General features: G+C 45.1%; 1 long non-coding RNA gene across 1 annotated transcript; it reads right to left on the minus strand.

The window, feature by feature from the left end:
- Positions 1-16768: 16768 nt before the first annotated feature.
- LOC140454341 (uncharacterized) lies at positions 16769-83637 on the minus strand. Its single transcript, XR_011952679.1, has 3 exons — positions 83462-83637; positions 80931-81030; positions 16769-17384 (listed from the first exon to the last, which is right to left on the minus strand). It is a non-coding gene; the product is annotated as an uncharacterized lncRNA (long non-coding RNA).
- Positions 83638-144179: the final 60542 nt, after the last annotated feature.

The raw sequence follows: 144179 nt of genomic DNA on the forward strand, positions 1-144179 counted from the left end.
TTGACTAATTCGTTTCCTGTAGCACTGTGCGATTTATGTCGTGAAGAGATTTCACAAGTTATGGCCTTGGTTGATGAAGTTGAGGCACCAAACGGGGAACAGTTCAAATCGAACATACTCCGGAGATTGGAATTCCAGGCTACGCAGGTATCTGAGAATGCGTTTTAAAACAAAATCTTGGGTGTCGTATTCACTGGCTGGGTTGGCATTTATTGAACAACACCAATTGCTCTTGAGTGGGCTGGAGGACATGACAGTGATAGACAGAGCGAAGACAGTCAAGAGATTTGCAGAAATGATAAAAACGTTGGTATTTAGTTGCCCGGTAATGGGTGAACAGCCCTTGTTGTTAATACTTCCACGTGCAGCAGAGTTGTTGAAAGATCTCAGGACTCCATCTTTGGATGAATAACACGCAATCCCCGCCCTTCCAGCATGTGGGAGCCCGTGTGGAAAGATAAAGCTGCGAAGGCCGCAGTTCCCGTTTGGGAAAATGTGCAGTGGTAAAAATATCATTCAGGTAAGGAACAATGAAACACTGAACAGAACGCAAGTACACCCTTGAATAGAGGCAGAGGGAGTTAGGCCAGAGCAGAGGGGGAATTTGAGAGGATGGATGGAAGTGTGTTACCACCGTTTAATCCAAATGAATGGATGAGAGTTTGAGCTGCAGAAGAGCGGAGACATGGAAGAGTTAATGATGTTAATGAGGTGTAAGTAGGCTGACATGGTGACGATGGCGATATGTGGTTGAAAGCACAAAACACGGTGAAGGATGTCACTATGGTAATGACGTGACTCGTTCAGACTCAGACAGTTACGAGGGAGAAGATGGAGTCAGTGGCGAGGCATTTTCTCCTCGCACATGGTCAATGATGCTTTCCAGCTCATCTCATCCATTTGCCGCAACTCCACTCTCAAAACCCATCCCTCCAACAAGGACAGAGCTCCCTTATTCATCACTTTAAATTCCAGCAACCTCCGCAGACATCATGTCATTCTCCGACATTTCACCACCTGAAAATGAACCCCACCAGCTAAGATGTGTTTCCCTTCCCACCCCTATCCGCTTTCTATAAAGATCATTCCCTCTACGACTCCCTTGTCAACTGAACGCCCCTCACCAAACCACCCTCCCCTCCCGCCCCATTCTCATTCCAACACGGGATTTGCAAATACTCCACCCACACCTCCACTCTGTCGCAGGCCCCAAAGGAGCCTTCCACATCCATTAGAATTTTACCTGCACTTCCACACATGTCATTGAATGTATCCATTGCTCCTGATGCAGTCTACCTATATTGCGGAAACAGGATACCTACGAACAGTTCGCTTCAGAAATCACCCCCGGACACCTTTTTCAAACAACATCATTGACCCGTGGCCGAACACTTCAACTCTCCCTCCCAATCAGCCAAGTTCATGCAGGTCCTGGGCTTTCATCGCTCTCATGAACAGTCCTATGTATCAATCTTCCTTCCCACCTATCCACTCCGCACTGCTCTGCGACCATTCACCACTACACCCACCTCCATCCACCTATCACACTCTCAGCTACTTTGTCCCAGCCCCATCCACTTCAATTTGTCTCTCTACCCCCTCGGTTTACGATCTTATTTCCTGATGATGGCTCTTGCCCAAAACGTCGATTGTCCTACTCCTTGAATGCTGCCTGCCCTGCTGTGCTTTTCCAGCAGCACACTTTTGACTCAGGAGCGAGTCAGTGGATTTTGATTTCGGGACTGAAGACAGAGGCCTCAGCTTTGCTATGATGAAATTCTAAGAAATGTCTGCTCCAACAGAACTGCATGTCAGACAAGGCAGGACAGCGTTTGACCTGGAAGGAACAGGGAGGTGATCGTGTTGAAATCCACCTGCAGATCGATTTGTTCTCTGTGGTGGATGCTGTGTGCATGAAAGATTCTGACGAAATTCTGGTCACATTATAAGTGTCGAAAATCCCTCACCCTCAGACCACATGTTAGAAAGTATCCAGATTCTTGTGAAAGTTGCTTTCCCACTCTCATTTTTGGATAACATCAATTTTGCAGGATATTAGAAGGGGAAGATTTACAAACCAATCTCTCCACCGTGATCCGATAAAGTCGCACATTTTATCACAAATAGAACTTGATCAGAGAGAGAACATGAAAGTTAAAAAAACCCTCTGGTTACAGTGAGAGAGAAATCGTTCTCTTATTGTGTGTGTGGACAATGGTTCTACCCATCATCAGAGCTCACAAACCACAAATGCAGTCATACTAAGGAAAGTCTATGGAAAAGTGCGTATTCATTTCCTTGTCTGATCTGAATTCCCATGGAGGCAAAGATTCCAGGAAAAAGCGATTCACCTGCTAAGAGTGTGGAAAGGGATTCCCTTTGTCTCTGACCTGGTGCAGCACCTGCTCGTTCAAAGTGATGAGAAACCATTTCAAAGTCTGGACTGCCTAAAATGCTTTAAAACGTCCAGCACAACGCACATACTAATTAGAAACCTTTCATCTCGCCAGACTTTGGAAAATGTTATCAAACCTCTGTGTGCTTCATCTCTGAGAAATATGCTCACATGAATGAGAGACCATTAAGAATTCTGGAGACGTGCCATCTGATCTACGTGCTCACCCGGGAGGAGAGACATCTTCGTTTCCAAATCGCTGGGACCTGCAGTAAAAGTCCGAGTGACCGGATGGCTCATCACCATTCTCACAATATTAACGTGTTTTTCTAAATGCCCTGACTGCAGGAAGTGCTGCATAAGTTCCTGGAGACGAACGTGTCATTAACGTGTTCACACTGTGGAAAGACATTATTCACTCTCAAATTTCCAGGTGGCAGTTTATCATTAACGTCTTCACATTGAAGAGAGACCTATCAAATGTATAGTCCGTGGGATGTGCTTAACAGTCTCTGTCGAACTGATGTCCCTTCGACATTTTCACAATGTGGGAGACGTTTCAAGTGTAGTTCTTCTAGGAATAGGTTCAAGCATTCATCTCAACTCTCAGTACACCAGCAAGTTTGCAGTGGGCAGAAAGCATTTAATTGCTCCATGTGAGAAACACAGTTAGCTCACTCATCGACCCTGCTGAGACAAAAGAGGGATCCCACTAAGGGAAAGAATTCACTCATTCATCGACCCCGCTCAACAGCGATTTAACCTTGTTGTTCATCATATTCAGATCTGTAAGCAAAGTTTTGATATTCTGGATAAAAATCAAATAAATCAGCTTTGTATTAAATTCATTGTCAAATGTCATTGGAAGGATGGGTTTACCGAGTACTTGAAGCATCAGCACAGGTTCTCTAGGGGAAGTAATTCCTGAAAAATATATTAGACATCTGTGAGGAGATAATGAGCAAGTAAGACGAAGTCGACCCTGTAGAGGTGACCAGCTGGAATTTCCAAAAGGCTTTTGGCGAGGTGCAGTGTGACAAACTGCTCAATAATGGACAACTTCTACTTTAGACGACGGTGTGTTTGGAGTTTCTACATCCTCTCCATTCCTGCCTGGATTTCCTCCCCAGACGAAAGATGTGTCAGTGACCTTCTTTGGCCATGGGGAATGCAGAGTTACAGGAATTGGGTAGAGGTGTGAGTTTGGGTGTGATGTTCGTTGCAGGATTAAAGGAATCTTCCTGGGCGGAATGGCCTGTTTCCACATTGCAGGTATTTTATTAGGACAAGATTGATCGCAGGGAATAAGGCTTTTGTCATATGAATTTCTTTTTTAAAAAATGTCATAATTTCCATAAAAACATATGATTTCAATTGAATCTGTTGAATGATATAAGGAGGGGATGGGCATTCTTAAAGAGGACATCATAAAGGTCAAGCGAGAATGTCAGATCACCTACTCACCTAAAGTTAAGGATATAATCTAAAGAGATTTCTCAACTACATTAAGAACTAGAGACGAAATAGGACCACTTTAAGTTGAAAGAGCACTCTTTTGTTTTTAACCACAGCAGATGGAGAGATATATAATGTTTATTTCGTGGAGAACGAAATGAACCCTGCAAACTAAATATTGATGTTTATAAAGTCGTTTCCATTGTAAAGGGCAAGTGCTGGAGGACTTGGAAAATATGAAGATGGATATTTCTCTGGGATTTGATCTCATGTATCCCAGAACTTTGTGGCAAGTTAGGGAATGAAACTGTTGGGCCTTTCGTAGAAATAATTGTGTAAGCTATTACTATAAGTGAGGCGCCGAAAAAATGGGGAGTTGCTAATTTTGTGCCTTTGTTAAGAAAGGGTTACATGGAGAATCCTGGGAAAGATAGACCTGTGTTTCTGACGGTGGTCTTATGTAAGTTGTTGGATGCAATTATAAACGATTAAATTTAAATGCATTTGGAGATAAAAGGAATAAATAGGAATAACCAGAATGTTTTTGCGCGACTGAAGTTGTATCTCACAAACATGACTGAGTTTTCGAGGGCATAACTAATATGATTGATCCGGACAGAGTGGTAGATATTGATCACTTGAACTTTAAAAAAACCTCTTTCAAGGCTCGACATGTTTGCCTGATTCAAAAAGTGAGATCACAGAGAGTTCGGTGAGATTTCCAATTCGATATAAAATTAGATTAACAGCAGGAAGCTGGGAATAGCCGTGGAAAGTAGCTTTCAGACTGAAGGACTATTACCGATGTCCCACAAGGATTGATGCTTAGCCCACATTCATATTTTTAAAATTTAAATAAATGATTTAGGTGAGAAGATTAAAAAGCATGGTAAGTAATTCGCAAAATTTGTTGGAAAAGGAACAATAAAAAGCTGATGGAAGATTGTGAAGAGATTTTCTCGTCAGGTCAATTCCTCTCTCTGTCCTCGAGTTTTTAAAGCGTGGGGGAGTGGGGTTGGGGCGGGACAGTGAAGGGCCATCAGTCAATCGTACAGACCAGGTTATCAGACGTCCATCTATTCTCGTCCCAGTTTGCAGCATTTGCCCCATAACTTTGAGTGTTCTGACTTTCCAGGGAAAATGTCAATGAGATTCGCTCTGTGAGCTTAACTGACACAACAATGGTACTGACGGTTGACTGGGTTGCAACACCTTTGAGGAAGGTATTCTCATGTTCAAACACAGAGGCAGACACGCCGGCACATTCCCCAACAGTGACAAAGTCCTCATCATTATACGCAATCCATGCGCTTTACATCCGCAAGTTTCTCTGGTGAAAGGCGGTTTTAAGTGGAATACAAGCGATTTCTCGAAAAAATGTGAACCGTTGCTGTGAGCTGCGATATGAAGAGATTACTGAGCTGAAATAGTCCCACAAGCTTCGCATGTGCAACTTTCAGTAACACAAATCCCACCAAATCAAGGCATCTTGTTCCTGGGATCTGACAGGATAGCGCCGAGCAAACATTCCTCACTAAAACTACTGACACACGGCAATCTCTAGACACTTTCACGTCTCGTCTCGTCTCGTTCTGTTTCTGTCCCTGTCACACCTCCAGATTCCTCTTCATGTCTAGTCCCGAGATCAATGAGCTCTTTGATACAAATACAGACATATTGAGAAAGTGATCTTTATTTCAAATGCAAAATCAGGGAATGTAAGCTGCGAGGGCTTGCTCACGGCAGGGCAATAAGGCACCACGGGTTCATGTCCTGATTATCGGATAGACTGATTCCACCAATGGACACCGTACTGGTTATTACCAATTAAAATCTTCCAATGAATACCGTGACTGACAGAAACTAACTTCGACCCCTTCCTCACCGAGAGGTATTTTGCAAACAATGTCCTGTTCCTTCACAAACTGAGTTTTTCTCAGCTGGCCATGGATGCGTCGAGCACAGAAAATGCCCTTTGGCCCACTAAGTCTGCACATTCCAATACAATCCCCTGAACTGTTCTTCACTCATTTGGCAGCACTTTGTTCAAAGGCTCAAACGAATTCAGCGCTGTAAGTATTCAACTATATGGGTCTTTCATGCTTTGGAGGTTTCTGTCTTTTCAATCATGACAGGCGGTTGGTTGCAGTTTCCCAAGCTTCCTTATCTGGACTATATGCATTTTACTTCATCCTGCGATTTGAATTTCAAACAAAAAAAGCCGAGAACAAACACCCTTCTAGTTCACTCCCGACTCTCAATTACAGTCAGCAAAATGCTTAACTGCGTGAGGAACTCACAGTTGGTTTAACGCCCATCGCCTCAATCACTTGGCCACACCTGCAGAAGTACGCCACTAAACTGGTGTCAAGTTCTCCCTCCCTGTGGAGCTGAGGAACAGGCAATCATTGTTAGGTTTGTTTGAATTGAATCACCACAGCTTCGACAGGGTAAAATGTCAAGATATGTTTGGTCTGTGTAATCAATCTCGATATTTCAAATTATTATTCATTTACAAGCAAACACAGAGATTGCAAGATAAACTAAGCATGTCTGGCAGCATCTGGAGATAGAGAAACAGAGACAACGATTCGGATCTTCTTCAGGAGTTTCTCAGAACTCTGTTTTTCTCACAGGGTCTTCCATTCCTGCCGAGTTCCTTGAGCAGTTTTTTTTATAGAACATAGAACATAGAAGAATACAGCGCAGTACAGGCCCTTCAGCCCTCGATGTTGCGCCAATCAAAGCCCACCTAACCTACACTAACCCACTATCCTCCATATACCTATCCAATGCCCGCTTAAATACCCATAAAGAGGGAGAGTCCACTACTGCTACTGGCAGGGCATTCCATGAACTTACGACTCGCTGAGTGAAGAACCTACCCCTAACATCAGTCCTATATCTACCTCCCCTTAATTTAAAGCTATGCCCCCTTGTAATAGCTGACTCCATACGTGGAAAAAGGTTCTCACTGTCAACCCTATGTAACCCCCTAATCATCTTGTACACCTCTATCAAATCACCCCTAAACCTTCTTTTCTCCAATGAAAACAACCCCAAGTGCCTCAGCCTTTCCTCATAGGATTTTCCTACCATACCAGGCAACATCCTGGTAAACTTCCTCTGCACCCGTTCCAGTGCCGCCACATCCTTTTGTCAGAGATTCCCAGCATCCGCAGCACTTTACTCGCCATTAAACAATAAAGAAACACATTTGTCGTTCCTCACTGGATAGGTTTTCCGATTGGGAGCATATTCCCGAACCTACTAAAGGATTCGGATGGATAAGAACAGCGACCGCTCCATGCGTGGTAACACCCTATCGGTTAACAGCCGAACGAGAGAATTAATTGCTGCACAGAGACTGGGGAGTTCCTTGTCGCAAGCCCCTTGCAGGATTTCATAAAGAAGACTGTTAGCGAATTCAAGAATGCGCCTGACCTTCATAGAATGACAATTGCCCTCGATTGGTTTGACGTTTCCAAAATGAATCCTGGGGCATTCGTTGTGGAAAATGGGAACAGTCTGATCCCACGCCTTGCCGACACAGTCATGTCACCGGGAACCAGCTCTCCTAAAACTGGGACCTACTCCCTTCGTGCCTCATGACGAACATATTCCTGACCACGGTAAAACCCCGGAACTGTGCAGCTGAAGGTAAAATGATGGTGTGATTGTCGCTCCCTTCCTGGGTCGTGGGAGAACAGCACCTGTTAGTGAACAGCCGAACGCACTGACTAACATCGCCACATAGACTGTTGAGCCAACGGCGTCAATGATCTCCGAATGCAAGCTTTAGTCTGCTCCTCCCCCATAGAAAATACTCCTTAATTGGCTTTACCTTTCGAAAATAAATCTTTGGAAATTCATTCTAAAGACATGGGAATAGTCTGCTCCCACCCTCTAAAGACATAACCATGACACGAGGAACCAGTTCTCCTCCAACCGGGACTGTGACTCTTCCAGCCTTTCAGTGTCTTGTCTGTGACCGTGTTTTCTCATTGTCCCGGAGCTGAAATGAGATTTGACGTCCTGACGTGCAGGAACGAGAAGCTTTTCAATGTCTCAGATCAGTTCATGTCCAGAGAGCATTAGAGTCAATGCACTGGCCTCTGCAAGCACGGAAAGATTTCTAACCTGACTCTGCACAGTCGAACATTTCATCGTTCATTCGCCTCTGGATCCGTTTCCCAAGGAATATATAAAGATTCAAAAAACTCGAGACTAGGATTTCTGCTTTGCGTCTTGACAGTTTCCCTACCTGCCAATTGGCAAAACTTTCCAAGAATCTCTTCACAACCCTCTTCTTTGCACTATGTCCAGAGATAAATGAATCTCACTTTCTGGAGAGACTGCCGACTCTGGGAATGTTTTGTTTGGAGCAAAGAAGTTTAATGGGAGATTTCTTGGGAATTTTTACAATGATGTGGGCGGAAGTGGTGTGGATTGGCCGTTGATGGTCAGGAGGAGCTGCTTCCCCTGACCAGAGCAACTGACCAAAGGACGAGGAGTGAAGACGTTTAAGGGAAACAACAACTTGTATCAAATAAACTCAGTGAAACCTACATATACACCATGTGTTTGTTATTATCTGTGGATAGAGGAACAGAGCAAACGTTTTGAGTCAGATCCGTTTCTCGTTCAGAACACTAGTTTCCTTCATGTCAACAATTGAACAGACCTGAGAAAATGTAGAGTTGTTGAGACAGGTTTTCTGGAGTTGTAGGGATAACTCATCCAACAGGAAATCATTCAAAATCAACAGTGAGGGGAACATGTTCTGTATTGCTGAGAGATAGAGTGGATGGGAAAGATCCATTTCCATGAGCAGATAGATTAGCAATACGGCAATGGTCGAGTAACAAAGATGTTCTTGTATTTTTACAGCGCCTTTCAGCACCACTTCAGTCACAGACACTGAAGTAACTTTTAAGTAGATGTGTCATTGTCAAAACTAAAGTGCTGATCAGGGCAGTATATTCAACCAGAGGTAAAAAAAGACCACTCAGAACTGGCCCTGGAGAGGCCAGTGAGATTATGCTTTACTTTAAGCGTTTGTTCCTCTTTGGTTTATATCCAGAATAGTGCAGGACTGGAGGTTCTAATCTCAGGGGAAGGTGTTACCCACAAAGACACAGATGAGGAGGATGTTCTCACGTTCAGAGGGTAGCAAGTATGTAGAAGTATTTACAGCAGATGTCTGGCAAGACGCAGTATATTTAAGCCTTCAATTATCTCTCTATTAATAGCATGGAGCAAGTGGTAGAGTGAAATGTGCACAAATGTGCTGACAATTCACACTCGAGAGAGCGCATATTATGTTGAGAACGTGGCATTTCGCACAGGCATATAGATAGGTTGAATGAATGGGGAATAACTTGTCAGATGCAGTTTCATGTAGGTCATGCACTTTGGTCGGAGAAGTCAAAAGAAAGAACACTATTAAAATCGAGAGAAAGTAGAAGAAACGTGTGAGACAGAGGAATCTCATGCCTGACACAAACATGTTTAGTATCATATTCTTTCCCTGACAAAAAGGATGGCTTCCTTTCCGAATGCTCACAATGAAAAAATGGTTTCCAAGGAAAGTAAAAAAACCCTGAAACAAATAGCCTAATCGAAAACAAAGGAATAAATTGAGTCGTTCCAATGGACAACTTTGATGCTTATGGCTCTCGAAAATTTGTTTATAATGGAGCTGGAAATGGGAATTTGGGTAGCTGGGGAGTGAAAGCCAGGTCACCCATGTTTACTGTCATCCTTCGTCTGTCTTCCTCATTTTTTTGTATGTTTTATTTCGCATTGTGGTTACTGTGAGTGCGCTTGTAAACCACACCGCTGGTGACTTGTTTCCCAGACAGTTCTTCAACACGAGTCTTAAGAATTCAACGTTCTTTTCTCCTGAATCTACGTAATTTCTAAACACTGTGCAAATATCACCAGAACCTCGACATTTTCCACGCCTGTCTGCCTTCTTGCAATATCAATTGATTCATCACTGTGCTCCTGTTGCACAAATCAAGAACGAACCAAACCGCATCAATTGCATCTAGGCTGCGAACGCAGATAACTGCAGCCGCTCCCCAGAGTACTGGCAACTGTGTGATCACAGAGGCACACATTGAACAGCCAGGAAACTCAAAATAATGACAGTGCCAGAGGCCGTGCCAGGAACGACACCTGAGAACCAACAGAAACACTCTTTTGAGCTACGGACTTGGTTATATTTCTCAATCAGCAATCGAAGTTTACATTGGTTATATCAACTGATCCCTCACTCAAGGAACCAACAACTTCTGCAAACGGAGGAGAAAATGAGGACGTTAGACACTGGACATCAGAGTCTAGAGTGCGGTGCTGGAAAACACAGCAGGTCAGACAGTATCTGAGAAGCAGGAGAATCGAAGTTTTGGGCATGTGTCTGATGACTTGCTCATGCCAGAAACGTCCAATTTCCTGCTTCTTGGATGCTGCCTAACCTGCTGTACTTTTCCAGCAACATCGTCTCCATTGCTGCAGACTGTCATATAATCCAAGCTTCCAGCCGCAGAATCAGCGACACTCAGTGTAATGAGACCTATTGAGGACACTTGGCAGTGGTGTTTAGTGTCAAGTAGATCTTCATGAATGTGTGTCGTGAATTGTCTGTCCTGTAGAATGTTCCCTGCTCTCACGACGTGCAACATTGTTTGACCATATTTGTATTGTACATGATGGGTATTGGGTCCATTGTTCTGGTGAGCTGTTGTCTAAATGTGGCTTTCGGTTTATATTCTCTCATCGATCCGAGTAGTCAAAGGCTGTCCGTTCCGAGACATTTTTGCTTGATGTGTTGGGTGCCCTACTAACGTTGTTTGTCTGAAAGGAATTTGCGGAATATCTATTGTTGCAAAGGATTTCTGGAGGATCCAGGAAACACCACAATCAGTAGTTCAGAGTGGCAATGCACAGACATGACGAGGTCAACAAATTCGACCAGAACAACACAACAATAATTGGACAGTAGTGGGCAGCCTGAGATTTTCTAGAATGACGTGACTCATCCAATGACTCCATCAAAGAACATGTTGACCTGGATATAACAGACTGGGACCTGCAATGAACCACAAGAAGCAGGAACTGAAAGCAGTGGGAAGGAAATCGCACCAATTCGAAACGCTACAGGACAGCAGAGCTTCATAAGAGTCTCATCAGCCTTGAGGATGTCACCGAGAAAGGGCAGGAAACTGCTGCAAACCAACTTCCCAACACAAACGAACATCCCCACACCATCTGCAAACACTTCACTGGAACTTTAAATCTTTACAAAACCTTGAAATCCTGAAACAGTCAGGACCGCCCCAGCGGGAAAATGAACCCTTGCATCCCACATGACAGCTGAACATACGAAACGCCCTATTCCAGTGGACGTCAGAGCGAACTGCTCTTGCAAGCTACTTGTGCGTGCTCTTGACAAAATAACTGCTTGATTATCCTCATTCAATTTCTCATCGTTTGAGGTTGTGTGCTTTTAACATTACAAATTGACATCTGAATATCTCTGAATTTTCTGAGCATTTCTTTCGTTCCAACACTTAGAGACAGTGAGTTCCAGATTCCAACCACTCGTTGTCTGATAACGTTTTTTATATGCAGCTACCCAAACCTTTTTACTCTTATCTTAAATCTATGGCTCCTTGGTGATTGATCCCTCCATCAAATGTTTCGTTCACTGTACATAATCCATACTGCTCATCATTTCGTACATCTCAATACTGTCTCATCTCAATTTCCCCTGCTTTCAGAAAATCAACGCATGTCTGTCTAAACTCTTTAATAGTTGAAGTTCTTCAATCCAGATAATATATTGGTAAATCACTTCTGCATCGTTTCCACAGTTGTCATATCATTGTTATAATGTGAATTGTAAAATTATACACAATTATCTAGCAAGAGACAAATGATGACTTGAAATAAATATGGGGAGACCAGAGACATTGGTCTTTTCCAATAAAGTCATTCCCTCGATACTGTTCTGTGCCATTTTCATGAACCCAATGCTCCAATGATCTCTGATCCATGCAAACAAAACACTTTCCGTGAGGATTCAAAACCCAATCACATTTTCTGATAGCATTAAGTGGCTTAATGGTCCTGATGGTGATATTGGGTCACGTTCACGTAACAAGAGTGACGGCTGCAGCACAGACTTAACGGTGTCAATGTGAAAGTGAATGTTAATTTTTCCAATGCCCCAGTCACATGGGAGGAGGGATGGAAAGGGGGAATAGTGATTATTAAAGGGAGAAAAATCTCCGAGATTGGGTGCTGAGAGTGGCGGCTTGAAGCATTAAAACCAACACCTGAGTGAGTATTTTCATCTTAAAATTGATTGTGTCCTTTCTGCGTTTGTTTTGCACAGGTTATGTGGAGTAACATGGAACAAATGCTCATTACAGATACTCGGATTTGAATGGAGGTTGCGTGACCACAACGCAGAGGACGGACCACTATTCGATTACATGAAAAAGCACAACACAACAAGCCTTTAATGCAATGGCAGAGATAGTCGAGGAACTGCATCACATGCACAACAGGAAAGACCACTGAGACTGGATTGAATGGTCACCTTGGATGTCCCCAGTGGCTGTGGAGATTCCATCATTGGGAATGTTGAAGACTGAATTCGATAGATTAAAATAGAAGATTACATGTACAGGCGAGAGTTCACAAATATTGTTGAAATATCGGTTTCAATAAACATGAAGTTTCACATCGTAACAAGGAAGAAACTATTATTGCACACTCACATCACACCGGTTCCCAGGTTTGGACTCAGTGAAACTGTGTACGCAGTGGCGAAGATCCGATTGGAAATTGAGAGTGGAATGAACGAGTGGATATCTACTTTGCCTGCCAGTGACAAATTCCATGAGCATGCAGTCCTGCTGTGAAGGTAGAGAGGCGCGTAAAACACCGAGGCTGCGAGCTCCAAACACGCTTGGTGAAACCTCTGTTGGAATGGCGCAGAGGGCATTGGGTCGTGGGAAAAATCCTGAGCTATTTTAATCTGTATTGAAATTATTAGATTAGATTCCCTGCAGGATGAAAACAGGCCCTTCGGACCAACATGTTCACTACAACCCTCCGAAGATCAACCCATCCCAACCCTATGTTTGCCCCTGCCTAATGCAGCTAACATTATGGACAATTTAGCATGGCCAATTCACGTGATGTGCATATCTTTTAGATTGTGGGGGGCTACCGGAGAACGTGTAAACTCCACAAAGACGGTCGCCCGAGGCTGGAATCAGACCTGGGACCTGGGTGCTATGAGGCAGCCGTGTGAACCAATAAGCCAAGGTGCCACACATTTGCTCATTGAATTGGGGCCCGCAGCCCTCTACAGCAACTATCTCCAAAGAATCACCACTCTCTGACTGAAGATATTCCTCCACGTCTCATTTCCAAATTGTTATCTCTTCACTTTGTCTCTGTGCCCTCGGGGTCTAGTGTGTCATAGTGGGTGAAACACCTTTGCCACATTGGCTCTGCACATGCCTCTCAGCACTCAGTAAATTTAAAATAAATTGATTCATTGACTCAGACAGCATTGAAACAGATCTCTGTTCCAAACAGTCCATGCTACCATTTACCGAAACTAATGTCGTACCAACTAGGTGTACTGGGCCCATATCTCCCTTAACATATCCTATTCATGCACTTATTTAAGTGTCTTTTAAATGTTGTAACTTTATCCACATTCCTCCTTCCTCTCGAACTTTTCACAAGAAGCATACCGTGTAAAATAAAACAGTGAACTTCATGTCTTTTTTTCACTTTTGTCCTCACACCTTAAAAATACACCCATTAGTCCTGAAATACCCCAAAGAAGGAAAGCACCGTTGCAGTTGAGCTAATCTGTACCCCTCAGGATTTAAAAAAAACATTTATACGGTTAACGTCAACCTCCTATGCACCTTTGAAATAAGTCCCAGCCTATCCAGCCTCCCCTTACAGCTCAATCCCTTCATTCCTAGCAACATACTGGTAAATCTCTTCTTAGCTCTGTCCAGCTTAACATTCTTCTTTGTCCGACTTGGAAACCAGAACATAGACACAATACTACAGAAGATGACTCGCCAACATCCTGTACAACCTCAGGATAACGTCCCAACTTCAACACTGAGCAACGCATGAAAGCGTTCTAATAGCATTTTAACGAAGCTGACAATATGTGACACGACTTCCAAAGTCCATTCCGTGACCTATTCACGTGTCTATTGCGCAGGACGATTCAAAGCAGTAATTGTAATTGTACAAGTACTACATGCCTTTATAACTCAAAGTGCAGTACGTTACAATTGTTCAAGATAATTTTCCTTTATAATTCATTTAATCATATACCCGAATGATCAATGTCTCTTTTAATCTTCTATAACCTCAGATAACCTTCTTCTCTGTCGACTGTCCCACCATGGAGAGTTGTAGCGTCCCTCAGCACAGAAACAGGTCGTTTGGTGCACACTGCTACTTACTGATCATAATGCCGGTCCACATTAACCGTATTTCTCTGCACTTGGACCATATCATTCTAATTCTTTGCTATCCATGTATTTGTCCAAAAGCCTTTTTAAATGTTCTTTGTGTACACACAAAGACTTCTGCTGTCATCTCATGAAATGCATGTCGCTCATGTTGGTGTCAACCACAAACTGATGATCCCTGCATTCCATATTGTCATTTAAAACATTTACATTAGTCACAAACAAAGGAGCCATCACTGATCCCTGTGGAACACTGCCGGTCACAAGCCTCCAGTCTGACAAAACCTCACCCTTTCTCTTGTTGTTAATTGAATTTTGTATCCAATTTGCAAACTCACTGTGAACCACATCTGATCTAACTTTACTCGTTAGTCTTCCATGTTGAATCTAGTTAAACGCTTTCCTAAAGCCTAAGTAAGCAAAGATATTTGTTCTTGCCTCATCAATCCACTTGCCTACTTGATCAAAACCTCAGAAATTTGTGAGACCCAGTTTCCGCCTCACTAAACCATGCTGATGATCCCCTATATTTCCTGGACTCTGAAAATGCTATCTTCCAAAACCACCTCAAAAAACTTACGAACCACTAATTTCAAAGTCACAAGCCTGGAGATTCCAGTCTTTTCCCTGTATCCATTCTTCAACAAGGCTCGTCAATGTCCAGTCATTTTAAATCACACCCATATTGAGAGATGACACAATTATTTCAGCAAGGAGTCTTGCAATTTCCGCGCTTACCTCCCATATTGCTTTGGGATTCAGTTCAATAACAGGGTAAACCTCGATGCTAATTGAAACCAGAAACACAGAAAAATATTTACCCCGTGCTGTAATCTGTGAAAATTCTGTCAAAACGTTTCGCAAAGGTCACGATTGAAAGGGAAAATATCAGCTTTTTTCCTTATGTCTAACAGAGTATGAAAAATAACAACTATTTACAGCTAGTTTCTCTTAAACCCATCTTTTACCTTCCACTCCGCAATAATATTCCGATTCTAAAAGATTCCCAATAATGATTTAAAAAGTAATCATTGTCCAAAACCACTCAGCTTTTTCAAGTCTCATTTTGTGGACTTTTCTGGGAAGATTCTCTCCAGGTTTTCCTCGATGTTCTGCCATGCAAACACATTTCCAGAAAGGTATATTTGTAGGATCTCTTAAGCTGGACGTCTCTGACGCAGTCCCAGCTTTTGAAAATGTCCTGATGCGGCCGCATCTGGAATATGGTGTGCAGTTTTGGTCGCCATACTATAGGAAGGATGTGGAGGCACTGGAACGGGTGCAGAGGAAGTTTACCAGGATGTTGCCTGGTATGGTAGGAAGATCCTATGAGGAAAGGCTGAGGCACTTGGGGTTGTTTTTATTGGAGAAAAGAAGGTTTAGGGGTGACTTGATAGAGGTGTACAAGATGATTAGGGGGTTAGATAGGGTTGACAGTGAGAACCTTTTTCCACGTATGGAGTCAGCTATTACAAGGGGGCATAGCTTTAAATTAAGGGGAGGTAGATATAGGACTGATGTTAGGGGTAGGTTCTTCACTCAGCGAGTCGTAAGTTCATGGAATGCCCTGCCAGTAGCAATGGTGGACTCTCCCTCTTTATGGGTATTTAAGCGGGCACTGGATAGGTATATGGAGGATAGTGGGTTAGTGAAGGTTAGGTGGGCTTTGATTGGCGCAACATCGAGGGCCGAAGGGCCTGTACTGCGCTGTATTCTTCTATGTTCTATGTTCTATGTTATACCCCAAAACATCGGATTATTTCATTGTCTTTCATATTATCAAAACGTGAAGTTCAGACCTGATTTTGATTTCGGATCTTGATTCATAATTTAAGCTGATGGCAATCCAGCTCTGCTGGTTGTTTCAAACAAATATCACATTGTTCCCTTGGTCAGAACAGGTTGCTCTGTGTCCTTGCAGCTTTTCAACTCTTTTTTTTCACACCAGGTTCATAACAATACACCAGTCCAGGGTCTGGAGTTTTATACGCCTTTTACATTTTCTGAGATGTCCAGCAATTATTTTCCTGTAATATGAATTGTTTATCAGTATGTATTTCCATGATTTCTGTAGCCTCCTTAAGGCTAACATATCCTCGGCGAACAGACTTCCCAAACTGAGCTGTTCCACCTTCCTTGAATCCCTCTAAATACTTTCTCTTCGTCTAACCGTTCAAATGTCTTATAAAATAATGTAACAGCACCTCTACGTACCAGTTGCTCTAGCAGTTGATTCCGTGGGCAAGCCATCCTCTGTGTGAAAAGGATGTCTTGTCATTCGGTGTAAATCTTATGAGGTCTGGACTCCCGGATCCAAGGGAAAACGAACTTTGCTGTTCGCCTTATCGAGAGCACTCTTGATTTTATGAATCTCGAAAGTGATCTTCGTCCTCCGATGCTGTAGTACGACAAGGCAAAGCTTACACAGTCTCTGCTCGTTATATTAAAAATCCAGTCCTGAGAACATGTCGACTCTTTGTTGCATGAGGCCAGACAGAGTCGAATGTAATCCAGCCACTAGAAACATCACCGAATCTCAATTTCTTGATGCTTGGTCAAATAGTTTCGGAAAAGGTATCGTCCTCTTCACATATGGAGAGTGAACATTTGGTCTCGCTGTCTCCACAATAAAAAATGACGTGAAAAATTCGTTTAATGCCTCTTCCATCTGCTGAGCTCAAAAGCAATGTCAACCTCCTTGATCTTTCAGGTAATATTTCTCGCGTTGTTCTCTTGCCAGATATGTACTTGTAGACCCTCTTTGGATTATCTTCAGCCCTAGCAGATTAAATTATTTCATATCCCCTCTTTCCTTCCTGGTCTGCACTTTATTGAAGTCGCGACAAGAAATTCACTTGAACCCTGTTGTCTGTCTGATGTAGAACACCTTTCGTTTTGATTTGTTCCTCAACACCTTTTTTCAACAATGGTCACGTCTTGTGAGTGTCCAGCCTGACAAATTCAGCTCACGTTGACAGCATATCTGCCACTGGCAAAATGTTAGTCTGTGATTAAAGTTGGAATAACAGAGGATTAGAAATGCATTACAGAATAAAATGGATTCCGCATGGCTTTGTGCAGACGAAATCAGACCTAACACGTTTACAAGCATTTTCAGATCGTAACAAGCACAATATATAAAGGGGAATGCAGTAAATGGAATATATCTGAATTTCTAAAATTATTCAGAACGGTGTTTTATACAATAGCACTTCACAAGCATAGAAGCATGAACCAACACTGTTGGGGGTATGTATTAGTCGAGGATTGGGGAATGAATGGAGAGGCGAGGTAATGAGGGCATTTTCATGACAGTAAATTGTAACTTGCAGATTCCCGCAGCCCAACAATATTGGTGCCACAGCTGTTGACAGCATGTACTAATCACCTGTAAAACATAAGATAATGTACTGTTGCTCAGTTTGGAGATTACACAAAATAGAGATGGATGCAAGTAATGAGGGCGGCACAGCAACATTGTGGATGGACAGCATTAGGATAAACAATTGCACAAAAACGTAGCATCATATGACATGCAAAAAAAAAGAGACTTATGCGTTTTGGCAGATATAAATATTAAGTGGGGAAATACACAGCACAAAGCATCAGCATACAGAGCACTTCGCTTCCTTGTACAGGAAATATGAAAAGTTAGCATCCAGTTTCAGCAGGTCATCGGGAAGTTAAATAATTTTGTTTCACTTTATTTAAACGGAATGGGGACATATGTATTTTTTTTTCAAAATACACATGGGATTAATCAGATCAGAGCTGGATTAATGTGCACAAATTTTAGGAATAGCAGTTCAGCGAAATTTAACACAAATCATCCTGGATATGGGAGGATATTCTCGGGAGATGAAACTGAGAATATTGCCCCTGTACTCATTGGAGTGTAGAATAATGTAACAAGACTTTACTGAGATGCATTTGATTATGAGGGACATGATAGGATAACTTAGGAGAGAATGATTCGCCTTGTCTGAGAATCGAAGACCAGAGAACATAATCTCAGAGTAAGTAGTAAACTATTTAAAAAAGATGTGGAGGAATTTTTTTCTCTTCGAGCCGACTGAATATCTGAAAGTATTTACTGCAGGCCGCTGTAGAAATTGGCAGCTCAGTGTATCCAAGATTACACTGAGATTAGGGAGGGTGGTAAAAAACGAGGGGGTGGGCGTTGCTAATTAGAAATGGTATAACGGTGGCAGAAAGGCAGTTCGAGGGGGATCTTCCTTTGGAGGTAGTATGAGCTGAAGTCAGAAATAGGAAAGGAACAGTCACCTTGTTGGGTGTTTACTATAGGCCCGCCAATAGCAGCAGAGATGTGGAGAAACAGATTGGGAAACAGATTTTGGAAAAGTACAGAAGCCACAGGGGAGTAGTCATGGGCGATTTCAACTTCCCAAATATTGATTGGAAGCTCTTTTGATCAAGTAGATTGGACGGGGCGGTTTTTGTGCAGTGTGTCCAGGAAGCTTTTCTAACTCAGTATGTACATCGTCCGACCAGAGGGGAGGCCATATTGGATTTGGTACTCGGTAACGAACCGGGACAAGTGATGGGCTTGTTAGTGGGTGAGCATTTTGTTGATGGTGACCACAATTCTGTGACTTTCACCTTGTTTATGGAGAGAGATAGGTGCGTGCAACAGAGTAGGTTTTACAATTGGGGGAAGGGTAAATACGATGCTGCAAGATAGGATCTGAGGAGCATATGTTGGGAGCATAGGCTGTCAGGGAAGGATGTCATTGGAATGTGGAACTTTTTCAAGGAACAGGTACGACGTGTCCTTGATATGTATGTACCTGTCAGGCAGGAAAGAGATGGTCGTGTGAGGGAACCTTGGTTGACGAGGGAGGTTGAATAACTAGTAAAGAGGAAGAAGGACGCTGACATAAGGCTGAGGAAACAAGGTTCAGACAGAGCGTTGGAGGGATACAGGGTAGCCAGGAGGGAGCTGAAAAAAGGGATTAGGAGAGCTAAGAGAGGGCATGAAAAATCTCTGGTGGGTAGGATCAAGGATAACCCCAAGGCCTTTTATGCGTATATGAGAAACATGAGAATGACGGCAACGAGTGTCGGTCCGATCAAGGACAGTAGTGGGAGACTTGTATTGAGTCGGAAGAGATAGGAGAGGTCTTGAATCAATACTTTTCTACAGTATTTACAAATGAGAGGGACCGTATCCAATATGACCTCCCGTCTGGTCGGACAATGTACATACTGAGTTAGAAAAGCTTCCTGGAAGCACTGCACAAACACCGCCCCGTCCAATCTGCTTGATCTAAAGAGCTTCCAATCAATATTTGGGAAGTTGAAATCGCCCATGACTACTACCCTGTGGCTTCTTTACTTTTCCAAAATCTGTTTCCCAATCTGTTTCTCCATATCTCTGCTGCTATTGTTGAAGAGGAGAGTGTGAAACGGACTGGCAAGCTAGAGGAGATACTTGTCAGGAAGGAAGATGTGTTGGGCATTTTGAAAAACCTGAGAACAGACAAGTCCCCCGGGCCTGACGGGATATATTCTAGGATTATGTGGGAAGCAAGAGAGGAAATTGCAGAGCCGTTGGCAATTAGCTTTTCGTCTTCACTGTCAACGGGGGTGGTACCAAGGGACTGGAGAGTGGTGAATGTTGTTGCCCTGTTCAAAAAAGTGAATAGGGATAACCCCGGGAATTACAGGCCAGTTAGTCTTACTTCGGTGGAAGGCAAACTAATGGAAAGGGTATTGAGGGATAGGATTTATGAGTATCTGGAAAGACACTGCTCGATTAGGGACAGGCAGCACGGATTTGTGAGGGGTAGGTCTTGCTTTACGAGTCTTATTGAATTCTTTGAGGAGGTGACCAAGCATATGGATGAGGGTAGAGCAGTGGATGTAGTGTACATGGCTTTTAGCAAGGCATTTGATAAGGTTCCCCATTGTAGGCTTACGCAGAAAGTCAGGAGGCGTAGGATAGTGGGAAATTTGGCCAGTTGGATAGAGAACTGGCTAACCGCTCGAAGTCAAAGAGTGGTGGTAGATGGTAAATATTCCGCCTGGAGCCCAGTTACAAGTGGAGTTCCGCAGAGATCAGTTCTGGGTCCTCTGCTGCTTGTAATTTTTATTAATGACTTGGAAGAGGGAGTCGAAGGGTGGGTCACTAAATTTGCAGATGATACAAAGATTGTTGGAGTTGTGGATAGGGAGGAGAGGTGTTGTCGGCTGCAAAGGGACTTAGATATGATGCAGAGCTGGGCTGAGGAGTGGCAGATGGAGTTCAACTCTGTCAAGTATGAGGTTGTCCATTTTGGAAGGACAAATAAGAACGTGGAATACAGGGTTAACGATAGGCTTCTGAGTAAGGTGGAGGACGAGAGGGATATTGGTGTCTATGTACATAGCTCTTTGAAAGTTGCCACTCAGCTGAATAGAGCTTGGAAGAAGGCCTCTGGTGTATTAGCGTTCATTAGCAGAGGGATTGACTTCAAGAGTCGTGAGGTGATGTTGCAGCTGTAAATGACCTTTGTAAGGCAACATTTGGAGTACTGTGTGCAGTTCTGGTCGCCTTACTTTAGGAAAGATGTGGAAGCTTTGGAGAGGGTGCAGAGGAGATTTACCAGGATGTTGCCTGGAATAGAGAATAGGTCGTACGAGGATAGGTTGAGAGTGCTGACCTTTTCTCATTGGAAAGGCGATGGATGATGGGTGATTTGATAGAAGTTTATAAGATGATCAGGGGAATAGATAGAATAGATAGTCAGAGACTTTTTCCCCGGGTACAACAGAGTGTTACAAGGGGACATAAATTTAAGGTTAAGGGTGGAAGGTGTAGGGGGGATGTCAGGGTAGGTTGTTTACCCAGAGAGTGGTGGGGGCATGGAATGCGCTGCCTGTGGGAGTGGTAGAGTCAGAATCATTGGTGACCTTTAAGCGGCAATTGGTTAAATACATGGATAGGTGCTTAAACTAGGACAAATGTTCGGCACAATATTGTGGGCCGAAGGGCCTGTTCTGTGCTGTATTGTTCTATGTTCCATGTTCTAAGACTGTGAGAAACATATTTTAATCAGCAAGGTATTCAAAGGTTAGGTGCTATTGCAGGAACTTGAATCTGATGACTATCAGATCAGCTGCAATCACACTGAATGGTGAGAGCAGACTGCACAGATTTAATTGACGACTTCTGCTCTTGCATCTTATTATCTTTCCTTTCTGGGCTTTCAATTGCTTCTGTTTTTCCTTTATCAATGAATTTACCAGGCATTAGAAGAAGAAGGTTTACATTGCGAGGGCTAAAAACCAAATATCACTTCAGTATCTGATGGTGTTGTCCAGTTGATTGTTGCCTGAATATGATTCGCTTTTGAACATGAAAGGGAAAAGCATCATTCACAGTGTGGAGAAACTGTACACGTGTTGTACGTGTGGGCAGGGCTTCACCAGATCATCTGCCTAGTCAGAACATAAATACAGTGAGACGAGGGAAAGGTCATTCGTCTGTTTCGAGTGTGGGACAGAATTCACTTGATCCACTACGTTGTTATAACAACAGCAAGTCAGCATAGCAGAAATGTCTTTTAAATGCCCTGAACATGGGAAGCGGCTTAAAATCTCTGCAAATCTGTTGACCCATCAATATGTTGACACTGATGAGAAACTTCATTTGCTCCCAAACTGGGCCTGGATTAAAGTGATTAATTGGACTCTCTGTGCACGTGCCATCCCACTGTGGGGAGAGGCTGTTCACCTGCACTGGTGTGGGAGGAGATTTTATGTGAAATCCAACCACCTGAAACAACAGCAGGTTCACAAGTGAACAAAGTGCCTTGTTTTTACTGTGCTTCATCGTGTGTCAAAGTCTCAACCAAAAGCTTTGGTTTGAATTCCAGCTTACTGTGGAGCTATTCCATAGAGTTTAATGTATAGGAGAGGATTAGAAGGTTACGGGGCAATGGCAGGGAGATGGGGTTAGTCTGAATGCACATTTTGGTCGGAATGGGCCAGTTTGGACCAAACGGTCTGCCGTTGTGCTTTAGGACTCTATGACACTAAAAACCATTGCTTGTCTCCCACTGAATGTCATATTGTACTTTCCCAATTCACTGGAGGGAACTTGACCCTCCACCCTACAGGCTTCCCTGATGTTTGACAACCATGTTCAACATTCGATATTATATGCAGATGCCGTGTAAAATGCAGCATATTAATGTCACATTTCCTCAGAACAAGATTATTAATTAGTCCTTCTGAGCACACATCACCAAATCCAAACTAATCTTGTCTCTAGTTTGGATTACAACACACTCTTCCAGCTGCCTGATACACACTTGTGTAATGTATTTTTCACAGCATTAGCAGTCACTTAGTTTATGCAGTTTAGATGTAACGTGAGATAATTCAGTATTACTGCAGCACGAACATTACCAATTTTCCACAGCATAAGATATACAACATTTGCACGGCAGAACACACCAATGCTTGTTTCTCATTACTAAGATCCTCCCAAACCGATTCTGTGGGATCTGAGGGACAGGGTCGGTGGCATTATTAGTGACAGACTTAGAGAAGACGTTCATTGAGGCTCACCTCGACGCTGAGATGATCTGAAGAAATGTCCAGGACGTTCTGTATCCTCGTTCTACCAGGATAAGTATAACCATATTCTCTCTGTTCCCTCACACTCACTGTATATCTGTTATCGCACCTACCCCTGAACAAGGCTTACGCTCTATCTCCAAATCAAGTTCATGTACTTCCAATCTCACTGTTGAATTCAGCACCTTCCTTCCATCATTTTGTCTGTCGCCCATGCAATACACCCACACCAATAACACCTTATGGATTCTGCACTGTGGACTGACTCCCTCCAGTCACCTCACCATTCAGCAACACCCCCCCACCCACCCACCACCACCACCACCACCTATAACAGTACGAACAGCTCATTCCCCACTTCCCTTTCTCCCATTCCAGGATAAACAGCCTGGAACAAGACAGAAAGGGCCAAGCCGGGTGGTGGAGTGTCGGATATCCGTTTGCTTTCCCCCCTCCCCTCTCCCCGCCATGTTGGTAGGACTCTTGCACGAGCTGGAGAGCACCGAGTGAATCGTATGGAGATTCTGTAATATCCACCTCCTACCAACTGAGTAAGAAGCAATGTTTTATGGAGGGCAATTCTCACTTTAACCGCTCTGTCTTTTCTGATACTTCTTTCCCTCCCAAAACAACAAATATCTCATTGCAGAAAGATGCAGACACAGAAATACTGAGAGACATATGTAAACACCACAATATACTAACACTCACAGCACATGTAACGAAATGGACCCACACACATGTAGAGGCATACAGAGACATACACAGTCACACACAAACAGACTTAAACAGATAACACACAGAGGCTAATACACGGAAGAACAAATGTATACACACAAATACACAGACACACAAACACATGAACAAACACACACGCACGCATGCAGATACACAGAAACGCAGGCGCTTGTGTCAATAAGCCAGAGATAGATAGGTTTTTGATGAATAAGGGTACCAAGGGTTACCGAGAGAAGTCACTAGAATGATGTTCAGAAACCTCTAAGCCAATATTAAATGACATTCAGCTTCGATGGTCCGAATTGCCTAAATCTGCTCCTTTTTATAATGCTCGTGTGGTGTTATGCTATCTGGTATTCTCCTCCTGGGACAGGAGCGGAGAATGAGTTTAATACATATTTGATTGGAAAGAGTCAGTGGTAATGTTGGACAGGTTTAGAGGGCTGTATAGTCTATGTCTATTTCTAATTATTCTGTCCTTATGTTTCAAAAAAGGTGGGAATTTGATGTTAGTTTAAAACAGTTTTAAAATAATGGGTCCTGCAATGAAATAAGGACGTTCCTTTCCCTTTCGTGTTATGCTATCTGTGGTGCCCTTTTCCTCAGGGAGCAGTAAAGACGCGGTTTTTTAAGCTATTCAAGGCTGACCTCGAATGATCTTTCCTGGACAGGAGGGTCAATGTTTATTGGGAACAGACCAGAAGACGGTCAGAACATTCGGATCAGCCCTGAGCATTCTGAATGGTGCAGCCGAATGGCCAACTTCTGCTCCGATCCATTAAGGTAGTCCGCAGATGTAGCAAGTGGTATGAAATGATGTTGTTTCTGGGAAAGGGTATCGGGTTTAATCATAGCAATGTTTTACTGCATCTGGACAGCGAGACTGCAGATGCTGGAGGTCAGATTCGATAAATGTTGCCATGGAAAAGCACAGCAGGTCAGGCAGCATCCGAGGAGCAGGAAAGTCAATGTTTCGGGCATCAGCCCTTAATCAGGAATGTGCCTGAAACATGCCTCTCCTTCTCCCTGTACACACGTTCCCGGGAGGCCTTTTGATAAGAAGCATTACCAGTTTAGGTATTGGATGCGAAATCTTTTTGAACCATACACGATTTTGTGAAAAAATTACCTGGATACATATTTTATCTTGTTAGGGTGTTTGAAACTACAGAATAAATGTGAAGAATAAAATGTGTTGATTGATAAAAATGCTTAGGCGTGTACTGCACCTTTTAAAGAGAGTAAAAGTTGGCAAGGACTTAACAAACACAGAGCGTGCTGAATTTTTTTTTCAACGTAACATTTGTCTGAAAGAAGCAGTTGAGCTGAGTGCTATGATATACAACAAATTCGATTTAGGCCGATCAGTTTAACTTACGCCCCAGGAAACCAAAATCCAAACGAATTTGAATTTTAATGCTATAAAACCAATGTGATATTCTGGTGTTTTGTGGTATAAAATCGGGCATTTTGAACAGTTAGCTAGGGCGGAAAAAAGCACTAATAAATGCAGACTGCCTGCAGAATCGCTCTTTGAAAGGTACCTGTTTCTATGAAATCTGTGCAGTTGAAGACCGAAGAAAAGACCCGGGAAAACCGACAGATGAAGATTCACAGGAAAATCGACATAACTCGCTGGGGGTTTTGAAGTTCAATTTTTTTTTTTGTAAATCTTAATCGGGTGGTTTTATTGGATCAGTACATTGCTGTAGAGTGGGAAGTAGATAAACCGATCAGGCCAGGATGAGTACAGTGTAGAAAGTTGTTGTTTAATGTTCTCTTTTTGTTTCTTGGAGTTAAAGAATAAACTATTATTGCTTTCGATAGATAGTGGGATTTGTCGTTCTTTGTCACTCACACTTTTACAGATTATGAGGCGAGGTGATTTTTTTCTGTGTGTCTGGTTTAAATCAGCAGAAGGGCTTCACACTCTGTCGTAACATTGATTTTAACGCAGATATAATGAAGACATCAACCTATTCCTTAAAATTATGCAGACACATGTAAACATGCCATGAAATTATGCAGCTGGGATTTTGGTTTTTTTGCTCAGAAAAGGCACTGTTTCCAACAGCAGTAATGATGCATTTGTACATAGAATCTTATCATCCATTGCAGAGAAATTTCAAGTAAATCACACGTGGTCCTTTTTGGTGTTCAGTTGGCATTATTGCATAGTTTAACACAGGGAGGGATAAAAATGTTACCTGCCACAGAAGCAGCAGCCTCGTGCCCCCCTCTCTCATTTTCTTCCACCTGACAAGAGAAACAAATATCCTGCGTCATCTTTACCAATCGTGTAGGTTTCCTGATGAAATATTCTTTGGCATCTTTCCACTATCTGACGTAAAGTGAATTGAACCAAATCCAACTGTTCCGGGGAGATAGCCCATTACAAGCAGCTTGTGTGAGCGGAAGAACTTCAGAGGACCGAATTACATTTGGGACTTACTGTCATCTTTCCATTTGTTAAGAGTTCAGCTATTAAAGAACTCTGGAAAGTTTTGATTTTTTTTATTTTTTCTTAAAATGTGTGTGTTCATGTGTGCATGCAGCGGCATGTTTGTGTGTTTGTCACATTTCTCTAGAAGGTGAGCCAGGCTGACACTTATATCATTGGCCTTATCACTAAACTTTGAAATTTCTTGTAACCAGTGGAGGAGTGTGACTTCAAAAGGAATCAGTGACCCTGTAACATTGGTTGGAACACGAATGAGAAATTCTGAAAGAGCTGTAAAAGTGGGAATTCCCTTTCCCAGAAGTATGTGATGTCTAGGTGTTTGTATTGAACAGAGAAATGAATGAATGGAAATGGTGCATCCAGAAAAGTGCTGCTAAGACAACAAACAGATCAGCTACGAACTTAGTACCTGGTACAGCAGTGGCAAAGTGGTTAATGACCCACTCCTGCTCCTCACTCAAATGTTCCAATGTTCTATTCAGCCCCGCACAGGAACAGATGGAAGACACTTGCACCAAATACCTGGTTCACAGGAACATAGGATATCATTCAGTTCCTCCAGACTGACACACACAGTATGGTGTGGGTTGGAAAATGCTATTGGGTAATACAAGCTGGGTTTGAAAGACGCCTCTGGTCTCTTTACAGAGTGTTTCCGCTCTGCAACCTGCTGTTCATTTGTTGGTCATGTAGTGGATCCAGATTACAGCCCAGATTGAATACAGCCCACAGACATCACTCAGAGATGATACACAAAATAATTTGCACTCTCCGACTGCAACATTCAGGAAAATTACAACCATTAACTTTCCAGATACAAGATATCAGAACATAAGGAACAGGATGAGGTAATTCGGCCAGTCAATCCTGCTGTGCCATTGTATACCATGATGGCTGATCCACTGTTGGTAGCAATTCCATTCAATTGCCAATTCTTCACACCCTTCAACAAAATGATAGTGGGCAAAAACCAATCTACCTCCACTGTAACTACTTTCAGTGATCTAGATCCCCGAACTCTCTCATCCAGATAGTTCCTGACATGCATTGCACTCTGTGAGAAGAAAACACTCCCCACACAGACACAATAACCTATTGATGAGTTCAAGAGAGGTGAACACAGGAGCCCAGCTAAGAGTGACAGACCCTGATATGAAGGCCGGAGTTGACTCAGTATGGTATCAAGGAACGCTGACTAAATTACATTTAGTGGGCATCAGCCACAATATCTCTTCTGGTTGGGGTCATCCATAGCACAACAGAAGATATGCGTGATTTGTGGACCTCAATCCTTTCAGTCCCTGGGCATCACTTCAAGACATCCTCAGGGGAACTTCCTTAACACAAACAGCTCCAGCTGCTGCATCAATCCTTTCCACCACCATAAGATCAGAAGTTGTGATGGTCACTGAAGATCAGACAATATTCAGAACATTTTGTACACTGTCAGCTCCTGAACCTGTCTGCGTCCATATGCAGCAAGACCCAGACAACATTCAAGTTTGTGCTGTTAAAGTGTCGGTCACATTCATGATACAGCACGGCCAGATACTGCACATTTCCACAGTTAAAATAGGAGCTCATTCAGCATCTCAATGTGGTTGCACCCGGATATGAGGAAGTAATTCAGGCCATCGAATCGAATGAACAAGAAGAGGGACAAACCATTCAACCCTTCTGCCTGTTCCACAAGAAAAGAAGCAGTCTCGTCAGTGCATCTAACTGCTAAACAGGAACGTGAAAAGTCCAATCAGACCCTTGAGCGTGTTCCATGTGACCTGGACGAGAACATTCATCCCCTCAAGGGCTTATGCAGAAAAAGGAGGATGTCATTGATGCTCCAACGTGACAAACAAAAGGAGCAGAGACTGCACTCAGAAACGGCTCCATGATGTTCCTCGTAGCCGCATTGCATGTGGAACGTGTGCCATTTTAACATAGTTTCCTGGCAGTGAGGAGAGAAGCCAAATATTTTGTGCGAAGTATCAAGGAGACATCTTCCCCCTCCGAGAAGACAGACCCATGTTCTCCATCCAGGACAGAAGCTGTTGGGAATAGTTAACTGTTTTAGAGTGAAGGTATTTTGGCTGCTGTCGGGATTGTGGATAACATGACGTTCTGTGCAGAATCACACAAACCGAATGCACGATATATAAATGTCGGAGACTGTATGCAAACCCTGAACCTGTCTCTGTCAATCGACATGGAGAGTGGGGCTGAAGTAGGATAAACGTTCTCAGAGGCACTTAAACTATCGAGCATTATAACCCGTGTAAAAAAAAAACAAACAATGGAATTTATCACGTTCTTAGTGTCTGTTTCGAACATAATGAGTAATTGTCCATTCCCCTCAAGTTTCAATGCAATTACCTCTTATTCTGTCACAGAGCTACAGATTAATCTTCACTCACTCCTCATGGTCCCATGATCCCAGTGATTAGTCTGTTGACACTCTTTCACACTCTCTCTGTGACGAGGAGATCATTCCCTATAAAGGAGAGAAAATCTGCCCACAATACCCTAAATACTGCCTCAACAACACTCTCAGGGATGATCATGATAATTCCCTTCCCTCACTTTGCCGTCTCTGTTTCTTTCCTGTGGTGTGAAAAAGCCATTCCTTTTCTATGCCCTGAGACTGACGTGAAATTTACAAGTTCCTTACGTCTGTACATCAACATCAATAAAGCCAACACCAGAGATGGAGATGAACATCACTCTTGTAGAGAACTTCAAAGATATAGAATACACCTAAAACAAGGAATGGTCACCTCCCCCAGTGGAAATGAGCTGTGGGAATATGGTAAACAGGCAGAGGGAGGAGCTATCTTTCCTTTTGTTCTTCACTCACGGGAGTGTGCAGCCCTGGTCCGACCAGCATGTTATACCGATCTAAAACTGAGTGGCTGGTTCAGCTGTTCCACAGGACAGTAAAGAGTAAACTACATTACTGTGGGATTGCAGTCACACGGAGACCTGTCCAGGCATGGATGACCCATTGTCTTCTCATAAGGACATGAGGCAAGCAGATGGGCTTTTTCTCACAAATGATAATGGTTTCATTTTAATTATATCAATTTCTTTCATGAGATGTCAATGGATTATTATTCGATGGCAGTAGGTTAAGCGTCATTGACTTGAGCACTATACACTGTCTTACATCTGACAGATTTTGTTCAGAGAACAAGTTAAACATCTCAAATGCAATTATTTTGTAGTGGACATTTGTTTTGAAGAGATTTGAAGAAACAGCTGTATCGGATTTAACAAAAACACAAACGATGGTTCATTCAGGAATTGCACTGAGGCTGAGGAGACGACTGGGATATCATAATGGTGGTATTGGACAGGATTGGTGGGTAGGGAGGATATGGAAATGTAAACTTGTGCAGGACAGAAAGGATTATGGAGTTTGAGTTCCTTCTCGCATATCAGTGAGTAATTTGTAAAGAGTAATTTGCTTTATATATTTTATAATGAAAGGAACTTTTGATTGGAACTGAAGACATTGATTGCCATTTCCTAATATTTACATATCATGAGCAGAAATTCAGTTCGACCCTGTTTAACAGTCAAAGAGAATGACTTACGAAGAACACCAACGATAGTGAGGATGGGTTAGTAACCACCTTGAATAATCCAAAGGATTTCCTGGATCCGCCATGCTAATGATATCCAAGGCTGAGAAAGAAAGTAAAGACCCAAGGATAAACTCCTGTTCATTGTGGGAACATTCAAGTCTAATGCTCTCAGATTCTGATCCATTGTTGGAACATTCGAGTGTAATGTTCTCAGATTCTGATCTCTCCTCCCTTCCCTTTGGAGCTGCTGATCTCTGTTAGTGCTGTCGGTGATACTCCCTCTCACACTGTCGGATAATACATTGACAGAGCCCATTTATCGTTTAACGATGGAACCCTCCACTGGGATAATTAGAATCCACAGAGATTGACAAGAATCACAGTCGGTGAACAATTAGCTCCAGTTAAACCCTTTCAATTCAATATTAATTTTATTAAAATTCAAAATAACGTTTAAAATTTTCACAGTCCGCATGGGATATGTTGGAGTGACTGTGGGAAGGGATGTTGGAGATGGCAGATTGTTTGTGTGCAATCATTAAATCTGCCTTGGATATGAGAGCAATGACAGAGAATTGTTGGAACATAAACGAGTTTCTCCATTTATCAATGGAAATGATAGCCTGAAATTATTGATCAGTGATTATATTGATGAATTAACTTTTATAGCCCAAAATCTGATGGGAAAATGTGCTTAATATAACATGGATTATAACAGGCAAACTGCGTGGATGTGTTAACAGAGAATTGTACATGACAAATACAATTCAGATTGTTATTTCAGGATGAGAAGGGGCAAGTAAGGGTCATGCTGTTGATGTTATTTATGTCAATGAACTCTGATAAAGTATAATTTATTAGACTTCAATTACAGTGTGATTATGACATTGGGGAGGAGACAGAAATCAGAGAGAATTGGAGGAAATGGCTGCTGCGACTGAAGGGAGAGATAATGATATTGCCAGTCATCAGTATTGGAACGTGCCTCTTTATAAATCATTAGGTCAGAATCATGATGCAGCTATAATAAGGGATGAGGAGAGCCAACATTAACCATAAGATCAGAAGACATAGGAGCAGAAATGTGGCCTTTTCGCCCATTGAGACTGCTCCGCCATTTGATTATATCTGTTTAGCTTCTCAACATCACTCTCCCGCTTTCTCCCCATAACCCTTGGTCTCCTTGACAATCAAGAACCTATCGAGCTCAGTCTTAAATATACATAATGACCCGGTCTCTCCAGCTTCTGTGGCCGTGAATTCCATAGATCCCCGACTCTCTGGCTGAAGAAGTTTCTCCTTATCTCTGTTCTAAAAAGTCTTCCCTTTATGCTGGGATCTAGAGTCCTAGTCTCTCCTATCAATAGAAACATCTTTCCAACATCCTGTCTGTCCACGTCATTCAGTATTTGGTAAGTTTCAATTAGATTCCCCAGATAATTCTAAACTCCATCATATATTGACCCAGAGTCCTTAAATGTTACACATATGTTAAGCTTTTCATTCGAAAACCATTCCTATGAATCTTCTCTGAACATCCTCCAGTGTCAGTACATCCTTCCTGAGATACGGGGCCCAAAACTGCACACAATGCTCCAAATGTAGTCTGACCAGAGCCTTATACAGCCTCAGAAGTATATCCCTGCTTTTATATTCAAACCCTTTTGAAATGAATAGCTTCATTGTATTTGCATCCCTTACTAGTGACAACCTGCAAGTCGACCTTGAGAGACTCCTGGACTAGAACTCCCAAGTCTCTGCACTTCAGACTTCTGATTTTACTCATAATATTGAAAATAGTCCATTCCTCTTGTCTTTCTGGCAAAGAGCACGACCACACACTTTTGCACACTGTACTCTGTTGACCAGTTCTTTACCCAATCTCCCAAACTGCCCACATCCTTCTGCAGGCGAAAGTGAGGACTGCAGATGCAAGAGATCACAGCCCAAAAGTGTGGTGCTAGAAAAGCACAGCCGGTCAGGCAACATCCAAGGAGCAGGAGGTGTGACGTTTCAGGCATAAGCTCTTTGTCAGGATTGAAGAGGGTGGGCGAAAGAGTACTGAAAGATAAATAGGAGAGGTGAATGTTAGCGTGGAAGGCGATAGTTCGACGAAGGTGGATTGTGATCGTGAAGGACAGGGAAGATTGAGAGATTGGACAATTCAAAGGGACTGTGCGAAGTTGGAGTGTTCGATGTGAGATAAGGTGGGGAAGGTGAGATGAGAAATTGGTGAAATTGACATTGATACCGTGTGGTTGCACGGTCCCAAGGTGGAAGATGAGATGTTGTTCCTCCAGGTGTTCGGTGACTTGGGTTTGGCAGTGGAGCAGCCCCAAGACTGACATGTCTTTGGCGGATTGGGAGGGAGAGTTTAAGTTTTCGGCCATAGGGTGGTAGGGTCATTGTGTGTGTGTGTGTGTGTGTGTGTGTGTGTGTGTGTGTGTGTGTGTGTCCCAGTGATGCTCCCTGAAACGTTCCAAAAGTTGACATACTGTCTCCTCAATGTAAAGGAGACAGGGAACAATGGACAAAGTACAATGTCTACGGGGTGTGGAAGGATCCTTTGGGACCTTTGATGGAGTTGAGGGGGAAGATGTCGGCGCATGTTTTACACAACTTGGGATGGCAAGGGAAGGTGCTGGGAATGGATGATGGCTTGGTTGGGGGGTTGGGGCGTGGACCTAATGAGGGAGTTGTGGAGGGAATGGTCTCCGCAGAATGCTGATAGGGGTGGGAGAGAAATAAATCTCTGGTGGTAGGGTCTGCCTGGAGGTGGCAGAAATAGTTGAGGATGATGATTCTATCTGGAGGTTGGTGGGGTGGAAGTTAAGGACCATGGCGGTCTATCCTTGTTGTGGTAGGAAGGGTGGGGTTCAAGTACAGAGGTTTGGCAAGCTGAGGAGAATCGGTGGAGCAACTTTCCGCAAGCTCACTACCTCTTCAATGCTATTGGACCCTCTTCATATCTTTGTACTGTCTGAGCATCAAGCTGTTAGTTCAGTCTCAGGGACACAGGTTCGATTCCCACTTCGGGTTAATACTAGTTTGGAGTTTGTGTATTCTCCACATATCTGCGTGGGTTCCCTGCGGGTATTCTGGTTTCCTGCTGCAATTCAAGCATGTGCAGATTAGGTGAAATGGGTATGCTAAATTGCCCAGATATTACGATATTTGTCAGCAGAAAATGGGTCTGCTTGGATTACTCTTCGGAGGGTTGGTGTAGGACTTATTTTGCCAAAAGGCCTGTTTCCACACTGTAGTGATTCTATATACTAAAAATTAGCCAAGGTGCCCTCTGTTCCTTCATCTAGATCGTTAGCTGTATAAGGTGAAATTTGGTGCTCCCAACACTGAGCCTTGTGGCAATGCTTGTCACTGACTGCCATCGTGAGATGGCAGATTTTATGCTTACTCTCTGTTGGCTTCAATCGATGCGAGCACGTTGCCTCTGACACCATGGGTCCCCTTTCTCTATAACCTCCAGTGTAGCAATTTGTCAAAGGACGTCGTGAGGTCTAGGTAGATAATATCCATTGGCTCTCCTAATCTGCTCAGTACTTCCTCAAAACATTCTAGTATGTTTGTCAGGCATGACCGTCCCTTGATGAAACCAGGCTAACTCTGCCCTATTTTACCATCTACATCCAAGTATTCAGAAATCCCATCCTTCATGATGGATTTCAGAATCTTACTCACAACTGAGGTTAGGTTAATCAGTCTGTAATTTTCTGTCTTCTGCCTGACTCCCTTGTTAAATGGGGTGTCACATTAGGGATTTTCCAGTCCACTTTGCCCTTTCCTGATTCTAGTCATTCCTGAAAGATCACAACTAACGCTTGCACTACACCTTCAGCTATCTCCCTTACAAGGCTTGGGTGTAGTCCATCTGGTCCAGATGATTTATCTGCATTCTGGCAATTCAGTTTTCTAACCCGTTCTCTTTGGTAATGACCACCATACTCTGTTCTTCCTCTCACTCTGTTGATTTTTTTGGGAAAGTAATCCTGTCTTCCACTGTGAAGACTGACGCAAAGTTCCTCAGCCATTCCTTTGTTCCCCACCAAGACCTCTCTGGCATCATTTCCAATATCTACTTTTGCCTCTCTTTTGCACTTTATATATCCAAGTGGCTCGCTTACGTCCTTATTTAATTTTCTCCCTTCTGAAACATTTTTGTTGCCCTCTGTTGGTCTTTATAAGCATCCCAATACTTTAGTTTCACACTGCCCTTCACCACATTATATACTTCTCTCCTTTGCTTTGATGCTATCCCTAACTTCCCGCGTCAGCCATGGTTGCCTCATCCTCCCTGTACCATGCCTCTTTGTCCTTGCAATGTATCTCTGCTGTGTCTCCTAAATTACTCTTAGAGCCTCCTGCCATTGCTGTTCTATTGTCTTTTCTGCAAGCCTACTCTCCCAGTCAATTCTACCCAACTTCTCCCTTATGCCTCTGCAGTTGCCTTTATTCAGCTGAAGTATTGTTGCCTCTGATTTTATCTTCTGCCTCTCAAATTGCAGTATAAATTCAACCATGCTATGATCGCTGCTTCCAACGGCTTGCTTCAATTTAAGATCCCTTGTCTAGTCTGCCTCTTCGCACAACACTAGATCCAGTATTGCCTGTTCCCTCGTGGATTGCACCACAGCTACTCAAAAAAAATCTTGTAGACATTTCATGAATTTCTTTTCTTACAATCCACTACCAATCTGAAATTTCCCATTCCCCCCTGAATATTGACATCGCCCATGATCACTGTAACCTTGCTTTTCCTACACATCTTTTCTATCTCCTGATATATCTGATGGCCCAGCTCCTCACTACTGTTTGGAGGCCTGTATAAGACTCCAACTGTCGTTGCTTTAACATTGAGCTTCCTCAATTTTACATATGCAGATGCTACACCATCTGACCTTATGTTATTTCTTGCTATTGATTTAATTTCATTTCTGACTGATAAGGCTTCCCCACCTCATCAGCCCACCAGCGCATCTTTTGGATAGGGTGCATATCCTGGAATACTTAGCTCCCAATCCTGATCCCCTTGCAGCTATATCTCCGTGATGCCCATCACGCCATACCTGCCAATTTCGATCTGGGTCACGAAGTCATTTACCCTATTCCTCATACTGCATGCATTCAGATATAACGCTGTCAGTCCTGTATTAACCATCTCTCCTCTCATTGTCATTCGTATTCCAGTGTGCTTGAAGTTTGTTTGTTAATCATTTCTAGATACTCTATCCTATTTATGTCTGTGATGGAGATTTTAATAATCTATCCTGAATTCTGCACTCTTACCTCCTCTTTTAATTCAGGTTTCTAATTACCCCTATAACTGATTCCCGTTCCCCCACTCCTATTCCATTCACATCTCTGCCTATCGCCCTATTTAAGCGATTCATTCGGACTCTCGTCCCAACATGGATCTGATAAAGGCTGTCCCATCAGGACAGGTCCTTTCTTCCCCAGAAATGAGATATGTTTATTCAACACAAAATACAGGGTCAAAATGATTTTCTCGACAAACCAAAATATGAACTGTACAACGAGATAGGATTGTTCAAATACCCTCATGATATCGAGCTGTATGAAGTGAAATGTGGATTACTAAACCATGGAAGTGGGGTGCAAACCTTTTCAGTCATTACTTGACCCACAGCTGAGATGCTGATTTCCCCTCTGACAGTGATCCCCCTCACTGAGATTCTCTGGCTCAGTCACTCGCACAGTGTCTCAGGGGGTTATCAGTTCTGCTACCTTTGGTACAGTCTATTTAAATTAATCCACCTTCTCTCTGGAGCCAGTCAATTGGTCTATTGGATTCTGTTTAGCTGTCAGCCACTCAACTCTGTGATATTATAGAAGATAAATGATCTGGGATCATAACCAGTATCACCATGGTGCTCACAGGGTATGGCTCCCAAACAAAGACCTTTTGGTTCAGGGGAAATGTTGAAATAAAACTTCCATGTTCTGTCTATGTCTCCTCATGCTGTCTCCTGATCTACCTAATTTCATCCCCATTTCACACCCCTTCATTTCTCACTCACTCTGTCACTCCGTTTTCTCTCCTCTCTGTTCATCTCCCTTCACATTATTTCTTTCTATTTCATTCTCTCTCTCCCTCTCTCTCTCTCTCTCTCTCTCTCTCTCTCTCTCTCTCTCTCTCTCTCTCTCTCTTTCCAATAACTCTCTCTGCTTTCTGATTGCATAGTTGGAGAGCTCGTGAATGTACGAAGGACTGAATGGCTTCCGTCTGTGCTCTATTAATTCTGTGGTGCTCTGACCCACAATAAAAATATTAGTTGCCTGTAGAGACAATCTGATTCAGTGAAGGACACAGGTCACAATCATCCATTATCTCTTTCTGTTCTCTGGTATACAGCGACTTCGAAATATCTGTTCAAATAAAATAGATTGAAATTCGAACAGTCAAGAGGACGTTCGCCAGATGATATTGCAATCAGGATTTAATAAACAGTTGCCACATACAAAATGTGGATTTGGCTGATAGCTACTCCTCCCAATTAACACTCCCTAGCTCCTGCCTGATACTGACATAACTTGCCTTACTCCAATTCCATAGCTTCTCAAAAGGTCCTGACTTATCCATGTTCTGAGCTATCTGAAAACTGAAGGAGTTTCCAAAATGATTCCACAATGCTGTCCCTGAAATGTCAGTCAACTGTCCAGGCTCATTAGCCAATACGAGGTCCAGTACGGCCCTTCCTGGAGTGAACTACCCACATACCGATTCAAGTAACCCGCTTGGATGCACAAAATTCTGCCCCATCTAAGCCAATTGCTCTAAGGGAGTCCCAGTTAATATTGGGGATTTTGAAGTCACTCAAAATGACAACTCTGTTTTTATTACACCTTTCCATTACTGGTCCACACATTTGTTCTCAAAGCCTCGGTGGCTGTTGAACGGACTATAGTATCATCCGAACACAGTAATTGCATCAATCTTATTTTTGTACTCTACTCATATTGCATCAGTGGATGAGCCCTCCAGTACGACCTCTCTGAGTGCAAATGCAACATGATCCCTGATTAGTAATACAGCTCCTCCACCTCTTTTACCTTCCTTTATATCTCATCTAACACAACAATACCCTGGAATGTTGAACGCCCAGTCCTGTCCCTCTCCAAACTAAATGCCTGTAATAACTGCAACATCATGGTTCCATGTTTTGAATCAGGCTGTAAGCTCATCTGCCTTACCCATAATAATCATTGCATTGACATAAACACACTTCAGCCCAATGCCATCAGATCCTGAGTCGATAGGATATACACAAGAAGGACAGGATGGACCTTAATTGGCAGCAATCTCCGATATGGGGATCATTGGGATTTTCAGGTCGGTAGGATGTTCGCAAGAAGAACGGGATGCACCTGAACTGACAGCAATCTCTTGGCAGGCAGGTTTGCTGTTGTCAAACAGGAGGGTTTAAGCTAGTGTGGTCGTTGGGGGGAGGGGGCAACAGTGGGAACCAGAGCAGTAGGTCCACAAGTACACGACTGAGGCGGGGTTGGTGACTAATCCCAGTACAACTAAGACCAACAACAAATAGACAGAGGTTACTGAACACAATGAGCCTGGCAGTCTGAAGTGCACTGATTATAATGTGAGGAGTATGACAGGCAAGACGCATGAACGTGGAGCTTGGGTGAGTATATATCACTGCTATGTTAATATTATAGAGATTTGTTTGAGAGAGGGACTTGGGAATCCCAATGATACACATATTGGAAGTGCTGCCTCCTCGACCAGTTCTTTGCCCATGTATTTAACTCTACCTCCATCCTATTCCAAACCTCATGGGCAAATTGAATAATCTTGTCGCATGAAAATGTAAATATCACTTCAGCACAACTCCGGCAATTACATTGTCTTTAAAATGGACAGACTTGACAATAAATACTTAAGAGTGAGTTCATTAACTGGGAAAGAGGAGTCCTCTGAATCAGTCCAGTGTTTACAGGATCTGATATCTATCACCTCCACCAAACCTGCTTGACAACAACCTCCATTTTTCCAGAGCGGCGGGGAGAGGAGGAGGAGTGAAGCGAGGGCTGATGGGAAGGTTAGGGCTTAATTTATATCTGGGCTGTGGCTATACCGAGATACGACACGTATATCTCCCTAACGCCCCCCTCCACTAACGAGAAGAAAATGATCCTGTAAGGTAAGGCTTTTATATCTTATCCATCCTTTTCATTTATTTAAGTGCATTGTTTGGTTTTAGTTAGTTCATATAAAGTTAAGCTTACAATGGCAGGGGACCTCAGACACGTGCCATGTGATTATTGCTTGATGTGGGAGCTTAGGAACGTGTCTGTCGTTCCTGACTCTTACACTTGCAAGAAATGTGTCCAGCTGCAGCTGTTGTTTGACCGCATGACGGCTCTGGAGCTGCGGATGGACTCACTGTGGAGTATCCGCGATGCTGAGGAGGGAGTGGATAGCACATTTAGTGAACTGGTCACACCGCAGGTTAGGATTGCTGAGCGAGACAGTGAATGTCTCCAGCTACCACATGATGCAGAAATAACACATCCCCCGACCCACCATCGTTATTGTATTGAATTTGTGGTGTTTTTATTTTTAAATGTTTTTATATCTCTACTGATGCAACTTGTAACCAATAGATGAACAAAATTCAATTTAAGGCAGATTCATATTTCGCAGAGTCCCAATTAGCCAATCAAATCACATCCTTCCTTGTCAAACTTGCACATTATCATCTGAAAGAATTCTGCCAGACTGGTCAGCGAGACCTCTCCTTGATGAAGTCATGCTGACTCAGCCCTATTTTACTATGCACGTCCAAGTACTGCATTCCAAGGGCCCAGTTCTGCAGCGAAATATCCCAGGCCAAGCCATCTCCAGCTGCTTCATCAATGTCCTTCCCTCCATCATAAGTCCAAAAGTGGGAATGTACAATGACAAATGTGCAATTAATACCACCCACAACTCCTCAGTTTAAATTTACCATAGCACAATCCATTAGAGATTGGGCAACTTTAGATTTAGTCCTAGCAATGAGAAATTCTAATTGCCAGGCCCCAAGGGATCTTTCCATATCGCCACAAATTCACCTGCACTCCACACATATCATTTACTGCATCCGCTGCACCCGATGTGGCCTCCTCTATATTGGGGAGACAGGCCGCCTACTTGACGAACGTTTCAGAGAACACCTCTGGGACACCCGGACCAACCAACCCAACCACCCCGTGGCAAAACACTTCAAATACCCCCCCCCCAACTCCACCAAGGACATGCAGGTCCTTGGACTCCTCCATCGCCAGACCATAGCAACATGACGGCTGGAGGAAGAGCGCCTCACCTTCCGCATAGGAACCCTCCAACCACAAGGGATGAACTCAGATTTCTCCAGTTTCCTCATTTCTCCTCACCCCACCTTGTTTCAGTCCCAACCCTCGAACTCAGCACCACCTTCCTAACCTGCAATCTTCTTCCTGTCCTCTCCGCCCCCACCCCCACTCTGGCCTATCACCCTCACCTTAACCTCCTTCCACCTATCGCATTTCCAACGCCCCTCCCGCAAGTCCCTCCTCCCTACTTTTTATCTGAGCCTGCTTGGCACACTTTCCTCATTCCTGAAGAAGGGCTTATGCCCGAAACGTCGATTCTCCTGCTCCTTGGATGCTGCCTGACCTGCTGCGCTTTTTCAGCAACATATTTTCATCCTAAATTATTCACAAGGTTTATAAATAAAACATGCAGAGCTGGCAGAGCGTACGTAAAAGGAGAGTTCAGCTCTGTGTTCAAAATGCTACTTCAGGCTCCCTCAGAAATGACCTTAACTACATCACTCTGTAAATTCCCCAAAATAAGAACAGCAAGAGATTGTCCCACTATTTCCATCGCTGTGAGCATCATGTGGGGAGGAATACAATCTCCAAGGTTACACAGCATCCTGGCTTGAAACAATATCATTGTCCCTTCACTGTCACTTGTTTAGAATTCTGTGACTCTCTTTGAAACATATCAGTTAGTGTCCCTGCACCACGAGGATCACTGGGGTTCACCACCATATTCTGAATGGAAATTAGGCATAGGCAATAAATGCTGGTCTTGCTAACGGAATTCACCTTACAAGAACAACTGACAGGAATCTGCTCAATTAACGGCATCCATTCTAACTTGTCTGATTTCTAACGCAGTTTTAATGAAGCTTTTACTTTGACCTAAGAATCTGATCTTTCTGTAACTCCATGAAACTTCCACGAGTGCTTTCGCAATGCTGATTAAAAAGCACATTTGCAAGTTGTGCTCATCATTCTGACAGGGAGAGCCTTTTTGCACTGGAGAATGCTTTCATTATTTGTCAGTATCTAACGGCAATAGCAACAAAGAATCTAAGATCAGGAGTAAGTGATTGGACAACTTGAATCAAGTCTGCCGTGTGATAAGATCATGGATGATCTGATTGTGGCTATGCCTTATAACTTTAATTCATAATTCATAGCCGATAAACTGTCTGACGGTGTCTTAGAATATTCATTGTCTTACCTTTCATCACTCTCTGGGAGGAAAGTTCCCACAGACGAAGAACCCTTTGAGATGGTTAAAACAATCACCAACTCCTTCACTGGGATATTCTCCAGTTTCCAGGAGTCCATCCATTTCTGTAAATCTCTCGCACAAATTGAAATATTGTTTCAGCATTCAACTTGAATAGACTACTCAGAATATTATGGGTTTAAAAGGGATCATGCGTCATTTGCCTAAACCCCAACTGATCTAAAGCCAATCTGGCAATGTTCTTCCAGAGATAAATGCTCCTCACAGGAATCAGTTGAGTGAATCTTCTCTGGACTGCTTTTCATGTCATTGGGCCCTCAGCTCTCCTAATGTGGTCTCACCGTGCCCGACAAAACTGTAGGATATCTTCCCTACTCCTGAATGTATTCTCTTTCAAAAGGTTTGAAAATTTATATCGCCTCCCTATGATGTGCACGCAACGTGTTTTTTTTTGTTATCCTGGTGTCTGATTCCTCTGTGCCTCAGCTTTGCAATCTCTCCATTGGATTAATGCACTGTTTTTCATTCAAATCACCAATCTATTCAAACACAGACACATGTTTCCTGCTATGCCCCATATACCAATATATCATTCACTTGACCCACTTCGAACTCTCTATAATATAACGAAGTGGAGGTCAACATCCATCTGATAATTAAAAGCAATGCACCCAGCAAAGAGGGTGTGACAAGTGATGTAACCCACCTCCTTTGTGACAACCCAGTTTCTTATAAAGGAATGGTTCAATGAAATGGAATCCTTTCACACATTCTGTAATTAACAAGTACTATTTGCTTGTCTAGGGGTGACACCGTGGCTCAGGGGCTAGCACTGCTGCCTCATAGTGCCAAATACCCAGGCTTGATTCCAACCTCGGGCAACTGTCTATGTGGAGTTATCACTTTCTACTCGTGTCTGCATGGGCTCACACACGTGCTCCAGTTTCCTCTCACAATCCAATGATATGCAGGTTACTTAAACTGGGCATGCCAAATTGCCCATAGTGTTCACGGATGTGGAAGTTAGGTGCTTTAGTCAGGGGTAAATATAGTCAATAGTGTAGAGGAATGCATTTGAGTGGTTTACTCTTTGGAGGGTCAGTGTGATCCTTGTTCGTCCGAAGGACCTGTTTCCCTACTCTACGTATTCTATGAATCTAACTTTAACACTGAACAAATCACTTACAAACTGAACAATCTGTCTGTAACTGATTACGTTTTACCGAAAAAAAACAAGATTTTCCTGATACGCGGTTTCACTAATGTGGATTCCACTCATAAATCCATTATGACTCAGAGTAAAATTAAAACTTAGTCTCTCAAAGTTCATCCAGTATGGACTGTCTTGAAATTTCTGTATCTTATTCCCTCGTCTTTCTCTGTCTGAAATGCCTTCTCAGTTGTTTTTTGGTTTCAAGAATATTTGCTCAGCGTGTTGTGTACCTTTATTGATGGATAGAGCTTTTTAGGCAGAGCATGGAGATTTTTTGTGAGATCCCAATATTTCTTTCACAGATGACACTTCCCTGTCATCGTTTTTTCAGCTAGCAGTGGACTCTTCCCCTCGCCCAATTGCCACTCTGTTATATATATCTCCTTGACACAAGAAATTCTTAGTATATGATTGGTTTCATATTATTAACGCTAAAATGGATCCTTAATCTCCAAGTGCCGTTTTAAGTTAATTGGCAGCATTTGAACTGTTGCCTGGATAAAAATGCTGTTTGGGCCTGAAAACTGAACGGGTTTGATCCATTCTGTCAATTTGGGCACCTGCAAACTGCTTACCCACAGACATTTGTTCTTCTGTTTCATCACCGAAAAGCACCTTACCTTTTCAAAGGTCATCATGGTATTGCCCAAAACTTTGGAAGTTCGCCGTTTTTACGCACCAATAGACTGATATGCACACTGATACCTCCACCTCTATAATAATAGTCCGATCAAAAAATCCTGATGAAGATTTTTAAATAATTCTTATTTCAAAACGAGTCAGCTGTCGATTCTTCTCCATATTCCTGTCTTCTTTTCTTATTCTTGGGGATTCTGCTTCCGAGGTCTTTGGTTGATAAAGGTCCCTGTCAGAGAGCAGATCTTTCTGCTGCCAGGCTGGACTTGTTAGCGGCTTGCTGCTCTTTGTCGCTCTGACCAACTGTTCAAAATGTTTGATATTTATACCCCAAAAGATTGGATTGTTTCATTGGTTTTAATATTTTAAAAACGCTAAATACAAACTTGATTAGCATTTGTCATCTTGGCACATTATTTAAACTGATTGGCTGAATTTGAATTTGAATTTGTCTGATAGAAACCCAGATACTACTTACTGTTTGACCAAATATTACATTTTTAATTGTTCCAGTACTCTGGCCAGCCTTTCAACTCTCTTGAAGGTATAGTACACTTAAAAATTCATAACACTGTCCACCCTATCTAACCCTCTGATTATCTTATATAGATCAATTCAGACAGCTCTCATCCTTCTTCTCTCGAATGAAAACAGCGACAGCTACCTCAGACTTTCCTTATAAGACTTTCTCTCAAAATCAGGCAACATTCATGTAAATCTCTTTTGATCCCTTTCCAAACGTTCCACATCCTTCCTGTAATGCAGCAAGCAGAAATATACAGTCCTCCAAGTGCGGCCACATCGGAGTTTTGTGCACCTGCAGTATGATCATGTGGCTCCAAAATTCTATCCCTCTTCCAATAAAAACTAACATACTGTACGCCTTCTTAACAAGTCTATTAAACAGATTGGCAACTTTCAGTGATCTTCGTACATTGACACCGAGATCTCTCTGCTCATGGACACTGCCAAGAATCTTACCATTGGCCCAGTACTCTTTATTCATTTTGCTACTTCCAAAATGAATCACCTCACACTCTTTCACATTAAACTGAAGTTGCCACCTCTCAGTCCAGCTCTGTAGCTTATCTATGTCCCTTTGTAACCTGCAAAATCCTTCAGCACTATCCACACTTTACCAACCTTATTATCATCATTAAATTTACTAACACATCATTTTATGCCCTCATCGAGGTAATTTATTAAAATGACAAACAGCAGTAATCCCAAAAGGTTCCTCTGTCGGAACTACAGTTTTTAGTGTAGTCTGTGAAAACAGAAAACATTGCTTTTGTGCCTCTGCCATTTTTGAGTTTTTCATCCTTATCTTGTCAGTTTCATCCTGCAAAGAGCCATCACTTAGTGTCACTCTGCGATTCTTTTTTATGTACTAGGAAAGCTAATGGTGTCAGTATTTATGGTATCAGTTTCCGTTCATTTCCTGTCATAGCTTCTTTTAATGTTGTGTGTTAACCCTTTGCTGATTTTTTTTGTTTGTTTTCATTAATTCACAGGAAGAGGGCATTGCTGCATAGGCCGGTATTTATTGCCCATCCTTGGTTTCCCAGAGGGCAGTTAGGAGTTATCTACATTGATGTGGGTCTGGAGTCACATATCGGCCAGACCAGCGAAGGATGGCAGTTTCCTTCCCCATAGGACATTAGTGAAACAGGTGAGCTTCTCCTGACAATCTATTCATGTTCACCACCAGTTTGTTAATCCCAAATTTGAATTCAAATTCCACCATCTGCCATAGCAAGATTCGAGTCCAGCTCCCCAGAACATTATCTGGGTCTCTCGATGAGCGGTTCAGCTGTAATGCACTAGGCCACCGCCTGACCTAATCCCCGGAGCATGACTAACTTGTACAGTATGATTTGCCCTAGTTTTTGCCCTCATGCCGTCATTGAATTCCTTATCTAGACATGGATAATTTTTCTCTGTCACGCAATTCCTCTTCTCTCACAAATATACTTTACTTGAGATGTATTTAGTATCCCCTTAGGTATTTGCCAAATTTCTTCATCTGTCCTGCCTTTGACTGTTCCGCCCCCCACCAACACCTTCCTTAGGCCACTGTAAGTATTATTACCCAACACTAAGGCTCTCGTATGTGACTCTGTTCTCACCAGTATGTTGTGGTCATTCTTTCCAAGAGGATCCTTTCCTGAAAGATCGTTTTTCATTCCTTGCTTATATCAAATCTAAAGTACCCTGCTCTCTGGTTGGCTCCATGACATGTGTTCTTAGAAACAATCCTTCATATACTCTACGCTTTGTACTTGGAGCCTACCCTTTGCCAAGTTGATTAATTGATTCAATATGCACGTTTATCCCACCGTTATTACCTTGTCACGAACCCTCATTTCTGACCTCAGATGTACTTTGGTGAGACGGTGGCTGAAAATTACTCTTCCAAAGAGGTTTCTTCAGTTGCTTTTTATTTGCACCTGGACTGATTTTAATTTGTTCCCTTGTGCCAATATCATTTCTTAATATAGCCTTGATATCATCCTTCACCAACACACCAATTCCACCTCCTTTACCTTCATGTCTTTCCTTTCGGAATACCGAGTACCCATGGACAGTTCACTGTCCAGTCCTGATCTTCCTGTAACCATGTTTCAATCATCCTTACCAGGCCATACCCATTTATCTCAGTACCTACTGCCAGCTCATCAATCTTGTTCCAAATACTGTGTGCTTTTAGGCCTAAGGATTTTAAATAAGTCTTTTTCGATTTATTTTTCCCCGTTGTTTGAGTATGAGCTTGAGTTTGAGTTGAGTATAAAGCCCCCACCTGTCCTGGAAGAGGGCCCAATGATCCAGAAATCTGAAACCGTCGCCCCTGAACTCGCTCTTTTACCATATGTTAATCGTTACCTAATCCTTACCTCTTTTACACGAGGCACTGGGTGTAATTCAGACATTAGAGAGAATTGTTTTTTTTTATCTCTCTCTCTCTCTCTCACACACGCACGCACACACACACCCTTCATTACTTTGAAGAAGAATACCTGGAACCTTATAAATAATCAGAATGATAAGTGGAATGAAGAAATTAGTTAAAGGTAGGATGCGAGAAATTAGAGTAATGAAATTACTCCTGATTGATCAGAACAGACGAAGATGTGAACTTATTGCAGTGATTAAATTATGAAAAAAAGGGTAAAATAAGAATACTTCGTTTCTCTTAGCTGGCATTACAGCATCCCATTTTCAAGATCATTGGCACAAGACCTTGGAGTGAGATAAGGCAAAAGCTGTTTACTGAGAGAGTTGTTAGGATTTGGAATGCCCTACCTGGGAGATTTTTAAAGAAGACTCAAGAGGGAACTGGATATATATTTGAACGTTCCGAAATTAAAGGGCAACAGTGATAGAGGTGGCAAATGGGAGGATTTGGGAGACATTTCACAAGCTGATGCATACACAGTGGCCAAATAGCCTCCTTGTGTACATTAAAGTTCTGTACTCTATCATGTACAGATGCAAGTCAAAGCCAGTATCAGATTATTTCCAGCTGTAAATGTTGGCAAATATCTGATCAGTTTGCTGCAGCATAACCATTTATAATGCAAGTATTGCAAGTTCAGCTTGATGATGAAGTCTAATTAGTACTCAGCACACGAATATTTTAAATTTTGTATCCCAACAGATAAAACAAATATTTCCTTTGCTTTGCCACAAACCTCTTTCGAAAATGTCTGACTGTTCACTCACATGGATATGTTCTTCATTCTTTTTCACATTTCACATTAATACCATTCATTCTGAAAATTGCAAGGTTTCAAATTGTTGTTCACTTCAATTTAATAACACAAATCATTTATTTAATCTAATATTCTCTGTTCATATTGAATTATTGTCATTTTTCAATGGTTGGAAAAGAACTGAAGCTCGCACATTCAGTGAGAAATTAAACTGATCGATTATGTATGAATATGTAAGAACGCAATTTCTATATGACTGTTCAATCGTTTTCTCACTCGAAAAATACAATCATTCAGACGCCAACGACTTTCCAAATGTTGGAGCAACGATGTATTCATTTGAATACTGACAATGAGTATGTAATTGTAGCGAGTTTTGAGAAGATCTGTAGCTCAGGTTGAAGTTTTGGATGTAGGCTTCTTTGCTGAGCTGGGAGGTTCATTTCGAGATGTTTTACCATCTTCATCTTCAGTGGGCCTCAGGGGAACCAACGCTGAATATTCCTGCTTTCTATTTATATGTTTGAGTTTCTTTGGGTTGGTCATGTCATTTCCTGTGGTGAAGTCACATCCTGCTCCTTTTCTCAGGGGTGATAGTTGAGGTCTAACTCGGTGTTTTTGTTGATAGACTTCAGGTTGAAATGTCATGCTTCTAGGAATTCTCGTGCGTGCCTCTATTTGGTTTGTCCTAGGATGGATGTGTTGTCCCAGTTGAAGTGATGTTCTTACTCATCCTTTTGTGAGAATACTAGAGAGAGGATGATGTATTTTTGTGGTTACTTGATGTTCATGTATGCAAAAGCATGTAATTGTGATCAGCACTATAGTCAGATAACATGTTCTTTGTTCGGTATTAAATAAAACATACAATCTTTATTTTTGTATCATAAAATGTTGGCAGGAAAGTATATTTTAGGTTGATGTTATATTTATGGAACTAATTGTTTTCAGAGGTGATGCAATTATTGTTTGGTTGAATAATGATATTTCACACTTTTGTGAATCACAATTCACGAACAGAGCAAATATCTGATTTTTTTCAGATCAGATTGCAATCATAACCTACATTGAAAAAAGACTTTAAAAGATTTGAATTCAGTCACAGCTGCCTGTGATACTGGGTAAGACATTTGTCTGCTCTTAAATGAATCCAGAGAGCTTCCACCTGGGTCACGGCAGTCATTCAAACATTATTTCACAACAAATTATTTCGACTCCATCTTCGGTCTGAGCCTTGACTGTGGGCAGATGAATGGACATGGAGTGTCAGAATCACATCGGACAAGTTAATTATGGTGATGATATCTGGCCTGCCTCCCAGACTCCAAGCTATCTGGACCAGACACTGGGTAAAGATGTTAACAAGGTGACAGTATTCTGCAGCACATTGTGTCTCTCAAAGAAAGCTCCAAAACCGTGTCCAATAAATGTCACCTTCACATTCACCAGTATACAATTGTACAAAATTGTACATCTCTGTTGATGGAGAAAAATTAATACATGGGTCAACCAACAAAATCTATCTGAAGAACACAGCAGCAAATGACAGGTCCAGAATCACCTTAATAACAGAACTTGACGGATTCTGTCTGGTGTAGTTCATCACACACATATTGTACTGGTACTCAGGTGATTGTAAGAATGCACCCCAGAAGTGGACGTCTTGGCCTAACGCCCCTACAGAGCGTCCTGATCTCACACACATCACTCCCTCACACATTCAACAATTGAAAAGAATCCACATGCTGAGTGAAACATAGAACAGTACAGTGCAGACCCTTTGGCCTTGACGTCCTGCCGACTCTTTATCCTACTCTAACATCAGACTAACCTACATACCCTTCATTATGCTATCATTCAATTGCCTATCCAATGGTCTCTTAATATATCCCCAATGCAGCTGACTCTACTACAGTTGCCAGCAGTACATTCCAACCATCCACCATTCTCTGTGAAAAGAACCTACCTCTGACATCTCCATTCAACCTTCCTCCACTTACCTTTAGATTTTTCTCCCTCATGATAGATATTTGCACCATGGGAAAAAAATATCTGGCTATCCACTCTATCTTTGCCTCTCCTCATCTTATACACCTCTATCAAGTCATCTCTCATCCTCCTTTGAATTCATCAAATGCAACTTTCCTGAACTAAGTAATGGAGAAAGTGAGAACTGCAGATCCTGATGAACTGCTGATGCCCAAAGCTTTGTTCCTCCTGTTCCTCTCCTGTTCCTCAGATGCTGCCCCACTGACTGTGCTTTGCCAGCGCCACACGTTTCGACTCTGATCCCCAGTACCTGCAGTTCTCACTTTCTCCATTACTTAGAGCTCTCCCCTCTGCACACTGAACAGGGAATTAATCAGCAGAAACCCATTGCATGTGAAGCTGACTGTTTAGTTCTGGAAAGTTGCATTTGATGAATACATTTATTAAAAAAGAAATTACAATTCATTCCCAGAGTTATAGTTTTTGTTCATGAATTGGGCAGCGTGAGAACAAACAATGAATGACTAAAGAACTCCGCATTATAGAGTATTCTACGTGTTATATTCCAGGCTGCATGTCGTTTACTTTAATGCTGGGAATATCGGATAAACAGATGTGATAACGGAATGAGGTGAAATCGGGAAGTGTGACATTTTTGCCTTCACAGAGATGTGTTTGAGGGAGGTCAGAGCTGACAACTCAATATCCTGTGATACAAGATCTATCGGCATGACAGGAGAGGTGGTAAAAGAGGAAGTGGGGTGGCATTACTAATTGTAGAGTTAGTTACTGCAGTAAGAAGGATCTAATGAGGCTTGGTGGTTAGAGCTCAGGATCAAAACCATGAAGACACACCGCTGGGGATATATTATAGACTCCCAAACAAAAGAAAGTACAGGAGCTGATATAGAACCAATTTACTGAGGTGTGCTAATACAACAATAGGATCATTATATTCAGGCATTTCACTTCCAAACATTCATTCGGGCATTGATAACATTTTTAAGAGGGGACAGATGCCTTGAAATTTATTCCTGGGAGCTTGTTATGTCAACGTGTAGCAGATACAACAATGGGCGGGGCTGTGCTGGGCCTCACCGTGGGGAACGAAGCCAGTCAGATGTTGCAGGCAGGATTGGGTTGAGCATGAAAGGACCAGTGACCGTGACTCCTACGTCTTGAGTTTGCTAAGGAAAAGACCCAATAATGTTTGAAAAATAAAAGCTTTTTTTGCATTTGGGAGACTGATTTTATGAAAAAATATGACAGGATCTGGCCAAAGTGCAGATGCTTCTGGGTGCAACTGTAGCAGAACAGCGTGGGGTGCGAGTTAGGGGGTCACTTGAGCAAAATGTAATTGATGACAGTATCGGCCCAGCATGTTAGGAATACAAGCCCAGAGAACCTCGGGTGTCGACACATTTCCGAACAGAATTAAAAAGGAAAAAGAAGCTTAAAGCAGTTACAAAGTGAGCAGGTCAACGGAGGTCCGAAAAGAATATAGAAAGTGTAGGGCAAAACTTAAAAAGTCAGTAGAAGAGCAGAAGTGGTGGCGGGGAGTTAAAACATTCGAGGGTAGAGAAGAGCAAGAATTCAAAGACATTCTTTCGGGTCATTAAGGGGAAGAGGATAACACGGGAGAGAATGGGGAATATTCGGGACCAAGGGGGCAGCCTGTGCACGGAGCCAGAGAATATGTTAAACACTGACTTTCTTCCGATCTTCAGTTTGAAGAAGGAGTTCCTGGATTCAAGGAGAGCGACCGTGTGATCCTTGAGTGAATTGATACAGAAGCTGACAATGAATTGGAAGTTTTTGCGGGATAGAGAGTAGGCAAATACACAGACCAGGATGAGCTGTATCTTAGGCTGACGTGAGGAGATTACAGTCTCTTAACTTTTCATTTCTGTTTTGCCTCTGGCCAGAGAGAAGGTTTGATAGGACAGCATAACATCTAATATTGGATACAACTTTCAAACAGAGTGCTAGAAATACCGTATGGGGTTAAAGACCACCAAGTCTCACATCAGTGAGAGGGAAATCATTTTCAAAAATTCTTCGGGCTGTTGAGGCTGGCTCAGTAAATATCTTTAGGATTGAGGCAGACTGATCTTATGGGGAAAATATAGACAAGTGGAATGGGGGATTATCAAAATTGATCTCACCTAATTGAGTGGAAAAGCAGACTCAGTGAGCGGATAGACATATTGTTGTCCCTATGTCGAATTGTATCATTTTTCCAATAGCCTTTTATTCACTGGAACTTCAAACTCTCTCGCTGTGGAGTGAGACACAGTTTGGAATGCAGTCGATGGATTCAAGGAATTAATAAATGCAGTACTCTTAAACAGGAAGGACCAAGGGATTGTGACAACGCAGATTGGCTGTCGGGGTGAAGATTAGCATCAGCGCAGTTAGCACTACCAGAAGGAAAATCTCAGTAAGACATATTCCAAGGCCAATCAGTGATCTTGGATGGAGAGCAGGTCGTCAGTGGCCAGGTATCAAGGAGTGCTTAATGCCCAAGTGCTACATCACTGCAGTATCTCCCTCCTTCCCTAACCAAAACTAAATGTGAAGGGGTAGAGAGACATGCGGTTGGTAGCAGAGTCAGTAGTAATGTTTGGCTCAAGAGGTTTTGGACAGCAGCAGCTCAGCGAAAACTACAGGCAAGCTCAAATAAAGTCCTTTCAACTTTAGTCTTGCAGCAATGGAGATGGCAGTTAGGACTGTTGAACGTTCCTCCTACGGGATGTGGGGAGCTCAGGGAAATTCCCACAGTCCCTGGTAACTACACGTGTGGAAAATGTACCCAGCCACAACTCCCGGGAGACTGTGTTCGGGAGCTGGAGCTGGATGCCCTCAGGATCATCTGAGATATTAAGAACTTCATAGATAAGAGCTTCCGTGTTGTGGTCACACCCAAGACTCGCCCCAATCATGTTTCTGTCATGACTATAATATCCCAGTCCTGCGTTAGGATCCATGCTATGAGTACATCAGGCTTACCTATCTGTCCTGTTGAATTTAAATAAAGGCAATTTAATCCAACAGGAGTCCTTGCTCCCTGTTGTGTTCAAGACAGAGAGGAAGTTGGCGACCACCTGGAATGGTGAACGGAGTAGGCAGAGAATGCAGGAATCCCCTATGGCAATTCCCCGCGAAAACAAGTACACCATTTTGGTTACTGTTCAGGGGAAATACATTCCAGAGGAAAGCAGCAGTAGCCAGGTTGGTGGCACTACCATTGGCTCTGGGGCATAGTGGGAAAGGGTAACAGTTAACAGGACCTTAGAGATAGGAGAGTCGATTGTTAGAGGGACAGATTGGAGATTCTGTGGCCTCAAATGGGAATCCAGAATGTTGAGTTACCGCCCCGGTGCCAGGGTCCAGGATGTCTCCGAGTGACTTCAGAACATTCTCAAGGGGGAGGGGGAGCAGCCAGAAATCATTATGCACGTTGGCACAAATGACACGGGTAGATGTAGGAATGAGGTCGTACAGAGTGATTAGTGAGAGCTGGGAGAAAAGTTAAAAACCAGGACCTTGACGGTGATAATCTCCTGATTACTTCCATTGTAGTGAGCTAATGAAAGTAAGAACAGGAGGATATGGCAGATAAATAAGTAACTAAAGAATTCGTGTGGGGGTGGGGGGGGGGGGAGGCAGAGAGATTCAGATTTTTACATTGTTGTCGTTTCTGTGACAGAGTTGACCTGATCAGGAGGGACAGGTGGTGCATGCACTGGGAAGGGGACCAGTATCTTGTTGGCGAATTTTGTTCATGCTACAAGGGAGGATTTAAACTATATTGGCGAGGAGCAATACCGTCATGATCAGGGAGGCAAGAACGAGGCTGGTAGGAGATACAGTAATCAGAAACAATAAAGTGAAGAGACAGGTCAGGCTGGAACATGATAAGGAGTAAGGAATGCCTGTTGGATTAAACTACTTTTATTTCTGTGCAAGAGGGTTGGCAGGTAAGACCAATAAATTAATGGCGTGGATAGGAACATGGGATTGGGATAATATAGCCTTTATAGAAACATGGCTGAGTGAGGGTCAGGACTGGCAGCTTCACGCATCAGGTACAGGTGCTTTAGGCGGGACAGGGATGGTGGAAGGAGGGGAGGAGGAGTTGAATTTTTGATTAAGGGGATTATCACAGCAGTAATCAGAGATAAAATAACTGACTAATCATCCAGCGAGGCTTCGCGGGTGGAGCTAAGAAGTAGGAAGTGGATGATGATGCCACCGGGGTTGTACTATAGGCCTCCAAATAGTCAACGTGAATTTGAGTAACAAATATGCAGGGAGAAGGGAGACATGCAGGAGCAATATGGTTATCATAAGAGTGGATTTTAATTTTTGTAACAGACTGAGACTGCCAGAGCGGGAAGGGATTTGATGGAGTGGAATCCGATAAGTGAATTCAGGAAAGTTTCCTCCAGCAGTATGTAGAGGGTCCTACTTGGGAAGGGGCAAAACTCGAACAACTCTTGGGAAACAGAGCAGGACAGGTGACTGAGGTGACAGTGGGGGAGCACTTTGGGACCAGTAACTATCGTCCTATTAATTTACAAATAGCTATGGAGAGGGTCAAAGCTGGTTCACAGGCTCAAGTTCTAAATTGGGACAAGGGGAATGTTGATGGGATTGGACAGGATCTTGCAGGGGTCGACTGGAGTAATTCGTTTGCAGGAAATGGCCCGCTGGCTAGTGGGAAACATTTAAATGTGAGATAGCGAGAGTTCAAGGTCGAAATGTTTCTGTGACGGTGAAGGGCAAGGTTGGCTGGAATGGGGAACCCTGGATGACAAGAGATATTTAGGCATTGACTGGAAAAAAGAGGGATGCGTGGCTCAGGCACAGGCAACTGGGATCAAGGGAGTCCCTGGCGCACAATAAGGGATATAGGAGTTTACCTTTGATGGAAATCAGGAGGGCGACAAAGTGGACATGAAAGAACCTTGGCTGAGAAGATTAGGATGAATCCAAAGAGGCACTTTAAGAATATGAGAGAAGTCTGGTTGAATTTATAACACAGATGGCAAGCTGGAAGATTAAATCCAATCCCAAGATCCTGTGCTTAAACAAAGTAGACTACAACAGGATGAGGCAGTAATTTTTCAAAGTGCACAGCAAAATTATATATATATTAGTGAAAAGGAAGGACTGGAGGAAAAGGAGTAATCTGCCATTTGTGTCTAAGGAATTAAGGGAGTCTATCAAATTGAAATAGAAGGCATACAAATTGGCAAAGACCAAGGAGAAATTAGGAGATTAGAAAAATTTTAAAGATCAACAAAAAGCTTGATGGGATTTTGACTGGGTCTACAAATGAGTAACTATCCCCAGGGCAAGAATCGCAGTTTACACTGCTCGAGGAAACCTATTGTGTGGGGAACATATGGTCTATTTATTTGTTGAAGTACTTATCTGAAGAAGTCTGTCAGCATAGAGATGAACCTGATAAAGTTAAAAATTACATCGTGCTTGGAAAGCTAGTGCTTCCAAATAAACCTGTTGGACTATAACCTAGTGTGGTGTGATGTTTAACTTTGTCCACCCCATTCCAACCCCGGCTCCTCCACATGAGAATCCTGACAGACAACCCCACCGAAACTGAAGCACCTGTCAAGTACTTGACTGAGCCACGGAGGTGTTGGGGAGGGGTGTGTTGTTTAAACACAAAGTGCTGAATTGAACGAGACTTTTTAAACTGCCGTTGTCACGGAGATAATCCTGACAACCAGCCTCCATTCAAAGCCACAAAGCACTCGAACATGGACTTGGCTGTGTCTCGGTACTTTTTCCTGTCACACGGAGATTTGAAATATTCGCCCACAGACAGAATACACACCTTCCCTTCCAGATGAAAAGCCCAATGATATTCAGATCGGCACGGATCAAGTAACGATCAGATCTGAACATGAAGTTCAATTTGAATTTCTCATCTGCAAATCCCCCCTTTCCGTACCCAACAACAGAAAAAACAAGTCACCATTGTTAATACAGGATGGAACTTTATAAGACAATGATAGTATTAAATTGTAGTTTCCTTGTTCCCCCAAAGCTTTAAATCTCAGTCTCACAATTTCTCTCTCTTGTTAACTGAAATCCAAACCAATATCATCCCTCCTTTCCTCCACACCCAGTTCTCACAATCTCTCTCCTCGCCTTGAATTCAGTTTCCGAGCTGCTGTCTGCAGACGAAGAAACAAATCAATGAGTTTGACTTGGAGCCTCCAGGGTGTTGGTGAATCCTCCCCCTCCCCCCCCCCCCACCCCCCCATCTCCCAGAACCCCCATTCTCTGATGAGAACCATTCTGCACACACTGGCCAAATCATATCTGGTTGAACTAAAATTAACCAAATTAGAACTCTAATTGGAGGCCCATCCTTGTCATTTTCCATAACAATCCTGACTATTCATAAGATTTCTGACAACTTGCTGCCAAATGCTCCCCCATTGATACTTTGACCACTCGTGAGGACACCAGGCAAAGGGCGATTCGCCTGGGTCGTGTTCTCAGAGGAAAGAAGGAAGGGAGCTGGCAATGACAGATTAATCCCACACATCCACAGCCTCCTTCCCTGGCACTGACCCGCCCTGCACATACACCAACAATTGGCCAGCACTGCGCCCGTGCACTGATCTCCCTTCCTACGGAACATGCTCTCGATGACACAGGAGCCTGGAGGATTGGTATCAGCTGCTGCCCAATAGACTGGGGGTGGGGGGGGGGGGGAGGTGGGGGGTGGGCTGGAAGACGGGAAATAATGGGATTGTCAACAATGAATGAATATAGAGGACACTGGGGGATGGACAGGTCAGTGAGGGACAGGATCAGTGCAGGAGCAGGAGGGGATCCTGGACAAACTGAGTAATGGGAGAGTCTGACAGGAGAGAAACTACAGGAAGGTTCTGTTTAGAGGCTCAGGCAGGGACAACTGGGAGACAGTATGGCCTGGTGGCTTGGGCATGTTTTCTAATCAGCCTCTTCAAAGCCGCTGTTACCAAACTCTGAACCCGATTCTCTTGGTCCAGAGGAAAGGACACTACCACCATTTCATAGTGGGGTGGTGGAAAGAAAGGAAGATTTGCTCAACCTCACTTACATGGAAACTCCATGAGCTCCTCGTACTTACTGTCTACGGTGGGGACGGAAGAGACAGAGCAGGTGGTAGAGGGTAGGGATATAGGGACTGCCTTTCAAAAGGAACTCACCTGTGTTGGTGTTATTAACAAGACTCAATACACGGTCACCAACACAAAGCTGGTGTACGTGAACGTTATCCAGAATATTAACTCCTATAATTGGGCGACGCAGACCCCAATGTACAGAGTTAAGTCCTGGATATCAATAACAGCCTTGTGCGTGGGAAATCATGTCTCATGAACTGGACTGAGTTTACTGAAGAAGTAACAAAGCGGATTGATGAGGGCAGAGCGGTGAACATGATCTTCATGGACTTCAGTAAGGCGTTCTACAAGGTTCCTCATGGGAGATTGGGTCGCAAGGTTAGATCTCATGGAATACTGGGAGAACTAACCATTTGAATATGGAACTGGTTCAAAGCTCGAAGACAGAGAGTGGTGGTGGAGTGATGCTTTTTAGGCTGGAGGCCTGTGACCAATGGAATGTCACAAAGATCGGTGCTGAATCCACGACTGTTTGCCATTTATATCGATGTGAACATAAGAGGTATTGTTAGCATGTTTGCAGATGACACCAAAATTGGCAGTGTAGTGGACAGTGAAAAAGATTACTTCAGAGTACAACGGGATCTGGATCAGATGGGCGAATGGGCTGAGGTGTTCAGTTTAAAAAAATGTGAGATGCTGCATTTTAGGAAAGCAAACCTTAGCAGGACTTTTGCAGTTGATAGTAAGTTCCTGGGGAGTGTTGCGAAACAAAGAGACCTTGGAGTGCAGGTTCATAGTTCCTCGAAAGTAGAGTCACAGGTGGATAGGATAGTGAAGAAGGCAGTTGGTATGCTTTCCTTTATTGGTCAGAGAATGTAGTATAGGTGTTGGGATGTCATATTGTGGCTGTACAGGACATTGATTAGGCAACTTTTGAAATATTCCAGCAATTCTGGTCTCCTTCTTATCAGAAGGATGTTCTCAAACTTGAAAGGGGTCAGAAAAGAATTACAAGGATGTTGCCAGCGTTGGATGGGGTGTTTTCCCTGCAGCGTCGAAGGCTGAGGGGTGACCTGATATAGATTTATAAAATCAGCCGGTCATGGGTAAGGCAAATAGACAAGGTCCTTTCCCTGTGGTTGGGGTATACAGAACTAGGTGAGAGGGAGGGGAGAGTAGGCAGAGAGGGTGGGCTGAGGTTGGGGGGAAAGAGGGGATGTGGGGATTGAGATTGGTCGCACAGGTGAGGACAGAGATGGGGGCAGGGGAGGACAGGCAGAGGCAGGGGAGAATCAGAGAACGGGGAGTGGAACAGAGGGGGAGGGAAACAGAGAGGGGGGAACAGAGAGTTATTTTATAGATCTACAACTCAACCCTGTTCCTGTTTTCTCCTCCTCACTTTCAATCCCTCTGAAGAGCTCAGAACCGCATAGTTCCTGGAAAGTAGAGTTTCAGGGAGATTGGGTACAGAAGACTGCATTTGGGACGCTGACCTTTATTGGTCTGTGCACTCATCAATAAAGGGACCTGGGTTCGATTCCACTCTGTGTCGTGTTTGCACATTCTCCCTCTGTGTGTTTGCACGGGCATCCTCTGGGCGCTCTGGTTTCCTCACAAAATCCAAAGACGTGCAGGTTAGGTGGATTAACTGTGGGTAATGCTGGGTCACATGGTTCAGGTGGGATGCTATTCCGATGGTTGGTAAGGTCTCATGGGCTGAATGGGCTGCTTCCACCATGTATGGATTCTGTCACTGAGTATAAGAGTTAGGAGGGCACGTTGTGGCTGTACAGGGCATTGGTGAGGCCAGTTTTAGAATACTACATTCAATTCTAGACTCCCTGATTTCAGGAAGATAGGACTCAGCCCCATAATAACAAGTTCCTGGGAAGTGTTGACGAACAAATACACTGTGCAGAGTGGTTTGATAGTTCCTTGAAAGTGGGGCTGAAGGTAGACCGGTCGGTGAAGGTGGTGTTTGGTATGCTAGCTGTTATTGGGCAGTGCACTGAGTAGAGGAGTTGGGAGATCATGGTTCGGTTGTACAATTTATTGGCTCAGCCACTTTTGGAATGCCCAGACTGCTTTACATTCTAGTATCCCTGCTATAGGAAAGATGTTGGGAAACATGAAAAAGTCCAGAAAAGATTTTTAAAGGTGCTGCCAGTATTGAAACATGTGAACCATAAGGAGGGGCTGAGGACATTTTTCCTGGAGTAGTGGACGTTGTCGGATGGCATTATACAACGTCTTCAAAACTGCAATGTTTCCTGCAACTGTCACCATTTCAGATGCTGCCAGATTTGCTGAGGATCTCCAGCAATGTTTTTTGTTTGTTTTTATTTCAGATTTCCACGATTTTGCTGAGGCACTTAGAGTCATAGACATTTAAAAGGCTTCATATTTTGTTGACTCTCACCCCTGGGATGGCAGGACTGATGGATGAAGAGGACTCAATCCTCGTTTAATTCTCCTTTCCTTTGTCTTTCTGAGCTGATGCCTGCATCCCAAATACTCTATCTCCCATTCCATGACCTGAATCTGGCCCATATATGCCACTCTTTAGCTCCCAACCCCCTGCCAGACTAGTTACAATCTCACCAGTGGAACTGGCAATCACCCCACCAAGAGATTTCTCCCAGCCCTGCCCAGGGGTAACCAATCAGACTGGAACAAGTCTCACCTAGCCCAGAAATGGTCACAGTGCCTGGAAAATCTAAACCCTTCTCTGGTAGACCATTTCTCCAGCCACACATCCAGCTGATCTATCCTCTTGTTCCTGCTCTCACCAGCACATGGCACTGGGTGTAAGTCTGACATTATTACTTTTCATTTGAATATATCTCTGATTTTCCTTTATTCATATTTCAGGCCCTCATCGCTCTGTTTCGTGATGTCGTTGGTATCTGTGTGTTCCACAACCATTGGTTATTTACCCTCCAGCTGCAGAACTCACTGTAGCCACTCCATGATATTACAGATCCCAGCACCAGGGAGGTAACATGCCATCCTTGATTCATGTCTGTGGCCACAGAAGTACCTGCCCTTACTCTGACAATTGATCCCATGTCATGATAGCCCTGCAACTGTCTTTCCTCCTGTTCGGTGCAGCAGAGCTATCTGTGGTGTCATGACCCTGGCTGTTGCTGATTTCCCCGAGAGGCCAGCCTACCCATTCAGCCCCAACAGAATTCAAACCGGTATACAGTATCTGTTTGAGAAGGGGATGATCAATGGGGACTCCTGCACTCCCTTGCTGAGCCTTTAACTTGATGTGATGGTCACCCATTCCCTTTTTGCCTGTGTAACCCTCACCTGCAGTGTGACGAACTCACTAAACGTGCTGTCCATAATATTCTCAGTATCATAGATGGTCCACAGTGAGTCCACTCACAGCTCCAGGTCTGAAAAGCAGTTTCCCAGGAGCGCAGATGGACACACGTCCTACACACATAGCCGTCAGGGACACTAGAAGCGTCCCTTGTTTCCCACATTGTACAAGAGGAGCCCACCACGGGTCTGACGGTTCCTGTCTCAATGTCTCTCTAGATTCAGCTAGTTACTCCCATTGAGAGAATTTAAAAGAGCTTTCAACCTTCCTTCACTTCAAACATGTCCATTATAATCAATAGCCCCAATCTTTACTTAAGCTGATATATTATCCTTTAAAAACTGTTAACAAATACTCCGCAGTGTCGCTTACAAATTGGCTGTTCCCATTGGGACCATGCGAAATTCTAATGGCCTGAACTAAAACTGAGTTTCAGCGTCACCTTCTCCCTGTCTCATCTCCCTCTGTTTTCACCCAACTCCAAAACATTCTCATTGAGCCAAGCAGCACTCAGCGTCAACATGGCCTTCAGCAATTTCTGGATGAACAGATAATTGTCAGAATCTGTAAAATTCCACATGAAAACTGACTGGAATTTGAGTCCATCAGAAATTTTAATGGTAAATTTACAGGGAATTGAAAGTAAGGAGTTCACAGGTTACAAGTCATGAAGTGGTTGACAGGGTCTAAACATGACAGTTCCTGCAAAGAGTCGAGGTGTAGTTTGGATAAATCTAGGTTCCCTCTCAGACCAATATCGCCTTCCTGGGCTGCACGGCCTAGAACAGAGCACATACCCAAGGGTGATCCAAACATGAATTTGTACATGTTTCTGCTATTTGCTTGACAAAAATATGAGAGTCTGAAATAGGGTGGTTCTGGAAAAGCACAGCAGTTCAGGCAGCATCTGAGGAGCAGTAAAATCGACGTTTCGGGCAAAAGCCCTTCATCAGGAATAGAGACAGGGTGCCTGCAGTGTGGAGAGATAAATGAGAGGAGGGTGAGGGTGGGGAAAATGTAGGAAAGACTACAATAGGTGAGTGGGTTGATGCTGAAGGTGATGGTTCAGAGAGGAGGGTGGAGTGGATAGGTGGAAGCGAAGATAGGCAGGTAGGACAAGTCATGGGACAGTGCTGAGCTGGAAGTTTGGAACTGAGGTGAGGTGGGGGAAGGGGAAATGAGGAAACTGGTGAAGTCTACATTGATGCCCTGGGGTTGAAGTGTTCAAAGGCGGAAGATGAGGCGTTCTTCCTCCAGGCATCGGGTGGTGAGGGAGTGGCGGTGAAGGAGGCCAAGGACCTCCATGTCCTCGGCAGAGTGGGAGGGGAGTTGAAATGTTGGGCCACAGGACATTGTTTTTACCTAAAAATATGAGCTACTTTTCGACAGACAGAACAGACAAACCTTTCTCGTTCCACAGTTAAATGCCAATGATATTCAGATCCTGATGACTCCGCTGACTGTAGAAACATGATTTTGAGATCCCGGTCTCAATTATTCTCAATTAATATCTGATAAAAAAATTCACAAGACAAAGCTCACAGTCAGTGCAAGATGAATATTAAAGACAAATATTTTCCTGATATGTGTCTGATGTGTAAATGCTCCTCTTCAAATCGCCCCGCCCCTACCCCGGAAGAGGACATGTCCATGCGCCTCGCTGTACCTTGCCCCCAGTAAAGATGGCGGCTAGAACCCAGGACCTATCATTGCCTGAGGGCTACAGACATTTTCCCATTTGCTGCAAACGTGGGGGCAGGAGTTTCCAATTCAGGACTAGCGACCTGTACAGAGTGTAATTATACCCCTCCCAGTCTAAACTGATACATTTAATTCGGTTTCCGCTGCCACTCCCCCTTTCCCGTTTCCATCTCCTTCACACACCAAGGGTCATTCCGGTACCTGTGACCCTTCCTTAGATCCGATTGTCGGAATTCTAAATTTTCCCAGCCACCGTGTGGAAACAGGGCCATCGGCCCAACAAGCTCACACCCACCCACTGATGATTATCCCACCCAAACCCATTCCCCGACCCTATTACTCTACATTTCCCCTGACTAATGCACCTAAACTATGCATCCCAGAACACTACGGGAAATGTGGCTTGGCTAATTTACTGAACCTGCATATCTCTGGACTGCAGGAGATAGGGGATAAAGAGTAAATAATAGGTTGAGATGGAGTGCAAAGAGAGACAGGAATATTTGGAAAGACAAAGGAGTGGATTACGATCTGGCTGGGAGGGTGCATAGCTGTTAATGGAGGGGACAGGAACCTGTGTCTGGCACCATTTCAGTGGCGGTGGTGGAAATGGTGGCTGATGATCTCCGTTCTGCTGAAAAAAAGACCCTGAGCTTCCAGTTGCCTGCTCTTTAACACACAAGACTGTTCCCTGGCCAACATCTCTGTCTCAAGCTTACTGCAGTGTTCCAGTGAAACTTGATGCAAGCTGGCAGAACCCTCCAGAACATACCAAATTACCTCCTCTTTAAAGGATTCACAATATCCCCTCCCATGTGGTCAACAATGCCCTCCAGTGCATCTCCTTCACTTCCTGCACCTCTACTCTTGAACCCCACACCTCTAACCGCAACAAGGAGAGAACCCCCCCAGTCCTCACCTTCCACCCAGATACAACACATCATCCTCTGCCAGTTCCACCACCTACAATCAGACCACACCATCAGAGACATATTTCCCTTCCCACCCCTTTCAGCATTCCACAAAGACCATTTCCTCTGCGAGTCCCTCATTAGATCCCCACCAACCCACCCTCCACTCCCAGCACCTTTGATTGCCAGTTCAAGAGGTGTAAAACCTGTGCCCACACCTTCCCCTCACGTCAATCCATGGCACCAAAGGATCCTCCCACATCCAGCACAGATTTCCCTGCACGTCCAGATACCTCACCTATTTTATCCTTTGCTCTCGATGTGGTCTCCTCTACACTGGGGAGTCAGGACGTCAACATGATTCAGAGAACATTTCTGGAACACATGCACCAAACAACTCCACCACCCTGTGTCCGACCACTTCATCGCCCTCTCCCACTCCACCAAGGACATGCAGGTTCTGGGCTGCCTCCATCGCCAAATCACAGCCACCGATGCCTGGAGGAATAACACCTTATCTTCCACCTTGGGACCCTTCAACCACACGGCATTAAGGTTTGCTCATCTCCCCTCCCCCCACCTTCTCTCAGGTCCAACTCTCCAACTCGACACTGGCCTCTTGAACTGTCCCACCTGTCCATCTTCCTTCCCAATTATCCACTCCACCCTCTCATCATTCCCTCCCATCTACATCGACCTATTGCCTTCAGAGTTCCCATCCCACCAACCCCACACACCCCTCTTATTTACCTCTCTGCCCTCTTACCTTTGGAGAGCCGATGAGTTAAGCAGCCTCCTTTCCGCATTAACTATTGTGAACATTTCATTCTGAGCCCTCTAAGGAAATATCAGTGCAGGGTTTGTAAAGAGTTCAGATTGAATGAGGGTCTCAGTGAACAAAAGTGAGACACAGATACAGGGAGGTTTTGGGATGACTCAAATCAAATGTTATCAATTTGCACGGCTGCCAACATTACAGCAGTTACAAATGGGAGTGATCAAGAGAGTGGAATTAGAGCAGCAAATAAACCTTAACCATTTGTGCAGCTAAAGGGGATGCTGGGTAAAGATACCACAGTTAGTGCTTATTTCATTCCAGACACACCAGCCAGGGCACACATCCTTGCTGTATCTATCATATTGATCTCTTTAAGATTTTTGTTCATTTGAAGTGTTCCATGTTTAGATAGTCCAGAGAAGACAGCTTCATTCTCCTCAATCTCTTCTGCCAAGGCAATGCTGCTGTTAGAATTCAAGTCACGATGGCGTGTTACTGGCTGCTTCATGGACTGGAACTGGCAATTGAGACTGAATAAAATATCTTCAATTGTATTGCCAGACACATGAGGGGCTTTAAGAAAAAGAACTTAAATGATGGGCACTGAGTGTCAGAGTGCCTACTGTTGTGGGGACATTCTGTTTAGATACGATCTATTGTTAATTGTTAGAATTGACTTATCCTGGCTCCAGAGAAGTGGGCAGAGCGTTATAACGGTCATCAGAGATGGTAACAAATTTCCCAGAGGTTTCAAATCGTAAATGACAGAGTAGGCATGAGTTCTGCTGGTAAAGTGTATAAATTTATTCAAAATGGCTCCAATTTACTTTCAGAAACAAGTGAGAGAAAAGCACATTACTGAGGTCTTTGCATTCGTCCAAATTTAGACATTCAGGAGAGCTGAAGGGAGAGCTGGTGTTGGGAGTTGTAGTCATGATAGGGAAAAACTTGTTTCACAGAGAGAGAGAGTTCACAGATGGAAAACTCAGCTTTAACATCACATCAACTGCAGAGTCGTCCAATTCTGCAGGTCCTGACCCTGATCAGTAATATAAAAGGTGAAAGCAGCATTCCTAGCTCAGAGAAATCATTCCCATGTTAGGCAGCTGGTCGAATATTTAACTGGTCATGTGATCTGGGAAGACACCAATGTAACGGGACCATTTCATGTGTAAATGTGAAGAAAATTACTTACCCCTCCCAGTGGGACACTCACTGACACAGTCACACTGGGGAGAAGCTGTTCACCTGCCTCACGTATGGGAAGGGATTTACTCGATCTTACAATCTGCTGAGGCACCAGAGGGGGTACAATGGATTTAGATCCTTCACCTGCTCCATGTGTGGGAAAGGATTCACTCAGTTCTCTGATCTGCTGATACACCAGCGAGCTCACTCTGGAGAAAGATCATTCACTTGCTCCCAATGTGGGGAGAGATTCACTCAAATGCACCACCTGCTGAGACCCCAGTGAGCCCACACAGGGGAGAGTCCATTCAGATGGTCAGTGTGGGAGAGGGGATTCAGTGATTCATCCTGACCCCCTGAGACCCCAGTGAGCCCACACAGGGGGAGGCCACTCAGATGGTCAGTGTGTGAGAGGGGATTCAGTGATTCATCCTGACTCCCTGAGACCCCAGTGAGCCCACACAGGGGAGAGTCCATTCAGATGGTCAGTGTGTGAGAGGGGATTCAGTGATTCATCCTGACTCCCTGAGACCCCAGTGAGCCCACACAGGGGAGAGTCCATTCAGATGGTCAGTGTGTGAGGGGGGATTCAGTGATTCATCCTGACTCCCTGAGACCCCAGTGAGCCCACACAGGGGAGAGGACATTCAGATGGTCAGGGTTGGAGAGGGGATTCAGTGATTCATCCTGACTCCCTGAGACCCCAGTGAGCCCACACAGGGGAGAGGACATTCAGATGGTCAGGGTGGGAGAGGGGATTCAGTGATTCAGCCTGCCTCCCTGAGACCCCAGTGAGCCCACACAGGGGGAGGCCACTCAGATGGTCAGTGTGGGAGAGGGGATTCAGTGATGCATCCTGACTCCCTGCGACACCAGCAGGTTCACACTGGGTAGGAGCTCTTTCCCTCTCTGTGTGACAAGGGATTTGCTGAGACTCAACACGACTGAGAGCCCAGTGAGTGCACACAGGGAAGTGGTCATCAAACTGCTCCGTGTGGTGGAGAGTTCACACATCACTGCAGGACTCGGATTCTGATGTTACTGTCCATCAGAGTCAGGGGTGGACCTTGTTCATGATGACACTGCTGGAGTATTGATGTTGTTGTTTTTAACCACATTAACTGGGCTGGAGGTGACTGAATTTATATTGCCACTTTCTGAACCTCAGGATGTCTCTCTGAGCAGTAAGTCTCCACCAACAGCAATGTGACAAGGAGCAGGGTTCATCTGTATTGATTTAAATTGTGATCATAGCACTGCTGTCTCACAGCACCAGGTAAAAGGTTAGAGTCCAGCCTTGGTCAATGGCCTATGTGGGGGTATCCACATTCTCCCCATAATAGTGTGGGTCCCCTCTATGTGCGCTGGTTTTCTCCCACAATTCAATGATATGCAGGTTAGGTGGATCGGTCGTCATAAATTGTCCACAGTATCCAGGATTGTGCAGACTAAGTGAATCAGCCATGGGAAATGCAGTGTTACAGGGATGGAGTGCTCTGGGCGGGATGTTCTTCAGATGGTTGGTGGGATTTGATGGACCAATGCTCTCCTTCCACACTGTAGGGATTATATTCTATGATTGAGGATAAAGAATATTCTCAGGGTCTCCTTGGAGGAGGAGCATGTGGAGTGTTTCAATGCTCTCTATGCCATTAGATAGAGGTGGGCACCGCAGGGGATACAGTGCATTATCTCCACCGCCACCGCCACCCCCTCACCCCCAACTCGACTTTGATTTAGTCCCTTCCCACTGTGTCACTTGTAATGGTTTGCTTTGCCCATAATGGGCTTTGTTTGTAAATATTCAACTGATGACACTGGTGTGCTACTGCTGGTGATTATACGTTAACAAAAAGCAAAATAATGGAATAATGATGTTGATGGTGGGAAGGTTGCTCAGCTGGGTGAGATAACACTTCTGGGTAAGAGAAATGGGAGAAAAATGCTTCACAGCTCACAGAACAAGAACTGAAAGTAGTTAAATCAAACCAAAGGTTCAGAGAGGGAAGGAATATTTCCCTGGAGTTTGAGTAACTGAAAAGTGATGGGGTCCGTGAGTAGACAGGATTTTGTTTAAAGGGCATTTGAAATTTTAAAAACTGTTATATGCAGATAGTTTCGATTCTTTAAATTTTATTTATTGTGGAATAAACTTGTACTTTAAAAAAAAAACAAATTCACAAACCTTGCGTCAAAGACAAATGTTAAATAAAATCCATCAAACCATCCCTCACTGAAAACAGAGGTGGAAGGGCAATCTCCTGCAGAATCCCTGCCCTGAATACTTCTTCCTATCCGGGCTCCATGGCTATATACATACCTGGGAGATAGCAGCAGGAGGCAGCCATTCGACCTTTGAATCTGGCTCCACCATTCAATGGGAAACAGCTGACCATCCAGCTCAGTCTCCTGTTCCTGCTGTGTTCCAATCCGCTTTCATGACTTAACCTTGAAGAACTATATTTCAGTCCTCCTTGGGCTTCACTGCCTTTTATACCAGCGATGTTGCTGAGTTATTGCGTGGGTGTAGGCAGGGGTCATATGTTGGTGCTCTTCCTGGAGGACACACTCAGCGTCCCTCATCATCCTGCAGTAACATTAACCGGGTTTCAGTAAATAAAGATAGAACCCATTTCCAGGATATGGGCATCACTGGCTCAGCCAGCATTTATACCCCATCACGAGGTACCCTTGAGAAGATGGTCGTGAGCTGCTGTCTTGTACCATTCACAGTCCATTTGGCGCAGATAGACCGACAATGCTGGGAGGGAGAGTGTTGCAGGATTTTGGCCAAGTGATTCTCCATCTTTGGTTCTTCAAATGCTGTTTAACTTAATCATGATCTGCACATGATTTTAAGATTTCAGTCTGCAAATCTTCACCATCTAGCACCCTGTGTAAAGGAATATGCACAGATTAGAAATTCAGAACAGACTATTCTAGTTTCTCTGGAATATCTTTTTCCCCTTTCTTCCCCCAAAGCTGTAACCCTTCAGCCCACTTACTCTCTCCTATCATTCTGACTCTGCTTCCCCTAATGTACACCCTCCCCATTCTCATGGAGTTACTGATAAACAGATCCATGCCACCACTTCCCGTCCCTGGTTAGACTCTGCACCCTTTCTGGGTTCACTTCCTTTCCCTTCAGTTGCTGCAAGTCAATAATGTAAGAGCAGAATGAAACAGACGGAAACAGAAAGGGAGGTGGCAGATCCTGGACAGAAGAGGAACCATCAGTCTGGGAGAATGGGTCAGATTCTTCCTTATTTCCCATTAGTTTATTCCCAGCATGACAATGAACTGGGGATGGAGAGTGGTCCCACGTGGGTGTAGTGACACTTTGACCCCCCAACTGATCAATAATACAAGCAGATACGTTCCTCCTCTAGCCAATCACAGTGTGAAATACTTTCCCCTAATTACCCCAAAACACGTGCTCCAAAACCCGCCCACATTCTGTACATGTACAGTGCCGGGTTTCCCCACACACCTGCTGTTCCTGCCTCAGGAATAATGGGAATTATGCTGCAAACATGGGACCAAGTGTTTCTAATTCAGGACTAACATCCTGTACAGACGTGTAAATAAAACCTCCCAGTCTAAACGGAATCATTTTCTCCCGGTTTCCGCTGCCACTCCCTCTTCCCAGTTTCCGGCTCCTGCACACACCAAGGGCCATTTCGGGTCCAGTGACCCTTCCTCAGAACCGATGGCAGCTGGGAAAATTAGACTCCCTACAGTGTGGAAACAGGCCATTCGGTCCAACAAATCCACACTGACCCTCTGAAGAGTATCCCACCCAGACCCATTCCGCTCCTCTATTATTCTAAATTTCTCCTGAACAACGCACCTCACCTACACATCCCTGAACACGACAGGAAATTTAGCTTGGCCAATTCACCTAACCTACACATCTTTGGACTGCAGGAGATAGGGGTAAAAGAGTAAATAATAGGTGGGATGGAGTGACCCTTCAACAACATGGCAACATTTACTCATCTCCTCTCCCCGACCTTATCTCAATTCCAACCCTCCAACTCAGCACCGCCCTCAAACTGTCCCATCTGTCCGTCTTCCTTCCCAATTATCCACTCCACCCTCTCACCATTACCCCCACCTGCATTTTCCTATCGCCTTCCCAACTACCTTCCCACCAGCCCTACACACCCATTCTATTATCTGTCCTCTTCCCCACCCTCACATTCCTGAAGAAGTGCTTCGGCCCAATATGTCAATTCGCCTTCTCCTTGCATACTGCCTGACCTGCTGTGCACATCCAGTGCCACACTTTAACACAAGCTGGAAGAACATCACCTCATCTTGTACCTGGGGACCCTTCAGCCCTCTGGCCTCAATATTGGATTCCATAATTTTAGGTCCTAAGTCTCCACTGTACTATTGTCCTAGCCCCCATCCCATAGACCAGGCCCTGTTATTATATCGCTTGCAATTACAACTACCTATGGTTAGTCACTAACAGTCTCCATAAACAGCTATTCACCCTCCCCCAGCCAGATCGTTATCCACTCCTTTGTCCAACTGCTCCCATCGCATTCTTTGGAATCTATTACCATCTATCATTTACTCCTTAATCCCTACCTTCTGCATATAAACCAACATTGTTTCTCAGGAACATCAGTTGTGACGAAGGGTCATTGGATCAGAAATGTTAACTTTGACTTCTCTTCACAGATGCTGCCAGACCTGCTGAGCATTTTCAGGATCTTCTGGTTGTTGTTTCTGATTTACAGCATCCGCAATTCCTTTGGTTTTCATTTACTGGGAGTTGGTAATTCAGGTCCAGCAGCCAACAGCGTGTGTTTATCAACCCACCCAGTCCACAAACTCAATTTCTCTCCCAGTCTCTGCTGTCTCTCCCACTCCCTTCACACTCACTGGGTCCCCCCTCACAGTGACATTGCACCTGCACAGCTCATGGTCACGTGTTGGCCTGCTGGCCACACCCCTCATTCACTCCCATTGGCGGGAGGATTACACCAACTCCCCTATTGGTCTGAAGGTGCCATCAATCATCCAGGTCCCATTGTGACTTGAGTGGTCGGAGGCTGAGGGGTGAGCTCAAAGGTTTATAAAATCATGAGGGGCGTGGATGGGATACAGAGACAAGGTCTTTTCCCTGGGGTTAGGAAATCCAGAACGAGGGGGCAGAGGTTTAAGGTGAGGGGAGAATGATATAAAAGAGACCCAAGGGGCAACTATTTTCATGTGCGTGTATGGAATCTACTGTCAGGGAAGTGGTGTAACTATACAAGCTTTCACCATCTGAAAGGCAGCTGGATGGGTATATGAATGGGAAGGGCGTAGAGTGATATGGGCCAACTGCTGTCAGATAGGACTAGATTAGGTTGGGATATCTGGTCGGTGTGGATGGGTTTGACTAAAGGGTCTGTTTCCTTGCTGTACATGACTGTGTCTCTGCCCTGGGATGAGCTTCATCATTCAGTGAATGGGGCAGTATCACAGAGCACAGGGGCTGGGGGCTATTCAGCCCATTGAGGCTGTACTTTCTCCCTCTGGAGATGCTGCCAATCTGCCCTTACTCCACTCCCATTTACCAGTAGCCCTCCACATTTATCCTCAAATAGTTAAATTCCAAATCTGTTTTGACAATAACAAAAGCTGCATCCAGCTGTGATTCAAACTGTTCCAGATGCTGAGAACCTACTGAGTAAATTAACCTTCACATTTTTAACCTGCATTATTTGCCAATTACCTGAAAGTAGTTACTAAAAATTGTGACAATAATTTCTCTCTGTGTCTCTGTAAATTAAATATCCTGGAAACAAATCTGTTTCTGGTTGAAATCACTGCTTCACCATCTCAGCTCCAAGGAGAATTGTCAGGTCTTTTGCTAACTCTCCATAAAAGAGAAATCTATCTTAATTTGAATTTATTAGTGTCATAGAGATGCACAGCACAGAAACAGACACTTCGGTCCAACTTGTCAATGCCGCCCAGATATCCTGAATTAATCTTGTCCCATTTGCCAACACTTGGCCCATATCCTTCTAAGTTTCCTAAACACGTACCCAATCAGATGCCTTTTAAATGTAAATCGTACCAGCCTCCACACTTCCTCAGGCAGCTCATTCCATACACGTACCATATTCAGCTTGAAAACATTGCTCTTTAGATCACATTTAAATCTTTTCCCTCACACCTCCCGTCTGTGCTCTCTGGTTTTGGACTCCCCTAACCTGGGAATAAGACCCTGGCTGTTCACCCTAACCACGTCCTTCACGATTTATCAACCTCGAAGGTCACCTCTCAGCATCCGATGCTCCAGTGAAAACAGCCCGAGCCTATTCAGCCTCTCTCTGTATGGGTCAAACCCTCAACCCTGGAAACATCTTTGCACATCTTTTCTGAATCCTTTCAAGTTTTATAATATCATTCCGATAGTAGGGAGACCAGGACTGAAAGCAGAATTCCAGAAATGGCTGAATCAATGTCCTGTACAGCTGCAAAATAATGTCGTAACTCCTATAGTCAATGCACAGACCAATAAAGGCAAGTTAACCAAACGCCTTCTTCACCACCCTGCCTATTCCACTTTCAAAGAACTATGAACCTGCACCTCAACGTCTCTTTGTTCAGCAACACTCCCCAGGCCCTTCCCATTAAATGTACAAGTCCTGCCCTGATTTGTTTTTCCAAAATGCAGCACCTCACATTTATCTGAATTCCACTCCATCTGCCCCTCCTCAGCCCAGTTGATTGAAGTCTCATTGTACTCGGAGGTAACTTTCTTCCCTGTCCACTGCATCTCCAATTTTGGTGTCGATGTAAAGTCACTAATCATAGCTCCTATATTCACATGGAAATCATTTATATAAATGATGAAAAGCAGTGGACCCAACACCAATCCTTACACCATATTGCTCATCACAGACCTCCAGTCCGAAAAGCAACCCTCCACCACTATCCTCTGTCTCCAATTTTCCAGCCAATTTTGTATAATTTGTTAACCAGTCTGTTATGTTGAACCTTGTTGAATGTCTTTCTGAAGTCCAAGTTAGTGATTTCCATGCACAAAGCCATGCTGACTATCCCTAATTATTTCTTGCCTTTCCAATTCCATCCAAATCCTGTCCCTGAGAAGCCCTTCCAACAACTTGCCTGACTTCAGGCTCACCGGTGTATTGTTCCCTGGACTTTCCTCACCACCTTTCTCAAATAATGGCGCCCGTCTTACAGCACCTCACCTGTGGCTATTGGTGATACAAATATCTCAGCGAGGGCCCCCGCAATCACTTCCCTAACTTCCCACAAAGTTCTGGGACACACCTGATCAGGTCCCAGGGATTTATTCAGCTTTATGTATTATAAGATATCCAGTACCTCATTCTCTGTAATATGGAAACTTGTCAAGTTATCCCTATTTATTTTTCCAAACTGTCTCACTTCCACATCCTCTAAGTAAAAGCTGACATGAAATCCCCCCACCTCCGATGGTTCCACAGACAGCCTTGCTGATCTTGGAGGGTCCCTAATCTTTGCCTGGTTACTCTTTTGTCCTAGGTGTATTTGTCGAATCCCTTTGGGTTCTCCCTTAAACCTATTTCCCAAAGCTATCTCATGTCCCCTTTTAGCTCTCATGGTTTCCCTCGACTATACTCCCACTGCCCTTTTACTCCTGGAGGGATTCACGCAAACCCAGCTGTCTGTACCTGCCATATCCCTCCTTCATTTTCTTGACCAGGCCCTCAATTTCTCTCGACAGGCAGCATTCCTTACACCTCCCAGCCTTGGCCTTAACAGGAACATACTGTCTGTGTACTCTCGTTGTTGCAGACCTGTGGATGCAATGGCAGATGAGGACAGAGAAGCAATCATTCTCAGTAAAGAGGTGGTGTTGGGAAAGATACCAGCCTAAAGATAGATGGGTCGTCTGGCCATGATGGAGTGCATCCCAGGGGACTATAACAGATGGCAGAGGCTAAATAGCAAACGCACTCGTGATAATTCACTAAAATGTGCTGGACTCTGGGACGGTTCTGACAGATTAGATATCTGCAAATGTGATGCCAATATTTTAAAATGGACCTGTTAGCATAACTTCTGTCGTGGGGGAAATGCTCGATCTCTCAAGGAAGAAATAGTGAGCTATCTGGGTAGAAATTGTCTCAGAGCAGACACAGCATCGATTCATGAAAGGTAGACAACACTAAGCTGAGTGGTAGAGCAATGTGTGCAGAGGCCACTGTAAGTCTGCAGAGGGATACGGATAGGTTAAGTGAGTGGGTAAGGGTCGAACAGATGGAGGACAATGTTGGGAAATGTGAGGTCATCCATTTTGGTCGGACTAACAGCGAACTGATGAAATGGTGAAAACTTGCAGCAGGCTGCTGTACAGAGGGAGCTGGGTTTCCTTGTGCATGAATCATAGGAGGTTGGTTTGCAGGTGCAGCAGGTAAATAAGACAGTGTAGGGAATATTGTCCTTCATTGCTAGAGGGATGGTTATGCTGCAGCTGTACAGGGTGCTGGAGGGGCCACACCTGGAGTACTGTGTACAGGTTTGGTCTCCTTACTTCAGGAAGGATGGACTGGCACTGGAGAGGGTGCAGAGGAGGATCACTAGTTTGAGTCAGGATTTCAGAGGGTTGACGTATGCGGAGAGATTGAGAAAACTAGTTCTATACTCATTGGAATTTCGAAGTATGGGGGGTTGGATAGGAAAAAAATTGAAATTATTAAGGGAGTAGATAAACTAGAAGCAGGGAGGTGATTTCCACTGGGGACAGAGCAAACTAGGGAGCAGAGAGTCAAAATAAGGGGATATCAGATTTAGAACTGAGTTCAGGATGGACTTCTTCAGATAAATCTGTGAATCTGTGGAATTTGCTGCTGAGTGCAGCAGTTGACGTTATCAACTTGACGATCGTGAGGTCAAAAGGTAGATTTGTGAACAGGAAAGTAATTAAGGGTTATGGTGAGAGAACAGGAAAGTGGAACTGAGGCCATGAAAAGATCAGCCCTGATCTTATTGAATGGCAGAGCAGGCTTGAGGGGCCAGGGAGCCTACTCCTGCTCCTCTTCCTTCTGTTCTTATGTTCCCACTTTCCAGCTGTCCCTTTACCTGGGAATAGCAAAGAAATATTGAAAGTTCTCGCCTTGTACCATCAAAATTCGCCTTTGTCCAATTTAGAACACCGTTTAGATCTGGTTTATTATTTTCTGTAACTGTTTTAAAACTAGTAGAATTATCAGAGATTCCTGAGAGTGTGGAAGCAGGCCATTCGGCCCATCACATCCACACTGACCCTCAAAGCCTCCTACCTTAAACCTGTAACACTGCATTCCCCATGGCTAATCCACCTAGCCTGCACATCCCTGAACAATACGAGCAATTCAGCCTGGAATATCCACCCAACCTGCATATCTTTAGATAGTGGGAGGAAACCACAGCAAACAGACGAAACCCACGCAGGTAATAACAACAAGGTGATCATCCCTTTCTTATTTCCCAGGTCAACCTAAATAACTTCACTGGACATAATCTCAGAATATCTTCCCCCAGCACAACTGTAATGCTACCCCTAATCAAAAAGGCCACTCCACCTCCTCATGTCCCCCTTTCTATCCTTCCTCTTGCATCGATACCCTGGAACATTACGCTGCCAGTCCTACCCATCTCTGAGCAACGTTTCTGTAATACCCATGATATCCCAGTGCCACATTCAAAACCATACCCTGAGCCCATCTGCCTTCCCTGTCAGGCCTCTTGCATTGAAGTAAATGCAGTGTAACTTGTCAGTTCTACCTGGTTCTGTGCCTTGCCCTTGCCTGCCTTGACTGTCTGACTTCTGAACTGTACCAGCCTCAGACTTACCTCTTTTCTCACTATCTCTTTGAGTTTACCCACACTCTCTCACTGGTTTAATGACTCCTGAGTAGCACGAGCAAATCTCCCTGCCTGGATATCCGACACCTTCCAATTCAGGTACAATCCATCCTTCTTATGCACATCAACTCTACTCAAGAGAAGATTACAATGATCAAAAGATGTGAATCCTTCTGCCCTACACCAGCTCCTTAGCCAATCATTCATCTCCTCCATCCTGCTCTTCCTAGTCTCACGAGCATGTAGTACCTGGAGTAATCCACATATTATGACCGAGGACCTGGTTTATTATATTCCAGGCTAATTTGCTATATTCTCTCATCAGGACTTTATCTTTTCCCCTTCTTATGTCATTGGTACCAATGTACAATGACCTCCCACTGGTCATTCTTTCCTTTGAGAATATTCTGCTACCTGTCCGAAACATCCTTGACCCTGGCACCAGGGCGGTACCACCCCATTCTGATGTCTCACTGTCAGCTGCAGATACAGCAGTCTGTGCCCGACTAGAAAGTCCATTATTATCCTTGAGCGTTTGAAATCTGATATACCTCTCATTATAGTGGAGCCAATCTCAGTACCAGTAACTTGGCTGTCAGTGCAACATTCCCTCAAAGTCTATGACCACCTATATTATCCAAAACAGTAAACTTGTTTGAGATGGGGAGAGCCACAGGAGACTCATGGCTGAAAAAATGTGTTGCTGGAAAAGCGCAGCAGGTCAGGCAGCATTGAAGGAGCAGGAGAATCGACGTTTCGGGCAGAAGCCCTTTTCTAGCAAAACATTTTTCAGCTCTGATCTCCAGCATCTGCAGTCCTCACTTTCTCCACAGGAGACTCATGCTCTACCTACCTCCCTCTCCTACCTTTCCGAGTGGTAACCCATCTACCTGACTGTATTTGCAGGTTTCCGGCCTGAAACTACCACCTATCACACATCCTGACTCTTGTAAATTCTTCATTACCATTAAGCACCGCTCCATCTGATCCATGTGATCCAAGAGGATTTGCATCACTTCCTGCAGGCTATCAACAGGATCATTCAAACCCCCCCTACTCTCCTCCAGGAAGTGCACATCGCTGTACGAATGGCCATCTCTGCACCTTAATCTGTAGACCCAGAAAAGGGCAGAGTCTTACAGCTATACAAAAGACTACTCTCGAATACATTAGAGCCTGTAATTTATATTTAAAACATTCAACCAAAAGATCATAACAGAGGCACTTAAACTAGTAAACACTCACCCTACTGAATGTTGCGGATTTTAAAAAGTAAAACAGAGTAAGATTTACCTTTTAAGAGACTGAAACCCACTGAGCTGATCCCCGGCTGCGAGTCACAGACATACAGCACGGAAACAGACCCTTCAGTCAAACTCGTCCATACCGACCAGATATCCGAACCTCATCTCATCCCATTTGCCAGCACTTGGTCGATATCCCTCTAAACCCTTCCTATTCATATACCCATCCAGATGCCTAATAAATGTTGCAATTATACCAGCCTTCACAACTCCCTCTGGCAGCTCGTTCCATAAACGCAACACCGTCGCATGAAAAAGTTGCCCCTTAGGCCCCTTTTATATCTTTCCCCTCTCGTGCTAAATCTATACCCTCTAGTTCTAGACTCCCCCACTCCAGTGAAGATACCTTGTCTATCTATCTGATCCATGCTCATGATTTGATAAACCTCTGCGATCACTCCTTAGCCTCTGACACTCCAGGGAAAACAGCCCCAGCCTGTACAGCCTCTCCCTATATCTCAAACCCTCCAACCCTGGCAATATCCTTATAAATCTTTTGTGAACCTTTCAAGTTACACAACATCCTTGTGACAGGTGGAGAACAGAATTGTGCACAATATTGCAAGAGTGGCCAAACTAATGTCCTGAACAGCTGCAACATGACTTCCCAACTTTCTTACTCAATACTCTGACCAATAAAGGAAATCAAACCAAACACCTTCACTATCCTATCTACCTGCACCTCTACTTTCAAGAAGCTGTGAACCTGCACAGCAAGGTCTCTTTCTTCAGCAACACTCCCCAGGACCTGACCATGATAGGTATCAGTCCTACTAAGCTTTGCTTTTCCAAAATGCAGCACCTCGTACTTATCTGAATTAAACTCCATCTGCCACTCCTCAGCCCATTTGCCCGTCTGATCAAAATCCTATTGAAATCTGAGGTAACCTTCTTCACTGTCCACTACACCTCCAATTTTGGTGCCATCTACAAACTTACTAACTATACCTCCTGTGTTCACATCCAATTAATTTATATAAATGATAAGAAGTAGTGGACCCAGCACCGATCCTTGTGGCACTCCACTAGTCACAGGCCTCCAATCTGAAAAATAATCATCCATCACCACCACCCTCTGTCTTCTGCCTTTGAGCCAGTTCTATATCCAGATGGCTACTTCCGGGAGATCTAACCTTGCTAACCAGTCTCCCATGGGGAACCTTGTCAAACGCCTTACTGAAGTCCATATAGATCACATCTACTACTCTTCTCTCATCAATCCTCTTTGTTACTTCTTAAAAACCAGATCAAGTACGTGACATGATTTCCCATGCAGAAAGTTATGCTGACTATCCCTAATCAGTCCGTGCTTTTCCAAATACACGCAAATCCTGTCGCTCAAGGCTCCCTCCAACACCTAGTCTAGCACAGCATCTGTAGCTGCCGAGCTTGTCCAAACCACCTTCGTTAAATATAGCACCATATTAACCAACTCGCAGTCTTCTGGCATCTCAGCTATGACTATCAATAATACAAAAATCTCAGCAAGAGGCCCAGAAATCACTTCCCTTGCTTCCTACAGAATTTTTGGATACACCTGATCAAAGCCTGGAGATTGATCCAGCTTTATGCGTTTCCAGACATCCAGTACTCTGTAGTATGGACAATTTTCAAGATGTCACCATTTATTTCCCCACATTCTACATCTCCCATGTCCTTCTCCACAGTAAATATTGATGCAAAATATTGCATCTTGATAAAACAAACAAGGGCAGGAGTTACACTCATTAAAAGTAAGGCTTTGAGTAGTGATATGGAACAAAGAGACCGAGGGGTTCAGGTCTTTGAACTATGTGTCACATGCAGACAGGGTGGTTCAGAAGGGCTTTAGCACATTTGCCTTCATTGCTCAGATCTTTGAATATAGGAGTTGGGACGTTATGTTGAGGTTGTACAGGATGTTGGGGAGGCCTCTTCTGGAATACTGTGTCTAGTTCTGGTTGTGCTGTGATAGGAAGGATATTATTAAATTGGAGCAGATTCGGAAGAGACTAACCGGGATGTTGCCATGAATAGAGGGATTGTGTCACAAGGAGAAGCTGGATAGGCTGGGATGCTTTTTCACTAGAGCGTAGGAGGTTGAGGGATGACCTTAGAGGTTTATAAAACCATGAAGCGTGTCGACAAGGTGAATGGCCGGGGGTGGGTGGAATTCAAAACCTGGGTGCATACAATTTGAAAATAGATGAGAAAGGTTTAAAAAGTAAATTGGGGATTTGTTTTTACTTTTACATGTGTGAAGTGAACTCCCAGAAAAAGAGGCAGCTGTGAATAAAATTACAATGTTTAAAAGACATTTAGACAAGTCCATAAACAGGAAATGTTTGGATGAATGTGGACCAAGCGGAGGGAGGTGCGATTAGATTTGTTGGGAATTATGGTCGACACGGACTGGTTTAACCACAGGGTCTGTCTCTGTTCTGTATCACTTTATGACGCTATCTCTGTGAATTCCTCCATCCTCACAACTCCCCACATCACTGTCACCTCATCCAGACTAATCTCTTCCTTATCTCTAGAAATCCTCTCTCGCCTCAGAACCATCACTATCTCTGGTATCACAAACATCTCAATCTCTGTAACATCCTCCAATCTCCTCCTGTCTCATCACCCTCACGATCTCTAATCTTGACAACCTCCACAAATCTGTCCTTCTCCACAGTAAACACTGATGCCACACGTTTAGTATCCCCCCAACAACCCCATCTCCTGCGTCTTCACACATAGGCTGCCTTGTTGATCTTTGAGGTGGCCTATTCTCTCTCCAGTGACCCATTTGCTCTTAATGTATTTCTAAAAACCCTTTCCCTATTCGCCAAAGCGGTCTCCTGTCCCCTTTTTGTCTTACTGATTTAACTCCTCTTGCCTTTATACTCAAAGGATGTTTGTGATTTTTGGATTGGTATAAATGCGAAATATTACACCTTGATAAAACAAACGAAGGCTGAACTTACCCTGATTAAAAGTTGGGCCTCGGATAGTGATATGGAACAAAGAGACCGAGGGGTTCAGGTCTTTGAACTATGTGTCACATGCAGACAGGGTGGTTCAGAAGGGCTTTAGCACATTTGCCTTCATTGCTCAGATCTTTGAATATAGGAGTTGGGACGTTATGTTGAGGTTGTACAGGATGTTGGGGAGGCCTCTTCTGGAATACTGTGTCTAGTTCTGGTTGTGCTGTGATAGGAAGGATATTATTAAATTGGAGCAGGTTCAGAATAGATTTACCAGGATGGTGATGGGAATCGATGGTTTGAGTTATAAGCAGAGTCTGGATCGGCTGGGTCCTTTTTCACTGGAGCACAGGAGGCTGAGGGGTGACCTTATTAGAGGTTTATAAAATCCTGAAGACTTTCAGTAATGTGAACAGCAGGTGCCCTTTCCAGGAGGGGGCGCTATTCAAGATTGGGGACATACGTTTCACATGTTAAAAAGGATGGCTTTAAAAAGAAGTTCGGGATTTTATTTTTTGTTTTTGCACAAAGTGTGGTTCACATGTGGAATAAACATGCAGAGGACGTGGTAGATGTGAATGCAATTACAATTTCAGGGTGGCACAGTGGCTCAACGGTTAGCAATGCTACCTCTCAGCGCCAGGGACACAGGCTCAATTCCTGTATTGGGTGACTGTCCATGTGGAGTTTGCATATTCTTCCCCATGACAGCGTGGGTTCCTCCAGGTGCTGCCGTTTCCTCCCACAATCCACAGATGTACAGGGTAGGTGAACTGGGCGTGCTCAATTGCACATAGTGTTCAGGAATGATTGGGTTGAATGAATTAGTCAGGTGTAAATATAGAGCAAAAGGGGAGGGGAATGGGATTCTAATAGGAAAAAAACCATTTGGACCCGTATATCAATAGGGAATGCTCGGATGGACTTGGACCAAGTGGAGGCAGGTGCGATTAGTTCAGTTCGAATTTATGGTCGACACGGACTGGTTGGACCACAGGGTCTGTGTCGATGTTGTGTAACTTTATGACTCGTCATCTCTGTAAATTCCTCTATGTTTGGAACTCTCCCTATCAGTGCCACCTCATCCAGCCTTACAAATCCTCCTCATCTCTATAATTCCACTCCAGCCTCAAAATCCAAAAGCCTCTATCACAAATATCTCTATCTCTGTAACATCCTCCATCCTCACAATCCTTTCCAACTTGCATCTCCTCCAGCTTCATTATCCTCCCCATGTCTAATCCCCTCCAGTCTCTCAAAGCTCTGCTATATGTACCTTTCTTTATTTCCAGCTTTCAGGATGCCCAATGTTTATTTCTCACTTGATAATAGCCCTTTACAATTCCTGATTTCCTCTTAAACCTCTGCGTCTCACTTTCCTCCCAAGAAAATCGACCAATCACGTGTCATGTATTCTAGTATCACCTCTTCTGACCTGATATCCAATGGAGCCTGTCGTATTCCTATAATAAACATCTCAGCGGTCCACAGAACAGAAAAACGCTTTGGTGGTCCATCGAGTCTGTGAGAAAGAAAATTATCACCGAAAACTACCACCATACTACTATCCTCATCTATTTTCCAGTACTTATGGAAAAGTGTCAACTATCATGGCATAGCAAGTGCACACTAAATACATCTCAAATGTTTTGGGGATTTATGTCTCCCACCCTCACAGACAGTGAGGTTTAGTGCAACTGGTGCTCGATGATGACATCACCCACAAGAACACAGAGCAGCTGGGTCTGTGCAAACCAGAGATCGCCCACACATTGGGAAGGATGGCAGGGTCCCTGAGAGGGGACACAGGAGAGTTACCAGGATGGTTCAAGGAATGGGGGATTTTAGTTGCAGGGACATGGGTATTGTTAATACAGATCAAGAATATCCATCTACAATAGATGGACTCTCGTTCTCAACCTCTCCCCTTGCCTGGGCTGGGGTTACCTTCAGGTTAAACCACCACCAGACATCTCTCCCTAATGAGAGAGCAGCCCTATGGTCTGGTAGGACAATGCTGACTTTACCTTTTAGACAGTGATGCCAATGTGCATCGGGGGTGGAGAGAGGGAATGTTGAAGGTGGTGGATGGGACACCACTCAGGCACAGTGCTTTTTCCTAGAGGATGTTCGCTTTCTTTAATACTGTTGAGGGCTGCACTATATTTAGGCAGGTTTAATTGAGTTTGAATTGAGTATATAGATGTGGAGATTTAGTAATCAGTGGTGGGGCCTTTAATGGAAGGTGGTGAATTGAAATAAATATCTCACTACAATTTTGGTTTAGACAGTTATCTTTAGTATTTAATATTGGTAGCAGAGAATGATTCAAAATGTAAGGTTTTGGGGTATGACAGATTTGAATGGACATCTGTGTGGCCACCAGGAAACCATTTGGATGCATTATTCCAATACAGTCTCAAACCTGGAAATGTTAAGAGCCTATGATCAATCTGATGAGGAAATGTCATATCATATTATATTTCTTGTACACTTTGTCACACTTAAAGATTTCAGACTTTTGTTTCTGTAGAGATTTTTGTGTAATCTTGTTAGAGGCATCACTCAAATACAAATGGCATTATAGACTGTGGGAAAATCAGGATATACAAATGTTCTTTGGTCCTCCACTTTGGGCTTATTTCAGTAAGTATGGCTTTACAAACAGCTGATGTTATACTCTGTCTGCTGTAAATGGGAATTTTACTTGGATAAATTCTGTTATAAATATGGGTAAAATTTATGATGGAAGGAATAAACAGGGAGTGTTTTGAGCAGGAAGAGATTAACCTAATGACAATAATAGTATTATTTATTTTCTAAGGTTAGCATTAAAATCACCCTTTGGATTCTAATGTGGGGAGAAGGCAAATATTATTAGTGGTAGAGGATCCAGATTGCTCAAATCCAGTGGTTGATGGCCAGTTTCATCGCTCTCCAAATGCGTATACTTACCTCTGCCTGATAAACATTTCTAGGGCTTTTTGCCCAAAATGTCGATTTTTCCTGCTCGTCGGATGCTGCCTGACCTGCTGTGCTTTTCCAGCACCACTCTAATCTAGACCCCCATATATACAGAAGAGCCCAAAATTGGAGTGTTGCCTTTCAGTCGTGTTTGAAAACAGTTCTATTCCAAAAGGGTGTTTGAAGCTTAGAAGTGTCTCGCCAATTGTAGCTGATGCTGGGTTAATTATCGACTTTTAAATTTGAAGTTGTTAAATATTAAGCAGGGGCGAAATCAAGTATATGGAGTTGGCCGCAAATTGGCCATGAATGACTGAGCAGGCTTGAGGACCCTACTTCTGTACCTGCGTTCTAAATTCTCAGGATTTCCTGTTGAAATTTTCAAAACAATTTTCCAATTATGTTGTTTGCAGAAGAAATGGTGCTCCAGTTTCCTCCCACAGTCCAAATATGTGCAGGTTAGGTGAATTGGCCATGCTAAATTGCCTGTAGTGTTAGGTGAAAGGGTAAATGTAGGGAATGGGTCGAGGTGGGTTGCTCTTCGGAGGGTCGGTGTGGACTTGTTGGGCCGAAGGGCCTGTTTCCACACTGTAAGTAATCTAATGTAATCTGATGCAGGCAAGTGGAGAATGTTCCAACACAATCCTGATGTTGTCTATAAGGCACACAAAAAGACATTGGGGAATCAGGGGTTGGGGAAAACTGAGATTGTTCTCCTTGTAGCAAAGGCAATTGAGGGGAGCTGAGAGACAAGTGCTTACAAAACATATACATCAGGATGTTAAACCTTACACTCATCAACTCATCATAAAAGGATGACTGGACATATATTGAAGATTTCGGGGAGATCTATTGACAGGGTGGTTTGATTCAAAGGAGAATTTTTATGCAGAAAATGGAATTGAGCTGGAACAAAATACTCACACACAGTGCAAATATCCAGGTCCTGATGAATGGAGTAATTCAATCAGAGTTTGGCGTTACAATTACTGAGATTCCCATCTGAATATCCACCTGTAGTATCCTGTAATACAAGTTTATAAAATCTGTCACCGTCAGTTCAGGTTAGAAACTCACACAATCCCCTCCTCCTGGTCCAGGATGACTGGACACATTACCCCTTGTGGAGGTCAGCAGTCAGTTCAGGGGGAAATCTGTGTGGGTTTCTATGAGTTTCCACCTTGGGACTTCATGTGACTGAACAGGACAGATCTTTGACACATGGGACAGAATGTTCCAAGGGTCAGTGAGATGTGGAGAGCAGGATTTGCTTCCTTTTCTTTCCTTCCGTGCTACCGCTGTGGTTCATAAATAAGACATGGGGAGTGAAAGGCTCATGCAGCTCGATGGGCAAGTTGTCTCCATTCTGACCAATGGGCAGCAAGATCCTCCCAGTCACTCCAAGAGTCTCTCTGAAAAGACAGCAACTCAGCATGCTTCCCACTGTCCGGTGCTCCCTGGAAAGATTTAGAAGAATGAGGGGGGAATCTCCTAGAAAATGTAGAACGGTAAACTTCCAAAAGGATTATAAACCGTTTACAGAGATGGATTTGTTGGAGAAGTAAACACCAAATTGGCAAATGGAGCATAACTTGGGATAATGTGAAGTTGTTCATTTTGGAGGAGGTAATAAAAGAACAGAGGACTATTTAAATGGTGGAAACTGTAGAAAGCTGCAACACAAAAGAGACGAGGAGATAATTGTGCAGGAAACACAGAAAGCTAGCACACAGTTACCACAGGTCATCAGGAAGGGAGATGAAACGTTGTTCCTTGTTTGAAGGGATTTGCAGTATAAGAGTTGGGAGTATATACCTGAGAGCCACATTATATAGTGCGAGTGAGACCACAGAGGGAGTAATGAGACACGTTTTGGTCCCTTTATTGAAGGAAATGCATCACATCATCGGAAACATTCAGAGAAGATTGACTGGGATGATCCCTGGTTTGCAGGGACTCTCTTTTAAGAAAAGGCTGAAGAAGTTGGGACTCGACTCACTGGATTTGGGGGAGAATGAGAGGGGATCTTATTGAAACATATAGGCTTATTAAGGGGTATGACAGTGTAAATACTGAGAGGATGTGTCCCATCATGAGGGAACCTGGAACCAGTCTCTGGGTCAGTTGCAGAATCAAGGGTTCTGTTTTAGATTTGTCAACTTTAATGCAACACAGATATGGGTAAGGGGTTTCAATAGCAATGGATCTGGGGTGAGTTGGAGAAAAGCAACATTTTAGAGATTGGAGTTCATGGTGTTTGCGATTATGTAGATGTCTGATCAGAAGATCACCTTGTGGTCAGAATATGAGAGCAATATTGTGAAGAGTGTAGTTCTGACTCAGGCATTTCCTAGTGAGAAGGAGGGGCTCAGCAGTAAGGGAAAGGAATTTATAATAGCAACTGAAGGCAATGCAGTGTTTCATTGGAGGAAATTGCAGCCAATCGAGTTGTAGGCGTTTGGTATGCAGTTTGATGAATGGGTAACAGTGGAGCAATGGAGAGGGATGATCGGGAGAGAGAGCTGGGCATTGTCAGTGTACATGTGAAACCAATACGATGTCACCTCCTGGCAGTATGTAGGTGAGATACAGGAGGGGACAAAGATAGATCCTGGATGGACACCACATATGAGGAATTCAGAAAGGAAAGGGAGAGTGGAGATGGAGCAGGATTTTCCAACAACCTTGAGGTCAAATATTAGTTCTTAGCAGAATTGGAAAGAAGGACATAACCAGAAAAGACAGACAGAACAAGGAACAATATTTGTGAATTGGGGAGGGGGAGTGATGGGGAGGAGCCCGACTCCAAAACTGCTATTTCTACATCAGTGACATCACCCAACTCCACCCTCGTCTCAGCTCATTTACTGAAATACTCGTCCATCCCTGTGTTATCTACAGACTTCGTTATCCAAACACAGTCCTGGCCAGCCTCCCACATTCAACGGACATATAAGCTCAAGAGTATCTAAAACCCTACTGCCCATAGTGCTCACTTGTCCCAAAGCTTGTTGATCCATCAAAAGGCTCCTATTAACAAGCAACAATTTAATATTCTCTCCCTTGATGTAATTCCTGGCTGTGAACATCCCTGTCTCCCTGCACCACACAACCTGAGAGACCCCGATAACTCATTTTCTTTCAGACTCCCAAAGATGCATTTATTCATTGCTTCACCGGTTTGGCTGTTTTGACAGTTGCCAAGGCAACACGGTCTGGAATTCGCACTCTGACCCTCTCAGACTTGCTTTCCTCCTTTAAGGTATTCCTGAAAACCTGCTTATTTGGCAATACTTTTGATCACCTGACCTAATATCCCCATCTGTGGCCTTATGTCAGAAATTCTCAATTTCTGTGAAATTATAAAAATTATAAAAATACAAACTGTTGTTGATTTGCACACACATTGTCAACTCTTCACTGTCGCTGAGTGAATAATCTGTAACATCTCTTACCCAAGAACATTGTGGGAGCACCTTCACCACACGAACTGCAGCTGTACAAGGAAGTCAAACATCACCCTCTCCACAGGCAATGGGGCTTTGGCATTAATCACTGGTGTCTGTGGAGAGAGAAACACATAGTTGATATTTCAGGGAGTGCTAAATGCATTACAGGAAGTGAGAATGTTGCAGAATTTGATGGTCAGAAATGGAAGGAAAATGCACTCTTTTGTTGAAAAAAAAGAATTATTCACTGGCAAAGATACTGTGGAAAATTTAGTCCGTTGAGAGAGCAGCACATTGTCAGGGGTTGGGCAGCAGAGGAAAATTAACTTACAAAAGGTCTGTGAAAGTAACAGTAAAACACTAAACAAGCCAAACAGCCTGTGCCCAAAGACTTTAACTCCCCTTCCCGCTCCCCCAAAGATATGCAGGTCCTGGGCCATCTCCACCGCCAAATCCCAGGCATCTGATGCCTGGAGGAAGAACGCCTCATCATCTGTGTTCAGATCCTCCAATCACATGGGATCAATGTGGATTTCACCAGTTTCCTCATTTCCACTCCACCCACCTTCTCCCAGATCCAGCCTTCCAACTCGGCACCACCCTCTTGACCTATCCTACATGTCCATCTTCCTTCCCACCGATCAGCTGCTGCCTGACCTGCTGTGCTTTTCCAGCATCACACTCTTTGACATTGAAAACATCCTGACTCTGACACTGTGTAAATCCTGCCCTATCACTCCCTGCCAAGGAAGGCTGCGCATGCGTCCCCCTACAGCTTGCCCCTCTCAAAGTTGGCAGCCACACACGTGTCCCGTGGATCACTGCCCCCAATAAAGATGGCGGCGATCACTCACGCCTTTCACTATTTGAAGCATTTTGCCATTTGCCACAAACACGGGCCTGGGATTTTCTAATTTGTGTTTTCCGATGTGCACTAAATTCTGTAAAACGTCTCAGCCCGTTCCATTAAAATTTCCTTCTCTTCCTGGTCAACATGTCTTTCCTTAACCATACCCTGCACCTTCACACATTTCCAATGCCTTGGTCACAACATCACAGTGCTGCCAGTGAAGCTTATCACGTGGTATCACTTTATTCCTGATGAAGGGCTTTTGCCCGAAACGTCGATTTCGCTGCTCCTTGGATGCTGCCTGAACTGCTGTGCTCTTCCAGCACCACTAATCCAGAAGCTTATCACGTGGGTGAGTGTAGCCACGCCCCTCATTCACTCAGACCAACCGGCACGACCTTGTCTTCCAGCCCCATCCCCATCCTCTTATTGGTCCTGCACTGAGATCAATCACCAGAGGCCCTTTGTGGGCTGGAGCATGCTCAGTGCTTCCTGCTTTTGCTGCTGTTCATCAGGTATAAGAGAGAGTGTTCATTCCGGTTTCTCCTAATGTCAGACATTAACAACAACGACCTACATTGTATGGAGACTTTCACACTGACAATTCTGTTAAAGTGCTTCACGAATGCTGGAAACATTGATTAAAGAGAACAACTTTAAGATACATCTTTGAGGAGGAGTACAGAGGGGGTTGGGAAGGATATTGAAGAGGTTTTTAGATCAGACAAACCGTCTAAAGAGCAACCCACCCAGACCCATTCCCCTACATCTAACGCGACGGGCAATTTAGCGTGGCTAATTCACCTAACCTGTACATTTTTGGACTGTGGGAGGAAACCGGAGCACCCGGAGGAAACCCACGGAGACACTGGGAGAATGTGCAAACTCCACACAGACAGTTGCCTGAGTTAGGAATAGAACCCAGGTCTCTGGCGCTGAGAGGCGGCAGTGTTAACCACTATACCACCGTGCCGCCCATCTGCAGCTCCAATCATGGAGTGATGTCTGTGGGAAACAGCTTACAACGGAGACAGTTAGTGGCTGACCATAGTTTAACAACCCCATGTCCTAGCCCCCCTACCCCACACCCCAGACCTTGTTCTCACAGCCTGCCATTACACACTACCAATGGTTAACCACTAACAGTCTCCAGTAACAGCTAGTCGCCCTCCCCTAGCCAGATCATAATCGATTCCTTTATCCAGCCCTTCTTCTCGCTCTATCCCCACCTATCCTTTAATCCTTACATCCTCCCCTAAACCCTACCTGCTGCATATAAACCAACATTTTTTCTCTCAGTATCAGTTCTGAGGAAGGGACACTGGATCTGAAACTTTAACTGATTTCTCTTTACAGATGCTGCCAGACCTGCTGAGTTTTTCCAGAACCTCCTGGTTGTTGTTTCTGATTTACATCTTCCGCAGTTCTTTTGGTTTTAATTTCCCGGGAGTTTGTAATTCAGGTCCCACAGCCTCTGTCCCAGTCTCTGCTGTCTCTCCCAACCCCAAACAGTGACACTGCACCTGCACAGCTCATGGACATGTGTCATCTTGCTGGCCACACCCCTCATTCACTCCTATTGGCTGCAGGACCACACAGACTCTCCTCCCATTGGTCTGGAGCTGCCGTCAATCAGCCAGGCCCCATTGTGATGAGAGTGGAGGGCTCATCCCTCTCTCTGCCCTGGGATGAGCTTCATCATTCACAGTGAATGGGGCAGTATCACAGATACACACATCACAGGGCCTGGGGGCTATTCAGCCCATTGGGTCTGTCCTCTCTCCCTCTGGAGATGCTGCACATCTGTCCCAATTCCCCTTCTATTTGCCCACAGCCCCCCAAATCTTTCCTTAAAAATTAAAATTCCAAGTCTCTTTCAGAATACCTGCTGAATCTGTGTCGTTCAGACTGTTCCAGATGCTCAGAACTTACTGAGTAAAATAGTGTTCACATTTTCACTTTGTATCATTTGCCAATTACTTGAAAGTAGTTACTAAAAGTTGTGACAGTGTTAACAATTCCTCTCTCTCCACAAATTCAAGACCTTGGAACCAAATCTGCACCAGGTCAAAATCACTGCTTCACCTTCTCAGCTCCAAGGACAATTATCGGTGCTGCAGCTTGCTCTCCACAAAAGAGGAACGCATCTTAGTTTATTAATGTCATAGACATATACAGCACAGAAACAGAACTTCGGTCCAATTCGTCCATGCCAACTAGGAATCCTAAACTACTGGAGTCCCATTTGCCAGCTATTGGCCTGCATCCATCAAAACCCTTCCTGTTCACGTACCTAATCGGATGCCTTTTAAATGTTGTGATTTTATCAGCCTCCACTACTGCATCTGGCAGCTCATTCCATACACACACCACACTCAGCTTGAAAACGTTGCCCTTAGATTCCTTTTAAATCGTTGCCCTCTCAACCATGTGCTCTAGTTTTGGACCCACCTAACCTCAGGAAAAAGAACCCCGGCTGCTCACCTTATCCATGCCCCTCGTGATTTTATAAATCTACATGAAGTCACCTCTCAGTCTTCGACTCTCCAGGGAAATTAACCCCAGCCTATTCAACCTCTCCCTGTAGCCCAAATCCTCCAATCCTGGCAGCATTTTTGTAAATCTTGCCCGAACCTTTTCACGTTTCACAACATCCTTCCCAGAACAGGGAAAATCAAACTGAAAACAGAATTCGAGAAGTGGCTTAATCAATGTCTTTTAAATGTGGTAATTGTACTAGCCTCCACCCCTTCCCTTGGCAGCTCACTCCAAACATGTACTGCCGGCAAACTGTCCAACTCTGGCAAAGTCCTTGCAAACATTTTCTGAAATGTTTCAAGTTTCACAACATCATTCCTGGAACAGGGAAATTGGAACTGAAAACGGAATTCCAGAAGAGCCTTAATCAATCTCTAGTACAGCCACAACATGACGGAGAGCATAACAAACGCTGCATTCACTCCCTTACCTACCTGTGACTCTACTTTCAAGGAACTATGAACCTGCACTCCAAGGTCTCTTTGTTCAGCAACACTCCCCAGGACCTTACCAGTAAGTGTATTAAGTCCTGCCCTGATTTGCCTTTCCAAAATCCAACAGCTAACATTTATCTAAATTGAACTCTATCTGCCATTCCTTGCTCCACTGGCCCATCTGATCAAGATCCTGTTGTATTCTGAACTAACCTTCTTCGCTGTCCACTACACCTCCAATTTTGGTGTCTTGTGGAAAGCTACTAACCATATCTCAAATATTCACATCCAAGTCATTTATTTAAGGACCCAATAATCGATCCTTGTTGCACACTGCTGCTCACAGGCCTCCAGTCCACAAAGCAAACCTCCATCATCACCCTCTGTCTCCTACCATCAAGCCAGTTTTGAACCCAAATGGCTTGTTCTCCCTGCATTCCATATTATGTACTGGATTAGTGGTGCTGGAAGAGCACAGCAGTTCAGGCAGCATCCAACGAGCAGCGAAATCGACGTTTTCGCTGCTCGTTGGATGCTGCCTGAACTGCTGTGCTCTTCCAGCACCACTAATCCAGTATTTGGTTTTCAGCATCTGCAGTCATTGTTTTTACCTTCCATATTATCTAACCCTGCGAACCAGTCTGCTTTGTGGAACCTTGCTGAATGTCCATAAAAACAACGTTCACTGCCTGGCTTAATCAATTATCTTTGTTACTTCAAAACACTCACTCAAGTTAGTGAGACACGATTGTGCCCGTACAAAACCACATTGACAACAGTCAATGATTATTCCTTACTTTTCCAAATAGATGGATATCCTGTCCCTCAGAATCCCTTCCAACAACTTGCCTGCCACTGACTTCAGGCTCACTATTCTCTTGTTCCATGGCCTCTCCTTATCACCTTTTTAAAATAATGGCACCTCACCTGTCGCTATCAATGATACAAATACCTCAGGAGAGGCCCAACAATCAAATCCCTAGATTTCCAGAAAGTTCCGGGATACATCTGATCAGGTCCCAGGGCTTTATCTACCTTGATGCGATTCAAGACGTCCAGTAACACCTCCACTGTAACATGGATACTTTTCAAGTTCTCTCTGTTTATTTCTCCAACCTCTCGAGCTTCCATATCTTTCTCCAGTAAAAAGGACGTGAAATATTCGCATATCTTTCCCACCCCCCGGTGGTTCCATAGACAGCCTTGTTAATCTTTAAGGGGTCCTATTCTCTGGTCCAGTTCAACTTTTGTCTGTGATATATTTGTTTAATCTCTTTGGATTCTACTTAAACCATTCCCTGAAGCTATTTCATGTCAAACAGCATCAGCAGCAAGCAACAGAGCTAAACGATCCCACAACCAATAGGTCAGATCGGAGCTCTGCAGTTCAGCCACACCCAGTTGTGAACGGTGATGGACAATTAAACAACTCACTGGAGGAAGCATCACAGATACTCCCACCCTTACCGATGAAGGGGTCTCACACGCCCACGCACCAGATAAGACAACAGCATTTGCAGCAATCTTCAGCCAGAAGTGCAAAGTGGGATGATCCATCTTAGCCTTCCCCAGTGGTTTCCAACATCACAGATGTGAGTTTTAAGCCAGTTTGAATAACATCAAGAAATGGTTAAGTAGTGCAAAGGCTACGGGCCCTACCAATATTCTTCAATAATACTGATGGTTTGTGCTCTAGAACTTGCCACCCACCAAGCCAAGTACCGCTCCAGCACTGGCATCTACCGACAATGTGGAACATTGCCCAGGGATGTTCAACACAAAAACACAGGGCAATCCAACCCAGCCAATTGCCCTCTATCAGTCCACACTCGATCAGCAGTAAAGTGATGGAAGATGTCATCAACAGGGCTACCAAGCAGCAGCTGCTCAGCAACAGCCAGCTGAGTGACACTCATTTTAGGCTCAACCAGGGCCACTCAGCTCCCGAATGTGTTACCGCCCTGATTCACAACCTGACAACCAGCTGAATCCCAGAGGTGAGGTGTGGGTGACAGCCCAGTCCCACTCCAAGACCACTGTTTCTAGCTGATTCTACCCTTGTCTCAGCTCATATACTTTCATCCACCTTGTGTTATCTCCAGACTTCAGTATCCAAACACACTCCTGGCCAGCTTCCCACATTCAATCTCCCTGTAATCTTAAGGAAAACTAAATCTCTGCTGCCCAAGTACTCCCTCGTACCAAAACTTGTCGATTCATCAAAAGGCTCCTATTCGTAATCAACAACATAGAGCCACAGAGATGTACAGCATGGAAACAGACCCTTCAATCCAACCCGTCCATGCCGACCAGATATTCCAACCCAATTCCGTCCCACCTGCCAGCATCCGGCCCACATCCCTCAATTTAAAGTTCTCACCCTTGATTTAATTCCTGATTGTGATCATCCCTAGCTCACCGCATCACACATCCTTGAAGACCTCGACAACCCATTCTGTTCGAGACTCCCAATGATCTGTTAATTCATTACTTCACCTGTGTGGCTGCTTTTACAGTTGCCAAAGCAACATTTTCTGAAATTCGCAGCCAAAACCTCACAGGTCTGCTTTCCTCCTTTAAGACATTCCTCAAAGCCTGCTTATTTGGCAATGCTTTTGGTCACCTGACCTAATATCATCAGTCTCTGACCTTATGTCTAAAGTTCCCAATAATATTTTAGTGAAATTATAAGCAGGATGATTAAACTACAAACTGTTCTTGATGTGGACATTACCTTCAAATCATCACTGTTGCTGTAATGAATACTCTGTAATGTCTCTTAGCTAACCACATTGTGGGAGCACCTTCACCACTGCAGCTGTACAAGAAAGTCAAACATCACCCTCTCCACAAGCAACAGGGCTTTGGCATTAATCACTGGTTTCCGTGGAAGGAGAAACACAGTTGATGTTTCAGGGAGTACAAAACAGATTACAGGGAATGAAAATGGTGCAGAAAGTGATCGTCAGAAATGGAAGGAAAATATACTTGCTTATTGGAAAAATGAATTCTTGACTGTCAAAGATTTTCCAGAAAAAAATTAATAAGCAGCACATGGTCAGGGGCTGGGCGGCAGAGAAAAATTAACTTACAAAAATGTCTGTAAAAGTAATTGTAAAATACTAAACAGACCAAAAATACACCCATTGTTCGGTACTGAGCAAGCTAGATATTGACAAAGTGGTCATAAGGGAGCCCAGAGATGAAGCAAAGCTGTATAAGCTGTTATGATCCCACAGTCATCGAGATGTATAGCACCGACACAGACCCTTCGGTTTAACTCATCCATGCCAACCAGGTATCCGAACCTAATCCATTCCCATTTGCCAGCACTTGGCCCATATCCCTGTAAATGCTTCCCAATCATATCATGTGTCCATTTAGATGCCTTCAACAAGTTTTAATTGTACTAGCCTCCACCACTCTCTCTGGCAGCTCATTCCACTCACTGCATGAAAGAGTTGCCCTTCAGCCCCCTTTGAATTTTTGCCCCGTTCACCCTAAAGCAATGTCCTCTACTTTTGGAGACCACTACTCCAGGGAAAACATCTTGTTCATTTACCCTGTTCATGCTCCTCATGATTGTATAAACCTCCATAACATCACCGCTCAGCCAATGGCACTCCAGGGAAAACAGCCCCAGCCTTTTATGCCTCACCCTGTCACTCAAATCCTCCAACCCTAACAACATCCTTGTAAGTCTTTTTTGAAACCTTTCAAGTTTCACAGCACCCTTCTGATTGGAGGCAGGCCAGAACTGCACACAATATTCCAAAAGTGGCCTAACGAATGTCCTGTACAGCAACATAACCTCCCACATCTTATACTCAATGCTCTAACCAATAAAGGAAAATATACTGAACACCTTCTTCATCATCCTATCTACCTGCAACTTGACTTGCAAGGACTATGAACCTGCAGTCCATGGTCTCTTTGTTCTGCAAGCGTCACCAGGGCCTTGACATTCAGTGTATAAGTCCTGGGCTGAAAAACGTGTTGCTGGAAAAGCACAGCAGGTCAGGCAGCATCCAAAGATCAGGAGAATCGACGTTTCGGACATGAGCCCTTCTTCAGGAATCCTGAAGAAGGGTTCATGCCCGAAATGTCGATTCTCCTGATCTTTGGATGCTGCTTGACCTGCTGTGATTTTCCAGGAACACATTTTTCAGCTCTGATCTCCAGTATCTGCAGTCTTCACTTTCCCCTCGTGTATAAGTCCTGCCCTGACTTGCTTTTCCAAAATGCAGCACCTCACATTTATCTAAATTAATCCGTATCTGATCAATATCTAACTGTAACCTGAGGTAACCTTCTTCACAATGCACAATACCTCCAATTTTGAATGATATGCAAACTCAGTTACGACAGCAAGTCATTTAAATGAATGACGAAACAAATCCAGAAATAAACATCCATTACTCTGAGTGTGAATGTGCTCTGTGCAAATCCTGCCCAATGACTCTGTACCAGAGAAAGGCTGCACATGCGCCTGGCTGCACCTTGCCCCCTACAAAGATGGCGGCCGCACACGTGTCCACTGAATCGTTGCCCCGAATAAAGATGGCGGCGCTCACTCAGGCCTGCAGCCGCGCTGAGGCAATTCCCCGTTTACTCCAAACACGGGACTGGGACGTTCAAATTTTTTTTTCCGACGTGCACAACATGTTTGTAAAACCTCTCCGCTCATAGCAACACAGTTTTTCTCCCGTTTCCCTCTGTTTATTTATTTATTTCCTTACTGTATCCTTTCGCTCCATAACTTCCCGAGCATCCATTACAGCGACTCTCCGCTGCGCGCGAGGGTGATCACATGGTTTAGTCTAGTTCTGCCCCTAGTTCACTTTGATTGGTTGGAGGACCACCCTCCCGCCAGGTCCTCCAGCTCCGCCCACCGTCCTTTCATTGGTCCGAAGCTGACATCAATCACCCGAGGGTGTCCCTTTGTTGGCTAGAGCATGCGTAGTGCATCCTGCTTTTGCTGCTATGTTGGGTCATGTGATGGGAGAGTTTACTGAGGGGAAGGATCACTTTTTGTGAGCTCTGCAGTAGATTACCTTTAATCATAAAGGAAATTGCCTTCCTACTCATGACTGTATAGCTGTGATTGATGAATCAATGCCATCTGAACCAGTACATAAACACACCATTTTCACAACATCTGAGGTCTTCAGCTCATTGTATCACACTCTGCAGATAAAAAAAAGCATGAAATGGAGCCTCAAGGAATTGGAGCAGGAGGAGGACATTCATCTCCTCCAGCTTGTTCCCCCATTCTATCAGATCATGGCTGGGCAAGCCCAGACCTCAACACCTCTTTTATGCTTGTTCCACATAGCCGTTAACTGCTCAATATTTCAAAAATCTATCTGCCCTCTTTTAGAATAATTTGAGATAGAATCATAAATTCCCTACTGTGTGGAAACAGGCCCTTCGTCCCAACAAGCTACACTGGCCCTCTGAAGAGTAACCCAACCAGATCCATTCCCCTACCACATTGAACTTTCACAATTGTTTGGGCTAGAAAATTCTAGCCATTCACTAAGAGAAAAAAATTCTTTACATTTTTTACAAAATGAATGTTCCCTTATGTAATGTCCCCTAGTTTGAGACTTCATTGGTGCTAGAAGATCTAGTCAACATCTACCCTGTCAAGCTCCTCAGAATCTTGTTTCCATAAGATCACCCCTTATATTATGTGGGTGGCACAGTGGTTAGCACTGATGTCTCACAGTGCCAGAGACCTGGGTTTAATTCCTGCCTCACGTGACTCTCTGTGTGGAGTTGCACGCTGTCTGTGTGGCTTTCCTCCGGGTGCTCCTGTATCCTCCCACAATCCAAAAAAAAGCGCAGGTTAGGTGAATTGGCCATGCTAAATTGCCCATTGTGTTAGGTGAAGGGGTAAATGTAGGGGAATGGGTCTGGGTGGGTTGTGCTTCGGCAGATCGGTTTGGACTTTTTGGGCCAAAGGGTCTGTTTCCACAAAGTATGTAATCTGTTTGTTGAGATTCTATTGTATAATTACCTAACCTGTTTAGCTATTCTTGATAGGTCAACCTTTTTGTCCTTGAAGCAGCGAGCTGAATCTTTTTTTGAATGGTCTCCAAAACTGGTTTATCCCTTATTAAATATGGGAGCTAACATTGCATACAGTACTCCAAGTGAGGTCTCAACAACAGCCAGTGTGGTTAACTAATCCTCACTCCATGCAAATACGTCACCCCTGAAACAGTGAGCTCCTGTATTAACATAGAACATAGAAGAATACAGCGCAGTACAGGCCCTTCGGCCCTCGATGTTGCGCAGATCAAAGCCCACCTAACCTACACTAACCCACTATCCTCCATATACCTATCCAATGCCCGCTTAAATACCCATAAAGAGGGAGAGTCCACCACTGCTACTGGCAGGGCATTCCATGAACGTACGACTTGCTGAGTGAAGAACCTACCCCTAACATCAGTCCTATATCTACCCCCCCTTAATTTAAAGCTATGCCCCCTTGTAATAGCTGAAGTTATGCAATTAACTTTTCTGTAGCACCTTAAAATTTGCATTTCTAAAATCCAAATACAGAACATCATTGGATTGCCCTTTATCAGCCCTGCTTGTTCTCTCCTCAATGAACTGTTGCAAATTTGTCATAGTGTCTCTTTCACAAAACCCAGTCTACCATGTTTAATGTTAAGCTTTTCTAAATGTCCTGCTATATATTACTTTAACATTCGACTCTGCCGTATTACAAAAACAGATATTAAACTAACTAGTCTATAGTTTCCTGATTTCTGTCTCCCTTCCCTTCTTGAACAGGCGCATCAATCCACTGGATGCTTCCTGTATCCCCTGATTCTGGAATATTCCAATCGATGCCTTGAATATCTCTGCAGTCAGTTGCCATAAAAATGTTTGATCCAGGCCATTAGGTCCTGTCTGCCTTTAGTCCTATTAGTTGGTCAATACTTTGTCCCTTGTAATAAAGACTGTTATAACATTTCAAAAGCCTCTGATTTCAAAAGCACAATGTGATCCAAGTTGTCTTCTAATCTGTGCTGTACTAATTCTTTCTGATTGAGATGACTGGGTTGGCATGTGCGCAGGTTGTAGCAGGATCTCTGACTGCCACAAACCGATTTGGGGGAACAGCTCCTGTGTCAGTGACAGTGCTGTTGGACTAATAGAGGCAACAACATTCAGACTTCACGAAGCAACTGCGAACCAGGGCTGCAAACCCACAATCCGAAGAACTGCAGGTTCGGTGAATTGGTCATGCTAAATTGCCATAGTGTCCAGCGATGCACAGTTGCATTAATCAGGGGTAAACATTGAGGAATAGGTTTGGTTGGGATACTCTTTGGAGGGTTGGTGTGGATTTGTTGGGCTGAAGGGCCTGTTTCCACAACGTAGGGATTCCATGCTCTGAGTAATTTTGGAGATCTAACAGAACCCTGGTATTCAGAGGGTTCTCTGTTAGTTAAAATAGTATTGTACATTCAGCTTACGTTACCTTCTGAAGCAGTTTGAGGTAGACTGCTCTGTGCAATTTTACAGAACAGATGCTTTGGAACCAATCATGGAACAGCTATTTTAGACCTGATAATATGATTGATTAATGAGCTCAATGTAAAAGACCCTTTTGGTAAGATGCAATGCAGCATGATAGAATCTAGCTTTAGGGTGAGGAATTTGGTTCTTCAACTAGTATCTAAACTTAAAGGCAGTCACAGGGGGATAAGGTAGTAGTTCGCTAAACTGGAATGGGACTCTAGTTAGAATGTTAAAGCAGAAGAATATATTCAGTTATTTTATAATTCTCAACAATATCTATTAACTTGTAAAAAAAATGGACGATGAACAGTGGTGCATAGCTGAGGGAATTATGAGTGACATCAAATTGAAAGAAAAAATGTACAAAACTGCAAAGATGATGGTAGACCAGGAGGTTTAAAAATTTCAAACTATCGAAGGATGAACAAAACAACAGATGGAAGATATTTTGTCCCTTGTCAGAGAGACTGTTGTAACGTCTTTGCTCCCATTAATACCTTGCTTATTTCCCAGCATTAGGATGGTAACAGTATCTTCTGGATTAGTAAGATAATTGGGCAAATTAACCCACCAGTTACTCAGCCTAAAACACAGTGCTCTTGTGATGCGGTGGTAGTGTCTCCAAATTTGAGCCAGAAGGCCTGGAACTGTCCCACCTGCTCCAGAGGTGTCATAATGCATTGAAATAGGTTGATTGCGAAAGCAATACTGAGACAAACTTCAGTAATTGAATGGACAATCTTGAGGGTCTTTGGAAATTCCAAACATGACTGTTTTGTATCCTCACCTGAGGCCTGATCTCAATTAATCTGCCTCATTTAAATGGAATTGCCTTTTCTTGTGTTGAATATAGTTGAAGTTTGTCCTGTCTGCATGCCCCCTTGTGCAAAACATGTTGCAATCTGTCAAAGAACAAGATTGAAAACTCAGATCAACTGATAGCCTGTTCAAGGGCTTAAACCAGTGGCCTTTTCCACTGGGACAGTAGGTGCTACAGAATTGATCCCATTTCCCATTAAACTGAGATATGTGGTGGTGAGCTTGCTGGAATGTCTTTCACTGAAACATTTTTGAATTAAAATAAATTACTTTGGTTGCGGTGCAATTGAATTTAGAGATTTGGTGGGGTGTATCGACTGTTATCTCTTTGTTTCATCGCAGAAGGAATGAGAGCAGCCCAACGCCAGCCGAAACTGCGGACAAACTGCCAGATATTAAAATGCGTAACTCTGCTTCATTAGCCAGTCTGTCTGAGTCATCCAGACTCAAACATCATGACTGGAGCTGGACTTTTTGTGTTCACTGTGGATGCTTTTACAGAGTTCAAAATTAATGCATAACTTATTTCTTGAGAACTGAAAACAACAAATACTGCAGATCACAGGAGGGAGCCGATGGCTGAGTGGTATTACTGCTAGACTGTTTATCCAAAGATCCAGGTTGCATTCTGGAGAACCAGGTTCGAATTGTGTCACAGGAAATGGTGGAATTTGAATTCAGTGAATATCTGGAATTAAGAATCTCATGACCGTGAATCCTTTGTCGGGTTACGGAAAACCCATCTGGATCACTAACATGATTGAAGTAAGAAGCTACCATCCTTACCTAGTTTGTCCTACATGTGACTCCAGACACACAGAAATGAGCTTGACTTGTAACTGCCCATTGGGCAATTAGGGATGAGCAATTAATGCTGCTGAGCCAATGACACCCTCATCCCATGAACTTCCTTTTAAAAGAAAAAAATTGATGGAGAGAGCAAGCTAACATTTTGAGTCCAGATGATTCTACATCAGATCTCTGATCGAGTCGTCGAGACACATCGTTAACTTGCTTGGTCTCCATGGATGCTTTCTGACCTGCTGTCAGCTCCAGCATTTGCTGTTTTCAGTACAGATTCCACCATCTGTAGTAATGTCCTTCTCTACTTCTTCATTATGTTGTTTATTAAATGTCCACTAAATTGCAGCTACTACTCAACACCTTACCTACAGAGTACTGTGGCCCTGGTGTCAAAAGCCTCCATTAACTTGTTCAATTTGACCATAGTTTATGACAATTGCAAAATGCCACTGTGACTGAAAAGAATAGAATCATAGTCACCAACATGGAAATGAACCCTTCGGTCCAACTCATCCATGTCAACCAAATTTCCCAAACTATGCCAGTGCAGTTTGCCAGCATTTGGCTCATATTCCTCAACCTTTCCTATTCATGTACCTCCGCAAATGTCTTTTAAATGTTGTAACTGTACTTGCATCTACCACTTCCTCTGGCCGTTCATCCCATGTCCCAACCAATCTCTGTGAAAACGTTGGCAACTGATAGTTTCACTGTTGACTACGGTGTGTCAATCACTGGGGATGATTGTTCATTCAGGACCACCCCTGTCTGAGCACGGCTTGAACGTAGCTTGGGCCTCCTTGTGGGTTACCACATGCTGCTCAAGGCTTTGTGTTTGTGCAGCGTAGCTGTCTATGGGTGGGGGTGTTGTGGAAGGGAGGAGGAGGCATGAAGGAATTAATGAATTTATGGAATGTGGGTGTCACTGGCTGTGCGAAAAATTATTTCCTCATTCTAATGCCCTTGAGAAGGTGGTTGTGAGCTCCCTTTTTGAATCACTGCAGTCCGTATGGGTTGTCGACCTATTGGTAGTGCTGTTGGGAGGGAATTCCAGAATTTTGGCTCAATGACACTTCAGGACTGCTGAAAGATTTTCAACTCCAGATGGTAGTGGCTTGGAAGGGAACCTGCAGGAGGTGATGTTCCCATGAATCTGCTTCCTTTTTCCTTTTATTTGATATTGGTCATAGGTTTGGAAGATGCTATTGAAGTGTTATGAATTGATGTAATGTATCTTGTAGATAGTACAAAGTGCTGCTCCGGGCATCAGTGCAGAAGGGAGTGAATGTGGTGCCAATCAAACAGTCTGCTTTTTCCTGATACTGTCAAGCTTCTTGAGTGTTATTGGAGCTGCACCCAAACCTAGCCAAGTAGTGAATATCCTATTGCACTCCTGAGTTGATTCTTGTAGATGGTGGACAGGCTTCAGAGATTTGGAGGGTGGTTTACTTACCGTAGTTATATGGAAAGTCCACTTCAACTTCCAGTCAATAGTAAATCCCCAGAATGTTGATGGTGGGGGATTCGGTGATGGTGGGTTTGAAGAAAGAGGCTGCAAGGTTTTTGGTGAAGGAGCTTCAGGCTGAAAGCTAGGGAGAGGGGAATAAGGTAGAGGCTAGAATCGGATAGGTGGGGAAAGATGCTGCAAAGAAGACAGCACGGTCTTTTCTCTGTGCTGGGCCCAGCTGGTCTGCTGACACTACTGTAGAAATATTGTGCTTCACCTCACCAAATCAAACAGCCTCCTACCATAGTCTTTCCAATACCATGCCCATTAAACACCTTGTATTAGTCCATTCCTCTTACTTCCTCCTTTTGAAATAAGAACATTAGAGCATCATAATTAGGAGCAGGAATATTAATCCAGCCCCTTGGACCTGCTCTGCCATTTGATACAGACATGGTGAATCTCATCTTGGCCTGAACACCACTTTCCTGCCAGCTCTCCTTAACTCTTCAACCCATTACTAATTAAAAACCCGTGTGCCTCTTTTTTAAATTTACTTCATGTCCCAGAATCCACATTGTTCTGAGGTAGTGAATTCCCAAGATTCACCATTCTCTGACAGAAGTAATGCCTCCAACTTTCCCTTTATTGTAAACTTATGACGACTCATTGTAGATTGAATCAGCTTCTCTGCATCTACTTGGTCAATCCCTTGACCATTTTATAGACCCTCAATGATACCACCTCTCATTCTTGGGCTGCAATGAATATGAATGGAAATAGTGTTTGTAGTTCAGCTTGTGACATTTTAATAATTCTGGCAGAGGATTTTTGTTCAAAACTGAGCTTGACAGTTAGTGCTTTTCTAATAAGAAATAGTTGATGAGATTAAGTACATTAATATATTGGCGTTTTGTTTTTAGGAAGATTTACTGTTGGGAAGATTTGGTTAAGGGAATATTGCAGTCAAAGCTGTGGAAGATTAACCTCCACCCATGTGTGAGGTAGTACACTGTGGTCAAAAGACTAAAGAGACCACTTCCTCTTTGGAAATATGTCCTTAAATAGGGCAGAGGGATCTGGAGATAGGAATGAGTCACTGGCAGCAAATGGCACCGGTTTGTGAGGTTAGATGGAGATGTAGGTCATGGGTTTATTTCTGGGGTGACAGAATGGAAATGTGTTCGATATGTGTCGGACCATGGACAGATCACCCTTGGAGCACTGCACACAGTTCGGATCTGGGAAGGTAAAGAATAGTTACTGGAATTATATCCAAACTGAGTTTGAATTCATCAAGTAGGATTGGGCAGTGTTGTCTCATTGAAAAAGAGTGACATGTTCCAGTTACGTTTGATCGAGTAGACATGGAAAAGATGTTTCTGCTTGCGAATGACAGAATCCACTGGATCTGGGGATATAATTGTAATCACTATTAAATCTAATGGGGAATTTGCAGAGGGCGACACAGTCTTTACCAAAAAGGGGTTTGAATGTAGAACTTACTTCATCAGGAATAATTGAAGCAAATAACAGATTAATTCAAGGAGGAGCTTGGAAGACAAGAAATCGAAGAAAACTATGTTGATGTGTTTAGGATGAGAAGGAAGTCTGTGTTAATCACAAATACTGAGAACCTGTTTTTGTGTCCTGAAACTATGCATCTGTGTTGTTCTGTGACATTTCTATTTCTATAAGAGCAGCAGCGGCAGCAGTAAACAAGGCAGCTCACCCTTACCATTCTTGGAGAAAAGCAGAACCTCTGGCCACACAAAAGTGAAATAGCTCTATTGAGGAGGTGGTTCAAACAGTGGCCAATGACTAGATCCGCAGAGACAGTGTGCCTTCATTACCTGGTGAGAAAGGTGAATTCTTTAACCAGAAATGATGTTTTGTCCTTCCACTGATCTCATGACTTAAGCAGGGAAATGTGTCTCTTCAGTTAGATGATTTGAATCAATCAAATCTTTTGCTACGTTAGCACTCCTTCCCTACCCAAAGGATATGTGGGTCAAATAGGCACATGTCGTGCATTGATTTATTTCAAGATTCCTTTATTCAGTCATGTGCTTAAGCTATTCAATCCAACTTCCTTGTGTTTCCCTTGGATCTGTGGTTGTGCATAAGGAAACCTAAACAATGTGTGATTCAATATCAAAGTTGTGTTGAATCAATAATTGTAACCCAACTCTGCTCCTTGAGCCGATAATTAACCCAAGGATTCTAGCTCAGCCCCTAACTTCAAGTTCAAGTTCTAAACCTTTCAGTGAGCAATGGAAAATAACAAAGAACAATGTTAATCATTTATTGTCTCTCCAGACTCTGCTTCTGTTGCCACTGAGTACTCCCATGAGTTCGACGAGTCAATGATAAAGATGAGATTGAAGAGAAATCCGTCCATTCCCTTCTGCCACCAGAGAGCCATCACCAATTTAATATGGGGAAGAAACGCAGCTAGCAGGATGATTCAGATGAGGACATAGTACGGGACCATTCGGCTTCTCCAATGGATTAGGGTGAGTGGTGGTACCAATTACTGGGATCTCAGTGCTTGGAATAGTTGCTCCTCTCCATGTTCGAGGTACTTTGCCATGAGATTCAGAATGGGGAGGACGAGGACCATATGGTGTAACGGGTGTGAGCCAACAGTTGGGCAGGCCCTGTGTTTTTGAAAAAAAAAGTGAGTACCACTCGGTAAAAATGTGCCCAGAGTTTATCAATCATGAAGGAGAATAAATATTTAACATTGTTAATCTTTGTGATTGAGTTACCATGTGGTGAAGACAAAGATTAATATTTAATGGGATTCATTGCTCCCCCAATCAGATAAACACAAGGCAAATTTGACTATGTCCCTAAATTTACACCTTTCCACTCTCCATTAAAGGTAATAAGATGCAAAAGATGTCCTTGCAGAGGAATTTGATTTGAACAAGAGACATTTGTGTAGATATTCTAATTGGAAGGATATGGTTAGTGAAATCCTGCACGGATCGATGTTGGAGCCCTAATTATTCACTATTCATAATGAAAGGAAAGCCACATTCAAAATTTGGGGCCACTCTGCAGATTACAGTGATTCCAAGTGTAGGTAGATGGAAGCATAGCATTAGAAAACAATCTTGATAGATTCAGTAAATGAAAAAAACAATGACAGATGAGTTTGTGTCGGCAAGTGAGAGGTTGGATATTTCTTGATTGTGAAAATAGAGAGAGAGTGGACTCCAAAGGAACTTGGTGGGATTGATTCAGCTGTATAGTTCATGAAAATGTTACAAACCGGTTCAGAAACATGACCAAGGGACCGGTAGAATGTTGACATTGATCTCGACAGAAGATGAGATACCAAAGGATTAGAAGTCATGCTTCAGCAAATCCGAACCTAGTTAGACCAAGCTGTCAGGGCTGGGCACCATGGCTTAAGGAGAGTATCACTCTGAGTGGAAGGGCAGTGTAGATTTACTGATGTGATACTTGGATTCCAAGGCTTAATTTAAGAAGATTAAACAGATAAACTGTTAGAGTCAGAACATTGAGGTGTGATATCGGGGAACACTTTTATACACAGAAATGGATAAAATTTGATAAAGTTCCACAAACAGCGATTGATTGGAAATCATTTGCAAATTTTAAATCTGAGATTGGTAGATTTCGAATGAAAATGCTGAAGGATTATGGGACAAAGACAGGGATTTGTCATGATGATGAAGATTACCATGATTTGGGTGAATGGTGGAATAGGCTGACGGAGCTAAATAGCCTCCTCGTGCTCTGATGTTGATGTAACCATGGCTCCCTTATTCTCTGCAAGTGCAACTCCTGTTGTGTTTTTGGTTATTTATCAGAACCTGGCAGCAAGTTAGTGACTGGAGTCCTGACCAGAAAATCATCAGGATGAGGGACTTCACCGGTCTGAATGTGTTTCACAGCTGATGAAATGACACAGCCAGCACTCTCCTTCCCTCTCTCCCCCATCTCCCACTCACTCCTCCCCTCCCACCCTCTCCCCCACCCTCTCGCGCGGCCCCAGCAAACCCCTCTTAACCCCCACCCCTCTCCCGCCCCTCTCGCCCCCTCGACCCCCACCCCCCTCTCGCACCTAAACACACCCTCCCTCACCCCCCCTCTCTCCTCCCCCAGCCCACCCTTTCCCCCCCAATCACCCCCTCTCACTCCGCCCCCCCCGCCCCCCCGGCCACCGTTCCCTCCCTCCCTCTCTCACACTCCTCTGTCTCTCATCCCTCTGTCTCTCACTCGCCCCCACTTTCTCTTGCCCTCTCACTCTCCCCTTCTCTCTCTTTCTCTTACTCCTTCTCTCTCTCTCGCTCTCCTTTCCCCCCTCACACCCCCTTTCTCTCCTCTCTCACCCAATCACTGTCACCCTCTCTCTCTTACACCCCCTTTCTCCCCCGTCTCTCTCTATATCTCTCTCTTTGTGCCCCCTTCACCATCGCTCACCTCTGTCGCTCTCTCTATCACCTCTCCGTCTCGCTCCTTTCACTCTCTCTCGCTCTCTCTGTTGCCCCTCTCTAACCCCTCCCTTGCCCTTTCTCGATCACTCTCTCCCCCACCCTCTCTCCCACAGCCTCTCTCCCTCTCTCTTTCCCTCGCTCTCTCACTCTCTCTCTCGTATTTGCCCCTTCTTTCCCTCTTTCTTGCAATTCTCTCCCTCTTTCTCTCAATCTCTCTCGCTCGTTCTCTCTCTCACTCACTCTCCGTCACTCTCTCCCTCTCTCTATACCATGTCCCCCCATCTCTCTCTCTCTCTCTAACTCTCCCCCTCTCCATCTCGCTCATTTCTCTCTCTCCCCACTCTATCCCTCTCTCGCCCGCCTCTCTCTCTCTCTTGCCCCTCTCTTTCTTTGGCACCTCTCTCTCTCTCTCTCTCTCTCGCCACCTCTCTCCCTCATTCACTCTTGCCTCATCGCTCTCGCATCCTCTCTTGCTCTCTCACCCCGCTTTCTTTGCCTTTCTGGGACTTCCCTCTGTCTCTCGCCTCCTCTCTCTTTCTTTCATCCATCTCTCATTGCTCTACCTCTCGCTTGTCCTGTCTCTCCATCTCGCTATCCCTTCTCTCTCGCTCCCGCTCTCTCTCTCGCGGCTTCTCTCTCTCACTCTCACTCTCCCCCTCTTTCTTTGTAGCCCTCTCTCTCTCTATCCTGCCCCTTTCTCTCTCTCTCTACCAATCCTCTTTCTCTCTCGCGCGCGCACTCTCGCTGTCTCTCACTCTCTCTCTTGCCCCCTCTCTCTGTCTCTCTGGCACCTCTCTCTCTCTCTCTCTCTCGCCGCCTCGTTCTCTCGCTGTCTCTCTCGCGCTCGCTCTCACTCTTGCTCGCCCCCTTTGTTCATCTCTCTGTGTCTCTTGCTCTCATCCTGGCTCTCCCTCGCTGGCACCCTCATTCGCCCTCCTCTTACTCGCCCGCCTCTCTCTCAACACCCCCCAATATTTCACCACCCCCTCCCTCTCTCTCTCTCGCCCCCTCCCACACTGTCTCACCTCCTCCCTCTCTTTCTCGCCCCATTTCTCTTTCTCTCTCACCCACACCCACTCTCTCCCTCGCCCACTCCCTCTCTCTTTCTCGCCCGCTTCCCTCCCTCTCTCTCACCCCCCCTTGCTCTCTCGCCTCCCCTTCTCTCACGGCCTCTGCCTCTCTCTCTCTCGCCCCCTCCCTCTCTCTCTCTCTTGCCCACCCTCCCTATCTCTCTCACTGCCCTTCTCGCTCTCTTGCAACACCTCCCTCTCCCTCTCGCCCCTCTCTCTTTGTCTCTCTCACCCCCTCCCACTCTCTCTTGCCCCTCCTTCTCTCTCTCGCCCCCTCACTTTCTCTCTCTCTCAACCCCCTCCCTCTCGCTCTCTCTCGCCACTCCCTCTCTCTCTCTCGCCCCCTCCCTCTCTCTTGCCCGCCTCCCTCCCTCTCTCTCTCGCCACCTCCCTCTCTCTCTCCCCCCTCTCTCGCCTCCCCTCCCTCTCTCTCTCGCCCTCCTCTCTCTCACTCTCGCCCTCTCCCTCTCTCTCTCGCCCCACTCCGCTTTCTCTCTCGCCCCCCTCCCACGCTCTCTCTCACCCCCTCTCTCTCTCTCGCCCCCCATCCCTCTCTCTCGCCCGACTCCCTCCCTCTCTCTCTCGCCACCTACCTCTCTCTCTTCCCCTCTCTCTCGTCCCCTCCCTCCCTCTCTCACCCCATCCCTTTCTCTCGTGCCCCCTCACTCTCTCTCTCTCGACCCCTCCCTCCCTCTCTATTTCGCCCCCTCCCTCTCTCTCTCGCCCCCTCCCTCTCCCTCGCACCCCCTCCCTCTCGCTCTCTCGCCCACCCCCTCTCTCTCTCGCCCCCTCCCTGTCACTCGCATTAATAATCTCTCTCTCTCTACCCCTTCCCTCTCTCTCTCTCTCTCGCCCCCTCCCCCTCTCTCTCTTGCCCCGTCACTCTCTCTCTCGCACCCTCCCCCTCTCTCTCACCACCTCCCCTCTCTCTCGCCCCCCCCCCCATCGCTCCCCTCCCTCTCTCCCACCACATCCCAATTTCTCAGGCCCCTACCTCCCTCTCTCGCCCCTCCACCCCCCTCTCTCATGCTCACTCCCCTCTCTCTCGCCCCCGTCTCTCTCGTGTCCCTCTCTCGCTCCCTGCGTCTTTCTCTCGCCCCCTCTCTCTCACTCTCACCCCCTCCCTCTCACTGTCGCCCCACTCCCTCCCTCTCTCACCCCATTCCTCTCTCTCTCGCCCCCTCACTCCCTCTCTCTCACCCCCTTCCTCTCTATCCCACCCCCTCCCTCTCTGTCTCGCGCCCTCTCTCTCTCACTCGCCCGACCCTCGCATCCCATCCCGCTCTCTCTCACACCCCCTCCATCTCTCTCTCTCGCCCCCTGCCCTCTCTCTCGCCCCCACCCACTCTCTCGACCCCGCCCACTCTCTCACCCCCCCGCCCTCTCTCTCACCCTCTCCCTCTCTCTCGCTCCCTCCCCCCTCTTTCTCACCCAATCCCTCTCTCTCTCACCCCATCCCTTATCTGTCTCTCGGCCCTTGTCTGACCCTCTCGCAACCCTCCCTCTCTCTCTTTTGCCCCTCCCTCTCTCTCGACCCCTCCGTCTCTCACTTGCCCCCTCCCTCTGTTTTTCCCCCATCCATCTCTCTCTCTCACCGCTCCCTCTCTCTCTCTCAACCCCCCTCTCAACCTTCCTCTCTATCGCCCCCTCCATGTCTCTTTCTTGCCCCCTCCCTCTCTCTCTCACCGCTCCCTCTCTCTCTCACCTCCACTCTCTCTCACACACCCCCCCTCTCTCTCTCGCCACCTCCCTCTCTCTTTCTGCCCCCTCCCTCTCTCTCTCTCACCCCCCCTCTGATTCGCACTCCCACTCTCTCTCTCACCCCCACTTTTCTCTATTACCCCTCCCTCACTCTCTCTCGCCCCCCCTCTCTCTCTCATCCCCCCTCCCTTTCTCTCTCGCACCCCTCCCTCCTGTCTCTCTCTCGTCCCCTCCCTCTCTGTCTCTCACCACCCCCTCTCTCCCCTCCTCTCTCTCGTTCCCTCCCTCTCTCTCTCGCTCCCCTCCATCTCTCTCGCCCCCCTCCCTCTCTCTCTCGCCTCCTCCCTCTCTCTCTCTCGCCCCCTCCCTCTCTTTCTCTCGCCCCCCTCCCTCTCTCTCGCCACCCCTCACTCTCTCTCTCGCCTCCTCCCTCTCTCTCTCTCGCCCCCTCCCTCTCTCTCTCGCCTCCTCCCTCTCTCTCTCTCGCCCCCTCCCTCTCTTTCTCTCGCCCCCTCCCTCTCTCTCTCTCGCCCCCTCCCTCTCTTTCTCTCGCCCCCCTCCCTCTCTCTCGCACCCCTCCCTCTCTCTCTCGCCCCCTCCCTCTCTCTCTCGCCCCTCCCTCTCCCTCTCGCACCCCCTCCCACTCTCTGTCTCGCCCCCTCCCTCTCTTTCTGGCCCCCTACCTCTCTCTCATCCCCTCCCTCTTTCTCTCTCGCCCCCTCCCCCTCTCTCTCTCACCCCCTAGCTCTCTCTCTCACCACTCCCTCTCTCTCTCTCAACCCTCTCTCTTTCGCCCCCTCCCTCTCTCTCTCGCCCACTCCCTTTTCTCTCGCCCTCCCTCCCTCACTCTCTCGCCCCCTACCTCTCTCTCTCGCTCCCTCCCCCTCACTCTCTCGTCCCCCTCACCCCTTCTCTCTCTCGCCCCCTCCCTCTCTCTTGCCCCTCCCTCTCTCTCTCTCCCTTTCTCTCACTCTCGCTCCCTCCCTCCCTCTCTCTCTCGTCCCCTCCCTCTCTCTCTCATCCCCTCCCTCTCTCTCGCCCCCTACCTCTCTCTCTCGCTCCCTCCCCCTCACTCTCTCGCCCCCCTCACCCCTTCTCTCTCTCGCCCCCTCCCTCTCTCTTGCCCCTCCCTCTCTCTCTCTCCCTTTCTCTCACTCTCGCTCCCTCCCTCCCTCTCTCTCTCGTCCCCTCCCTCTCTCTCTCATCCCCTCCCTCTCTCTCGCCTCCCTCCCTCTCTCTGCCCCCTCCCACTCTCAGTCTCAAACCCCCCTCGCAGTCTCTCTTGCCCCCATTCTCTTTCTCTCAACTCCTCCCTCTCTGTCTCGCCCCCCTCACTCTCTTGCCCTCCTCCCTCTCTCTCGCCCCCCCTCTCTCGCCGCCTCCTTCTCTCTCTCGCACCCCTCCTTCTCTCTCTCGCTCACCTCCCTCTCTCTTTCGCCCCCTCCCTCTCTCTCTCTCGCCCCCTCCCTCTCTCTGGCCCCTCCCTCTCTCTCTTGCCCCCTCCCTCTCTCTCAACCCCCTCCCTCTCTATCTTACCTCCCTACCTCTCTCTCTCACCCGCCTCCCTCCCTCTCTCTCTCTCGCCCCCTCCCGACCTCTCTCTTGTCCCCCTTCCTCTCTCTCGCCCCCTTACTATCTCTCTCTCGCCCGCTCTCCATCTCTCTCTCAGCCCCCTCCCTCCTTCTCTCTCTCGTCCCCTCCCTCTCTCTCTCTCTCTCACCTGACCCTCCCCCTCTCTCTCTCCCCCTCCCTCTCTCTCTCTCTCATTCCTCCCTCTCTCTCGCCTCTCACTCTCTCTCTCTCACCCCCCTCCCTCACCCGCCCCCTCACCTCCCTCTGCCGCCCCCTCCCCTCCCTCTCTCGCCCCTCCCTCTCTCTCTCTCGCCCCCTCCCTCTCTCTCTCTCGCCCACTCCCTCACTCTCTCTCGCCCCCTCCCTCTTTCTCTCTCGCCTCCTCCCTCTCTCTCTCTTGCCCCCTCCCTCTCTCTCTCGCCCCATCCCTTCCTCTCTCGCCCCTCCCTCTCTCTCTCACCTTCCCTCTCTCTCTCGATCCAATCTCTCTCTCGCCCCCTCCTTCTCTCTCTCCATCCCCCCCTCTCTCTTGCCCACTCCCACCCTCACTCTTCTGCCCCCTCCCTCTCTCTCGCACCTCCCTCTCTCTGTCTCTATCTCTCTCTCATCCCATCCCACTCTCTCTCACTCCCCTCCCTCTCTCTCTCTCGCCACCCGCCCTCTCTGATTCGACCCCTCTCTCTCGCACCCCCCTCTCTCTCATACCCCTCCCTCTCTCTCTCTCTCCCACCCCTCCATCCTTCTCTCTCACCTCCACTCTCTCTCGCCGCCCTCTCTCTCTCTCTCTCGCCCACTCCCTTTCTCGCTCTCGCCCCCTTCCCCTCTGTCTCTCACCAACTCTCTCTCTCTCACTCTCACCCTCTCCCTCTCATTCGCCCACCCCCTGTGTCTCTCTCTCTTGCCCTCTCCCTACATCTCTCTTGCCCCCTCCGTGTCTCTCTCACCCCACTCCCTCTCTCTCTTTCTCCCCATCCCTCTCTCTCTCACCCCCTCCCTCTCTCTCTCTCGCCCCCCTCCCTCTGTCTCTCACCCCCTCCCTCTCTCTCACCCCGTCCCTCTCACTCTCAACCCCTCTCTCTCTCTTTCAGCCCATGTCTCTCCCTCTTGCCCCCACCCACTCTGTCTCGCCCCTTCCTCCCTCTCTCTCTCTCGACCCCTCCCTCCCTCTCTCTTGCCCCCCTCCCGTTCTCACTTGTCCCCCTCCCTCTCTCTCTTGCCCCCTCTCTCTCTCTCGCACCCCTCCCTCTCTCTCTCTCACCTCCACTCTCTATCTCGACCCCCTCTCTCTCGCCCCCCTCTCTCTCTCTCTCTCTCTCACCCCCCTCCCTCTCTCCCTCGCCCCCTCCATCTCTCTCTCGCCCTCCTCCCTCTCTCTCTCTAGACCCCTCCCTCTCCCTCTCTCGCCCCCCCTCCCTCTATCTCTCTCTCCCCCCTCCCTCTTTCTCTCAGCCTGTCTCTCTCTCACCCTCGCCCCCTCCCTCTCTCTCTCTCTCTCTCTCACCCCCCTCTATCTCGCTCCCCTCCCTCACTCTCTCTTGACCCCCCCTCTCTCTCTTGCGCCCTCCCTCTCTCTCTTGCCCCCTCCCTCTCTCTCGCCCCGCCTCTCTCTCTCACACCCCTCTCTCTCTCTCGCATCCCTCCCTCTCTCTCTCACCTCCACTCTCTCTCTCAATCCCCTCTCTCTCGCCCCCTCCATCTCCCTCTCTCTCCAGCCCACTCCCTCTCTCTCTCTAGCCCCCTCCCTCTCCCTCTCTCGCCCCCTCCATCTCCCTGTCTCGCCCCGTCCCTCTCTCTCTCTCGCCCCATCCCACTCTCTCTCTCTCTCTCTCTCTCTCTCTCTCAAACCCTCCCTCCCTATCTTGGCCCGTCTCTCTCCCTCTTGCTCCCCTCTCTCTCTACCCCCTCCCTCTCTCTCTCGCCTCCCCTCCATCACTCTCTCTCTTGCCCACTCCCTCTCTCTCTTGTCCCCCTCCCTCTCTCTCTTGCCCCCTCCCCCTCTCTCTCTCTAGCCCACTCCCCCTCTCTCTCTCGCCCACTCCCCCTCCCTCTCTCATCCCCTCCGTCTCTCTCTCTCGCCCCTCCCTCTCTCTCTTGGCCCGTCTCCTCCCTCTTGCCCCCTCCCTCCCTCTCTCTCTATTGACCCCCTCTCTGTCTCACCCCCCTCCCTCTCTCTCGCCCCCCTTCCCCCTCTCTCTCACACCCCTTCCTCTCTCACCCCTCCCTCTCTCTCTCACGTCCCTCCTTCTCCCTCTCGCCCCTCTTTCACTCTCGCCCCCACCCTCTCTCTCTCCCCTCTCTCTCTCCCACCTCTCTCGCCCCCTCCCTCTCTCTCTCGCCTCCCTCCCCCTCTCTCTCGCCCCCCTCCCTTTCTCTCTTGCCCCCCTCTCTCTCGCCTCCCTCCCTCTCACTCTCGCCCCCTCCCTTGTCTCTCGCCCCCTCCCTCTCTCTCTTGCTCCCCTCCCTCTCTCTCTCGCTCCCCTCCACTCTCTCTCTCGCCCCCACCCTCTCTCTCTCATCCCCTCCCTCTCTCTCTTGACTACTCCCTCTCGATCTCGCCTCCCTCCCTCTCTCACTCGTCCCCTCCCCCTCTCTCTCTCGCTCCCCTCCCCCTCTCTCTCTCGCCCCCACCCTCTCTCTCTCATTCCCTCCCTCTCTCTCTTGACTACTCCCTCTCTATCTCGCCGCCCTCCCTCTCTCACTCGTCCCCTCCCCCTCTCTCTCTCGCCCCCACCCTCTCTCTCTCACCCCCTACCTCTTTCTCTCGGCCCCGTCGCTCTATCTCGTCCCCCTCCCCCTCTCTCGCCCGCCCTCCTTCTCTCTCTCACCCCCTCCCTCATCTCTCACCTGCCCCCTCCCTCTCTTGGCCCTCCCTTTCTCTCTCTCACCTCCTCCCTCTCTCTCACCCCCTCCCTCTCTCTCCCCTCTCTCTCTCGCTCTCTCTCTCTCGCCCCCCCATCTCGTCCTCCTCCCTCTCTCTCGCCCCCTTCCTCTCTCTCACCTCCTCCCTCTCTTTCGCCCCTTCTCTCACTCTCGCTCCCTCCCTCTCGCTTTCTCTCGCCCCCTCCCTCTCTTGGCCCTCCGTATCTCTCTCTCTCTCCCCCTCCCTCTCTCTCTCTGACCCCCTCCCTCTCTCTCGCCCCCTCCCTCTCTCTCTCTTGCCCCCTCCCTCTCTCTCTCGCTCGCTCTCTCGCCTCCCCTCCCTCTATCTCGTCCCCTCCCTCTCTCTCACTCTCCTTCCTCTCTCTCACTCCTTCTCTCACTCTCGCCCCATCCCTCTCGCTCGCTCGCCCACCCTCCCCCTCTCTCTCAGCCCCCTCCCTCCTTCTCTCTCTCGCCCTCTCCTTCCCTCTCTCACTTGCCCCCTCCCTCTATCGCCCCCTCCCTCTCTCTCTCTCTCTCCCCCTCCCTCTCTCTCTCGCCCCCCTCCCTCCCTCTCTCTCTCGCCTTCTCCCTCTATCTCTCTCACCCCCTCCCTCTCTCTCTTGCTCCCTTCCCCTCTCTCTCGCCCCCTCCCTCTATCTCTCGCCCCATCCCTTTCTCTCTCGCCCCCTCCTTCTCTCTCACCAGCTCCCTCTCTCTCACCCCCCTCACGATCTCTCTCACCCCTCCCTCTCTCTCTCGCCCCCTCCCTCCCTCTCTCTCTCGCCCCTCCCTCTCTCTCTCTCGCCCCCTCCCTCTCCCTCGCCCCCACCCTCTCTCTCGCCCCCACCCTCTCCTTCTTGCCCCTCCCTCTCTCTCGCCCCCTCCCTCTCTCTCTCTCTCTCGCCCCCTCCCTCTCTCACCCCCTCCCTTAATTTCTCTCTAATCACCTCCCTCTCTCTCCCGCCCCACTCCCTCTCTCTCCCACCCCCTCCCCCTCTCTCTCACCCCTCCCTTTCTCTTGCTCCCCCCTCTCTCACCCCCTCCCTCTCACTCTTGCCGCTCTCTCTCTCTCGCCCGTTCTCACTCTCGACCCCCGCCCTCTTTCTCTCTCACCCCCTCCCTCACTCTCTTTCGCCCCCTCCCTCTCTCTCTCCCCTCCCTCTCTCTCTCCCCCTCCTTCTCTCTCTAGCTCCCCTCTCTCTCTCCCCTCCATCTCTCTCTATCTCACCCCCTCCCTCCCTCTCTCGCCCGCTACCCCCCCTCTCTCTCCCCCCTCTCTCTCTCTCACCACTCACTCCCTCTCTCGCCCTCTCACACACCCCTCTCTCCTTTGTGCCCTTCCTCTCTCTCACCATATCTCTCTCTGTCGCCCTTGCTCTCTCTCATCCAGTCTCTCCCTCTCTCTCTCTCTCTCACCTCCATCTCTCGACACTCTATCTCTCTTCACACCTCTATCTCTCTCTCTCTTCCCTCCTGTTTCTGTTTCTAGCCATCTTGCTTTCTCTTGCCCCCATCTCCCAACCCCTGTATCTCTCTCACCCCCTCATTCTCTCTCTCTGTCCTGTCTTTCTCTCTCTCTCTCTCGTCTTCCCTATCTCTCTTGCCCCCTTCCTCTCTCTCGTCGCCCCTCTCTCTCTCTGTCTCTTTTTCTCTCTTGCCCCCTCCCTCGGCCCTCTCTCAGTCTCACTCTCTCTCTCGCCCCTCTCTCTCATTATCTCCCTCCTTGTGTCTCTCTGTCTCTCTCCCTCACCCTAACTCTCTCTCTCCCCCTTCTCGCTCTCCACCTCCCTTGGTGTCTCTCTCCTCCCAGCTCCCTCTTTCCCTCTGACTGAATCTCTCTCCCTCCCTCTCTCTCTGACATACTCGGTCTCCCTGGTCCTTCCCTCTCCCTCTGACCCAGAGACTGGGGGTGTTTGGGGGTGAGGCTGCGTGTGAGGGGTGGGGGTGAGATGTGGGAGGTGGGGAAAATAGAGATGGAGTTGTGGGAGGGAGAGAGGGGGGGAGAGGGAGGAGTGGAGGCAGGTGGAGGAACCAGGGTTGGGGGGTTTGTGTGTGAGAGAGAGAGGGGGATGAGGGGGAGGGTTGAAAAAGAGTGCGTGTGCTGAAAGAGAGAGCGACAGAAAGAATTGAGGAGAAAGAGAAGGGGAGAGGTAATGGGGAGGCCAGACAGAGGGAGTTAAACCCAGCTCCTGAGCTCAGGGCGCGGTGCCCTCCCCTTCCCTGAGGACCAGGACTTGGGGCTGAGTCTGTCTCTCTCCATCTCAGCTTCTCCAACACAAAGACACACAACAACATCGGTCACTCTGCTGCTCGGCACGCTTTAATCAACATTTTTATTGTTTACAAATGGAAGCGATGGAAACAGTCAGTGGGATGGTGCCTTTTCTCAATGGCCCCTGAGTTGAGAGAAACATTGAAATGTGCCCCTGTTGCCCCCCTGTGGGATAAGGATGGACAAACCAGCGCTACCCTCAGTCTGTTACCATAGCGACAGGCTGCTCCATCACTGAAACACTGAACTGAAATGAGAAAATCCCGGATGGATTGATTAATGAGGGAATTTGATGGATGGATGGATTTGGGTGAAGGGATATTTCAGCACATTCTTCAGCTGCTGCCTGAACTTAGTCTGGGTCACGGCATAAATCGCGGTGTTTGTGCAGCAACTGAGGAGCTGCAGCATGAAACCCAATTCCCGCACAAAGCGATCGAGAAGCACAGAATGATACCTAATATTCCACATCCGTAACCATATAGAATACAGCGTTAACGTTGACCATAACAGGATGAAATTGGCCGAGATCACAAACAGTAAAATGATGGATTTTTTTCGGTTTCTCATTTCAGTGTCAGACTGAGCCTCCCCATTGGTGTGAGCGCGGAGTCTCCTGCGGGCTCTGCTGGTCACTAAAATGTGTCTGACGGTGAGAACATTGAGCAGCAGAATCAGGAGAAATGGGACACACGGGGTTAGAATGAGGTGGAGGAGCTCGATTGTGCTCCAGACAATGGAGTAAAAAACAACCTCTGTTACATCACAAAACCAGGGGGTGTTCTGAGGGTTCCACAGCGAATACCGAGTCGTGAGCATAAAATACCAGAAAATGTTCTTTAAACAGCTCAGCACAGTCACTGCTCCCAGAACCACAGCCGCCGTTTTCTCACTGCAATATTTACTTTTCAGCTTCTGGCAACAAATGGCCACAAACCGATCAAAGGTGAAAGTGACGGTGAACCAGACAGAGCAGTCAGTGGCTGCATAAAGCAGGACGGCGTGGATATTACACACGGGGACGGAGTCCAACAGGTAATAAAACTGTTTCCAATAGACAATGGGAATGTGTCTCAGTATCAGGTCGAGGATAATGACCAGGAGATCCGCCGCTGCCATGGCCCCCAGGTAACGTCTGACACATGGAGACAATCCACAATCTTTATAAAGCAGGACGTAGATGGTCACTACGTTAACTGTGAGGAAGGAAAACAAACCCATTATCCATCAGCCTGGAGGCAAAGGGACCCGTTTGATCGGGGACCCAGTGAGATTTTCAAATGTGTCCCTGGATTCAGGGATTTATTAAAATAATTGGAGCTGGAATAACAAATGGGAAGGTCGGAATTACTGACAAAAATGTGACATAAACCAAAAGAAACCCTTCTCCCCCCAAAAAAGAGACACGTCCATCAGGACAGATTGTTTCTCGAATATTCCCACAACTCGATCCCTCGAGAGCAGACACAGGTCACTCCTTCCCAGTTCCTAATACGGAGGGTGGAAACGTTGCTGTCCTGAAGGATTCTCTCCCAGTTTCCTGAAGACAAACGGAGTTTGGGAATTTCTGTATTTTGGTCTAAATTGTGGTCGATCCTGTGTCGTGAAGAAATGTAAACGCAGGGAAAACATATTCACCCCTTTAACTGCCTGAGGGGCCTTCGGAACAGTGTCTCCTTCTCCCTGGAACGGGATCTCTTCCCTCGGGATCTTATCGTATGTTCAATTCACTGACGTCCGGCCGTTCACAAACAATGTCAGGGACAGAACGTTCCGGGGAATGTCAGTTATAGAATGTGGGGGACAGAACGTTCTGGGGAATGGCAGTTATAGAACATCAGGGGCAGAAAGTTCTGGAGAATGTCAGTTATAGAATGTCATGGACAGAACGTTCTGGGGAACGTCAGTTAAAGAATGTTGAGGACAGAACGTTCCGGGGAATGGCAGTTATAGAATGTTGGGGACAGAACTTTCTGGGGAACGTCAGTTATAGAATGTTGGGGACAGAACGTTCTGGGGAACGTCAGTTAAAGAATGTTGAGGACAGAACGTTCTGGGGAATGTCAGTTATAGAATGTTGGGGACAGAACGTTCTGGGGAATGTCAGTTATAGAATGTTGGGGACAGAACGTTCCGAGGAATTCCTTGACCTGTCCATCACCTTCCCCCCCATCCACCCCACCAACATGATGTACTGTGCAAAGGCCACATATCCATCCAACATGGGGAGCTGCACTGACCACATCATTGCATTATCTATAAACCGCAGATAGTCTGACCAGCACAGCAGGATGTGCAGTGATCGCCCGTGAATTAATCTGTAACCCAGGAGCAGTTACCCTCCCTGCATGTAGGACTGTGTACACCACCCCAGTACATTGATCTGTAAACCAGGAGCAGTTACCCTCCCAGCATGTAGGACTGTGTACCCCACCCCAGTGCATTGATCTGTAAACGAGGAGCAGTTACCCTCCCAGCATGTAGGACTGTGTACACCACCAAAGTGCATTGTTCAGTAACACTGTGTTTGAACCCTGCCCAGTGTGGGGAAACTTGCAGCCCATACTGGAATAACAGGATGTACCGCTCCCACCCATTTACAGCTCCATATCTCCATTCTGCCATTATAAGCGGGTGCTGTGGGCTTGACCATCACTGCCAGAGAGAGATGGGAGGGGTTTGGGAAATAGACAGATTGGGTGCGACTGAGAGACATTGTTTTGGTTGGATGTGTTCCCGGGTTTCAGAGTGCTGAAATTTAGATACTTTGATAGCATCCTGTAACATGAACCAGTATTCCCGGGAATGTTGGGAAAAATGGATATTGGTGTGAGGTCAGATGAGCGTTTGTTCTGCATTTTTGTAACTGAAATTAGTTTCAACAGAATCTATGACTCATTGGGCAAATTCTAACAATAATTTATCGTTGTTTGCATTTCTTTGAGTGGAACAGAGGGATCGTCCGCACAAGGCTGACCTATTTTCTGGTGCTATCAAATCGAACTCACCTCATTAACTACCTACCCAACCCCATGGTGTCCTTCTCATTCAATACCAGCCCGATTCTCCCACCCATCATGGCTGGAGGTCCTCACCATCGCCCGGATGCCCCTGGATATTCCATGATCACTGGCACTGGTGCCATCTTTAAAAGGCCAGTGGGCACACGGTTGAGATTTCTGAGGTTGGATCTGGCCTGAGCAGTTTACTACGAGCATGGCAAATAAGGGGCAATTATGCCATGGTTTTTCAACAGGGGCACAGAGGTCCTAGTTGATGGACTAGTACAGAGGAAGGCCATTCTCTTCCCAGAGAGGGCCACACCACCAGACCCACCGAGCATGGTCTGAGCTCACCACACAGCTCAGTGCAGTGTCTGTGGTCTGAAGAAATGCCCAGCAATACAGGACAAGCATCCCCACTCTGTCAGGATAAGGCTCACTGTATTGTCCCGGCTCCCTCACACTCACTGTATATCTGTTATAGCACCTACACACGAACAAGTCTCAAGCTCCAACACTGTCACTGCCGCATGCAGCACCTTCTCTTTCTCTCTCTCTCTCTTCACCCCCCTCTCTCCCTCCACTTTACCTTCCCATTCCGCCCCCCCCGCCCACCACCGCCACACTAACAACACTGCATGAATACAACCCTGTGGACTGACCCGCTCTGGACACCTCACCAAAACCCATCCTCCACCCCCTCCTGTACTAGCACTAACAGCTGGGCCACCCACTCCCAGCGTCCCTCCCTCCCTTTCTCCCATTCCAGGAGAAACAAACTGGAATAGGACAGAAAGGGCCAAGCCGGGTGGTGGAGTGCCTGATATCCGTTCCCTCACCCCCTCTCCCCCCTCCATGTGGGGAGGACCCTGGTAGGAGCCGAGAGGGCAGTGACGCCTCGTGTGGAGATTCTGAAACATCCACGTCCCAGTGACCGAGTAAGGAGCAATGTTCAGTGAAGGGCAATTCTCACTTTAAACCCACTGGCAGCTCCGTTTCCACCCGGCACAACTTAGAAGCTGCGGCCCTGATGCCATCTCCCTTTTGTGTTGAGCTGGTACAAATGGAATCCCCATGGTCTCGGTGGGCAGGAGGGTGGGCTTACAACACATCGTCACCACCACCTCCCAGGAAGGGAGCACCGAGACTCCCTCCTACACCTTTTCCTATAAACAGCTCAGATACTGAAACTAATCTGTGAGATTTACTGCTCTACTCACTTGTCCTGACATCTTTTTAGCACTGCTGCCTCACAGCACCAGAGACCTGGGTACAATTCCCACCTCAGGCGACTGACTGTGTGGAGTTTGCACGTTCTCCCCGTGTCTGCGTGGGTTTCCTCCGGGTGCTCCGGTTTCCTCCCACAGTCCAAAGACGTGCAGGTCAGGTGAATTGGCCATGTTAAATTGCCCGTAGTGTTAGGTAAGGGGTAGATGTAGGGGTATGGGTGGGTTGCGCTTCGGCGGGTCGGTGTGGACTTGTTGGGCCGAAGGACCTGTTTCAACACTGTAAGTAATCTAATCTAATCTAATCTAATCTAATGTAATCTAATTTACACCCAGGTCCCTTGGCTCCTGCACCACAATTGTAACGGTACGGCCTGTTTTACATTGTTTCTCAATGTCCTTCCTACTAAAGTGCATCACCTCACACTGCTCTGCATTGATCCCCATCTGTCCGAAAACTACACCATTTTGTGATTGTCCTGTGTGAGTTGCACACTGTCCACCATAAACTTCACAATTCGTCCAAGATTGGTGCCATCTACAAATGTTGAGATTGTCATAGTGTCACAGTCCCCATGAAAGAACTGAAATCCTGCCACACTCATGAGTATGAGCAAGTGAAATACAGCTATATTCCCACGGATAGATTCGAATAATGTTATGCTGTCAATGGAGCAACAACAATCCTGACACACACGACACGGAGTGAATGAAATATTGACAAATCACGTAGAAATCTGGATAGGCTCCACCTATCTTCATTGACAACAGGGTATTAATGTTATGAAGTTGAAAGTGTGTACAGCACCTTTAAGAGAGTGGGAAAGCTGTTCTGAACTGAGAGCTGCCAAGCGCCCGTGGTATGAAAGGATGGCAGACCCTGAGTGTCAAAGTCAACTGAAAATATATCACATTTGGCTGAGAAATAGATCCCTGAGATGTTTAATGTTTGGACAATAATTCGAATTTTACCAATCAGTTTAACTTATGCCCCATGATATTAAAACCAAATCACGTTTGAATTTATTGTTTTTCAAATATCGAACCAATGAGATAATACAATGTTGTGGATATTAAAAATGCAGGCATTTTGAAAATTGCAGACAGAGCAAATGTCATCAACACAGATCCAAGAGATTAGGAAACACTCACCATCAAAGGTACCTTTTCATATGGAACATATCCGCAGTAAACAGAAAGAAGATGACCCAGGGAGATCTATAGCGAAGAAGACGTCGGAAACAACAGCTGCTGTATGGTTTTGAAATTAAGTTAATGCAATTTCAATAAGCAGCTGTTGAAACAGTATATTGCTATAGAGCTCGGAGTTGGCTAAAAAGCAGTTTAGAGAAAGAGGGTCTCAGAGTTGTGAATAGTTGATGTAAAATGTTTACTTTCAGAGTAAAAAATAATTGATGTTTTTTATTTAAACAGTGCAATTTGGGAGTTCTCTGTCACTCTTTGTTTTATATTTTATGAGGTGAATTGAGCATTTCTGTATATTTAGATTAAATTCCGAGATGTGCTTCACGCCGTGCCCTAACAATTGCTGTGTGTGTATCTGTGTGTCTGTGTGGGGCAGGTCTGGCAGTCTCTGTGGTGCTTAAAGTGATGCAATGCCACCCTCTGCTGGCCTCCACACGCCACTGCACAGGCATTGGCAGAGATTCATTCAGAGAGGGGAAGGGAGAGGATAGCTGCTCACAACACCATCCAAACTGATGTCTTGTCCGTGGACTGATCTAAATGTCCTTTAAACGTTGTAACTGTCCCTGCTTTCACCACTTCCTCTGGAAGTTCATTCCATACACAAGTCAACTTCTGTCTAACATAATTAGTTCTCATGGCTTTTGTAAATCTTTTTCTGCGCACATCAAACTACCCCCCAGTCTTGAATCCCCCGACTCTCTGGAAAAGACATCAGCCCTTCAGCTTATCTGTACCCCTCATGATTTTATAAACCTCTGTAAAGTTACCCCTTAATCTCATACTCTCCCGTGAAAAAGTCCCATCCTATCCAGCCTCTCCTTATTGATCACTCTCTCCATTCCCAGCAACATCCAGGTTAATCTTTTCTGAACCCTCTCCAGCTTAATAATATCAAGGTCAATCATATCAAAGTGAATAGTCAAGTCCTTTTCTGAGGGTAGGGGGGGACCAAAACTAGAGGGCATAGCTTTAAGGTGTTACGGCAAACATTTAAAAGTGACCTAAGGGGCAGCTTTTTCACCCAGAGGGTGGTGTGCCTATGGAATGAGCGGGCAGGATGACCAGGCTGGACACAGTATTCCAGTAGAGGTCTCGACAATATCCTGTACAACCTCATCATGACGTCACAATTCCGATACACAATGGTCTGACCAATGAAGACAAGTGTGCTAAACACCTTCATAACCACACTATCGGTTTGAGATGCAAATTTTAAAGGACTTTACCTGACGGCCGAGGTCTCTGTACTACAACTCTACCAAAGGCCCTACTTTTAATTGTATAGGTCTTGCTCTTGTTTGATTTACGAAATCCAATCCCTCGCATTAATCCAAACTAAACTCCATCTCCCACCCCTCAGCCCAGTGTGTGATATCACTGCCTCCTCACCCTCCCCCTTCAATTTTAAAATTCCCTCCCGATCTCCAGGAAGCCTGCACACTCTGGCCTTGATTTTCGCAATGACCCTGAGCTTGGTTTACCTTGGGTGGTTAGGGGGAGGAGGGACAGATTGCAGACACAGTCAGGGGGGTGGCGAGGGGTGGCTGGAATGTAATCAGCGGCCAGGTAAAATTTCATGCTTTTAGGCAGAGGGCAGACACACGTGAGAGTTGTAATACTGATCTGTGTTTTGGGGCCAGAAATTATGGTCTTTCTCCGTCTCTGGTGATCAGTAATAAATATCAATTCGAGACCGTTCAGTGTGCAGAGTGTGCCTGCAGGTTTTCTTTCCCTAATATTGCAGACTACAGATAATAGCGATTAAAGTTGTTCATAGTTAATTTCAATGGCACAGCACGTGCACTCAACATCCTGCAGTTGAGACAAATATCTTGCATTTGTTTGACAATACAAAACGTTTTGTGTAATTCAGTAATGGTAACCTGATTATAATAAATCCACACTGAGCTGAAAGCTGGCACTTAAAATATGACCGAAAATCTGGGTATGGTTGTGTAGTGGGTATTGTCCCTGTCTCTGAGCCAGAGCTCTGGATTTGATTCCAATTTCTGAACTTGTGTGGTAGTGTTCCTAGCTCTGGACTAGAAGGCCTGGATTCAAGTCCTGCCTGTTGCAGAGGTATGTCCCAGCATGTCAGAACAGGCTGATGAGCAAACACACAGGAGAATACTGTTACAGCTTTATGGGTATTGCTGAGTGGTGCTAGTGTCCCTACCTCCGGGCACAAAGGTCCAGGCGTAAAGCCCACAGAGGTGTCTCATGATGCATCTGAACAAACGGATTAAAATGGATTTAGAATTGAGACTTGATGGAGAAGGAAGAGGTATCAGTATTGAATTTCAGAATTTAAGCCCGGGATGACTGAAAGTGTTGATTGGAGTTACATTTCCCAGCAGTAAAGGGTTTATAAAATCAAAATGGTCACGGGTAGGGTGAGTAGTCAGAGTTTTTCCCCAGGTTAGGGGTGTCCAAACTAGAGGGCATTGGTTGAAAGTGAGAGGGGAAACGTTTTCAAGACATCTAAGGGGTACCATTTCACGCAAAGAGTGGTGTGCATATGAAATGATATCAGAGAGGTGATGGAGGCTGGTACAACTACAGCATGTGAAAGGCATCTCGTTGCTGACAGACCTGCTGAGCTTTTCCAGCAATTTCTGTATTTGTTAAAAAATGCATTCATTTTGACACAGGTATTCTGAATACATTAAACATGTTATGTTTTTAATGAAGCGGGGACATATAAATATATCTTCAAATCGAGCGAGAACATTTTATGCAAAGGGTATGGCACTGTGTATGACAGCAGCAATGATGCACCTACGTGGAACAGGGAATGTGATAGAGACATAGTTTGGACAATGTACAAGGAGACCTCACATGGTCCAGTTTGTGAGAGGATAACATTACTGTGTGATTCAGCTCAGAGAGGGAGAAAATGTAATCTGCCCGAGAGGGGACGGCCTATTGCACTCTCTCTCCTTCATTGTTCTTCATCACATAATTGTGTGCAAGCTAAAAAGGAGCTCAACAGTCATCGTTACCATTCTTATTCTTATATAATCCCTACAGTGTGGAAACAGACCCTTCAGCCCAACAAGTCCCTACCAAACATTCAAAGATTAACCTTCCCAGGCCCATTCTCTTGTATTTACCCCGGACTAATGAACCTAATCTAGAAACCCCTGAACACTGTGGACAATTTAGCATGACCAATCCACCTAACATGCACAGCTTTGGACTGTGGGCGGAAACTGGAACGTCCATGAGAATCTCACACAGACAAGGGAAGAATGTAGAAACTTCACACCGATAAAATGGAGCCTGAAATTAAACCCAAGTCCCTGGTACTTTGAGGCAGCAATGCTAATCACTGAGCTACTGTGCTACCTAATAGAGGATTCCTGAACAGAATTCATTGGAATATCCTCACTGCCTAATGCAAAGGGAATTCAGCTAAATCCAACTGTTTCAGGATGAAATCCCATTGCTAGCAGCTTGTGTGAGGAGAATATCTTCAGAAGCAGGATCACATTTCGGACAATCTCTCAATTTTTCCTTTTGTCATGAGTTACATGAATATCCGGACCAAGTTCTTTCAACTTGAAATTGCAGAGATTTTCTTTATGATGTGTGTGTGTGTGTTGTGTGTGTGTGTGTGTGTGTGTGTGTGTGTGTGTGTGTGTGTGTGTGTGTGTGTGTGTGTGTGTGTGTGTGTGTGTGTGTGTGTGTGTGTAATTTCCAAACAGTTTGCCATTCATCTTTCCACCATAGTTTGAGTAACATTGCTCTGGATCATAAACGTGTTGTTTTAGCAGATTAAAGAAACTAGCCTGCCTTGTTCCTAAAACTGACCCAGACCCAGTCTGTGACCGATATGATCGGCCATTTCACCAACCTGGTTACATTTAACATTTGTTGTGAGCAGTGGAGGAGTGGAACTAGAAAAAGAAACAGTGACCCAAAAAGCCAGGGAACGAGAGACCGGTGAGCCTGATGTTAGTGGTGGGTAAGTTGTTGGAGGGGATTCTGAGGGACAAAATTTACATACATTTGGGAAGACAAGGGCTGGTGGGGTAGACAACATGTCTTTCAGCATGGGAAATCATGGCTCATTAATTTGGTTGAGTTTTATGAAGAGGGGGCAAAGAAGATTGATGAAGGCAGTTTGGTAGACATTGTCCATATTTTCTTCAGCAAGGTGTTCATGATATTCCGATTGGTGCACAGATTAGTAAGTTTTGGTGACATTGGATACAGAGGAAGCTAGTCACAATTGGCTTGAACGAAGAGGGGTATTTTTCAGACCGGAGGCCTTTGAGCAGCAGTGTGCTGTAAGAATCAGTACTGAGTTCACTGCATTTCATCATTTATGTAAAGGATTTGGATGTGAATATCGGGGCCATATTTAGTAAATTTGCAGATTACATCAGAAAGGTGGTGTCGGAGATTATCTCACTGTGGGCGGCACGGTGGCACAGTGGTACAGTGGTTAGCACTGCTGTCTCACAGTGCCAGAGACCCGGGTTCAATTCCCGCCTCAGGCGACTGACTGTATGGAGTTTGCACGTTCTCCCTGTGTCGGCGTGGGTTTCCTCCGGGTGCCCCGGTTTCCTCCCACAGTCCAAAGATGTGCAGGTCAGGTGAATTGGCCATGCTAAATTGCCTGTCGTGTTAGGTAACGGGTAAATGTATGGGTGGGTTGTGCTTTGGTGGGTCGGTGTGGACTTGTTGGGCCGAAGGGCCTGTTTCCAGACTGTAATCTAATCAGTACAACGAGACCACAATTAGCTGAGGCAAGGAGTTACAGTTGAAGTTTACTTTAGATAAATACGACGTTTTGCATTTTCGGAAGTCAAATAGTGCTGAAATTATACACTTGATGGTAAGGTCCCGTGGAGTGTTGTGGAACAACGGGACCTGGGGCCGCATGTGCATAGTTCCTTGAAAGTGGAGTCGCAGGTAGACAGTGTGAGACAGAACATATTTGGCACATTTGCCTTATCAGTCGGAGTTTGAGTGTAGGAGTTGGGGTGGCATGTTGCATCCGTGTAAGATGTTGGTGAGGCCACTTTAAGAAGACTGTGTACAACTCGGTTGTCTGCAGAAAACATGGTCATGGTTGTTCCAGGACTGGAGGTTTGAGCTTTAGGGAGAGGGTGATCAGGTTGTGGTACTTCCCCCCTGGAGTGGTAAGGGCTGAGGTAAGACATTATAGAGGGTTATAAAACCATCAGGGGCATGGATATTCTGAATAGCCACGTTCTGCTCCTCAAGATAGGGGAGTCCAAAACAAGAGGACTCAGGCTGAAGGCGGGAGGGCGAATGATTTTGAAGGGACCTGAAGATAAATGTTTCACACAGAGAGTGGTGAGTGCACAGAAAGTGCTGTCAGAGGAAGTGGTGAAGGCGGTTACAATCGCACATGTAAAAAGTATCTGAAAGAGGAGGGATATTGGTCAAATGCTGGCAAATGGGACTGGATCAGATTTGATATCTGATCGAGTGAACAGATTGGATTAATGGGTCTGTTCCCATTCTGCATGACTCTTTGATTCGATAAGAGGGATAACGAAAAATTCTGAAATGACCTTTCAATTGGGAATTCTCTTCACTGGAAGTTTATCGTGCCTCTATGTTCACAATGATTGAAAGCTGCATTAGTTAAATATTTGACAGAGAAGTGAGTCACAGATAATGGGATATAGACAGGAAAGTGGGGCTGAGACCCCAACCTGATCAGCCACAATCTTAGTGCCTGGTGGAGAAGGCTCAAAGTATCCAATGACCAACTCCTGCCCCTCAGTCCCATGTTTCTGTGTTCCATTCAGCCCCTCAAGACTGACACGCACGCATTGAGGTGATTTGGGAAATATAATTGGAAAATCCAGGCACGGGTATGAAAGACGCCCCTCATTTCTCTTTACAGAGCATCCCCCTCTCCAATTTGTGCCTCTGACAGGTCAATATCCATCTACATCCTTTTCAAAGACTTTCAGACATCGAGCTACCCCAACACTCTTGAGAAGAGAAATCCTGACATTCAATGACACCTATTTGAAGAAAACACGTGCTGCTCCAATATATCATGGCCTATCGAAGTGAACAAAAGAGGTTGACACAACTGTTCAGGTAAAAATGAATGGCTCTGATATCAAGGTAATGGTCAACTTCTGTTGACATCAAGGAGCTTAACAAAACTGAACTTAATGGGAACCTGAGTAAACTCTCCAGTGTTTGGAGGCAAACATGTCACAAAGGGAGATGTTCATCACCTCAGTCCTGGGTCACCTCTGTGGGAGATCCTCAGGGTAGCTTCCTCTTCACAAACATCTTCAGCTGCTTCATCAATGTCTCCCTGCCCGCACCCTCCCCACCATAAGATCAGAAGTGGGGATTGTCACTGAAGATTCCACAATGTTCAGAATGTTTTGTCCCCCGTCAGCTCCTGAACTGGACTTTGTCCGTGTGTAACAGGTCCCAGACTCCATTGAGGCATGTGCTGTTAAAGGGTACATAACATTCATGTAACAGCACTGCCTGGCACTGCACATTGTCACAGTAAAACAAGAGTTCATTCAGCACCTCACGCTGGTTTCACAGGAATATGAGGCAGTCATTCAGCCCATTGAAACTATTGGAGAAGAACAGGGATAGCCCATTCAGTACCTCCAGCCTATTACTCAGGAAGAGAAGGAGTCTAGTGTGATGGACCACACCACAGCGCCTCGAAAATATTTGAAGGTGGTAGCCGAGACGCTAATGTTTTCTTACTTTAAAGAAAATGTAAAGTGTCTGTTGCAGATGCAATGTGACTGGTCAAATTACTCGGTGTGAAGCAAAACACCATCTAGATTAGATTACTTACAGAGTGGAAACAGGCCCTTCTGCCCAACAAGTCCACACCGACCCGCCGAAGCGTAACCCACCCAGACCCATTCCCCTACATTTACCCCTTCACCTAACACTACGGGCAATTTAGCATGGCCAATTCACCTAACCTGCATATTTTTTGGATTGTAGGAGGAAACCGGAGCACCCGGAGGAAACCCACGCAGACAGAGGGAGAATGTGCAAACTCCACACAGTCAGTCACCTGAGGCCGGAATTGAACCCAGGTCTCTGGCGCTGTGAGGCAACAGTGCCGCCCACTTAAACACGAAAGAGAAAATGAAACCAAAGGAAGAGGAATTTAGAATAATGTAATTCTATTAGAACAAGTTAACAGAATAATAGATCTAGGAACTATTACTAATGAACTGTTCCAATATAGGGAAATCCCATAAACACAGCCCTTGGCAAAAAGGAATATTCAGACACTGATTGTCACAAACATTTCTCCAATCCAGGAATTAAAAACAGCATCAAGAGAAATTTCAGAGAGAGGAGCAGCCAGTAGACATTCACTGAAGCTTCCACCTCTGTGGAGACCCCAATAGTTTCTGATGTCACTGAGAAACCAAAACCCAAAGATCCTAATCTGTGAGAGCTAGCTACACCCATTCAGGCTGCATTAAAATAAACACAAGGCCTCCCCAGCTGCTACTCAAGTGGTCATAACTAACCAGCTTGGTAATGATCGTTCAATCTCTCTCTTATAAGAAACCCGGACAAAATAACCTCTTAAAGCTGCAGCATTGTCACACTAGTCAGTACAATGCGCTATGAAACGGGAACCAGGGGTAACCAGTCAGGCCCTTGGCCCTGTCCAATCGGACGAGGTTGAAGCCAATCACTCCCTTGAGTCACTTATACAGGAACAGGATGAGGCCATTCAGCCCTTTAGTCTCTTACACAGGAACAGAATAAGGCCATTCAGCCCCTAAAGTCACTTATACAGGAACAGAAGGAGGACATTCTCCCCTCAACGCACTTACAAAGGGACATAATGAGGTAATTGATGCTGATTCCTGATGAATGGCTTTGCCCGAAACGTCGATTCTCCTGCTTCTCGGATGCAGCCTGACCTGCTGTGTTTTTCCAGCAATCCACTCTCTACTCCAATCTACAGCATGGGCAGTCCTCACTGTCTCCTAACTGATGCTCGAACATAATGAACAAGTGGAGCAGAGGCTGCACAGACAAACTGCTCCATGTTGTTCCTCCTGGGTCCGTTGCTTATGATACACACGTGGGATTTTAGCGTGGTTTTCTAGTGGTGAAGAGGGAAGCCTGGTGTTGTCTATGTAGGGCGGAAGCTGGTGGGAATGGCTACCTGTTTCAGACGGAAGGTATTGTGGCTGCTGATGGGGATTGTGAATAACCTGATGTTCAGTACAGGGTTCACACGCCGACTGCACAATAACATGGGGAGAGTTAATTTAGGCATATAAACTATGAGGAAAGTCACGTTAGACTGATGAATAGACTCTCTACGTTCAAATAATGCTGATCTTTCTCATGTTGATCTTGTCTAATGCACGTCCTGTTCAGTGTAACCTGTATGCCTTACTCTTTCCAAGTCTATTTCCACCCTATGATCTGTCTGGCCATGCTTACTATGATCTGCCTCCACTGCTCATAAACAAAGTGTTTCCCTGTACTGAGGTACAGGTGACAATAAATCAAACCAATTAATCCTGGGTAAAGTATGCAATTTCTCTGCCTGTCAATGTCTGTTTTGGAAATAAGTGATCGCTGCTACTCCTCGTGTTTCAGCATCACAATTTCTTCGTCTCTCACAGCTCTACAGATTAAACACTCGCTTATTCATTCTATCCTCATGTTACCATCACCGGTGTCTGTGGTAAGGAGAACATTCCTTACAAAGGAGATCAAATCTGTAGAGAGTGCCCCAAATGCTCTCTCAGCAAGGCTCTACAACAGCAGGAAGATGGCTTGTCTTATGTACTCGAATCATCTTACAATGAAGGACAGCATATCATTGACTGCACCCATTACTTACACAGGGTTTGATTCAGACTGGTCAGCATAAAATTGTGATTGGGAGATCATGCTTTCCAAAGTTCTGAGAATCCTTTGATGAACTGACCAAGAAGGTTGATGAGGGCAGAGCAGTAAACGTATTCTCTTTGGATTTCAGTAAGGCCTTTGATAAGGTTCCACATGGCAGGCTGCTCTGGAAGGTTCCATCACGTAGAATACTGGGGGGAACTGGCCAATTGGATACACAGTTGGCTTGTTGATAGGAAGCAGAGGGTTTAGTGGAAGGATGCTTGTTAGACTGGAGGTTGGGTCCATAGCTTTTTGTTATCTATGATTTGGTTGAGAATGTACAAGGCATGATTAGAAAGTTTGCAGATGACACTAAAATAAGTGGGAGCATGATCAGTGAGGACGTTTACCAGAAATTGCAGCAGGACCTTAATCAGGTGGGGAAGTGGGCAGTGAAATGGCAAATGGAATTTAATATAGATGTGTGAGGTCTTGCAGCTTGGAATCTCAAATAAGGTAAGAGTTTCACGGTGAAGGGGAGGGCCTTAAGGGGTGTTGTGGGCAGGGAGACCTTGGTGTTCAGGTGCACGGTTCCCTGAGAGTGGAGTCTCAGGTAGGCAGGGCAGTGAAGAAGGCTTTTGGCACACTGGCCTTCATCAGGTCGGACATTGAGAATAGCAGTTGGGAATTTATGTTGCAGTTACACAGGACTTTGGTAAGACCGCACTTGGAGTATTGTGTTCAGTTTTGTCACATTGTTTTAGGGACGATGCTATTAAATTAGAAAGAGTGCAGAAGACATTTACAAGGGTATTGCCAGGACCCAATGGTCTGAGTTATAGGGAGAGGTTGGACAAGCTAGGACCTTTTCTTTAGATTGTAGGAGACTGAGGGGGGGACCTTATCGAGCTGTATAAGATCATGAGGGATATGGATGGGGTGAATGCTCTCAGTCTTTTCCAAAGTTTAGAGAATCGAGGACGAGAGGGGATTGGTTTAAGGTTAAAGGGGAAGGTATAAAAGGGAACCTGAGGGACCACTTATTTACATAAATGGCTGGTACGTGCATGAGCTGCCAGAAGATGTAGCAGAGTGGGGTACAGGAACAACATTTCAAAAGCATTTGGATAAATATTTGGATAGGAAAGGACTGGAAGGATATGGGCCAACTGCAGGGAAATGGGGTTAGTGTGGATGGACATTTACAAGGTGGGGTCGAACCTCTCTGTTAATTAAAATCAAACACCCAGAAAAGCTCACTTCACATTGTAATCTGTTAACATAAGAGTGACACAGATCTCCTACGTTCCACTATTTAAACAAAAATTAGCAAGTTAGTTTCTTAACTTTAATAGTGAACACTAAACAAAAACTATTTGCAAATACAAGCCCCTCTTTTCTTAGCTACTTACTATCTGATTCCAACTCTGTAAAAATATGCTGTTCCAACAACACACATATTAATCGTTACAATCTCAAGACCACGTAGTCTCTATCTTCCCAGCTGCGTTCACTCTTTCAACTGCTGATCTCCCTGGGTCATGTTTTATTTTAATGCAAGTAGGTTTGACATGAACATGTGTCTTTGATAGAGAGTGTTTGAGATGGCCAGTTATCACTGCTGCTCGACAGTCGTTACTCTGCTGTTGGATGGCAGTAGCTCTCCCTCTCATGTTCAAAATTCTGGGATTTTATACTTCCCATGATACAATAATTCTCGTAATTTGATTGTTTTCCAAGTGTACAAACAATAATATTCAAATTCCATTGGCCTCTGGTATCCTGAGCGTTATTTAAACTCTTTGGTTGCATTTGAATTGCTGTCAAAACAGCAACCAAAACACAGGCTTCCATTTCCGAGCGAATTGTTATATTTGGAACAGTCTGACCTTTAGCTGGCATCTGTGGCTGTACTTTCGATTCAGCAAAACCCGTCCTATCTTAAAGTGAACAGACATTGATTCGATTCCAGGCAGTAACACACCCCGGGCAATCTGTTATTCTGTATACTAACATCCTTGAACCCCTCGATTACATTCCAGGCTGTAACTCACTCCGGGGTATCCGTTATTCTGTATATAAACAGCCCTGAACCCCTCAATTACATTCCAGGCTGTAACTCTGTCCGGGGTATCTGTTATTCTGCAGATAAACAACCCTGAACCCCTCAATTAGATTCCAGGCTGTAACACACCCCAGAATATCTGTTATTCTGTTTATAAACCACCCTGAACACCTCGATTCGATAGCAGGCTGTAACTCACTCCAGCGTGTCTGCTGTTCTGTATATAAACTAGCCTGATCCCCACAATTAGATTCCAGGCTGTAACTCACTTCGGGCTATCTGTTATTCTGTATATTACCCACCCTGAACCCCTCGATTCGATTCCAGCCTGTAACTCTCTCCGGGCGAGCTGTTATTCTGTATATAAACCACCCTGAACCCTGAGATTAGATTCCAGGCTGTAACTTCCTGTCAGGGTTGAAAGGGAAGGCTGGTAGTTATAGGGAATGCTGGCTGACTAAAGAAATTGAGGGTTTCATTCAGAAAAAGAAGGAAGCATATGTCAGGTATAGACAGGATAGATCGAGTGAATCCTTAGAAGAGTATAAAGGAAGTTGGAGTACTTTTAAGAGGGAAATCAGGAAGACAAAATGTGGACATGAGATAGCTTTGGCAAATAGAATTAAGGAGAATCCAAAGTGCTTTTACAAATATATTAAGAACAAAGGGTAACTAGGGAGAGAATAGGGCCCCTCTAAGATCAGTAAGGCGGCCTTTGTGTGGAGGCACAGAAAATGGGGGAGATACTAAATGAATATTTTGCATCAATATTTTTTGTGGAAAAGGAGATGGAAGACATAGGCTGCAGGGAAATAGATGGTGACATCTTGCAAAATATTGCAGATATACAGAGGAGGAAGTTCTGGATGTCTTGAAATGGTTAAAGGTGGATAAATCCGCAGGACCAGAGAACTCTGTGGGATGCAAGAGAAGTGATTGCTAGGCCTCTTTCTGAGATATTTGTATCATTGATAGTCAGAGGTGAGATGCTGGAAGACTGGAGTTTGGCAAACGTGGTGCCACTGTTTAAGAAGGGTGGTAAGGACAAGCCAGGGAACTATAGACCGGTGAGCCTGAACTCGGCGGTGGGAAAGTTGTTGGAGGGACAGGATGTACATGAATTTGGAAAGGCAGGGACTGATTCGGGATAGTCAACATGGCTTTGTACTTGGGAAATCATGTCTCACAAACTTGATTGAGTTTTTTGAAGAAGTAACAAATAAGATTGATGAGGGCAGAGCAGTGGATGTGATCCATATGAACTTCAGTAAGGCGTTCAACAAGATTCCCCATGGGAGACTGATTAGCAAGGTTAGATCTCATGAAATACAGGGAGAAGTAGCCATTTGGATATAGAACTGGCTCAAAGGTAGAAGACAGAGGGTGGTGGTGGAGAGTTGTTTTTTCAGACTGGAGGCCTGTGACCACAAAGATCAGTGTTGGACCCTCTACTTTTTATCATTTATATAAATGATTTGGATGCGAGCATAAGAGGTACAGTTAGTAAGTTTGCAGATGACACCAAAATTGCAGGTGTAGTGGACAGTGAAGAGGGTTTCCTCAGATTACAACAGGATCTGGACCAGATGGGCCAATGGGCTGAGAAGTGGCAGATGGAGTTTAATTCAGATAAATGCGAGGTGCTGCACTTTGGGAAAGCAAATCTTAGCTTCTACATTTAATGGTAAGGTCCTAGGGTGTGTTGCTGAACAAAGAGACTTTGTAGTGCAGGTTCATAGCTCCTTGAAACTGGAGTTGCGGGTAGATAGGGATATTGAAGAAGGAGTTTGATATGCTTTCCTTTATTGGTCAGAGTACAGTGTACAGGAGTTGCGAGGTCATGTTGTGGCTATACAGCACATTGGTTAGGTAACTCTTCGAATATTGCGTGCAATTCTGGTCCCCTTCCTATCGGAAAGATGTTGTGAAACTTGAAAGGGTTCAGAAAAGATTTACAAGGATGTTGCCAGGGTTAGAGGATTTGAGCTACAGGGAGAGGCTGAACAGTCTGGGGCTGTTTTCCCTGGAATGCCAGAGGCTGAGGGGTGAACTTATCGAGGTTTACCCTGGGGTAAGGGAGTCCAGAATTAGAGAGCATAGTTTTAGTTTGAGAGGGGAAAGATATGAAAGAGACCTAAGGGACAACGTTTTCACGCAGAAGGTGGTACGTGTATGGAGTGAGCTGCCAGTGGAAGTGGTGGATGCTGGTACAATTACAACATTTAAGAGGAATTTGGATGTGTATATGAATAGGAAGGGTTTGGAGGGACATAGGCCAGGTGCTGGCAGGTGGAACTAGATTGGGTTAGGATATCTGGTCGGCATGGACAGGTTGGACCGAAGGGTCTGTTTCCATGCTGTACATCTCTATGATTCTCTGACTCTATAACTAACTCTGGGTGATCTGTTATTCTGCATATAAATCACCCTGAAACCCTCGATTAGATTCCAGTCTGTAACTCACTCTGGGGTTTCTATTATTGTACACATAATCGGACCGAATCCCCTTGATAAAATTCAAATCTGTAACTGACTTCCAATTTTAAAGGACTCTGTACATGAGCCACCTCAATCCTTTGATTAGATTCCAGTCTGTATCACACTCCTGGGTATCTGTTAGTTTGCATATTAACCATCCAATCCAAACCCTGTTAAAATTGTCCATGGTATTCAGGGATGTGTAGGTGAGTTGCATTAGTCAGGGGTAAATGTGGGGAAATGGATCTGGATGGGTTATTCTTCTGAGGGTCAGTGTGGTCTTGTTGGGCTGAAGGGCTTGTTTCCCCACTGTCAGGATTTTATGAATCATCTGGAAACCTCTCGATTAGATTCCAATGTGTAACTCACTTCCATGTATGTGTGACTGGCATGTTTCACAAACACCCCAAAACCTTCAATTCTATTCCACTTCGATGGATTTTAATTTAGATAAACACGAGGTGCTGCATTTTGGGAAAGCAAATTTGAGCAGGACTTATACCTTAATGGTCAAGTCCGAGAGAGAGAGTTGCAGAACAAAGAGAGTTTGAAGTGCAGGTTCGGAGCTCCTTGAAAGTAAGGTGGCAGGTGGATAAGATAATGAAGGCAGCGTTTGGTATGCTTTCCGTTATTGGTCAGAGTTTTGAGGATAGGCATTGAGAGGTAATGTTGTGGCTGGACTGGACATGGGCTCGGCCACTGTTGGAATATGGCGTGCAATTCTGGTCTCCTTCCTATCGGAAGGATGTTGTGAAACTTGGAAGGGTTCAGAAAAGATTTACAAGGAGGAGGCCAGGATTAGAGGATTTGAGCTACAGGAAGAGGCTGAAGAAGCTGGGGTTGTTTTCCCTGAAGCATCAGAGGCTGAGGGGTGACTTTATCGAGGTTTATAAAATTATGACGGTCATGGATAGGATAAATAGACAAAGTCTTTTCCTTGGGGTGGGGAGTCCAGAACTAGAGGGCATTGGTTTAGTGTGAGAGGTAATATGAAAGAGACCTAAGGGGCAACTTGTTCACTCAGAGGGTGGTATATGAATGGAATGAACTGTCAGAGGAAGTGGTGGAGGCTGGTGCAATTGCAACATTTAAAATGCAGCCAAATGGGTATATGAATGTGAAGGTTTGGAGGGAGATGGGTCAAGAGACTAGAGGTTAGGATATCTGGTTGGCATGGATGGGTTGGACCAAAGGGTCTGTTTCCATGCTGTACATCTCTATGACTGTATGACTGCGCCATTTTGTGACTCACTACTTGTTATCTGTTATTCTGTATGTAAACCACCTCAAACCCTTCGATTAGATTCCACTCTATCCCTCACTCCTGGGTGTCTCTTATGCTGTATGTAACTCTCTCTCACAGCTCTACAGATTATACACTCAGTTTATTCACTCTATCCTCATGTTACCATCACCCGTGTCTGTGGTGAGGAGATCATTCCTTACAAAGGAGATCAAATCTGTACAGAGTGCCCCTCATGCCCTCTCAGCAAGGCTCTACAACAGCAGGATGATGACTTTACTGATGTACTCGCATCATCTTATAATGAAGGACAGCATACCATTGACTGCACCCATTACTTACACAGTGTTTGATTCGGAGCAGTCAGCATAGTCTTGTGAGTGGGAGATCATGCTTCCCAAATATCTTAGAGATCTTTGATGAAGTTGCCAGGACGTTTGATGAGGACAGAATGGTAGATGTAGTCTCTATGGATTTCTTTAAGGCCTTTGATAAGGTTCCACATAGCAGGCTGCTCAGGAAGGTAACATCTCGTAGAATGCGGGGGGAGCTGGCCAATTGGATACACAGTTGGCTCGATGGTAGGAAGCAGAGGGTTGAGTGGAAGGATGTTTGTCAGACCGGAGGCTTGGTCTATTGCTGTTTGTTATCTATGATTTGGTTGAGAACGTACAAAGTATGATTAGTAACTTTACAGATGACACTAAAGTAATTGGGAGCATGATCAGTGAGGTACTTTATCAGAGATTGAAGCAGGACCTTAATCAGGTAGGAAATGGCCCGAGAAATGGCAAATGGAATTTAATATAGAAGCCTGAGGTCTTGCATTTTGGAAACTCAAATCAAGGTAGGAGTTTCATGGTGAATGGGAGGGTCTTAAGGGGCGCAGTGGGCAGAGGGAACTTGGTGTTCAGGTGCACAGTTATCTAAGAGTAAAGTCACAGGTAGACAGGGCAGGGAAGAAGGCTTTTGGCACATTGGCCTTCATCAGGCAGGATATTGAGCATAGAAGTTGGGACCTTGTGTTGCAGTTACACAGGACTTTGGTAAGGCCGCAATTGGAGTATTGTGTTCAGTTTTTGTAACCTTGTTATGCGGAGGATGTTAGTAATTAGAAAGAGTGCAGAAGAAATTTACAAAGACGTTGCCAGGACCCAATGGTCTGAGTTATTGGGAGAGGGTGGACAAGCTAGGACCTTTTCTTTAGCGTGTAAGAAACAGAGGGAGTCCTTATAGAGCTGTATAAAGTCACGAGGGGTGTGGATAGGGTTAATGCTCTCAGTGTTTTTCCAAGGTGTAGAGAATCGAAGATTAGAGGGGATCAGTTTAAGGTTAAAGGGGAAGGAATAAAAGAGAACCTGAGGGGTCACTTCTTTACACAGACGGCTGGTCCGTGGATGAGCTGCCAGCAGACGTGGTTGAGGGGGGTACATTAACAACATTTCAAAAGCATTTGGATAAATATGTGGATAGGAAAGGACTAAAAGCATATGGGCCAACTGCAGGGAATTGGGGTTAGCGTGGATGGATATTTACAAGGGGAGTCGAATCCCTCTGTTAATTAAACCCAAACACCCAGAAAAGCTCGCCTCACCTCGTAATATGTTAATATATGAGCGACACAGATCTCCTACATTCCACTATTTAAACAAAAATTATCAAGTTAGTTTCTTTACTTTAATAGTGAACACTGAACAACAACTATTCGCAAATATAAGCCCCACTTTTCTTAGTTACTTACTATCTGACTCCATCTCTGTAAAAATATGTTGTTCTAACAACCCACATATGAAACATTAAAATCTCAAGACCACACAGTCTCTATCTTCCCCGCTGTATTCACTCTTTCAGCTGCTGATCTCCCTGGGTCATATATTTTTTTATTGCAAGTAGGTTTACATGAACATGTGTCTTTGATAGAGAGTGTTTGAGATGGCCAGTTAGCACTCCTGCTCGACAGCAGTTACTCTGCTGCTGGATGGCAGCAGCTCTCCCTCCAGTGTTCAAAATGCTGGGTTTGTATACTCCCAATGATACAATAATTCTCATAATTTGATTGCTTGCCATGTGCCCAAACAATAATATTCAAATTCCGTCGGCTTCTTTATCATTTGGTTGTATTTGAATTGCTGACAAAGCGGCGACCCAAACTCAGGTATCCATTTCCCAGCTAATTGTGACATGTGGAACAGACTAATCTTATATACTCCCCATGATATAATAATTTTCATAATTTGATTGCTTTCCAGGTGTCCAAACATTAATATTCGAATTCAGTTGGTTTCTGTTATCCTGAGCATTATTTAAACTCTTTGGTTGCATTGAATGACTGTCAAAACAGCAACCAAAACACAGGTATCCATTTCTCAGCTAATGGCGACATGTGGAAGAGTGTGACCTTTAGCTGGCATCTGTGGCGTTAATTTCTATTCAACAAAACCCATTCTGTCTTAAAGTGCCCATACATGTTTTTGGCTTCATAACATCTTCCTGCTTCATAAAATAAAATGAACCAGCAGAATGAAAAGATGGCATCATTCCTTTTCCTCTAATTCTTAATCCCAATTATATGAAATACAACAGTATTAATCTCAGTTATATCATTCATATTAATTCTGCACACCAATACAACACTGGAATAAGTCAAATCTTATCTCCACTTCTTTCCTTTAAATCCGCGAAAACCCATCTGCTATCACATTGTAGGAGCCACAACATGTACATTTCGTGAGTTGAAAGTCGGTAAGGTAAGACTCCAATCATACAGTCTCATATTCTGGTCATTAAATATTCCAAAGAATGCGAGAGATTTGTTGTTGTCCACAACCATCTCCGCCAATTTGTTTGTCATATACACATTAAAATATTGTCAGGCCAGTGTGAAACTTAATCATTCTTGTTCAATAATGGAGATTTTGTATTTTCTTTCTGGTGGATATTGAGTTTTTGCGACAAGTAGCCAATTAGCCATTCAATTCCATCATCCTCTCTCTGTATCAATACATCTCCGACCCCGATATCTCGAGAATCAAACACAATTTTCAAAGGGTTTCAGAATATTTGGTGTCGCTAAAGCTGGTGTGGTGATTAATCCTGCTTTAAATTCTCAAATGCCTCCTGGCTTTGTTTTGTCCACCACAATTCTGTGTTCTTCTTTAATAAATCCATCAGTGGTGCCAATACGCTGCTGAAGTTTGAAACAAACTTCCGATAGAATCCACTCAGTTCCAAAAATCGAAGCACCTCTTTCTTCTAGGATGGTCGTGGAAATTCCTTAAAGCCCTTCGTCTTTGTGTTCCATGGGATCAACCTCCCAAGTAATGTCCCAAAAGTAATGTCCCAAGAACGTCCCCTCTGCCTTCGCGAATTCTGCTTTCTTTAAGTTTATTACCAAGTTTGCTTCGAGTAATCGTTCATCATGCTCAGCCAAATGTAACATGTGAGCTTTCAATCACTTGGTAAAGATCAGTACATCATACAGATAAACTGCACAATTTGTTCATATGGCCACAACTCTGTTTCTGAGTCTTAAATGTGGCTGGTACATTATTCATCCATATGAAATACTCTCTAAAGTTTTTGTCATCTCTGGTATCTTTACTAGATAGCTTAACTGACTCCACATTTTTTTTAATTTGAAAGGGGCCACTAAACCTGGCTTTGAAGAGATTTCTTACCACCGGTGGCAATACTAATATGTCATCCCACGGGAAATCATCAAAGATTCAGTGTTTTATCTGCCACCTGCTTCACTCCATGCTGTGCTCTTCAGATACTGTTTAGCAAACTCACCTACTCCATCTACTCTCTCCTTCACCTCATACACATAATCCAGGTGTGAGAGTTCTGACTTTGGTCCTGTCAATTTATATTTAATTAATTTCAAAGTACCTCTCACTTCATGCATGAATATTAACTCAAAGGAAGGAAACGGAGTAGATTTATTTGGGGCATTTCGAATGGCAAACAATTTAATGGGACACCTTTATCCCAATCATTTGGCCAACCCAAACAGTACGCTGTTAACAAGGTCTTCAGCATCTGATGCTAACTTTCCAACGCTCCCTGGGATTCAGGATGGGACGCACTTGATTTGAAGTGCTATATGCCTAAGCTATCCATGACTTCCTTAAGCAGCTGAGCCGTAAAATGAGACCCTTGGTCTGACTGAATCTCTCTGGGCAGCCCACAGCAAGTAAAGGAAGCTACCAACTCCTCCACCTCCCATTTTGCCTTAACACTCCAATATTGGAATTGCCTCTGGAAATCTGGTAGACACATCCATTATGATCAGAAAATATTGATTTCCACTTTTACTTTAGAAAGGGGAGCTACACAATGAATCATAACCCACGTGCAAGGTTCTTTGAATGCAGGAATTGGCAAGAAAGGTGCTGGTTTTATTACTGCCTTTTACTTATGTACCATGTGGTGTGTATGACATGCCGAACAAAAATTAACAGCGTCCTTGTGCATTCCAGGCCAGTGGAAATCCTTCTGTACCTTATCCTGAGTCTTCTGTACACCTAAGTGACCGCCTGCAGTTAGTTTATGAGCTACCCGTAACACTGTACGTTACTGCTAACACAATCTGGTGCCCTTCGGCCCATTTCCTTTCTGCAGTAACCTATCGGTGTCTCCATTTTAATGTTATGATTCTATCTTTAAATTAATAACATTCAACAATATATTCTGATTCCTTTTCTATGTGTGTGAATGTGTGTGTATATATCTGTTGTAAGTCCGTTAGCCCTTCTGGACTAAACACCTCTGCCTGATCCTCTGCCTGTTCAGGTTTTTCCTGCACCGTTACATCAAACAGGGGGTCAGTTCACTGAGCATCAACCCATTTGTCTTTTTCGTTCGTTTTTCATTCCTGCTGTAACTTATGACAGTGGGATCTTGTTACTTCACAGTCTGGAAAAATTCCTGGGTAATTTTCTTTTAATCACCAATTCCCTAGTCTTCCTTTGGCTTCTCCACCACAAGGGGTGCCTCTCCCACCTCGCCTCCTGCTAAATCGTTCCCAAGAACAAAATGTATTCCTGGAACTGACACTCTGTTACTCACTGTCACTGTTACTTCCCCAACCTTGATTTGGCATTCCAAGGGATGTTACACAAGGGCATGCTTAATTTCTGTCCCCATTCCACAAATTAACACACTCTTGATTAACATGCCAGAAAGAGTGAAAAATACTTTAATCTCTTACTATGAGAGGTTGAGAGAAAGTGACGGCTGCAGATGCTGGAGATGAGAGTTGAAAAGTGTGGGGCTGGAAAAGCACAGCATGTCGGCAGCATCCGAGGGGCTGGAGCGTTGACGTTTCAGGCATAAATCCTTCATCAGGAAAGTGGGAGGTAAGGGAGGGGGAAGGAGGCTGAGAAACAAATGGGAGGGTGGGGGTGGAGCTGGGGTGGAAGGGAGCTTGCGGTGCAAGATGCAAGTGGGGTGTGATGGTGGTGGTTGGAGAGGAGGGTGATAGGACTCCTATCGGTGGGAGGACAGCTGGAACCCTCAAACTGTATAGCGTCAACGTTGGCTTCACCAAATTCCAAATCTCCCCTCCACCAATCTCTCCCAGATCCAACCGTTCAACGTAGCACTGCCCTCTTGGACTGCCCGAACTCGCCATATTCCTTTCCACCTATCGACTCCACCCTCCCCTCCTACATATCACTATCACTCCCACTTACATCTTATTGCCTAACAGTGACCCTCCCACCAGCTCAGCTACTACGCTCGTATTTATCTTTCAGCCCCCTTGTCTCCCCACCATGTCCCTGACGATGGGTTTCTGCCTGATATTCAATTGTCCTGCTGTTTGGATGCTGCCTGATCTGTTGGGCTTTTCCGGCCCCTCACTTCTCAACTATTAGAGACTGAGCAGATCCCGTATCTCACAAAATTATAACTTCTTGTTCTTCTCCCCCTGTTCTTTCTGAGTAAACTTTGTCTACAGAGGTGAATTCTTTAGAGAGATCAGGCACTGCCTCCATACCCAGCCCTTGCCTAGGCTGTGCAATTTCCTGCAACTCCTCGGATCCACTTGGGGTCTCCTTTACCAGTTTCACTAATGCCACTGGGCTTAGCCTCTTCTACCGCATCTTTCCCCAAAGTGTCTTCCTTTAACTCCCAGCACAGTGTGTTCTAGCTTACTGCAGTGCAAGCAACTGTTTCCCTGTGCCCTTGTTAAACTACAAGCACTGTAATTTTATGTGTTCCACTCCCTTATAGTGAGTGCACCTGAGGCATTTCATCATTTTCAACCCCCTTGGGATTCTTTCTTCACCTGTGGTAAACTATTGTGAGCTACTGTTCGCTTTGTAATGTGTGATCGTCCCTTCTCCCAATTTCTATCCCTCACAGGATAAAATTCCTGCCAGAAGCTAAATTACATCACATGCCACAATGCATATTTAGCTGCCATTTCTGCCATGATTCTCACTTCTTGAACTTTCTATTCTTTCACATGAATTCTTACTATCTCTGGAAGTAAGTCTTTTAACTTCTCCAGCAGATTAATCTCCCTTCAAGCCTCACAGGATTTATCCATTTTTAAGGCCAGCACCCACCTGTCAAAATGACTGTGGTTAATTCTTTCAAACTCAATATAAGTCTGACCTGGTTCCATCTCTATTTTTCTGAACTTCTGTCTATATGCTTCTAGTACCAATTCATAACCAATCAAAATAGCCAATTTGACATCTTGATAATCTCTTGATCCCTCATCTGACAGCGCTGCACATACCTCACCAGCTGTGCCCACCAGCTTAGTCTGAACTAGCATTACCCACAAGTTCACTGGACACGTCATCTGACTAGCCATTTTTTTCAAATGAACTAAAAAAGGTTTTGACAATTTTCTCACTGAAATATGGCAAGTTACTAACCTAGTTGTATACATCCCTACGTTCTCCCTTCATCTCTATCCTGTTAATTTAAATTTCTTGTCTAATTCCCAAGTTCTGAATTTGAAATCCCCTCTCTCTTTCTTTTTACTCTCTTTCTCTTTCGTCTCTCTCTGTTTCCATCCCTTTATTTATTTTCTATCTCCAGCTGCCACATTTGCAATTTAAGGTTTTATAACTCTACTGCAGTTGCCTATTTCTCTGATACATCAAAGTGCTTAACCAACTCCATTACAATTTCAGCTTCCCTTTTCTCCCTGGTTAAACCCAATTCCAACCTTTTTGCTAATTCTAAAAATTGTCCTCCTTCTGTCTTTCTAAACTTCCTTCGAAAAATTGGGAACCTCTTTAGTCATGTTAAAAGCTTTTTCCCTCACTTTTCATTTAACCAACCACAAGTAACAAAATTAAACGAACTTTCCCACTGGTTTTATTTGAAGATCAATGTCACTAATTGCAATGAGTTGGAATTTGCTGGGACCAGTTGTATCTCAAATCTGTTCAAGTCGGTCCAAGCGCCACACGGCAAGGCCCCAAACTGTTATGACATCAATGCCGAACCCCTTTGTTAATTAAAATCACACACCTAGAAAAGCTCATCTCAGACCATAATCTGTCAAAACATGAGCGACAGAGAACTCCTAAATTCCACTAATAAACAAAAAAAAAACAATTTATCTCTGTGCAAGTTAGCTCGCTGAGCTTGAAGGTTTGTTTTCAGAATTTCGTCACCATGACTAGGTGACATCATCAGTGAGAGTATCTGCTGAAGTGCTGGTGGTATGTCCCGCCTCTCTATTTATAGTTCTTGGTTTCTTAAAGTGGTTGATGCCATTTCCGGTTATTTTAACAAGAGAATGTAGACAGGATCTAATTTGATACATTTATTGATGGACTTCTGGTTAGAATACCATTGCGTGTCTTAGTATGAGTGTGTGCTTTGTCCCAGTCAAAGTGGTGCCTTTCTTTGTCTGTATGTATGGAGAATAGTGATAGTGCGTCATGTCTTTTGGTGGCTAGTTGGTGTTCATGTATCCTCGTAACACGACAACAGGACACTTTCAATGGTGGAACAATGATTTTATATACACTGTTTAATCAATGTGTGTGTGCAGATAAGTCGCATTTTTCATATGTGCGCAACATATTTTAAATGAACAACAGAGATACTGTTCACGAAAAATGATGGATATGATGTATAAAATTGATAAAAGATTAAAACATGATTTGATCCTCTCAACGAACCCTCCTTTTCTGGGATTCCCAACTCTAATCTCTCATTCTTACCAGGATGTGTGCTCCAACGTCTTGATTCTGGTGTCCCAACTTATTTCAGTTAATCCCCTTTCTACCGGGACTTCAATATGTTGGTCTACTGGGTTCTTTCCAAAGCAAGTGTCTGTCATATTATTGGAGATAAATATTCTGGCGTGAGACTCAGCATTTGAACATATTACTCTGTTGTACATGTACTGTATAATGGGCCACAGCACACAGGCATTGCCACAACACTGGGGGATGTTCATCTACTTCTTTCCATAACGTAGTTTTCTCATTTTCCACATCTCCATATCTATATCCTCTCTCTCGTTCTCCCTTTGTATCTAGTTAAGAAATCCACCAATTATTCTTCGTGTCCTCATCTCCCAAAACTCCTTCTTTCAGTTTATATCTAACGCTCTCTTTAAGATGTAATGTGGTTATAATTAAGCAATGTAACTCCAAAGACATGCGTGCGTAGCTGGCCAGAGTTAATTGGAAGGGGAGCAGAGCAGGAAAGACCATGGAGCAGCAATGGGAGGAGTCTGGGATAATTCAGAAGATAATACCCGAAGTGCAACCCAAAGAACTTGAAACATACTCATGGGAGAACAAGGCAGCCATGAGCGATAAGGCATCAAACCAAAAGAGAAAATATACAATGTGGTGAAGATGATTGGGAATCCAGAGAATTCATTGGCTCTGAAACCACATAACGCTGGCATCACTGAAATAGAGGAAACAGAGGAAAAACATTCACTTTAAACACAGAAGATGGTATTTCTCACGGAAAAAGATTCAGGTGAATTAAACATTTGAATTAAGATCAGTTAAATGCTTTTGCGGAATGTGTCAGATTGGAACCAAGCCCCTGGGTGACAGACCCTCAGCAGAATGAGAGTATGAAAATGGAAGTAATTCCACATCAGAAACCAGGTTAGCTCACTGAGTGCAGGGCTGATGGGTGAATGGGTCTCAGTGAGAATTGGGGAACAGACAGCAGAATTGCATTGCAGGTATTGCAGCTCGAAACGGCGTATTCATGTAGTGCTGTAGACCACAGCAGAAGGAGAAGCAGAACAGCATTCAACCACAACTGTAACCTTTTGCCAGAATAACACGTCAGTCTGTCATTACCATCAACACCATCTATGTCTCAGTGACGAGTGTGGGTGAAGATGTCAGAGTCAGATTCACATGAACTTTAACCTGATGCTAACTCATTAAAGCTACCAGACTTGACCAACAGATCTGAACGAAGCACTGCAGTCCTGTCACATTCAGTCATAAATGATGATGGGCGATTAAACAAATGACTGGAGGAGAGGGCTCCAAAAATATTCCCACCCTAGATAATGGAACAGACCTGCACATCAGTGTAAAAGAGAAGGGTGTTTTATCGGCACCATCTTCTGCCAGAAGTGTGGAGTCGATGATACACCTCACCCTCATCATGATGTGCAAAAAATCACAGATGCCAGTCTTCAACCAATTTGATTCGCTGCACCTGACATAAAGAAACAGGTGAACACAGTAGATACGACACAGACGATGGGTCCTGACCCCATTACTGCAATAGGACTGAAGACTTGTGCTGCACAACAAGCCGTGTCCCTGAGGAAGCTGTTTCATTGCAGCTCCAACTCTGACATCTCCCTGGCAATGTGGAAAATTACCAGCTGAATCCTGTCCCTTATGACGGGAATAATTACAATCTGACCAATTACCACCTCCTCAGTCCCATCATGACAGTCAAAGTGGTGGGAGTTCTTTTTTACAGAGCTGTCAAGTCGCACAGAAATAACCTGCTCAGTGTGGTTTTTGACAGGTCCCCATGTGGAGATGGTGCTGTTGTGGAAATGTTACTGGATTACTAATCCAGACCAGGCTAATGATCTGGCAGCGGGTGAAAGTTAAATACAATTAATAAAATATCGAGATCTAAAATCTGGGGTCAGTAACAGTGACCTTGAAGCCAATATCGATTGTAAACAGAATTTCCTTCTCCAATGTACTTTTAGGAAGTGAATCTCCCGTGATTTCCTGGGCTGGCCTAAAACTGACTCCAAAGACCCTGACATGTGATAAACATTTCAATGGTCTCTGAACCCCAAGCAAGGGCACTCATTTGTATCAAACTACTCCGAGGTCTGAAAGGGTGAAACAGGACAGAACACCCAGCCTCAGCATCAGTGTCGGAAAAGGGAATGGGAACACAGTCCTGTCGACCCTGCAGAAACCTCCTTCCTAACATCTGAGAGCTTGTTACAACGTTTACAGAGCTTTCCCACAGATTGCACAGAACCATCGGGAATGGAAAACACATTGAGCCTCCCCATTCTAGTTCATGGAAAAAATCGCCTCAATGCACTTACCCCACACGATATACATATCCGTTAATGTGAGTAACCTTGGGAAGCTATAAAATAGGAAGTGCAGTAGTACGTTTGGTCCATCGAGTATGCTAACCAATTCAATATAATGTTGGTTGGCCCTTCATTTCCATACCGTACTCCTGCTCTCCCACCATCCCTTTACTGTCTCTAAATCCTCATTTATAATCAGTGTCTCGGTGTCCAGGTGAGAGCGAATTCCGCCAGTTCCCCAAGTCAGTGAGAGCAGACATTTATTATCATCTCAATGCTGAGTGACTGCCTGTACCTAATATTGTGGCTCCTTGTTTTAGACGTCCCAGCCAGGGGAATTATCATCCCTGCTTCCAATCTGTCTCACCCTGTCAGAGTTTTGTATATTTCACTGAGATCTCCACTCATTTTCCTAAACCCCACGGAATACTGGCCCGGTCTCCCCAAACTCTGCTCCCAAAACAAGCCCGTCATCCAAGAGACCAATCTGGTCATCCTTCACTGCTCTCCATCAATGTCAGGTTTGTCCTTTATTAGGTAAGGAGACCAAACCTGTACACAATACTGCACAATGTTCGAGATGGGATCTCTCCAAGGGCCTGTGCAGCTGCAGTAAGACACCATTTCTCCTGGACTCACATACCCCTGAAATGAAGGTCAACACACCATTTATCTTCCTCACTGCTTTCTGTTTCTGAAATATTGCTTTCAGTGACTGGTGTACAAGGAGATGCAGATCCATTTCAGTGTTATAGCTCCCCACTTGCTGGTTCTATATGCACTGGTCAGCGTGGCAATATCATTCCTAGTATTGATTTCTGGTTGCAGAACTCACTGCACTGCAGGGTTCTTAGAGGTTCATGCAGAAGGAAACAACAGAAAGGAGCATACGTCCCTTTGTAAATCAACATGTTTCAACCAATTCCTTTCAAATGGTAGGCTGCCAATTTATCGTTTCCATCAAAGGGCACACCGTCACCTCTTTCCACATTGTTCTCCATCTGTCACATATTTACCCATTCACTCCACTTGTCTTAGTCTTCTCGGTGTTTTTTTACATCCTCCTCACCCACTCACAATCCCACATCCGTTAGTGCTGTCAGCAGGCTGGGATATATTGTATCTGATTCCAGCATCCAAATGTTTAAACGGCATTGTGGACAGTTGGGCCCCAAGCACCGATCCCTGCGACACCTCAGCAACCTTCCTCTGTTAAGTTCTATTTATTAATTTCGTGAATCTGGGTGTCACTGGCTGGGCCAGCATTTATTGCCTGTCACTATTTGCCCTTGAGAAGGTGGTGGTGAGCTGCCTTGTTGAACGCTGCAGTCCACCTGCTGTGGTTGACCTCCAATGCCATTAGGGAGGGGATTCCAGGATTCTGACCCAGCGACTGTGAAGGAGCGCTGATATATTTCCAAGACAGGATGCTGAATGGCTTGGAGGGAAACCTAAAGGTGAGTTTTTCCATACATCTGCAGCCCTTGTCCTTCTGGATAGACGTAGTCGTGATTGGGAAGATGCTATCTGAGGATCTTTGGTGAATCATTTCATAGCAGCATGTAGATCGTAAAACACTGCTGCTGCTGTTGAGCGTTGATGGTGGAGCATTGTGGATGAAGGGACAGTCAGACTGGTTGCTTTGTCCTGGATGATGTAAAGCTTCTTGAGTGTTATTGGGGCTGTACTCATCCAGGCAAATTGGGAGTCGTCTATCACACTTCTGAT

The sequence above is a fragment of the Chiloscyllium punctatum genome, chromosome 29 (assembly GCF_047496795.1).
Source record: "Chiloscyllium punctatum isolate Juve2018m chromosome 29, sChiPun1.3, whole genome shotgun sequence".
Classification (NCBI taxonomy): Eukaryota; Metazoa; Chordata; class Chondrichthyes; order Orectolobiformes; family Hemiscylliidae; genus Chiloscyllium; species Chiloscyllium punctatum.